Below are 120,409 nucleotides of genomic sequence, written 5' to 3' on the forward strand. Positions count from 1 at the left end.
TGTCTCTTATGAGCTTCAACTTGCCTTACCATGTGAGAGGTTGCACTAGACATGATGATGTAAGCAGTTGTGGGACACAGTTCATTGGGTAATAAACTACAATGAATTCTCCTGCTTGTGCATACTATACTGCATGTAAGCCATCATAAATCTTTTACAGGTGCATCTAAAAAAAATTGAATATCATGGAAAAGTTTATTTTTGTAATTTAATTCAAAAAGCAAACTTTCTTATATTCTAGATTAATTGCACACAAACTGAAATATTTCCAGATTTTTTTTTTTCTGATGGTTATGACTTGCAGCTTGGAAAAATGTTAATATTTTCTCACAGATCAATCAAAAAAAGATGTGCAAAAAAGAAATGTTCAAGATCTCCAAAGCAGGTTTAATTATGCACTCAATACTTGGTTGGGGCTCCTTTTGCACAAATGACTACTTCAGTGCGGCGTGGCATGGAGGCGATGTGGCACTGCTGAGGCATTACTGAAGCCCAGGTTGCTTTCAGCTCCTCTCTATTGTTTGTCAGATGTTACTTATCTTCCTCTTCACAATACCCATAGATTCTCTGTGTGGTTTCAGGTCAGGTGAGTTGACCTGCCAATCAAGCCCAGTAATATCATGGTCATCATACCACTTGGAAGTTGTTTTGGCACTGTGGGTAGGTGCTAAAGTCCTGCTGTAAAAGGAAATCAGCATCTCCATAAAGCTTGTCAGCAGATGGAAGCATAAAGTGCTCCAAAATCTCTGGGTAGATGGCTGCACTGACTTGGACTTGACAACAGTCTGGACAACAGTCCCAGTTCTTTTCACCTTATCCCAGGTGAAATGCTTCTGATGTTTTTTTTTTTTCCATTTCAGGAGTGGCTTGGTTCTAGGAATGTGACAACTGTAGCCCTTTTCCTGAAAGACGTCTTCTGTGTCTTTACACACCAGAAGCGTGCCTGACGCGGCGCTGGCGCGCTGCTGCTGTAGAGGGAGACCGTTGACAGACCAGGCTCATGTCATCATTACAACAATATATACTTTTTTCTACAGACCTACACCTACGCCTACTGATAAAGGACGAAATAGATTATGTTTGACAGGTGCAATATTTGAAAATCGATAATTATTAATTTTTTTTATATTACATTTATATCTGAATTTATGTCAACCTATGGACTTTCAAATATCAAAATATCAGGAAATCATATGTATTTGTGTACAAAATGACATTTAAACACATTTTCCTATTATATTTAGCCTGGAAAAGCTTCCAACACGCGCGCATGTCGCGGTAAAAATAGGCGTCGGTTCTATTTCTAGCAAGCAAGCGTTTGCCGCGCGGCTCGAGCCGCGCCTGAGACGCGCGTCTCACGCAGGCGGTCTGTAAGCTCTAACCTGTTAAAATGGGAGCCGAATTAAAAACCGACACGCCACGCGGCTGAGACGCTTGCGCCACGCATCCAGTGTGTCACCGGCCTGAGTGTGGTGACTCTTGATTCACTGACTCCAGCTTCAGTCCACTCCTTGTGAAGCTCTCCCAAATTCTTGAATCAGCTTTTCCTCACAATCTTCCCAAGGCTTTGGTCATCCCTGTTGCTTGTGCATCTTTTCCTACCACACTTTTTTCTTCCAGTCAACTTTCTATGAATATATTTTGATACAGCACTCTGTGAACAACCAACACTTTCAGCAATGACCTTCTGTGGCTTACTTTCCTTGTGGAGGGTGTCGATGATTGTCTTCTGGACAATTGCCAAGTCAGTAGTCTTTCCCATAATTGTGGTTGCATGTTCTAAACTAGCCCAAGAGGTACCCAGTATTTATTCTCATTTATCAAAATTAATCAAACTTTTTAAGCTCACAATTGAATATTCTAATTTTTCGAAATACTGAATTTTAAATTTTCCTAAGCTGTAAGTCGTAACCATCAGAATTTAAAAAGAAAAAAAAATAACTCTTGATACATTTCAGTTTTGTGTGCAGTGAATCTATAATATAAGAAAGTTTGGTTGTTTTAATTTCATTTACAAAAAATAAAGACCTTTTCCATGATATTCAAATTTTTTTCAGATGCAGCTGTAGTGTCTCATATCACTTGCTCTCACTTTAGATAAGGACTGAAATGAAATAGGCCTTAGGTGAACCATCTGATATGGCATAATCAATCCAAGCCACAGTTCATTATGGAAAGAACCAATGTTGTCATTAAAACCCTAAAAAATCTAAGTCTCCACTTGTAAACACCCCAAAAATGTTAGTCTGTAGTCTTGATAAACTCTCTCAACCAGATTCCCAGTGTTCAGTTAATTCAAGGCTACAAGTTCAATATTTATTGCTAGAGCAAAGACAATGGCCCAGCGCCAAACACCTGACACAAACTAAATGCACAAGAGAATCGATACAGAACGAGCGATCACATTTGAGTCCTATTAAAAGGGCTGAGTGTTTGGAACCAGAACACAAACAACGATGGAATGAAAAGCCAGAAAAAAATGCAGCCATGGTCACATTTCACCTATGAAAATCTCATACATTTTTCATTAGAAAAGCATTCTTACAATGTGCTATACTGTTTCAGATAGTATGCTGCTATTGATTTCCAATTCAGATTCATAAAAAAAGGTTGAGAGGAAAAATATTAAATCTATTAAATCATGCACAAAAAACAAGCCACATGATCCACTCCAACTTCTTGTTTTCATACAAGATGTTATAAAAAAAAAGACACCACATAAAAAGCAAACAACATCCTTCTCTGGATTTCCCATCCTTAAAACAATGTACCGTCCCCCCACCCCATCCCTAAATGTTATAGGCTAAATTTGATATAAAGTGATAAATGATATAATATAAAAAATATAAAAAAAAAATCTTGCAGTTTTTTCCTCTTAATTGTGAGTTCACATATCACAATTCAAAAAATATCTGAATTGTGGAATAAAGTCACAATTACTTTAAATTACTTTAAAAAAAAAATTATTCCAAAATGGAAATGAGCTTCCATACTTGAGTGTGTGGCAGTGCACAGAAGTTTAATTCTCAAGTTGCTGCTGGAGTCAGACACAGTAGTCATCTTTATTCCCTTTTGTTAAAGACCAGTCTCACAGTATCAGAAAACTAGCACAATAAAGGCTTTCTCACTGTAACACTGCGTGCATGAGGAAAAAAAGCTTTATTGTGCACCAGAATAGACACACCAGGCTCTGTGTTCACACGTCACACTCAACCGGGTTAGTATTTTGTCTCAGAACAGAACATTTGATGTAGCTAAACTCCCCTGAGAGGTGCTGACCACCTAACGATGTTGACATTCCATGAAATGCATTAGTGCAATACCATCATACCCTTGTAATTTTTTGCATAGCTCCGCAGCATGGATTCAAAAACCTCAGACGGCCTGTCCTCTTCACTAGAGAAAAAAAGAGCCTTGTGCAACATTCAATGAAGGCTGAGGACATGCCTACGGAGTAATCTGATCATGGAGCAATCTGTACTGCCAAGAAACCATTCTTTCTTGGGACTGAACCATTCAGAGGACACTAATCTGCCTTTTCATTTGTGAACAAAAATGATTTGTTCAGTACATGGCTTTGAGTTTAGATAACTCATTTGTCCTGTATGACACTGTAATGAATGCATTAAAAACATGGACAAAATCACTATTTATTTAATTATACACTGTTGTTTGCTCCTGAACACAGACACAGAGTGTTTGCTTTTACTTATCTGCTTTAAGCCATGTGGGTTGACCAGCTCGCACTCGTTTCTGCCCATTCCTGGGTGGTCAATGTCCAGTGTCCTGTTTTGACTGATAACAGATTGGATATCAGATTCACTTTCAGACTTGTAAAAGGGACGTTTACAAAAGTTTTTCTGCACGTACAAGCTTATATTAATATGACTCAACTAAATAGTTAAATTATATGTTAGCACTTGCGTAACTTAGGGTTGGTGTTGTACCACAAGCTTTCCAAGAAAAACAGACATCCTGAGATTGTAAGCCCACACTGACGTCCTACACATCTGGTTACCATTAAGGTCTTTCGACTCAAGTTACTTGCTGCAGGGAACAATCGCACAGCTCAAAGGAACCTTCTGAGGGAGCCTCCTTTTGCCAAAATGCTGCCCAAGCCTCATTTGTTGCTTCGAGTGATAGCTCACCCAAAATTGTAAATTCTAAATCTGTATGACTTTCTTCTCTAGAAAAAAGTACTTTTTAAGAATCTTTCCATATTACAGTTAATGTACAGATTTATCACAGAATACAGGTTTGGAAAGACATGAGGGTGTGTAATAATGACAGAATTTTCATTCAACATTTGATTGGGTTCTACTCAAAGGATTTCAATCCGAAACATTTAATTCGGCAATCTTAACATCCAAAGCTTCTTTCTGGTCATATGAATTTCACTTGTTTTAGATCTCTAAAGTAAATGTATCAAGTGTACTGTAATGTATTGCATATCAGGACAATGTAAGGATAATTTGCAGCAGCAGGTTCTGTTTAAGCTTGGCTTTTATCTGCAGCAGCTGTATAATTGCCTGCACATGCCCCTTTTTGTCTCAACCAGATTTCCCAGCTGACTACAGAGAAACTGTTTTACCTTGAGCACCACCTTGTGGCTACGGCAAGAAAACATTGTTTTTTAATAGATTGCAAATCATTGTAAAAACAAATCATTGTTTTTAGTATTTCATATCCCTGTTGTGCTGCAAAAATAATTTTCGCTATTTTTTTTTTTTTTTACAGCAATATACCTGAAAAACATTATAATACTGTTTATCATTATGTAAGCATACAATTAAAAACATTTTGGGTTGGGGCGGGGTGTATAATTTGCCAATGGAGTAGGAAATTTTTTTTTTATAGCCCTTTCTATATATTTTTTCATGTCTCTATTTTTCCCTTTTATTTTCTTCTCTCATAAATATATCTTATTTCAAGGATGTTAAGATTTGAAGAATCTGACTGAATTAAAAAAATACTATGAAAATGTTTAATTTTAATTAGCATTCGCAGTACGGTAATACAGTCTAAAGCAGCATATACATCAACAGAAAAAAAAAAAAATGTCGACTGCATTCAAATTAATGAAGACAAATTGGGGGAAAGCCTTTTATAACAGTTTTCGTTTGTTTAATGTCCTTCTTAAATTGCCCAAAGCAAAATTTGCCATAACACAGCTGGACAGACCACACACAGCCTAATCGCATTACAAGGAAATAATCACAATTAGATCCCAATATTTGTGTCCTAGTTACAGTCCACTTATAATAGGATGTCAACATTAATTGAGCGAGATTTTTTTCTCCAGCAGGAAATATAGGACAGGTTTCCAGTTGGTGGTGAGCCTGCATTTCTTTGAAGTGAACGCTTACAATACGACTGGAGTTGCCAGATGTACCGCAATTAAACTGAAAGTGGAAACGATTTTCCTGCAATGAATAAAGAGAAGTGGGTGTTTCCAGGACTAGGAAGAGTTTAGAAGAACGTAATGCACCTCTTTGCTGTTATGCCCCAGAGACTTGACTGAAAAATCGGCGGTTGACTGTAAAATCTTCCGAATCTGTTCTGTGGTTGCAAGGAAACTCGACAGGTAGTATGGAAATAGTATAAGGATGAAAGCCGCTCACAGGTGTTCCTTGACGTTACTGGCATTTCTGTGTATCTTAAAAGGTAAGCTTTTAACCTTCATATTCAAATTCAAAGTTAAAGCAGCTGCACTTTCAAAAGCACTTAAAATAGATGATTATTTTCATGACATGGCCTAAATAATGTTTTAGTATCGTAAACATTCACATTTCCTTTTATTGTGGTCGTGTTATTGTTTCCGGTTTATTTTAATATTTTGTAAAAAAAAAAAAAAAAAAAAAAAAATAAATTAAAAATTAATACGTGTTTCCTTGCGTAAGCACGCGATTTCAAGTCACTTCAAGGGCTCCATAAATAATAAGACCGTTTGTAAAAAGTCCAAAAGTGCTTAGTGTAAGTAAAAACCTCAACTCGCTTGTGTCTCATTTCAGTATGTGAACTGTGCTCATCTGTTCGAGCGAGTCGTGCTACAAAGTTTGTGGCGGAGGGCCGCAGTCTCGAGTTGAGCTGTGAAGTGCAACACTGTGGGCTTGCTGGCTGGACTGGAGGATGGGTTTTCCAGGATTTGGAAACAGTAGGATTTTCTTCCCTCATTCCCTCGGAAAGAATCAAGATGTCCAGTATCAGCTCAACAGCCAATAGCACACAACTATTACTCCACATTCACAACATCAACCAGTCAGATACTGGAGCATACAAGTGCTTGATATCCTGGCCTGAGAATACCACTAGCAGTGGACATGTGACATATGTTAATGTGACTGCAGGTATATACATATGCATGCTGTTGGTTTGAAATGATTAACATTTTTGGTTTCATAATTTGCTTACAATATATGGCTAAAATGACAAACTATCTATCTTTATTTTTGGCCAGCAGCAGCAGAATCATCAGGCAGAAGCCTCTCTCATAGAGTCCTGCTTTGTTTTGCTGCCTTCATATGTTTTCCTGTTGTTTTGGGGTTTGTTTGGTGTCTCACCCAGGATCATCATCCACCACCACCCCCTGTCCCGCCTCGCCCCTGCACGTCCTGTAAGATTCCACTCCAGATTCTGCAAATATGTCATACAGTACATCAGTCAACTTAGTATTTTTTTTAAACCTTAAAAAAGGTTAAGGTTGATAAATGTTATTTAAATGTATACATTTAAATTAATAAATGTAATTTACGTGTAATGTTTTATTTAATCTAAAATGTAAATTTTAAAAATATAAAAATCAGATTTTTTTTCTATTCTATTTGCAGCTAGAGTGAAACCAAAAAACGAAGTAAGTATCTCAGTACATTGTGTGTTTTGATAAGAATCTGATTTGTTTAATCGGTCAGTATGATCAGTTTCTTTACTTGTCTTGTATTTGTGCAGTTGGTGTATGCAGAAGTTGCAGTGAACAGTTCAAGGCGGCAGAATGATCAAGCAAAACAAGCGTCTGAGCCAACTGTCTATTCCTCTGTGCGTTTCTCCTGAACACAAAGACATCTTGCATTTCTATCTCTCACATAGCTGTGGGTTATTTTCAATACCAGAGCAAACATGACTGTAAACATAAGTACAGTTGCAAAGTTAGACAACAAGATTGAAAAGATATCAACTTGACTTTGAAATGTGAATGCTAGCAATTTTACACTTTGATTTAATATACAGTAGTTGTAAAGCCATATTAAATGTTGTTCTTCCAGATATGTCTGTAGAATGTGCATTTTGTATATAAAATGTGTGGTTGTACCTAAAAAAAGAAGAAGACATATCTAAGGAAATTGCATTGGACTCCTATTTCAAAAAGACAGGTATTTGACACAAAATACATTTTATTTTTTATAATAAATTCTTAATGGCACATAACCAAATATACATATACATAATCTTTTAAATTATTTTCATTTGACTCTCCGTGTATTTTTTTGTTTACGTAACATCAACGATTTTTAAAAGCAATAAATTATGTCAGTACAAACATATATGCCAACACATTTGTCACTATTGTACAAGAATGTTTAACGCGCTCTCTGCAGTTTAATGCCCTCACTAATGAGTATGACTGAAAACTAACAACTGATTCATGAGGAATGAGGAGAGACCCATATATGTAAATAAATAACACATCATTTCAAAAGAAAATCCTTCAAAAAAAATTCTGCCAGCCATAATTGAATAACAAAGCATTTACAAAAAAGGACCTTTTTGTACATCCACAAGTCTGAAAGTAAGAAAAACCATGTTTATGTGTCTGTGCCTTCTCAAGAGTGTTTTCTGAGAGCTCAAAATGAAACTAGGTGAAGTATATCATTTCATTTTTTTTAATTGTGCAAATATATCCGTTTAATAAAATTAGTGTTGAACAAATATACTTAAGTCTTTATTTAGAGAAATAATATATGCTGAAATGAACAGATTTTACTTAAAAAATATAATAAAATGTTTCTTTGCCATTCATGAAATATCGTGTTTTTGTTAAAACCTTTCCCCTTTACCACAGATAAACCATGTCAATCTTTGGTTACCCTCAGGAAAGGTAAATTTGACCTTTTCACATAACTCAAAAATAACTCAGTCCTCAGCAAAGCATAGTTCTCTACAGTATTTTAAGGCTTACACTGATGAGCATTGGTTTTCAAGTCTCAAAATGACCCATAATCTCTGTAAAAGACTCTTATAATGATGCTTCTAATGCTATTTTGTAGTCTGTATCTCTTGTAACATTAATGACTGAGAACTCTTCAAGTACTTTAAGTGGCTGTGTTAATATTGAGCATCTGTCTAGAAAGCAATTGCAGTTAGGCAAGGATAGTTTTCAACACGTGTTTGAGCACTACATTTAAATTGTTGGAAAAACAGAGACATTTGTTGCTTTTTCTACTAAGACTGGTGTTCATTTCTGTCCTCCGAAACAGTTTTGTGTGTTTGGAGGATCAGTTCTTACAATAGTGTTCAATTGTGTATTATGTTGAAGAGTGACGACAACTGCTGCATTAGCAAGAGAAAATGGTCCCTTTTTCTTCCAATCTATAAAAATCCATTCAGAGTCACTGCCTAGAAAGACAAAGAACAGACACACTGGGTAAATATAAAAACAGATTTTAATTAATTTTGTTCAGTACATTTTTTTATGAGCTTTTGTCATTTTATGAGCTTTTAAAGGGGTCATATGATGCTTCCAAAAATAACATTATTTGGTGTATTTGGTGTAATGCAATGTTTATGCAGTTTAAGGTTCAAAAAACACAATAATTTAAGTAATTAGTGGTTTAGTGGATCACTGGAGATGCAAACCGTTTCAAATGATTCAGCTCGATTTGGCCACAACATGGCGCCGGTGGCAACAGCGAGAGTAAAAGGTACACCTTCTTTCTTTACGTGAACATTTGGGCTCCGTTATGCAAATCTTCCCACATAGAGACATAGAGATGTGTGGCGTGTTTAAACGAGCCATTTTAGGGGGGTGTGGACATCCCTTAACTTTTATAAAGAATATCTCTTTGGATTTGAGACTTTAGTCTTTGCATCTTTACAAATCTTCTTTATGCACCAAGAGCTTGTAACACTCCAAAGAAAAAGGAAAACTTGAAAACGCATCATATGACCCCTTTATTTCTATATAGGTTTATTTTTATTTTTAATTAAATATAAAAAAAAACATAGGCCTATATATATTTTATTTTTGTTCTAATCATTTTAATACTCAAACTTGTTTCAGTTACTTACCACAACAACATTTCTTAATGTGCAAGTTTATGCGTTTCATTTATTATTTATCTTTTTTTTTATCAATGTTTTATTTTAGCTTTATTTAAATTAACAAAAAACTATTTTGTAATGGTTTTAGTTAACAGTAACAACACAGATGAAAATTCACTTGTGATTTCTTAAAAAAAGGTAATTAATCTAGCACCTTTGAACATTTCATTATTAGCATTAAAAGAGACTAAACTGGAAATGATGACTAATTTTTAGGCTATATAATTAAAAGGTGATAAAATATAAATGATTAAGTATTTTTAAGATGCATCAACGTAGCTTAAAGATACAGTACAGTTATATGCAAAGTACCTTTTGTCCATGCAGTGGCTTCTGGTCTGACGTCTGACCTAATGACCCTGAAAGAAAGGAGAATCTTAGTGAATAAATTCCAATCTCATTATTCAGTTTACAAATTAAATCAAATGCACTGTTACAGACTTATGATAACAAGTGTGAACACTTTTAAAACAAGAGTAACATACACACTTTTATCATTCCAACATCGCCATTGTTGAATATCTGATCTACTATAAATCAACTGACTTTGAAACCGATTTCATAATACGCCCAGTCAATATTAAAGGTTATTTGAGGACACAGTACTTACAGTGGAGTGACTCAGTTTGTCAAAGCGGAATTTCAAGTTTGACCTTGGTGAAGTTTTGCTCTTTCCATCTAAGAAAAATGTAATTATTGTTTGTGCCAAGTGCAAGCATATGTGTGTTCATGCAAGTATACTCATGTTTATGCACATCTCATAGCCACAAATATGTGGACACCACCTTTTAACTGATGAGTCAGACTATTTTAATAGCGAGACTGACTATTCAACTATTACCAATTTCCTATTAATGGATTTTCAGGGGTTCAATTACTTTTATCCAAATACTTGTTTATTTTAGTAAACATTTTAACAATCTGATGTTCAACATTTCTAATTTTCAATAACAGTTCATTCAAAAATAGCAATTTGCTGAAAATTTTGTCACCCTCAGGCCATCCATTTGTTTCTTCATCTGAAGAGATTTGGAGAAATTTAGCATTACTCATCAATGGATCCTCTGCAGTGAATGGGTGCCGTCAGAACAAGAGTCCAAACAGCAAATAAAAACATCACAATAATCCACAAGTGTCTTTTGAAGCAAAAAGCTGCATGTTTGTAAGAAACAAATCCATCATCACATTTTTAACTTCAAGCTGTTGCTTCCGTTATATCCATAATATTACATAGTTCAGTAAAAAAGTTGTCACATCTGAATCAGTAGAGAAATATGCACAGATCAAGCACCATTTACAAGAAAAAACAGTTCTAGACAAATATGCTGGTGATCAAGTGATGTAGTGCTAAATGTATCTAAATCTATTCCAATGTAGAAACAAACTCATTTATACATCTATGTGTGAGTACATTTTCAGCAATTTTTCATTATTAAAGCTTTTCAGTATTTTTTTATTTCAGCTTTATCGCAATTACAGAAAACAGTGTTCTAAAGAGCTAAAGATGAAATAGTTCCTATCCTGTTCCAACTATTACCAAATTGCTTATTAATGAAATATGTTCAACAAGCACATGTGAGTGGTTTTCGGGTGTACACTTACTTTTGGCTGAGCAGTGTATGATTGCTTCAGGTTATTTTTATTGTGTATGATTGCTTATTTCACCTGTGGGACTGCGGCACATGATCAGCGGCGTTCCAGAGTTCTGGCTTTCCGCACCGAGAGATGGACTGTACACAGATGAAGCCGTGAACGAGTGACTGCCCTACAGGACACAACACACACCAAATGACAGACTGAGTAATCTGCAGAGGTAATGATAATGAAAGTCAAAGTCATTATTAAAGAGCACACACACAGCACACCCAGAGCAGTGGGCAGCTTGGACCTTCGGGTTATAAGTCCAACTCTCTAATCATTAGGCCATAGCTGCCCCAGCTGTAATACTAGTACCATTGCTCTTGATTGTCCTAGAACTAGCTGTACAGCAGTAATTAGGCATATGGACAAACATCAGTCATAGTGAATCAATACAAAGAGCCATTTAGTGTGCGATGGTGTATAAAAGGTTTCTAAAACATAATTGGATTGTTTTCATTGTGAAATCTGAGGTGATTGTTTACAGGAGCTTTGCAAGGGAAAAAAAAAAACAAACAAAAATCACGCAGCAAGAATTATTTTCTTAATCATCTTAATCATTTTGTCTTGCTTTCCAATTAAAAAACCCCCACCTAGACGTGACTGAAGCATAAGTGAATTGTCTTCACAGTGAGCTTATGTGAGGTAATTATCTCAAGAGCTCTGCTAGAGTAAGAAATGCACTGCAAAAATAATTTTCTGAATCATTTAGTTGTTTTCCAGCTTAAAAGTAAAATAAAAACATCCTTAAAAAAAAAAAAAAAAAAAAAAAAAATATATATATATATATATATATATATATATATATATATATATATATATATATATATATACACACACACACAATTCTCATCCAAATTTAAAAAAAAAAATATTTTGCAACAATATACACAATTCAAAATTTGGTTTCAGCACTTTTTTTCCCCTTTATTTATAAGAAATTAATAGTTTAATTCAGCAAAGATGTTACACTGAAAAGTGAAGAAGTGATAGTAAAGACTTATTGTAACCAAATATTATATTTTGAATAAATGCTGGCAGCTGGCTTATGATGGTTTCCAACATTTATAATAATTTAGCATATTAGATTGATTTCTAAAGGATCATGTAACACTTAAGACTGGAATAGCGGCTGCTGAAAATTCATTTTGCCACCCTATGAATAAATAAAATTTTAAGGTATATTATATTAGGCAACTTTTATTTTAAACTGTAATAACATTTCACAATATTTTCTCATCTATCATATCATGATAAATACATAAATGTATAAATATTAAAAGTACTATGTATCCATCATAAGATCAAATGCAGTTTTGCTTCTCAAGTTCTCAAGGTTTAAGGATGCTGAGATAATATATTCTGGTACTGAAATACTGTTGTTGTTTTTTTTGCAGTGCTTGAATCTCAACAGAACTCTTCTGTCTGTGTGTGTAAGTGTGTGTCACCATTTCCAGCTCCTCCAGTCCGTCTCCCTCCCCTGCTGTGCTGCTGAAGCTGCTGGTGCTGGAGGAAGATCGGGAGATATTAGCTCTGCCGCTACACTCTTTCAGCTTCAAAAATGGCCTGCGGGACCAAACCAACGGGACAGAGATTACACAACAGAAATCCACAGTTTTTTGTTTACTGAAGAACTATGAAGGAGAAAGAAAAACCCTTTCACATACATTTCTAAAAGTGAAGGTGCTGGAAAAGTATTTAAAATATCGGATTCATCAGATGTCAAAACACTCCGACACTGCACTCCCTGAGGAACTGGAACTGAGAAACCGCAATCAAACCAACCTTTCTTTGCTCGGGCAGATCTCTGGTGAACTCGGATTGGATGACGTCTCTGACCTCACATCCTGTGAGTGAGGTAACACTTCTGCTTTTTGGTCACTAAAAAAACACAGAATACTGTTTATGTAGTGCTTTTCTGAAATACTAATGCACAAAAAATGTATATACATGCATACAGACAAACACAACATTGCTGAATTTTCAGCAGTCATTACTCCATTCTTCAGTGTCACATGATCCTTCATAAACCATTATAATACACTGATTTGGTGCTCAATTATTATTTGTACTCGATTTTTGTCCTTGCTTTATAAAAGTATTAATCAATGTAGCATAAATCATGCATACCCAGACAAAAAAAATGGTAGTGTATCTGTTTTCAGACACATACACACAAACAAAAAGAAATGTTTTTTCAGCATTGATAATATAAATAAATATTTCTTGATCAACAAATCAACATATTATCATGATTTCTGAATGATCTTGTGACACTGAAGATTGGAGAAATGTATAAAATTACATGTATATTTGTTTACCCTTACGAAAGGAGAATATATTTACAAATATATTTCTTAAAATATATTGTGATATATTATAATATATTATTTTCCCTTTTTATTTTCTAATATATTATATATTTGAATACATTGAATAATATATATAATATATATGATGATACATATATTATATAATATATTGCAAAATATACAAATGATTGCCGCTTTCAATATATTGCAATATATTGGAAAAAATAAATATGAAATATATAAGAATATATGCCTAATATATTACATGATATTTTCCAATATACGGCAATATATTTTTGTTTCATAAGGGTACCTGCGAGATGGATGTTTCTCAGTTGGACTGTCTGTGCTGGAGTGCAGTCTGGGGAACAGACCAGAGCGCCGCTTTACTGGACTCTTTAAAGGAGATTTAGCAGACAGCGCTGGAGGCTGACGAACACAAACACACGAAGCTCAGCTCATGCACTGCTGCATAATACTAAATGGCTTCAGCAAGTTTATACAATGGATGAGATAAGAATTGAATCTGAATAAATAAAAAATAATGGAAGTACAGTGAAGGTGCTCTTGGTGCACTCCATGCTGTTCTGCTGGAGTCCTCCACCGCTCACACTGGACGGGACGCCTGCCGCCACTCCAGGACTCTTGTGTTTATGAGTCACCATCGTCTCCATAGAGTGGCTCCTCACACGCATGGCCCTCTGACAGAAACAGAGGAAGAGGGTAAGAGAGGAACAAAAAATGCTAAACTGTACTAAGCATAAGTACAAATACATTTTTATTGGCAAATAAAGAGAAATAAGAACATATGTTACAATCAGTTTAAGGTTTATTTGTGAATTGTTTATATTAGCTGGTTAATTATTTATCTTAAATTACTTATTTTATTACTTTTATGAGATATATATATATATATATATATATATAAATAAAAGCCCTAAAACTACCCATGATAATGATGGAGTTTGAAAAATGCATCTGTGCTACCATGAAAAACCGGTAGGTGGCGCTACACACCAGCCTTATACTGCAGCCAAAGGTCAAACAAAGGTTAGAAAACACTATTCCATTCAACTTTATTGAGTTACTTCTATATTTATTTTTTGCGTCAAATATACGTGAACGTATATTTTTTGCTTTTAAATGTACAACTTGGCCACTTGAAAAAAATATAAAGAGCATAAATATAAGAGCAAGAACATTTAGAAAAATCTATAGTTCTCTGGGTTTTTAAGTGGTCAAGGGCAGGACATCTTACCTTAAAAGACTCCAGCAGCCCTCCATGACCCCCATTTTCTAGCTTTTCTTCATCTGTAGTTGATCCCAGTCCTACTGTGGCCTGTGTCTGTCTGTGCAGTTCATCGTGAAGGTTATCTAACAGTGCGGCCCGTGTCCTCTCCTATCTCACACACACACACACACACACACACACACACAGACACAGAACAAGAGATGATGATGTAGATAGGCTAACTAAAGCAATGGTTCACCCCAAAATGAAAACTCATTAGTAAAGAATGACAAAATATTAATATTTTGGGTGATTATTCCTTCAAATGAATTGTTTATAGTGAATTGTGGATCTCTGGATTTTTTCTCTTTTTTTTTCTCACCTCTAGCTTGGCGAACTTGTCTGACTTGTAGCATGCATTTTCGGCGTTGATCAACTTTGTCAGGAGAAACTCTCGGAACTCGGGACCCTGGGAAAGAGTTGATGTCCATCATCTTATGATAAAAATCATCATCTCCTTCAATATTTAACAGACGCAGTCTTCTATATTACCTTCTTAAAAACCGCAGGGTTTGGAAGAGGGGGGCCGAATGGAGGGACATCCTCTCTGGCTGTGACGGACACCTGTGGACACCAATCGATACCTCAGATCAGTGGGATTGATGGGATTGATGGGTATCTGGAGGAATTCAGCGAGGTGTTTGACAAACCTTGTACGTGGTGTGATCAGTGCAGGGGTTTTCCGCCTGCACTAACACGTAGGCATGAAGGAAGTTGGATGCGATCATATCAGGAACGAATGGTGTGGGCTCTTCCTGGAAGACGGCTGCAACAATGTCATTGCCAATATGTCTCTTTCTCTGGAGCTGAGAGAATATGACACAGAGGAAAATATTTATAAATATTTTAAATCTAATGGATTGTGTATTTGCCAACACAATATTTAGACAAGATAAACACACAGGGATTATATTTAAATATAGTTTATTATATTTCATTAAGTACATTTCTCCCAAATTTTTATTTTATCCCCATAAAAGGGTTAGGGTTAACAAAAAATAACAATAAAATAAATAAATAAATCATGGTAGTATCTTACTTAATTCTTTAAATAAAAAAATATTTCTTTTATAAATAAACAACACTGTATTAAGAATTGCAGTCAATTTAGATTTTGTACATTTTTCCCTATTTTTCACTTCATGTCCTCAATTTTAATTATTAATCTCTTTACCATAAGGGTTAGGGTTAACACAAATAAATTAATAAATAAACAAACAGAAAAATAATAGTAGAATCTTAAATTATTTGATTGATAAGAATGTATCAAAGAATTGATTAATAACAAATGTGTTTATACATTTTTTTGTCCATTACAGCAATTTAGATTGTGCTTACATGAAGACAATATTTTTTTCATGTTGATTTTAGAGTGAAATATGAATACAAAGTGAGTATAAAAAAACAAACAAAAAAATGTAATAAATAACTACAAAATATTTAAATAATATATATTAATTTGCTTTAAATGTTTAAGTAAAAATTTAATATTTAAAAAAAATAATTGTACTTATTAAACATTAAAAAGGGAACCCACCTGCTGAATATCTCCTTCTGTAAAGGGGAGTTTTGTGGAAACGTGAAACATGATTTCTCTCTGACGGAACGTGGTGTAGATAGACTCTGATCCAGTCTGCCCATGAGACACATCCAGACCGCCTCTAAACCTGAGCAGCACAATAATCACACACACACCATCAAATCAGAAGCAATCTGATTACCATGAGCAGACCTCCAGTCAAAATCACACAACGAGTAAATTAAATAAATGATTCACAAATGAACTCTTTGAATATAGTTTAATATTAAAACCAGCCTTTTATGAGTGCACAGGTGAATCTTGGCAGCAGTTTTCAGAGCTTAATCTCCATCTCTCACCCTTTAAAATCCTGCAGTTCAATATTGTCTCCTAAAACAGTGAGGAATTCAGTAAAGGCTGCCGTCTCCTCATTGTTGCCGAACAGCTCTTCCTCTGACGTCTGATGAGACAATCCCAGTGGGAAAAAAAGAGAGAGAACTTCAGTGAAAGTATGTACATTGAGGACAACAGCTCAAGACTGACTCTCACCTGACCAAACTTCTGATAGATGACTCCAAACTTGAAAGTGTTGTTCACTTCGTGCTCATCAAAACTGACGATCAGTTGCGAGGCCTTGGGGCGAGAGAAAACAGAAAGTGAGCGAAAGCACCTGCAGGGGTAAATATGTGTTTCAGTGCCTTTCCATAATTCAGGCATTTGTGTTTTCCATGCCTGACAGACCATGCAAAGCCTTGAGATGGTCAAGGCTCCTCTCAAACACACTATGTGGCTCAGGCATGCCAGGCAGTGTAAAGCAGATGGATTTGTGACTCCCCCGGAGCACGGGAACATATTAATTCAGATGACTTGGGTACTAGGGTGAAACGGAGCAAAGCCCAGCCCTTATTTCCCCCTGATGCCTGCAGTAGGTAAGTCACAGATGGAGTGAGAAACACAGAAATGCTCACCCTAGGGTAGAGGACAGGGTTGAACTTCAGACCGGTGACGTCATCGCAGAGCAGCTGAAACACACAGGACACATCTGATGTCAACATCTCGCATCTTTTGAGTTCAAAAGAGGTCTGCTAAGATACTTATTTTGAGAATTTGAGTCCTCATGCGCTTTTAAAGTTGCATAATGTGATTGTAATCTGTAAAGAAGCCTTCATCTGGAGAATCCTAGTAGCTTTTACTGTCTTTTACTATGATATCCCACAATCTTATTAGGCTTAGACAGTTGAAATAATTTATAACTACTGTTCAAAATTTTGGGGCCTGTAATATATATATATATATATATATATATATATACACATATATATATATATATATATATATATATATATATATATATATATATATATATATATATATATATATATATATATATATATATTTCTTACTGTATATATATATATATATATATATATATATATATATATATTTTTTTTTTTTTAAACATATTAAAATAGAAATCAGTCATTTTTAACTAACATTATTTCACAACATTTCTGTTTTTACTATATTTGTGATTACGTGCAACATAGCCTTGGTGAACATAAGAGATGTCGTTCAAAAGCATTTAAAAATCTTGCTGTCCTCAAACATTTAAACAGTAGTGTATATACCACTTCCTATTCTCTATAAATTAAATATTTGCTTGGATGTGTAAAGCTAACTTATACTTGTTCTAGATTATTAGAAATCAGGGTCAAAGAAAATGTCTCTTAAGTCACTGACAGTTTTGCACACGTTTCTTATGATCATAGAGACTGTTTCATTGAAAACTTGTTTTTAAGCCAACAGACAGTTTCGACTTGTCAATGAATCATTTCCATTTGTGTTATTTAATAGCATTGACTTTGGTGTGGTGCTGCGTATCTTGCCAATACACACCTTGGCTATCTGTGGTACGCTGGGTAGATGGAGGATGCCTTCAAGTGGGATTCGCTCATAAAGGGTCTTTGTTTTTGACCTAGAAAATGACAAAAAAAAAAAATTGCTCAGCTATTTACTATGACAATACAGACCTACTTAACAATGACTACAGCAGACTTTCAATATGTGCTGAACATGGCACCTGAGCATGATGCGAAGAGACTCCTGTCCTTCTGCCTCCTCGTACTTCAGAGACATGATGAGGTGTCCCATACTACTGCCTGTGCAGTAATAGTTCATGTGCTCCTGAGAAAGAGAAAGGTGTTTCAATATTTTGATATGGAGAGGTTCATTTTCCAGTAGACTGCTTTGCATTGTTATCACTCAAGTGCGGCTCTCTGTCAAGCTCTCTATGACACACAACTGATAGCAAAATGTGGCGTACAAAATGTTTGTTCAAAGAGGCGCCATCACACCTCATATCCAAGTGTTATGAAGAACTGTGAGTGAATAAGCTACAGGCACACCACTTATTACCTCAGACAGGACACTTACTTTCAGCTAAAAGCTAACATTTCCTGGGCATACATGGGTATTTCTTCAAATATGGATACTTTTGGCCCTGTAAACCTACAGTATAGAAATGTAACATACCGTCAGCATTAACAAAAGGATCCTCACCTTGCCCAGAAAGTGTTTGCGATAAGCCCGTGAGATGCTGTTACACTCCAGCCTGTAGCTGAAGCCTCCTCCTCTTCCTCCACCTGGGTTCAGCCCCTCCTCCTCCTCCTCACAGAAGCTGCTGTCTGAGGATGTGGGTGTCCCGACCGGAGCCTCGGGATCCTCAATCCAATATCCTCCAAACTGAGGTAAAATGACCTGAGGGTAGGGACCACCCTTCTCCAGGACCTAGACAACAAAGCCAAAAAAGAAAAAAACATAAATGATCAGCAAAGTCATAATTGGTTTTAATTATAATTTGTAATAAATGTTATTGTTAAATCACACACAAGCCCCACAGATGTGCAACTATAATCTTATTATTTTTTATGCTCATCAAAGCTGCATTTAACCCTCTGGGGTCTGAGCGGGTTTTGGGGCCCTGGAGAAGGTTTGACATGCCCTGACATTTGTGTTTTTTTCAGTATCTTAAAAACATATTAATGGCTAAAGTCTGATTACACTGTAAGAAGCACGAATGTACTTATTTGTGTTTTTGAGAAAACAATGTTTATGCGTGGTTAGTGAAAAACTAAATTAAAATTTTTAAGGCCATAAAGCACACAGAATGTTTGTTCTTAAGACATTCGAGAACTGGACATTGTAGAATAGAAGTTTTCTACAAAATATTATGAAAATCATCCTGTTCACTCATTCTCAGAAAACAATATACTGATTTAACTTAGAAAGGCAGTATGTGAGGGAGTGACAATGGCCATGTTTGAAGCTCTGTATTTGAATATATTTCAAATATATTTCAGCAGCCATTACTTCTTCAGTCTTCAGTGTCACATGATCCTTTATAGAAATCATTCTAATATGCTGTTTTGGTGCTTCTTATTATAATCAATGTTGAAAACTGTTGTCCGGTTTAATATTTTTCTGGACATCTTGATGTATCTTTTTCAGGATGCTTTGATGAATATAAAGTTCAAAAGAATGCCATTTATTTAAAATAGAAAATCTTTTGTAAAATTACAAATGAAACATCTATATGAAAAATATTTTATCAAACTTTCATTACATTTATAACTATTACCTGTTAGCAATAGTAATGCTGAAGTTATCAATGAAAGCTAATGGCTTCCTATAAAACTATGGAAAAATAAATAGCACAGTGTATGAGATTTGTTGCCAGGGACATCATCTTAGCAATCACAATGCAAACATCTACATGCAGTGATTAACCAATCAGAATCAAGTATTCCAAAGAGCCGTGTAATAAATAGAGACAATCTGTTTCTTTCAGCCTTAAAACACTTGAACATAATGAAAACCCTCTTGTGCTAAATTGCTAATACACAAATAAATTGTGTGTGTGTGTGTGTGTGTGTGTGTGTTCATGGACTCACATTCTCAATACGTGGGTAAGGGATGTAGTCATCCTGAAGGAGAGAAAAGGACATTTCATCATAGGATAACATCGAAAAGTCAACCACATGCATCACAGTCTGTTTATTGCAATAAAAAAATCCCAAGAGCAGGATAGAGGAATAATATATACACCAGAATATGACTGATAAAAATAATAATAATAACAGCAACAGCAAAAAAAGAAAGAAAAAAAGACTGTATGCACTATTCTCTGTTTGTATTCCAATAACCATATATTGGATTTAAAGGTTTTTAGTCTGCTTTTGGTTTCTCTGGCGGAATCTGAAGGCCATCATCACTGACATTTACGTCATCAAATGTAAAAAAGTACTTGATGTTGATTGATGCTGTAGAACTCAAGACTGTGACTGATGTTTATCAGAATATTAATAGAAAAGAAAAGACCCCACTCACAAACACACACTTACAGACACAATACACACACACACACACACACACACACACATTCACAATACCAGTCAAACCTTGTATTTCTTAGTCTCCTCAGTTTTGGGAATCTGATGTATCCAGGAAAGCAGAAGAGGGTGAAAAGAGGAAGAATAAATGACAAACTAAACATTAAACGCTGTTATTCAAATGAGCTCCCCAAATAAAGCAGCTCTGTTTAAGTCAATAAAGCCTTCAGGACAATTTTGTCCCTTTTACAATTTTTATGACTGCTGGCTAATATCAATACCATGCTAAAATTGTTTCCACCTGAGAGTCCAGGAAAAAAAAACTGTTTCCTTAGAGATAAATAAAGGAAGAAATTCTTGTTCACTTGGAAACATTTGTAATGCTTGTTGTGAATCTCTACAACTGAATATTGCGAAACCAATGAAAATTGTCTGTGACATGAATACAATGTCAGATATGAAATATAGCTGATATTTATCAAAAAATATCGCTATATAACACTGCAATTATGTCAATCTCTTTATCTTAGCTGTTATGTACAGAGAATGTTACACAGGTTACATGTAATTACTACTAAATAACAATTAATTATGCATAATTACACGCAAGTAACCCTAAGACAATTAATCTCACTCATTACACTGTAACAATGATATCTTAAAGTGATGTGTAACCGAAAACAAGAAATGGTCAATTCCCTGGGCATTGTACATGCTACAGAACTACAGACACCTTTATCTTAGATCTGAAACATCACAAGTACATGTGATCCATTGGAGAGAGACATCAGCCCTTCAGACAAACCTTTGCATCGATCTGTCACTCAAACTGAGGTCTGGACAAGAAGACTGAGGGCTTTAATCCTGCCTCAACATAGTATTGATCAGATCTTAAGCTACCTGCTGCCCATCATCTACACACTCTCACAAACACACACAAGATGACAACAACACAATCATGCTGCTCTTATATAACAGGTCAGTATGTCCTGTTCCCAATCTCTCACCCCTGTGGAGCTCCTACCATACCCCCAACCAAAGACCCACCACAGAAAAAAGTGTTGGCAAAATCAATGAGTTTGAAATGAGCTGGAATGTGTAATTATTCATTCAGAGTAATTGAGGACTGGTCCTCTGGAGAGGGAACACTTAGCCAGCACTCAAGGGCAAAAAAACAAAAAGAAAAAAACATGCTGTGATTATTATATGATTACAGTAAAATTCTCTTCAGCTAAAGTACAAAGTTTTTTAAGGAATGCTGTTTTTAGAGGAATCTTATTCTAAAGGACGACATGCACTTATAAGATCATCTGAATGATGGAGGGAATCTTACCTGCATCCTTTCCAGCATGTCGAAAAACTCTGCCGACTGGAAAAGAAAAGAAAATTGAGATTTATAGTTTTGTTGTGATATTTACATCAAACCATTTTTTTTAAATCATTACCGGACAGGAAATTGTAGAATCAAGAAAGAATCAAGGATTAATATATTATGACACAACTATGAGAAGTTGTCATTACTATTTTCTATACTGTAAAATAATTTTAAAGGCATTCAAAAATTCTGACCAATACCAAGAATCCGATAATTATTTTCATGTCATGGTTGATAATAGATAAATGGCAGATTAAAATACTATACTCTTTTTCTAAATAAATAAACTGCGTGTTCATCATTAGTTATTGGACAGACACATTGATAACTTTCCCATTCAGCCCTATATCTGGAGAGTCTTGTGTTCAAAGGGCAGATGTGTGCTCATATTTTTTAAACCACTTGTGTGAAAGGGCTTTAACAGCATGCATTCTGGGGCCGGTTGCATAAAAAGTTTAGTCAGCTAATTATTTTTCTTTAAGACTGGTCTTATTTTTTTTTTTATTCAGTTGCATAAAAGCATTGATAAGTCTAAGTTGAATGCAAAAATAAGATGACCCTTTGGCTAACTGCTAGCTGGTCAAACTTGTATTTTATATACTTAACATAGAGGCTAAATTTATGCAACTGGCCCCAGGAGACTCTGTACCTATGGAAACAAAGACACCAAAACCATGCACAAATGAGCTTCTCTAATACTTCTTATGAAATTGATTTAATTATAATTGCTATTAGTATTATAAACAGTGTAAAATACTTATTAGTTTATTCAAATATGTGTTGGCCTTAAATACGGTTCAAATTGCATCCCGTATTGATTTGATACAGGACGCATCATTTTTCGTATAAATATGGGACGATCCTGTATTTGAAGGGATGGGTGGCAAGATCAACATTAACTGAGCACTAACAATATAATCTACAAGTAAAATGGGTAAAAAGAGCATGCTCAAATGCATGCACAAAAAATAAAATAAAATAAATTAAAACCTATAACTGATATGGAACCAATTTATTTAACATTCATAATCAAAACCCAAAGTATACAGTAAATACTAAGATTTTTAAATTAAATTACTTAAAAAAAAAAAAAAAAAAAATATATATACAGTGTTGTTCAAAATAATAGCAGTACAATGTGACTAACCAGAATAATCAAGGTTTTTAGTATATTTTTTATTGCTACGTGGCAAACAAGTTACCAGTAGGTTCAGTAGATTGTCAGAAAACAAACAAGACCCAGCATTCATGATATGCATGCTCTTAAGGCTGTGCAATTGGGCAATTAGTTGAAAGGGGTGTGTTCAAAAAAATAGCAGTGTCTACCTTTGACTGTACAAACTCAAAACTATTTTGTACAAACATTTTTTTTTTCTTCTGGGATTTAGCAATCCTGTGAATCACTAAACTTATATTTAGTTGTATGACCACAGTTTTTTAAAACTGCTTGACATCTGTGTGGCATGGAGTCAACCAACTTGTGGCACCTCTCAGCTGTCATTCCACTCCATGATTCTTTAACAACATTCCACAATTCATTCACATTTCTTGGTTTTGCTTCAGAAACAGCATTTTTGATATCACCCCAAGTTCTCAATTAGATTAAGGTCTGGAGATTGGGCTGGCCACTCCATAGCATTAATTTTGCCCGTTTACTAGTGTGTTTTGGGTCATTGTCTTGTTGAAACAACCATTTCAAGGGCATGTCCTCTTCAGCATAGGGCAACATGACCTCTTCAAGTATTTTAACATATGCAAACTGATCCATGATCCCTGGTATGCGATAAATAGGCCCAACACCATAGTAGGAGAAACATGCCCATATCATGATGCTTGCTCCTCCATGCTTCACTGTCTTCACTGTGTACTGTGGCTTGAATTCAGAGTTTGGGGGTCGTCTCACAAACTGCCTGTGGCCCTTGGACCCAAAAAGAACAATTTTACTCTCATCAGTCCACAAAATGTTCCTCCATTTCTCTTTAGGCCAGTTGATGTGTTCTTTGGCAAATTGTAACCTCTTCTGCACATGCCTTTTTTTTAACAGAGGGACTTTGCGGGGGATTCTTGAAAATAGATTAGCTTCACACAGACGTCTTCTAACTGTCACAGTACTTACAGGTAACTCCAGACTGTCTTTGATCATCCTGGAGGTGATCATTGGCTGAGCCTTTGCCATTCTGGTTATTCTTCTATCCATTTTGATGGTTGTCTTCTGTTTTCTTCCACGTCTCTCTGGTTTTGCTCTCCATTTTAAGGCATTGGAGATCATTTTAGCTGAACAGCCTATCATTTTTTGCACCTCTTTATAGGTTTTCCCCTCTCTAATCAACTTTTTAATCAAAGTACGCTGTTCTTCTGAACAATGTCTTGAACGACCCATTTTCCTCAGCTTTCAAATGCATGTTCAACAAGTGTTGGCTTCATCCTTAAATAGGGGCCACCTGATTCACACCTGTTTCTTCACAAAATTGATGACCTCAGTGATTGAATGCCACACTGCTATTTTTTTGAACACACCCCTTTCAACTAATTCAACTAATTGCCCAATTGCACAGCCTTAAGAGCGTGCATATCATGAATGCTGGGTCTCATTTGTTTTCTGAGAATCTACTGAACCTACTGGTAACTTGTTTGCCAGGTAGCAATAAAAAAATATACGAAAAACCTTGATTATTCTGGTTAGTCACATTGTACTGCTATTATTTTGAACAATACTGTATATATATATATATATATATATATATATATATATATATATATATTTAAATAATAAAATCCTATAATCGATATGGAACCTAATTAAACCCTAAAATATGCAGTACGAGCTAAGAAAAACCTTTTTTATATATTATAAATGACTTCCGTATGAATAGAAAACGAAAACAAATCTCATATTTCAGTCTAATATTTCATTTTGGTCCCAACCCTTTGTCTATAGATTCTCTGCTCACTCTAGACATTCCCTTAATCAACATGAGGTGCATCCTGGGATGCTTTTTAAAGCATACTAAAGAAGTTCCCATGTATAATGGACTCTCAAGCCTACACACCTTACCTCACAGCCTCACACAGCAAAGCCTGATCGTATCTAAAATCAAGTCAACAACTACAGACTTGTTTGCAATCCACTGCACATTTGTAGCAATATATAACAAATGCAATATAGGTGAAGATATGCTCAATGCATTGTAAATGAATTCAAATGCCTCTTTCTCCATGCATACTTAACAAACCATAATACTTCCTCACTCTAAATCAAATGTACTGAACCTTTACAACTGCATTTAATTTATGGGCTGTGCAACCATTAGGGCTTAATTATTAGTTATTTAAGAAATGCAATAGAGGTTTAAAGCACAATTTGTAGTCTAGACCTGAGGGCTTATAATAAAAACAACTCTTAAATATTCTTTGCACAATATTTCTACTGAAGCCAGAGTCTCTTACCTTAACAGAGCACCCCTGCTAGTTAAGAGGCAGTAGAACAGAAAAACATCTGATATTTGTTCAGAACAGATCCCTTGGGTTTAAGAATATTCCTGTGATCGGACGGAGTGTAACAGATGCATGCAGGACAGAACAAATGCAGATCGGTTAATGTTTAACCTGCCATGGATCCAAGGGCAACTCACTTCACAAAGTCAACAGAGTAAAGCCCAGCTGAGACATAGTTGACCAAATAACCTTGAGCAACTGAGACCACAACATCAATAGGACGCATGAGGGTAACTCCTTATCGCTAAAGAGGAACGGGTGGCCAAAGAAAGAGCAAGCCGAGTGGATGTGTATATTTTTGTAAAGGCTTTGAAAGTTTTGCAATGCAAAGACCTTTTGACCCTTTTTGCTTATATATTGGATATTGACTTTGTCTTTGTCCCACAACCAAACAAAAGTTACAAATCAGCAGTCCAATGCCTGAAGTAGTTTGCGTGAGCACATCAAATCAAATATAAAACATAAGAGCTACATGATAAAAAATTCACATAGCTCTTAAATTATGCCGTAGTGTCATTGTAAGGTTATGAAGAGACAGAGCTTATCTCCCAACAACACAACCTGTTAGTCCCACTGTTGTCTCAGACAAGATTATCACCCTATTCTGGATCTTTGAAGTTTCACCCATTTTATAATGAAGCACACAATACAGCCAAATATTTTCTAGTAGACATAAAAAGTCATCAATATATACTGTACATATTATAATTTTATCCTAAAAATTTTTTCATTTACATCATATATGTGTAAACTGTGTATATTTAGTTTGGCATATATTAATACACACACATACAGTATATATTTTGACAATATTAACATGCATTTACTTGTAAATATTTATATTCATATAATTTATATTATATATAAATACATTTAATATAGAAGTATATTTTTCTTAAATACATACATATGTGTGTGCATGTAATATACATAATACATTTACTGTACACAGTACACACACATATGCTATGTAAATAAAAACTTACTTTGGATGCAATTAATCACGATTAATAATTTGGCAGCACTATATCTCAGTTGTAAATAAAAAAATTATTGTTGGAGTGTGTTGGCTGATAATCAGATACAGTTTTATATAAAGACTCACTTTATATAAAGACTCACTAGAAAGAATGAACTGCAGCGGTGCAGGAGGTCTATATTGTGTCAAATACACACTAACAAGCCTCATCAATACCCCCATCTCACAATAAACACACGGCGAGTCAAACACCTCTCATACTGTGTTTCCCCCCATCACACAGGCGATCATACCTCTCTCCTCTGTTAAGCTGTGCTCCTCTATTTACAAAACAGGAAGAGGATGACCAAGTCCGCTTGGCAGTGTGCACTGGCTCCACACCCTAAAACTGGTCTTACCAGTGTGCCTGTACTTATGAGTTATTAATTTCTCCCATTCTCTCTGCCTTTTGTAGTTCTGCTTTGTATATGACCAACAGCTGTTTGAACCACAGTTCACGAGAGCTTATCAAGCCCACACACTTGCTTTCCTCCCTTTCCTCTTTTCTTCTTTAGACACTGTGTTTACATTGGGAGTGGCCAGCAGTTGTGTGAACAACATAATTCTATATCTTATAGGACACGTACACATACACATTAATATTTCCCTACCAAATGTATTGTGTTTATAGTCAAACACAGGTGTTAATGGACACATTGTGAGAGTGTTTTGAGTGGGTGAGTGTGTGTTTGTGTGTCAGGTTGTGGCTACAGTGTTTGGACCAAATGTCCCCAAAAAAATATGATTAAACCTGAAAAACGGTACAGTACATTGTGTAGAGTTAATGTCTTCTACAAACATTTCTTTGCAATGTGTAAAGTGACTAAGGACAAAGTTGGGAACTGAAACTTGTTTTGTGAGTTTTTCAAGGACAATTACATTTAAGGATTGGGGTTTGGTGTAATTTTTGGTTTTCTTTTTAATAGAAGCCTCTTACACCCAACAAATATGCTTTTTTCTTTTCTTTTTTTTTCTTTTTTTTTCTTTTTTACAAAAATGCACAGCGAAAACTACAATATTGTGAAATATTATTTCAATTTAAAATTCCTATTTTAGATTTGAATATATTTTAAAATGATTTTTATTTCTGTGATGGCAAAGCCGAATTTTCTCTAGTCTTCAGTTTCACATGGTCCTTTAGAAAATCAGTCCAATTCTGATTTGATATAAAAATATGGGACCCTGGACCACAAGTGTCACGGTGTATATATATAGCAAATAGCCAAAACTACATTGTATGGGTCAAAATTATAAATTTGTCTTTTATGCAAAAAATCATTAAGTATGGATCATATTCCATATATATATATTTTAATATATATATATATATATATATATATATATATATATATATATATATATATATATATATATATATATATATATTATATTATTTATCCAGCTTTAAGATGATGTATACATCTCAGTTTTTTTATTACCCTTGTGACTGGTTTTGTGGTCCAGGGTCACATATTTATTATTATTTTCATTGTTAAAAATAGTTGTGCTGCTTACTATATTTGTGGAAACCGTGATACATTTTTTTTTTACAGTTTAGAATTCTTTAATGAATAGAAAGTTGAAAAGAACAGCAGTTATTTGTAATACTTTCTTTTGTAACTTTATAAATGTCTTTAAATGCTTTACTCACCCCAAATGTTTGAAAAGTATTGTAATTTATAAAATCTTTCATCATTTATTCACCTTCATGTAATTTCAAACATGTATAAATACAACACACGAAAAACCAAAAAACACTGGAACCCCATTGACTTTTATAGTATTAACAAAAATTAGCCATTCTTCAAAATATCTTATTTTATGTTTCACAGAAGAAGAAAAAGTCATAGGTTTTGGAATATAATAAGAGCAAACAAATGATGACAGAATTTACAACATCTGCTCACAAGAAAGGCAAATCCTATTTAAGCTATTTATAAATCCTCAAATCCTCCAACAAGAGGTAATAACTAAGCAAATGCGTGGTGGAGATCTCAATCTCAATTTCAAGTATGATTTTTCAACAAGTGCTGTGTGCCTCAGACATTTAATCAGTCCTTATGAGAAACGATATTCATAATTAAAGCACTGGCTAACAGGATCATGACCTCTGGATTCGACTTCATGTCTTCTCATCTTAATATCACACCTGACGCCCTCACCCTCCCTTCCTCCATAAACACCAATCTCTGCATCCTCCTCTTCTGAGTTTTCGGCAAGTGTGTCTCATTTCAAGGTGACACCAACTGCGCTCCGCTCACGCCACACAATCCATCTCTGAACTCGGTGTACCACTTTTAAACAAGACAGAAAATCTTTCCTGCCCCTCTTGAGGCTGTTGCAAATATAAAGAGATAGCGATACCACGTGAACTCAATGGGACCTTAATGCTCAGAAGAAAATGGATTTCTCAGTCCAAATGAATTAGAATTACATTTAGAGGTAACCTTGAATGAAGAGCTTTTGCTCTCAAACACACTGCATGCACCTTCATAGACAATACCGCAGGTTAATGTGCATGTCTAAATCAGTTAAAGGCATGTTGTAAGAGCATTTTGACATTTTGGAAGCGAAAGGAGGGTCATTTAATATGGCATGCTACAAAGGGCATTCTCACTTTCTCATGCTATCACCACAAATAGAGGTTAATTCAGTATAAAGGTGTGTCTGGAAGAACAATACAGCAGATTTCGACTAACAGGAGCTAATAGAGCAGTGTGTGTGTGTGTGTGTGTGTGTGTGTGTGTGTGTGTGTGTGTGTGTGTGTGTGAATACGTGGCCAGAACACTCACCTTCATGGTGGGTGGTGCAGTGCGGGGAGGTGAGGGTGGACATTCTCCCAGAGGCACACTGGAGATGGTCAGTAGCTCTTGTTTCCTGCAAAAACACACCATAGTTAGCCAGGCCAATGGTCAGAACACTATGTAGAAGACTAATCAGATATGGTGAATTTTGCACTAAAACAGAAGACTGGCCCTCAAACACAGAAGCAAACAGGCATTTTACAGTATTTGTATCATTTATCTTATCAGGGGACTTTGCATTGACTATTGTTTTTGTACTTAGCTATTGATATTCATTTAGCATATTTGGGTAAATGAGTGTAACCAAAATGAAAGACAATTTTTTTTAAGGAAACATAGTTTAAAGGAAAAATAGAAATCAACTCTTTGTATTTACGTAGGTTTAACATGATTTTGATAAACGTTTATACAATTTTCAGCATTTTGGTTGCACCAAATTACTTTAATTTAGCAGACAAAAGTTTTATTTTAAACATTAATGCAATGTTAAAATATTTTCCATAAATAAACAAATACAAATGGTAGTTCATAACTGATTCCAAATAACATTACATTGCACATTTGAGGTAATATAATATAATTTACATTTTTATATTTACATATATACAAATGGTCGTTTTTTATTTTTTTCAGGGGATATGAAGTCAGAAATGTCAAAGTAATTCCGTAATCAAGAAAAAAAAAATACAACAACAACATTAATTATAAATCAGTAAAAATTTATGTATATTATAGGTAGCCTTATTCATAGATTTTCAAATAAGTTTATGGACTTTTTTATTGGAAGAAAACAAATCTGTGTCACATGACCCATTTATATTTTCCTTAATCATTTAATATGTTTACTAAGCAAGCTCAAAATGTAAACCATTTCAGAAATTTATAGCTGAAGACCAAGATTTGCACTAAAACTACTGAGGGCAGAATGTCAGTGCAGTACCCTTTGAGAAAGTATACTGAAAAGAGCCTGGTCTCCAGATACTAAGGTGAAAGACTACAGGATAGAAAAACTCAATAACAACAATTCTTCTGTTTGCTCCGGTATCTGCACAGAGACATAACAAGAACAACTCAGGGCAGCCAGCCTTGCAGACAGACTGCTGTAGGTCAAAAAAAGATGTAGAGAGGAGATGGGTAAAAGAGGGGGGGGGGGCATACAGAAAGGTGTTAGGCTCCAAGCAGGATCACATTTTAAAAGCAGTTATCTCGGCCAAAGACAAATGAGAAAGTGGTTACTTGGAATCAGAGGTTAAAATTAGTCAGGCAGACAAACTCTGGTCTAGAAATGATGCTCATTGCAGATGGTCTCAGATGAGGGTCTATTCAAATCTTTTCTTTATGTTACACCTCCAGGGGTCATTAAACTCCAGAAAGATTGAACACATCTAGCTGGGATCTCTCGCTGAAAAATGGCAACAACAAAAAAAAAATACATATGTGAGGATATGAGTCATTCCAATCTGAGTGTCAGGGATACTCCAGCTTTGGCAGACCCAATCACCTCACACACCAGATCACAATCACTGGAGTATTAATCAGCTGCTGCTGTCACCACCCCATCAACACAGGGTTAAACCCATAGTTACTGCAGTCACACTCTGTCTGGTATTGAGTTCACTACAATACTCCTTACCTGACTCTCTTGCCTGTACTCATTCCTGCAACCTGTGTCCAACCTCATCATCTTCAGTCAGACCCACACAAAGAATAACGTGAGATATCCCACGCCAATTCCTCAGACTTTGTTGATCACCTGTTTGCTTGCCTATCTCCATTCAGATTCCAGCCTTAATAAAAAACATTCATACTTATCTGTCTGTCTCCCTTAAGTCTTATTCTGTGTTGTCGCAGAAGACCAGACCACACAATTCTACATGGAGCACCACCAACAAAACCCCCGTATCACTGGAGGATTGGTTCAAGCTGTCAGAGCGTCCATTGTGTCTGCCTCCAGCAGTCCCATGACCCAATGAGGCGGAGGACTGTAGTGGCTTCTTGATGCAATGCTCCCTCAACTTTAAGATGCAGCCCCAAGCCTTCCCGAACAATTTTTCCAAGATTGCATTCATGATTTCTCATCTAGCTGGCTGTGCTCTTCGATGGGCCTAGTCCATTTGGGAGGTAAATAGCCCTGCCATTCGCACTCTAAGGGCATTCACATCCCATTTCAAAGAGGTGTTCGGTCATGCATCAGTTGAGATCTCTGTTCATGATCAGCTCTTTCGCATCAGTCAAGGCTTGGCTTCAGTGATTGAGTACGCAGTCAAATTCCACACTCTAGTGGTAACGTGTGGGTGGAATGAGGTGGCTTTACTCACCGTGTTTCGTCAAGGGCTCAAAAAACGATCTTCCATTACAAATGGTGATATATGACATCACTGTGGGTCTAGAAAACTTCATTCAGAAGGCCATCAAAATCTCTCAACATCTCCATGCCTGTAAAAATGTCTCGCCACTCTCTTCACTGCTCACATCCACCTTACGTCCACCCAGCATGCCCAGTGGTGAGTACTATCCATCTTAGTCCCCAGATAGACTACCCTGACTCGCATAAATGTATTATTTAAGTCATCTCACGTATCTCTTTCAGCGCAAGCCCTGTAGACTCTGGCTCTTCTGGAAATTTCATTTGCTGGGTTGCACTCCAATGACTTCACCTGAAACTGAACTTGAACTGAAATCATCCTGGGATAACCGTGGTTAGCCAAACACTGGCCTGGCTAGCCTGGACCACTGTTTCCGGAATTGCATTAGTGAGACTTCTCCACTGCAACCTCATCTTCCTATCTGTGCTACCTCCATAGAGAGCCCTGAACCCACTGAAACCTACATCCTTCCCACTGACTACCAGGTATACCAGGATGTGTTCAGCAAGTGGGCTGTCATGAAATTACCACCTCACAGGCCGTGGGACAGTGCCATCTAACTGCTGCCTGGAGCTCAACTCCCCAAGGGTAGAGTTTACCCTTTTTCCATCCTGGAGCAAGGAGCGATGGAGAAGTACATCATGGAGGGTCTCCAACAAGGCTTCATTGTGGCTGCATTGTGGCTGAGACGAGGTTTACCAGTCTGTTGTCTCCTCCTTTCTCACTTCCCTTGATTGGTGGGGCAGCCAGTGGTTACGAGGCAATCCCCCCCCAGTGGTGTGCGCAATTGTGTCCGAGAAACGCAGACCCTTGAAGGGGTAACCCTCGTCTCCCATCCAAGGCCTGTAAGTTCTCGTCCATGCTTACGGCCAAGGCTTATGGTGCTGCTGGACAGGTTGCCTCCACCCTGCATGCCATGGCACTCCTGCAGGTATACAAGGCCAAGACATTAAAAGAGTTGCACAAGGGTAGTTCTGACCCAGGGCTGATGCTGGATCTGTGCATAGCGACGGACCTCGCCTTTAGAGCATCAAAAGTCACTGTGCGCTCCCTGGGTCAGGTGTTGGCCATGTTGGTGGTCCAGGAACAACATCTCTGGCTGAACCTGGTGGATATGCGCAAGCTGCTTACAGTTCGTTTTGTGCTGGGCACTTCAAAATCTTGCTATGTATGTTGCAACTCGCCTGCCATCTCCTCCTATGGAGTAAGAAGCATCTGAAGTCGCTTTGTTCCATTTACATAACAGGCCTGCTCAATCATGCAGCTGATGATCTTTCACGACAGCCTGCACTTCCAGGAGAATGGAGACTCCATCCGTGGGGCAGTCCAGCTGAAATGGAGACACTTCGGAGCCTCACAGGTTGCCCATTGCCAGTTGTTCTATTCCCTGACCGGGGAAACCTCGGCACGGATGCACTGGCACACAGCTGGCTCCAGGGCCTACGCAAATATGCATTTCCCTCCAGTGAACCTACTTGCACAGACGTTGTGCAAAGTCAGGGAGCACAAGGAGCAGATCCCAGAGTCTCCCGTGATGAGCAGCAGTTGGATGCAATTATCATATTCCAATGTACATTGGCTTGTTTAGTAGATTGTTCTTTCAAAGCGAGATCCCAATTCATCAGTCACCAAAGTGATGTCTCCAATCCCTCCTTCAGTGAACAAGGGTTTGTCTGTGTAGACATAACTAGATTTAGTCCAAAGGTCTGAAGTACACATTGAAAATCTGCTATTTAAAATCCTATTTTAATCTTCGAAATGCAGGGAAACAAACACAAACACTTGCACAACTCCGTTAATGCTCTGTAAAAATAAACTCCATCCACTGGTCCCTTAATGCTGTTCCTCTTTTGGTAATCTGTGCAGGGTTGTCTTGCCCTGGCAACCAAAAACACACTCCTTTTGTGACATTTCGCGACGCTCTTGCTCTGATCAGTGAACGTTTGTTGTGCTCTCAGTGCTCTGCTATACGGGAGTACACATTGAAAATCTGCTATTTAAAATCCTATTTTAACCTGAAAATCAATGAAGTTTAAGGATTTGAAAAAAAAAAGTTTATTTTATCTCTTATGATCCTACTGTAAATTATGAATGAAACATCCTGTACTCTAATGCAGTGACAAAGCAAGTTTTCTGTTTTGTTCTCTTGAGAGTTTCAGCATGGGTACAGTAGGTGACCTGGACATTACTAAAATATCACATTAGGTGGAGGGACAAAGTCAATGTTAATGTACTTGAAATGCTGATGCTCATACTCCCTTGTTATCCTTTCTGAAATACATCCAGCACACAGAAACAGTTCACAAAGACCCAAAAGCCAAATGTGAGTGTGTATCTGGCTGCCAGTCTTTCCATTCCTAATAGGAAACACTGAGTAAACATCTATTTAACCATGACTGCAGCTGCTTGAGGGGACATGCTCTAGCACACCACAACTGTTGAATACGACCAGTCATGTTCAAATTCACCTCTATACTGCAACTGCCACTGTCACTTTTTCCCAGCTAGTTCACCAGAACAATGCCAGCTGCTGCTGTGGATCTGATGTCAAGAGTACAAACAGATGGACAACAGTAGAAACTGACGTCAAAGGTCGTGGGTTCGGTCAAAGTCTACTGTATTTTGGCAAAGATTCATCAAATTAGACAGATGCCAACATGGGTTGGGCAACGTTCCTCATACTTAAAAAACAAGCAAAAAACTAAGCAAGGTTAAAAACGATACAACCCAGAATAAATTAAATAGATTTTTTTCTAGGACAAACATGGTTTGTGTCGACCACACTGTTTTGTGTGATGAACTGAAAAACATACAAATTCAAGACACATTTAGAAAAAACAAATACTGAACAATAAGAGCCAGTGTGTTGAGTTTTTCTAAAAATAAAATAAAATTAAATTAAATTAAATTAAAATAAGCACTTTGGTATCACATCACTAGAAATTGTTAAAATAAATAAATAACCTGCATTTTGTCACTGCTTACAGTTAACGTTAAAAGTAATATTTTTTAATATTAATTAAAGTTTTTTATTTCAAATAAATATTTTTATTATGAACTCAAATTCAGAATTCTATTAAAGCAGCACAACTGTTCTCAGCATTGATAATAAAAAAAAATATTTATTGAGGAGCAAACGGGCATATTAGGATGATTTCTGAAAGATCATTTGAAACTGAAGACTGGAGTAATGATGCTGAAAATTTTGCATTTACAGAAATAAATTAGCTATTTAAATATCTATTTTCAATTTTAATATTATTTCATTATATTATCAAATAAAAGCTTAAGAGACCTATTTCAAAAAACTTATCGACGCCAATCTTTTGAATACTAGTGTATAAATTAGAAGTCATTTTTCATGCAATGTGAATACTGTTGCCTGTTAATATGGGCACTGTAATACAAATGTGCTGCAGTCATATGCAGTCTAAAACCTCTGTGACTTTAGAGACCCAGTGTAATGTGTTTTGCTAAAGGGTGTGTGATCAGCATTTTGACCATCTAATGACACTCATTGCTGGTGTAACTGCATCACTGACTACATCACTCTCACTTAGCATGAAGGGACAGGTCCACAGACCCAGCATTACAGAGTCCACTAAATGCTCATGATTCAATCAATATACATTAGTTGAAACTCTTCAGCTGCTAAACTTCTTAAATATACATAACAAATAAAAAATATATATAAAAAACATAATAATAAAAAAAAGGAACTGTTTACCCCTAAATAAATAAAACGCTAAAAATTGACTCAACCTTTCAGTATAGATGAGTTTCATCATCTGAACAGATCTAGAGAAATTTAACATTACATCTTACTCGCCAATGCATCCTCTGTGGTGAATGGGTGCCGTCAGAATGAGAGTCCAAACAGCTGATAAAAACATCACAAAAATCCACAAGTAATAAACATTACTCCAGTCCATCTGAAGCAAGCATTATTATTGATTATTGACTGGTATTTAAGTCTGAATTGACAGTTAAAAGTTAAAACACCTTAATTAATCAGTTTGAACTCTTATTTTGACAGCACCCATTCACTGCAGAGGATCCACTGATAAGTGAATGATAAATTGCTAAATTTCTCAAAATCTGTTCTGTTATATGAGGGATGTGAAAAGAGGCTGAGAGGTTTGCTGTGCTGTGCACAATGGAAAGATGGAGCCTTATAAATTGTATTATTAGAAAGCTACAATAAACTTTTTCCTGGAACTTGACTGCAGAGTGCATTTATGAGTCTTACTTATGAATAAAGCCTTACAGCAGCCCTGAAACACAATTTACAATCACAGTAAATCACAGTTATTGCTTCATTAGAATCTTATCAGCTCATATGGAGAAGCGGGAAGCTGCGATATCTCTATTTGTGCTGCACATGCTGTCTCTCTTCATTTCCAGTTCACAGTTTCTTCACAAGGCTGTATATCTGCCACTTTAATTAGGTCTGATTCAATACTAATCACATCTGCCCAGTGATTATGATTATCTAATGTTCCAGCAACATGCCTCATGCTTTGCAAACACTCCAAAAAGAAAAAGTCAACATACAGACCGAGTATTTTTCATCTAAGTAGAGAACTGTAATGCAGCTGTCTTGATTCTGATTGGTTGAAAATATTTTGACCAGTTTCCTAAATAAATCTGATCTCGTATGACTGTGGTGTCTTTCTTCGCACATCATAAAATCATTTCAACTCAAAAGTTTAGGGTCAGTATTTATTTATTTATTTTTGTAAATTCTGTTCTTTTTTTTTACTTTCTAATCATCAACAAATTCTGGGGGAGGGAAATGATCACAGTTTTTAACAAAACATTAATTAATTAATTAAAAATAAAAATACACAACACAACTGTTTCAGCATTGATAGTAATATATTTCCTGAGGACCAAATCAGCATTTGAGAATGATTTCTGAAAGATCATGTGACTCTGAAGACTGGAATAATGGCTACAGTAAATTCAGCTTTGTCTTGACATGAATAAACTACATTTGAAAATATATTCAAATAGTAATATCTCACAGCAATATTATTTTGAATTAAAATAAAATACTAAGGCATTTATTTATTAAATTTTTTATTTGGAATGCTTGGATACTGTTTACCCTGTTGGAGTTTATTTTGTGATATTGGCATGCTGACATTATCACTTCCAAATGAAATTGGACAGGAGAGAACACCAGACTACAGGAAAGGAGATATTGCCAAAGGGTTGACAATTAAATCCTAATTGTAAATGTTATTTTTGACCCATGAAAACCAATATGAACTTGATCATTCCCTCTTTGATAATTTCAAATGGCAAACTTCAGCCACATCACTGCAGTAATATTCAGCACTCCTTACACTCTAAAAATGGCTGGGTTAAAAATAACCCAATTGGCAACCCAGCACTGGGTAAATATTGGACAGAACACATGCTGGGTTAAAGTAACCCAGCATGCTGGTTTACACATTTTAACCCAGCATGCTGGGTTATTTAGAAAACCCAAGTTAGAGTCATTTTTACCATTTGTGGGTTTGCATTTTTATGATTCTGGGTTATTCTTGCTGGGTTATTCTCATAATTTCACTTTTGCTTAACAAAGCAATCATGGATTAATAAATAATGAAGAATACAGGTTATTTAGACTGTTAAAAAATATTTTTAATGCCATCTGATGTGTACCAATGACAAACAACATGGAATTTTCCCTTATTTTGTTTCCAGCAAATGCAAAAAAAAATTAATAAAATAAAAATCTCAGAATTACAGTTGCAATAAATAAGAAAATTATGTCTAAATGACCTGTGTCTAGCTGTTTAACTATTACATTTTGACATGTTTAGCTATTTAAATACACAGTGAAATGACATTGACAATTAACTTTCTTTAAATTTAAATGTAAAACAATTTAAAGATGTCCTTAAATTTATATCAAGTATAGAAAGACTCCTATGTAGGTAGATGTGCACTGCTTAGGGTAGTTCAACATATATAGTTCACCCAAAAATGAAAATTCAAAGATCTACTCAAAGATCACCTGAGAGCAGTGTACTCTGCTTTAGAGCCTGTCAATGGAAGGACAATTTTCAAAAGGAATTGCAAATTATGTTTTCAATTGCGTTTTCCACATGTGACAAATTGTGACAAAATCCAAACACAATTGCAAATCTTGAACAAAAACACTTTCAGAAACAACGAACAAAAATTACCTTTTCAGTTTTCATGAATGCACAGTGACTGCCAAATTTCAAATGGAAAAGCAAAGTCCGTTTGCAGCTGTATTTTCCATTTATTATGACTAATAAGCCTCTCATATTGATCAAATACTGCATCATAGCAGCTTTACAGTATTAAATAGGAAAATAGTGTGTAATAATGCAAAGAGACAACAGTAAACACTCAGTTTTCAGTTAAAGTCAGTTCATCATTGATTCAGTGATGTATCGTCCCTCTGTACGATCAAGTCGATGATATGGCTTGATATTAATTGTCCCAAACTAAGGAAAACCAAAGAACCGAAACTCCATCGGTGACAGAATGGAGAAAAAAACCTTGGGAGAAACCAGGCTCAGTTGGGGTCAGTTCTCCTCTGGCCAGACGAAACCAGTAGTTAAATTCCAGACTGCAGCAAAGTCAGATTGTGCAGAAGAATCATCTGTTTCCTGTGGTCTTGTCCTGGTGGTCGTCTGAGACAAGGTCTTTACAGGGGATCTGTATCTGGGGCTCTAGTTGTCCTGGTCTCCGCTGTCTTTCAGGGCAGTAGAGGTCCTTTCTAGGTGCTGATCCACCATCTGGTCTGGATAAGTGCTGGATCCGGGTGACTGCAGTGACCCTCTGATCTGGATACAGACTGGATCTCGTGGCTACGGTGACCTCGGAACAAGAGAGAAACAGACTAATGTTAGCGTAGATGCAACATAAGAATAAGTACATGAGGTGTTACTAATTACCTGTTATGTCTGTTTTTTCACTGTGTTGCACGTTACCTGCCAAAACTCAAAGGGAATCGCAATTACTTTAGCAATTTACTTTAGCCTCACATGGAAAACTGTCAATTTTTGCTAGAGGTGGTACCATACTATGGAGCCAAATGCTTTGAACAATGGAGGTTAAGGCACTACTAAAGGCAGCTGCCGCTCCGAGAGATGCGTGTTAAAGAACAGACAGTGCAACCCGGATCTCCCTATATTCTTGGCACCTCACACAATAAATAATTCTGTCATTTTTACCCCAAATGCAACTACTATCCCCTGCTAACAGTTAGAGCCACATGGTACTATTGGTCAATATTCACCATTAACCAAATGCTTTTCACCTGAGGAATAAAATATAGGGTAAGATGCAAATAGGTAAATAAGAGTAGAACTGTAATGTTGTTTTGCTGACGAGCATCAGAGTGCATACAGTGAGAGATTAGGGGTAAAACTACAGAATATATCCCAATAAAAACATGCCCCATAGTATAGTCCCACGCTTGACACAAATTGACAGCTTTCTGTGTAAAGCATCTGTAATTCAAATGCTTTTCAATTGCGTTTGGACTATGTCACAATGTATGCGTCCACATGTGGAAAAATGCAATTAAATATACAATTAGCAATTTATTTGGAAAATAGTCCAGAATATCCTTACCTGTCCATTGATTATGATCAATGTCTGAGAGATCTGCTGGCATTTTTAAATCGCCATGACAATTGGATGGGGTTTTGTGGACTCTGCTCGGTTAAGGAATTCCATGTTTGTTCCAACCTTTAAAATAAGGAAAAAAAAAAAAATTGTTATATATATAAACAGAATATGATATAGTGATTGGCTGAAAGGTGTGCTTTCAAACTGTCTAATCAATGGGATGTTCCAGTTATTATAAATCACAGTTTTATGTTAATATGCTGGCTATATCAAACACACACAGTCACTGGCACAGATAAGGGAGATCACACTGCATGCGCGCACACAGACATTTCTATGACAAGTCACGCAGGTACGGGGTTACTCCGCAGCTTTAAAACAGTCCATATATAAACACTTATAGATGTACCAAAGTGATAAGGACAAGTCAAAAACACGAGCTGGAAAACTGGTATAATATGATGTTTACGCTGCTAAATTAGGTAAGTTACATTCTGAACACAAAGTTAGCTTTAACTATAGCACGAAATACAAATATATGTGCGTTTAAGTTACGTAAGGGTTAACGTTAGTTGATTATAACAGACAAGCAATTATGTAAAATGTATAATAAACACGAACTTACCGTTAGACGCATCAATAAGACTGCACTCGACGAGTTATTCTCTCACAAATGTATCCATGTGCTTTTCTGACAGGAAAAAACACATTTTGAATTATAATTTGTATGTAAAAAGACTTTATAAACCACAAAAGCATCAAAACACCTCACTAACGCGTCCTAAGTCAATCGCTGTGCGTGCGCGCACTTTGAAATGCCCTGAGACGTCGATTCTTTTCCGGGAAATTTGTTCGAGAATTACTGAACCGGTTTATTTGAACTGGATCGTCGGTTCTTTTAGACCTGCAGTCCGACTATATTGTACGTAATTTGTATGATTTACATGTCGATATGGACAACTGCAGGCGTTTAAATTAGAGCAGAAAGTCGTATTCACTTTTTGAACTCATTTGACTCACTTAAATGTTAAATTCGCTTTTCAGTGTCAGAAACGACTTTTTCCTCTATTTTCACAGGTATTCGCATATTTCAGCCATCCGTCACTGTCTGAAACTTAATAAAACTATTAATCTGTCGTCTCACGATTATGCGAGTCACGTAACGTAGGTTGGCCGTTTGAGGTACGTTTAACAGTTCATCATTTAACGTAAATAATGTTGGCCTGTAGACGTTTAACAGTATTGTTGCCGCAAAAAAAAGTTATAATTCTGCCAATTTAAAATAATTATTAATGAAAACATTAAATAAACTTACCTTAAAACAGTTGAAAGCCGTGGCTTTGCCCCGTTGTTCTTCCAAAATGACAGTTGGGGAGCGATTTAAACATCTTCAAGGCGCGTTAAATAACCCAGCGCTGACCTGAAACAACCCAGCGACGCAACCCAGCAGGTTTAACCCAACACCTGGTAAACTGAAACTACCCAAAAGTGTTTAAAAAGAAATAAAATAACCCAACAAAATGACCCAACAGACTCAACCCAGCATTTTGGGTTAAAAAATAACCCAGCCGTTTTTAGAGTGTAATGTTCAGCAAATTAGATTGTTACCTACCAATGGCAGTGCATATTTGTTCTGCTCACATAAACTAATTTAATACACTCCTGTCAGGTTCATTGTTTTACAGATACATTACGCTCATCTGAGTCTGTGGGCTAAATATTATGCTTACACGATTATTATGACAGCGTCAAAGCTCTGCTTGTCAGTTTAACTGACAGTCCACATGCTGAGGTAGTCTTTTATCATTCTCCATCCAGCAAGGGATTATGGGAAGCAATACCAATGTCTTTTAAGGATAATGTTTTTTTCCTCAGATAGCTGTTGGAGTGGTCAGTGCTGCTTCCTGTTGTATGATGATATGTCTCGGCTATTTATAGAAAGTGAGAAATGTGGACAGCGGCCAGTGTCCCAAACATGGTGTACTGCATAGACTTATTATAATGAACACACTCACAAATGAAAATGACTTGTACAAAGGTAATTTTGATGAACTCCATGTGGGAATTTAATTAAGGAATAATTGCTGCTGAAACAGAACGTTTTAATATATGTAAAAGGGAACAATCGATACTGAGTGCTGTTAAAACCCTCTCTGCTTTTAGTCCCTGCTGTGCTAACAAGAATCAGAAGGACACGCAGAAGTCGCTCAATAGGACTCAATAAAAGCATTCAGTCTTTTTTCCTTAACTTCTGTAAACAAACTATTAAAATAGAGGAATAAGGTAATGTACTAGGATTTTTACTAGATCAAATTCAAACTTATTTTCTCTGCATACACTGTTCAATAACTAGTTCCAACAACAACAAAAAAAACAGCTGTTCTATGACCACTTAATGATGCAATATACACATATGGCTATAATAAATATCTGCAAATTAGATTTTTTTTTTCGAGAGGAAATCAGTTTGCCTTTGACTCTTTCCATCTGTTCTTCATTTTACTCTACCTGAGATTTTGCCCACTGTCTGTAGAAAATCAATAACTCCATTAATAAAGAAATCCAGTAATAACTCTCAGCGGGACGATAGTAGCAGTGAAGCAGTCAGGACAAAATTATACATTTATATGAGTTTTTTATACCTTTTCCAGAGACAAAGGGTAAAAGGCAGTTTTTAGCTTTTGTAATAGAGGGAGTTTTGAGGATTATACAACAATCCAAGCATCACAGCAAAAAATGAAAAATTCTTTACCATGTTCATAATACTAAAGAAAAATAAAATAAAATAAAAGTGCTGTCAAATCAATTCATTGTGACTAATCACATTCAAAAAAAAAATTTGTGTTTACATAATATATAGGAGACATACACACACACATACAGGTTTATATTAAATATCTTAAACATATACATGTATGTGTGTATATTTATATATAAATATACATACACAGTACATACTTGCTGTTTATAATTATAAATATTTGTCAAATTTACTACACTTTAAAAATAAAAATTCAATTCAATGTGGTACATTTCCTTTCTTTGTAATTATCTGTAAAACTGACTACCAATTTCTGGGAGAAAATAGTTTCAAAGCCATTTTTCAGTGTAGCTATAGTATTTCTGAGTGAAAATTACTTTAAAGTAAATCCTTAATGAAATGATAATAGCTGTTGTTGTAATTTAGAAATGGGGACCCACACAGTATGATCATAATTTTTAGGCGACAATGGCATCTATACCATTATGAATATTATTACAATGGTACATGATTCTAGATTTTGACTTTACAAATCAGATAATGCTCATACAAAATAAGAAAACAATAGAGTCAAGAGCACAGACAACATTAGACTACAAATGTAATCCCTCTTTCCAACTGTCTGAATAAACCAAAAACATTCTCAGTTTAGCGATATCTTCCTTCACCCGTCTGACAGTTTTCAGTCTGAGTATGTTTTTGCCTCCAGCATGACTCTGAGAACAGCTTGTGTTTATTTGCCCTTGGATAAATTGGACAGTTGTTCATTTTTTGAAGGTTTACCTCATCCAAAAAGTCCTAAAGAAGCCCTCTTCTGCCTAAACCTATGGGAGTCTCAGCAGACCACCACAGGGGCCTTAAGGGGGACGGTGAGATGCTGGCATTGAGCAGGGCTTTTGATATCACTCCCTCTATTAAAGCAACCTGTGCTCCTCTGGGGTTTTTAAATGCATTAATCCTTTGTCCATATCACTAAATCAACAGTCTAACAGGAGACAAAGAGGACGCCGCAGGGTTTTGAGAGAGCTAGAAAGGGGAAAAGAAAAGGGACTTCTAAAAATACCATCCTCAATTCAACTGCTCTGTAAATAGGCTCTATACAACCTGTCAGTGAAACCGTCTCGGAGCACTTGTTATAAGAGACACAGTCATCTCATCTATTCCACTTACTGATACAGTTCAGCGGACCGATATAAGCACACACACACCAAAAGAGATATTTTTTATTTTGATAATGAGTGGAAACTACACTGCCACTCTATAAAAGGTAAAAATTTAGTAACCACGGCAACAGTGAAGCTGAAAAAAAAAAAAAAAAAAAAAAAACATTTGATTGAATTTTGATTGATTTGATATCAGTTTTCATCATTCTGTTTTCTCTAGATCTGAGCTTAGAGCCAAACACACCTGACAGATCATATTCTAAAAGATTAGATTTTGCTCATAAATCAGTTATGAGGTTGACATGATGCTTATTTATGTCCTGGATTTATTCATTAAACAAACAATTTAAAAGCAATGCAAATCTCACATTAAATGACTTGAATACACAAAATACATTTTATAATCAACACCATGCATATTTCAGAATTAATTCATTATGACTCATTGAGGGTTTAATGTTAAAAATAGCAGGGTAATGCAGAGAAAAAATATCCTTATTTAGTATTTTGGAATAATTTAATAAGGAAAATATTAGTTAATTAGACCTTTTCTTGACATGCAAGGATATTGAAAAATGTTACAAAATGTCATGTGACACAAAAAGCGCATATGATCATATTTTTAAAAACTTTTTTAACAACTATTATGAAAATAATTATTCATACGTGGCCACAAACACATATTCAAGACGCAATAATTTTTTTATTTCTTTTCCACTTGGTAAACCACAATGTTTAGAGTTATTCAAATTAAACTAAAAATCAACTGAACAGTATGAAAAGTCAGTCTAGATTAATAAAAGTTTTATTTTCTTCATTATGGGCACACTAATTTGTTATTGACTCTACATCACAAAAGGAGCTTCAGAAGCAATATTCTGTCCATTTACTGTTTCCATTTAGTAGAACACGATTATATCATGATCCATCACTACGCCAAAGTGCTGCCATTTGAGCCCTTTACTCTGAGTTTTTATGACATACTGTGTATACATCACTGAGTGTGCTTTGCCATTGTGCTGCCAGCCAGAGGTCTGTTTCACAGCCTCTTCTGGATGAATGAGCCGCATGTTTTTTCCAGGTACTTGCAATGAGTCTCTTTTACAGTTCCAGACGATGATGCATCTGTTGTACTGAATGAGGAACTGAACTGGAATCTTATGCTAGGAATCTTATCCTATGACCTAAAGGACTTTGAGTCTTTGTATGTTTATATGCGAGACAGAGGGCAAAAGGTGACCTACTTCAGTTTAATTTCACACAGCTGCTAATCAAAAACATTTTCTCAACAACAGAGAGAGAGAGAGGGGGCATAACAACTGCGCAAAGAGGAAGTAACGGGGGGAGGGAACAGCGGAGGTGCTTAGGGATACAAAATTACATGTGAAAAAAATGACGTGGAGGAGAAAAGTGAAAAATTAAGTGTGATGGAAACAGAATGAGTCAGGAGGTGAAGGCAGTTCATGTGAGCTGCAGGAGACAGGATCATGGGAGAAATGAGTGATGAAGGTGGAGAAAATTAGATTTCAGTGAAAGATACAGGAAACCAGAAAAACATTTGCTTTGGTGCTTAATGAACTTATGAAGAAATGCTTTCGCTGCTGCACTCATCTTACAGCACTTGCCAAGATAAATGGATGAGGAACAACATGCCAAATAAACAATTATTAATAACCAAAATATTTTACAGTAAAAATATCACAAGTTAACACTGAATAAAATTAATTTACTTGAGGAACAAAATTGCATTATGTTTTCCGAGACCATATTATTTAAAGCACTTCAAAATAGTATGCAACAACATTATTTATTTATTTATGCATGCTACAAGTTCTTAAATGCTTAAAATCTGCTTTTATAAATATAAATAAATAAATTATTCAAGATTAATATGATTACAAATTTAATGATTTCATTTTATAAATTTCAAGATTATATGTTATATTATATTAATTAAATATACTAAATACTTTATATTGCACTGAATGTTATATCTTATGTGAATAGGTGTATCTTACATAAGTAAATACATAGGTAAATGTACCTTTTTTAAAATTAGCTTTATGGATAATATATTATCCATTAACCCACTGGAAAATAGCATAAAGCATTAAACTCATACAATCTTCAACGAGGTTAAAACATCACACTTTGATCACACTTTATTTTAAGATCCAATTCTCACTATTAGCAGACCATTAACTATTACTTTTGCCTCAAACTCCAAATTTGCTGCTTATTTATAGTTATTAAGGTAGCTGTATGTTAATAAAATGCATTCTAATAAGCAACTAATTAATAGTGAGAATTCGTCCCTTCACTAAAGTGTTAGCGTTTTTTTTTTTTAGATTAACAATTATTAAATAATAATTTATGCGAGATTAAATATTATATATTAAATAATTAGATTCAAGGGACAGTCTCGGTGATGTTTATTGGCAAACATTACAAAATACTGATTAAGAAAATGCTTTTTAAAGATCTTTCTACCTACTCAAAGAACGTCCATCAACTTTAATCTAAAAGCAAATTACACTCTGAACTGCTCTCGAATCTGATACCAAACCTATCATTTTAAGATAAAACAGCGCACTTACTACACCAATCAACCTTTCGATTAAAACAAGAGGGACTGATAACCTTCCTGACAGTCCAAACTTGAAACACGCAGCCATCAAGGTGAATCACATTATAACATTTACAAATATGCCCCACTTATCACTCACTCAAGCCTGTTTGATTTATAGACTCTCTTCTGCACATCTGAGCTGAAGAACAGGACAAATCTGATCTAGAGGGAACAAAAGCAGTGACTCCAGCTGGGCTGTCTCGCAGTGATGTCAGTAACCATGCCAGTTATAGATGAGATCTATGCAAATGGAGGCGCACACACGGCACCTGCGAACACAAATCGTATTGTGTGGTTCTAAATGATACCTGCGTAAAAGAGTGTGTTTGGGTATGTGTTAGTATGCAGTCAAATCAGTTTATAATTAATGATTAGACAAAGTTTACACTGGGGCCACTGTTAGCGATGATGATGCCAGCGAATAGGGAGCAACACGGCTACTGACCAGACAGCCACGGGAGAAGCTGAGTAAATGATAGCTGAGAAATAGTTTTGTGGTCTCATCCTCAGAGATTTACTTACACATACAGTACAATCTGACCTGGATGACCCTGTCCAGGAGAGACTGGTGAAAACCGTTCTCTCTCTCTCTGTTTACTGTTTACTCTCTCTCTCTGTTTAACAGTACTGTTTTTGCTTGGAACTCTTCGTACATGGACGGTTACACAAAGTGCATGTGAAAATACATATGCAATCTTTTTATTATCTTAACCATTTCTCATAGACAGCGATGAGGTTACATTGAGAGCAAGGCAGATTTTGCTTCTAAAAAATATTTTAAAAAGACCTCAAAAACCACAAACAGCTGTTTTTGGAGACTCACAACTATTATAAAAAAAAAGTATTTTTGTTAATTAAAACAAAAAATTACACTAAATTTACTAACTGAAAAAAGTAATACTGAGATAAAAACAAATTGAAACTAAATGGTAAAATAAAATAAAAAAATATTAAAATAACTAAAAATACTAAAATAAAATGAAAGCTTATACAAAAATAACATTAAAACAACGCCTCAAACTGTGCTAAGATTTGCCAAATCTGTGTTTAAATTAAACATTTCTCTCTGTATATTCTTTCAAGCTCAAAAATGCAATCCATGTTAATTTTATAAATGTATAATGTTCCTGTATATCAACAATTGTCGTATTTGTGTGTTATGTTATTTCTCCATTAGAAACAGTTGAGATTTTTTTAAATGACACATACTGTAATCCAGAACTTGAGTATCCTGGGCTATGAACAAGACTCTTATACTTTGGGGCATATAAGGAGAAAGACAAGCTTGGAAGTTGCAAACGAAAACATCCTCAAATGAGCCACAAAAAAGGGTCCTTTACTATATAATGTCCCAATTACAACACACTCTGGGACGACAATAAATGTATAAAGTGTACATACAACGACCTACATAGCCAGAAACCTCACACAAACAGGCAGGTCAAGCAGAGCACCCAGGCTGATGACAACAGCCAGATTGAATCACAGGTCAAACTAGAGGGTGGGAAAAAGAAAAGTTCACCCACCGCTCCTTTTCCCTCTCTTTCTCCTTCTGCCGTCTGGACTTGTGCAGTAGTCCGATCAGAATGACAGCAGCCCGAATGCCGGCTTTTTTGGAGTTGACTTTGGCTTCGGAATCCGACATGCTGTCCGGCCCACACTCCAAAACAGACTTTGGACCTGGACCGTCCTGTGCTATATTGGTGCGACCAAGCTCTCTGCCACGGGCTGAGGGACTGAGAATATACATCTCCTGTCTCCCTCTCTCCTTCTCATGCGCTCTCTCTCTCTCTTTTCTCCTCTCACTCGCTCCTACACCAGTTCTCATTGCCTGCCTCTATCTGGATCTGATAGGCTGTACAGAGTGCAAGCCACGCCCACTTCTCCCCAGCCCCTCCCTCCCAAACCCTCTCTCACTTTTCCATCTGCTCTGTTCCTGGGCTGTTTGGCTTTCTGTTGCCAGACCTTTCCACACTCTTTCAATCAAACGCTGTCCTCTCCTACTCTCTTCACACAAATACAGTAAGACTTAATTGCATCTTGCATCTTTCTGAATCAAAATGCACCGTTTGTTCAGTGCAGTAAGAAACTCCATCACCTGTTGATCAACATCTTTGACCCCTTTTCCTGCTTTCTTTCAACACAAAACGCTTTCAGAAATATAACAATCAGGCGGTCAATATTAGTGACCTTCTTCCTGTACCAAAGTAAGAATCTTCTTTATACATTTCAGTATATTTGCTTTGCATATGCCACGGTCTGGCAGTTTCCTCCCTCCCGCATCTCGTCTGACCTGTTCTCCATTTCTCAGTCCTGTCTCTGTTTGTCTTTCATCTTCTCTTTCTGTTTGCCTTTTCCCACTGCAGGAAGTTACTCCCTCTTTTGCTGTCTGCCTAGTGTGCAGGGTCTGACTCTTTCCATGCATATCTCGCTCATAGATGGATTAACGCATGGGCCTGCTGAGCATTTGCCCCAAGGAGGTCTATAATACCTGGAGAAGGCTATCCGTTAGCATTTCCATTCATCTCAGTGGCAGCTGCTCAGCTGGTGCAGGAACCCCCAGAAGTACTGGTTTGAAATCGGCCTTTTTTTTTTTTTTTTTTGCTCATGGCACCACATAAAATAAAAAAAAAGCTTTTTTACTGCATTTTTTATGAAAACAGAGAGACCTCCGTTAACACATTACTTAAGGCATTTATGTAATATAAAGCATTATAAAAGTAGTTTTAATGCATTAAATAATTATGCCTATTAATGCATCTTTTAATGCATTGTACAATCTTATGAATAATTGTAACCGCAGTTCATACAACACTTAACAATTAATTGTTACACTATGAATTAAAATTTGGTTATAATTATTTACGACAAGTTACAATTTATTACACTTTTCTGAGTGAAAATTGCTTTGACACCAATTTCTGTAAAAATTGTGGATCTTTGCCACCCAGTCAACACTGGAAGTGCAATGTATAATGACACAACAATGTCATGATGCTTTCCTTGACTCACTGCTTGTCCATCGCTTATAGTCAGATGTTCTCTTTGTGTCTAATAAGGGCATCCAGTTTTTTGTTCTGCTTGCAAAAGATGAACAACCCATGTTTGCAAATACAGATGGTTCTCTGACAACTAAAATGAAAGCTAAAATGGAAACACTGGCCAGCTGGTTCTCTCTTAATCAATAAGGATTAAAGTTTACATGAAATCAAAATGGACTTTTCTGCTTTACTTTTTTAAAACGCATTCCCTATATTCAACACACTGTATAAATAAAACATGTTTATATTCTTAACCTTTCATCTTTAAATTGCTCCGACTCTAAAAAAAAAACGTGCAACTTTCAAACCCTCTTATTTTTCAGTTCAGGCCTAGCAACCACCACCTTTCATGGTTCAATCAGTTCAATAAAATCAAGACCCTTTTCTTGCTGAATATTTTGTTTCCCTGGGAAATACATTAATGTGGCATAGAACTTTTATTACATTTATACAGCAGGACACATTCAGTGATAGTAAAAACATTTATAACAAAACAAATTATATTGTTAATAAAATGCTGTTCGTTTTAACTGTATATTCATCCTATAAAAGTATCACAGTTTTCATTAAAAAATACAAAATAATAATAAATAATATAATATAATAATATATATATATATATATATATATATATATATATATATATATATATATATATATATATATATATATATATATATATATATAATTTTATTTTATTTTTATGAAAACTGTGATACTTTTATAGGTTTTCAACATTGATAATAATAAGATTTTTTTTTTCACCAAATCAGCTTATTGGACTGATTTCTGAAGGATCATGTGACACTAAAGACTGGAGTAATGGCTGCTGAAAAATCAGCTTTGCTCTTAAAGAAATAAAATAAATGTTAAAATAAATTAAAATAGAACATTATAATAGAATATTAAAATATAACAGAGTAGAAAACTGTTAATATAAATTGCATTAATACTTCAGAATGTTTAAATAATTAACAGATTTTTCTATTTATTTACTTATTTGACTAAATAAATGCAGTCTGGGTGTGACATCTTTTTTAAAATGTCTGAAACTGACCACAAACCTTTGATTTCTGCAGTAAACTGTATTGTTAAAATTAGATGTGAATGTGACATGAATTTTGTAAGGTAAGATACTAAAGTATCTATTACTTCATTGAATGTGAGATACTATTCCCTCATGAGTGCAAAAATATATATTTTTATAACAATGAGACAAAAACAAGCAAACAGCTGCAACAACAAGTGCCTCAAAGAGCCAATGTACCCCTTCCCCAGACTCAGGCTCTGCCATGGTAACGTCGCCTCAGATTCCCCAAATCTGCCACCAAGATCCTCATCCCCACAGCAACCCTGAGCTTCCTCTGGGGAAGGGGCTGGTTGACAAGCAAGCCAGGTCATGTGATCAGTGGAAGAGACGTGGTATCTTGTATCTGTGGAGAGGTACTGCGAAATGAATAGGTGAGGTGTCTGGTAGGGAAAGGTGAACTGTATTCTCTTGGCCGAGCTGTTAAAAGAGTTAGATGGAGAGCAAGAGATTCAGAATAGACACAAATTGAGCAGTCTTTCCACAAAGATCCATAAAGCTCCAGGCTAAGCCCCTGTAAGAGCCACAAACACAAATGTATGAGCAAACACATCCCCCTCTCCCACTCCCTCATCTCCTTCAACACACAAACATCCCACTGCCCCTCAGCACATCACACACACACACCTCCTCACACAGGGTGTACAATAAATACCCTATAAGACATCACTAATTCTTCCCTTGCAACCATCTGTAGAAGCTCAGAGCAACACACATCTCTCACACCTTTCCCTGCACTTCATATGATATCCCAGTGGTCTTCTTCATTCAGGTGCAAAAACACACTTTGGCCATCACGAGGGGACACAGGGCCTGGGAAATGTCTCCAGTGACAAAAGAATAGCGACAAGTTACACCACATAACTTGCAGAGCATCTGAAAACATACCTGTGAAGTTTATTGCATACAAAACAAATAAAATAAAGTAAAATCAAACCCTGAAATCCATTCAGAAGAAAAATCTTCACTGTTTCTGAAGTAAAAGGTGAGCAAACTCAAAGCAAGCTCAAACTCCTCAGGTTAGCTTCATATTACATAGATTGTTTTCAAAATTACTGTTTTCAATATTTTAATTTAATATTAAACCATTCTCTCCAAATCTGACAAAAGGTCTAATCTACTGAAGTAAACAAGAGGATGTTACATAATATAAATAATATTGTAGCATAAATAACATTTGCCAAAAATGTCCTACCATGAATAATATCTTAGCCTGAATAATATTAGTCAATAATACATAAATTTTATGAGCTAATAATATTATTATCCTTAGCTTAGGATAAATAATAATAGCTAACAGTATATTAGTGTGAAAATATTAGCAAATTTAAACATGAATCTAAACGATATTAGCCAATAATATCCAAGCATAAATAACATTAAACAATAAAATTCTAGCTATAGTAATATTAGCCGATAATATAATTTGAATATAAATAATATTAGCCAAAATGGCACAAATAGGCAATAATATATAAGCATAAATAATATTAGCCAATAATATCTTAGCACAAGTAAAAGCCAGTAATAAATAATATATTTAATATTAGCCAAAATGGCACAAATAGGCAATATTCCATGAGCATAAATAATCAATATTCGTTTTAGCCAATAAAATCCTAGCAAAAAAATGTTATCCTAGCATAAATAATAATTTACTAGCACATAATCAGATGTCAAAGGATATGCCCGACCATACTTTATTTCACACTCAACTTATTCAAAAATAGGCCTATGTGGTTTTGCAGAAGTTGTTTAAGGGAGACAATGAAGGTGACTAAGACTGAACCAGACAATTGGAACACCAGGTTTTAAGGTTGCCACAAATCCAGTACGCTCTAAATTTATCAAAAGTGTACAGTAGATAGATCTATTAGCCAGCCTAGATAGAAATGTGTTAACGCTGTATGAAGAATGAGACAAGACAAGAAGAGACAAGGTGACTGAGAGAGCAGTCGAGTATAAATCCAAGCCAAACACAGCAGACAGAAATAGCCGAGCACCACATAGGAGAAACATGTGGTCCTGGAGCTGAGCCCAGCAAAGCCAGAACTCCTTAATGAGCACAGCACTGTATCAGTGTGTGTTTACACACTTTCACACTGACACAAAGGCTCATTCACATCATCTTTGAAACGCATACAGCACACACACTATAGCAACCACTTACACAAACACCTACTCTTAGACAACAACATCTTACTGATATAATAAGCTTGATGGGAGCATAAACACTGATGCAATGTACGACTGGCCGACTACCAATAAAAAGTGATGAAACTCATCGGTTTATTCAAAGGTCAGAGGTAAAGGATCAACAAGCTTTGCAAGTAAGCAATATTGAAACTTTGGAAGGCATAATAATGTCAGTCCTAAACTTAAATGGTAACAGCCAGCTGTTCATTACCACAAAATAAACCCAGATAGTTTGGCAGGTCTCAGGAGGTTTATTTTTGTGATAATGGCCAGCTGACTGGACAATATCAAACTTATTCCATGGCTACATACCGAATAAATAAATGGACATTAAAATTGATTTGAGCAGTTTTTTTAAAATAAAAGAGCCTGTGAAAGTGTTATAATTGTTGACTAAATCTATTAAAAACTATTTTGATTAAGCTGCAGTACGTAACTTTTGGTTAAAAATCATCCAAAATCAATATTTGATCAAGCCAGTGTTCAAAACTATCGGCGTACTTAAACTTGTTTCACAATGGTTATCTTATAATAATGTTTACTAATTTGAGTGGCATGGGTAGTTTTTTTTTGTGGGAAATTGAAATCTTCTTGCTTATACACACTATATTCACATAGTCACGTAATGTTGTTGTTAACATTAACGATTTCAGAATAACGTATAACAATAATAATAATTTGCACTTTATGTGATATGAACTAATTTAGATTAACTCTCCATTGGTAGCACGATTAATTGTAATGCTTTTTCTTCAGTTGGTCAGGTCAAACGTGGCAGACTTGTTACTTACTTGTTTAGATGACAATATACAGTGAAAATATTTTGGCTCATATATTCCAAGACATAGGATAGAATCTTTGATACTGAAGTACAGTATCCACACCAGTGCAGTGACTGAGAGCCACACATTCATCTCAAAACATTCAATTTATCCGCGCTGGAGCCGTGCCGGTGCACAACCCATCCAAGGAAGAAAATTCTGCAAACAGCTGCAATTGCAGGTTTTCAAACAGAGATGGCGACAAAGAGGCAAAACTTACAGACTGCAGGTTTAATTGACAATGCTGAAATGAAATAAAATATAAATATTAAATAAAAATGTTTTACAAAAATTAGAAACGCTACCTCGGAAATTACCAAACCCCAGTTCATTGGTAATAAGATACCATACTTGTTCCATAATTTATGCAAAATGATACTATGTTTCAAGACACTTTCAAAATTAAAATGACACTTTCCAGTGAGCAGCCACACAGGGACTCACAGCAGCACACAAACATGGCAAATATAAAAGAAAATGAAAGGATTACAATGTAAAAGATTATTTTTGTGAAGGCTACATAAATATAAAATTGCCTACACCTCATAATGTTTCAATCATAGCGCCACCTGTCTGTGAACAGGGTATGTCATGTTATACACTGACTCAAACATATGTTCAATCTGCACCAAACTTCATATATTTGATAAATTTCCTGACCTGCCAACATTCATTTATAGTCATAGCGCCACCAGCTGGCAGCAGGAAGTCTGACACATATAAAAGACTGACATATTTCCTATATTTACCACTTTGAACACATATTGCTCACCATTCGCTGCTTTCCTAAAGCCAATGGGAGGCAGTGAGCCTGGCTGCGAGGGCCCTTTCAACACTGCTTGTAGCTTTTATAGTACCGATTACAATTTTTTGGAAAGACAGTAGTGTGTTTCTTTATGACTGTTTCAGTGCAAATGTGTTTTACAAGGTGAGATATGTCTTTTGGCAATGGTGACAACTATCTAGCGTAATGTGTCTCCAAAGCCAGGCACTCAATTTATGACTGTCGTTCTTCAAACATCATTTAGGATTAAGCCATCACCACTTAAACCTTCTTGGATCATTTCCTAATTAATTAATATTTGCACATTAGCGCATGCATATTTTAAGACTGATTTCAATAATCTATAGGCTACAGAGCACTCATAATCACGTAAATTTAAGAGATTACTGTGTGTTTTCACTGTGCACATTTGTGTTAAATATAATTTTAAATTTTAAAGGTCAAGGTCAATTCAATGTCAGTGTGCAACTGGAATTATGTCCAGCAAAGTACAGACTAAATAAATGAGACAGCAAAGTCATGACATGTGCTTACATTTACAGTAACAACATTTGAAAGAAAAAAGAAAAAACAGAGGTTGTGAACAGTCCTATCTAAATTAGCTTGAGTACATTACACTAGTCTATTATATCTATAATGCACTATAATAAATTTTTTCAGGGTGCACTAGAGTACCATTATGCCACTGCACTGATGTTTCTGTTATTACTTTGAAGGTCCATGAAAGTAATTTTCCTCTGTTCTAAGAGCAGGGCATCCAAAGTTAATATCCAAAATGAAGGTCTTCTTCGTTCTCTAAGGCTTTGCCTCAGTGTTAACCGAGTCGAACGCTCTCTGTAATTGTATTTGTTACACCAGTTGACTGTTTGCACTGTCACTTTGGTCCAAAAGCATCTGCAAAATGAGAAAATGCAAATGCCATGGAAATTAAAGCTTGATTTGAGCGCAACCTTTGCAAATGTCATTGATATGTGGTGTGATAACTTCTACTGAGAAATTTCGAGACAGAATCGGTGTCATAAAGGTGTCAACGGCTTCATTTACTAATATCTGAGTAATTACTCGCCTATTTTAAGCCTCAATCTACAGTACCATATGTAAAAATGTCTTAAAACAATACTGCGGACCTACCTGGGTAAGCAATATAATAACTGTTTGATAATAAAGAGCTCTTTTAATTTGACTTTATAATTTATCTCAACTTCATTCCACTTTACAGAAGATCCGCCGTCCCTTTGGGCCGGATGAAGGATTGGTTACCTGAGGTACGGTAAGTAACATCATGAAACGGATCCCTCCAGACTTATGCCACAAAGACTCCCAGACACAAAGATTAAAAGACTATCATCTGACGTCTATTAGCTTCCAGGAAAACCCCCAAGGAGCTGTGTTTTTCCCACACCACTCACATTCTCACACCTCATCATTTTATGGCAGTTTCTAACTTCATCTCTGAAAAAGACATTGTCACTGTAATTATTAAGACCTCTCTGCTCCGACGCAGGGCATCCGGGACACTGCCCAACAGATCATCTATCATTTGCAAGTGTCTGCACCCTGTGGACAGGCAATATGACAGGCTGCCTGGAGGTTAGCGTGACAAATCTTTCACTTAAAGAAGTTCTGTAATCCCTGAGAAAGGTGACAGGGAACTTGGATAATGAGCATTACATTATAAATGAGCAGTATGATGATGGATGTATGTTAAATAAAGAAATAAGGGACTTTTCACTATTTATTTACCAAAATGGGATGATATATTTAAATCTGAAAGCTAATTTTTGTCTGTTTTTACATTTGGATGACTTTTGTAGAAATCAAGCATTCACTTAGAATTAATATTTAATTGCACTAATAAATTCAAACAGTAAATGTAAACAGTAAAAAAAAAAAGTCTACACGATAAGTCTAAATTTACCTGTAGAATTAAAAAATAATGATTTAACTATTATTTAATATAACAAATGTTTTATTTATATATTTAATAAATTTTTGTGTATTTTACTTTTTCACACAAAATATAATATTAAAAATGTATATAATTAAATGAACTTAACACAATTTATAAAAAAGTAATATTCTATCAAACAAAACAATTATTGGGGCATCCCTATAATTATGTGTCAGTGAAGTCAGTGTGAAAACATTTTAGAGAAAGTGCATTGATTAAAAATCACAAAGAAGACTATTTTTACTTTGGCACAGCCTTTGTGCACCCATACATCTTTTAAAATAAGAGCAGAAACACCTACAATGAGTGTAAATACAGTCAATTTGGATTTCATATCATTTTTAAGCAAAGAACCGTTTCAACGATCCAAAATTGCAATAATTTTTAAAGACAAAGAGCAAAGCCTGGCACTGAAATCAATCTGCTGTGAAATCATTAATACAAATTTGGTGCATCTATAAAAGATGGTCTCTGAAATGCACAACGACTGACATTTTCTCATCTTAGCTACTAATTGCTTAGCTGCCCTTCCGTGCTGGAAAAGCAGGTTATCATCTCCAATTAATTTGGCTCAAGAGACATGGAGTGTACCATTGTTTCCCAGTGCTCTGACAGGCTAAAGATCCTTTCAGTGAATGCACAGGTTTAAAAAGACTTCTGCATCTAATCTCTGTCCAATACTTTTCCACCCTTCTTCCATCGTTTCCTGTCTGCTTTTCTCTCAGCCAGACAGAACATTCCTTTTTTTTTGCTCCACCGTGATGTGTCCAGTCAACCAGACCCAGACTGATCTCCCCCCTCTCCTTCTCCTCCTCCTCCTCCTCCTCCCAAACCCTTTCTTCCTCTTCTGCTGCAAATGTCATTTATTTAATTTGACTCATAAATCAATTTGGTCCCTTCCTTCTGTTTGTGAAGAGGTTTGACAAAGCTTGGTCTCACAATGGTTTAGTCCCTGCCCTGATTCCCCTCAGAGAAGGGTGTTTACTTTCTGGAGGAGAGGAAGAACAACAGAATAGACTGATAGGAGATGAGTAAATACCATGTGACTGATATGATATACAGTCTAATATACCAGTACCACAGCTGTGGGGTTCCTATGACGAAAAAGCAACAGGTAAAACGGCAATAATCGCTACAAACGAGACATCCACAAGCAAACAAACTGATTTTCTCTCTCTCTCTCATCTGTGACGCATGCAGAAAGCAGTCGCCAGCCTTAGTTTTAATAGATCTCTCTCGAGTCATTCATGAGTGCAGATAGGAGGCAAACCGAATCCAGCTGCAGGTCTTCTTTTCATGCATATCTTATGTAAAGAGACAAAGCGAGAGGGGTCCAGAGAACAGGAAAAGAAGAAGAGGACAACAGAGGTCAAAGTCAATTTAGCAAATATGATCGAAATTTTGGGCATATCCTTTGTGGAGTGTGTCTCATTGAAAAGAGGCATGATTTTTAGCCTTCATACGATCTGGTCTTGTGTTCTCAACCCTTCTGCTGTTCATGGCACCATGTCTCTGCTTTAATGGCACCCACAGAATAGGTAATGCTCAGATGCAAATGCATGTGAGAACATCCAAGTAGAGATGCACAATGCCATATTGGTTATTGGCCAGTATTACAGTTTTTTGTTTTATTTGTCAGTATCAGCCCCTATTATATATTTAGCTGATATATCATCCTTAAAACAACAAACAACCTGTACGTTATATATTATATTATGGTTGCATTTCTTACACAACTGAGATGAATGGTAATGCAAACAGATAGCTCTCTACAGGTCTCATAGTCCTCCTTGGTTGGTCACATGACCAGCATACACCTTTGGGGCTTTGAGTGTGAATCCACAGCAAAGTCAAATGAAGCAAAAGCAACCTTACTACACCATCCTCCACCTTCCCTCCTCTGTATCTTTATTCTTCTTTCTCACCCTGATCCCTTTCAGATGCTAAACTCTTCCAATATCACCTCTGCCCAGCGCATTCTCATTAAAATTCATTTTTTTTCAAGCTGCCTGACACCAATCAATAAAAGAGTCCTTGACACGCTTATCCTTCATGTCACTGAGGTGGTTTTTAATTTTCTACACACTGTATATGCAGTAAGTCTCCAGGCTTTGGAACGTCAGCTCATTTGCGCTCAAGTTTTCGACAGATATGTGGATAACTGGACGTCACGGGAGACTCAGGGCCGCCGAGACGAATTCAAAACAAAAACAAAAGCACACTTTTTACAATATCAATCCCTCAAATTCTCAATGCCTCAAATCAAGTTCTATCCCGCAGTAAGAGTAGTAATTGAAAATCATATTTCACTCAAAAACTCACATTGTGGAACCAAAATTAGGTAGGAAACAGCAAGTCTAACTACAATAATTTACCTAGTTAATTTAAATGACATAATAACAACAACAAAATTAACAATGATAGCTAATTACATCACTCATTTGCTTTTACATTTAAGTGACAATAATAATAATAAAAATTAATGAAAACAAACTATAGTAATTTACTCTATACGGTTAAATTACCTAATATTATTAATAATTATTATTAATAATTATAATGTAAACAAAACAGGTTGCAAACAGCTTGTCAAACTACTTGTTGTCAATAAAACTTGTTATTTATTTTGAACAGCTAAATTACTTAATAATAATAATAATAATAATAATAATAATTATAGTAGTAATAATGATAATAATAATAGGGCCAAACTGGGTGGCAAAAAATTATTCAAACTGCAGCATTTTTTTATGTTTACAACCTTTAAATTACAATAACAATAATGGTAATATAGTAGTAATAAAATAATAATAATAACAACAATTATAACTGTATAAGTCTCTAGGCTATAGGACATCAGCTCATTTATTCTAGAGTTTCGACGGATGCGTGGATAACAGGACATCATAGGAGACTTAGGGCCACTGAGATGAATTCAAAACAAAAGCTGACTGACAGTTCACCCGGTGAGTGTCACATCCCAGAAGCGTTATATGGGATTTATTCATCCAATATCACTTTAACCGGCCACATCTCAAGGACATCCGGCCTTTACGTGAAATCTATCAAGGTGAAAAAGACATCGCAAGAGGACCAAAGCTAAATGCTCCTTTCTAGATCTTCGCTCTGGCCCGCCGGAGGTCTCGGTTACCCACCTCTTCAGACAGGAGAGGAGCATGAGCCATCCTCCCAGCGGGCTCTCGGCTTCTTTATGGCCCTTAAAAGCCCCATTAAAATCAAGCTGCCAGATGGCGCCCTTACCAAAGCCGTCAAAACGCTGCAATGGGAGCAGACAGAGTAGTAAATGTTTGTCAGGAGATGAGGGCAGCTGCTTCTGAAGACAGATTTGTGGAGGAGGTGTAGTCATACAAGAGTTTGCAACACTGCCTGCCTTCTTGGACAGATTTTGGCAGCCGACGTGTGTTTGTGTGAGAAAGAGAGGGAAAAGTAGGAGGTGAGGCGAAATAATAATTCTACAGTTGGTGATAATCATTAAGCATCTGTGGCTGTGGGTCTAATAACAATAACACAAGCTGTCCCAGCCGAAGCCATGCCAAATGCCAGTGTCATCCATAACAGCTGATCCAAAATATCCCAGAGCCAAACTTCAGTGCTGTCAATCAGCACCAGGTGTTTCATAGCTAATGATGAACAATGAAGCTTTCATCATGTTTATCTTTCTCATGGCAACAATCACCCTCGTCGGCTGGAATGTTCTTCAGTCTCTATTGCTACTCCATTGTCATGAACGTAGTCCACGAGATTCCTCACTGTCCACAAATGAAGTTACCCTTTTTCATGAAGACACACATTAAAGATAATGACAATGAGACAACACTATTATCATTTCAAATACTCAAACATTTTACACTCTTTGTGTACATTCCTAGTCTTATTGTGAACAATTCATCTGAACCAAACAAACTCTAAAACAACTTTCCTTTTTTAACTGATGTCACTTATGTCACAACAGTATAATGTTAACCAATAGCTAAATATGATTTTATTAAAACTAAGTATTATTATTATTAATAATAATAATAATATGTTAAGGTCATGGCATGGGTTCAATTCTCAGTGTACACACATACTGATAAAATACAGGCCATGCAAGCTCCAAATCACTTTGAAAAAAAGTATATTAACATATATAAACAATGCCCTCCTGAAAGAACCAGAAACATTGCCCTCTGGAGGACAACTACTAAAACAAACCCTGCATGATACCTGCATCTCTACTGCCCTCTAGAGCCAAACAAGCACAGTGAACCCTATAATTAAGATTTCATGCAAGTGCATGCAAATTAAGTTAACCCTGTTTACCTACAAAAAGGTATAAAGTTGGCCTCTAGACACAAAACATTTTAGTTAATAACAGATTCTAAATGCATTAAAACCTCTGAGTGAAACAAGGGAGATTTGTGTACATATCCATGAATAAATGATTGATGGATATGCTCGTTAACATTTTGCATTAAACATGAGAAGATAAATATAGCAGAAGGTCAGAGCAGAAGGAAAGTTATGCTCCTTGACATTTAATATTTTCATGCGAGAGAATAACTCATCTCCATACCGTCTAGAGTCGTGCATGTTGTTGCTCTCCGTCTCTGTTCAGTGTAATGGGTAATTGTGGATCTATGCCTCTAATTGCCTCCTGTAGGACTACAGGCATAATTGAGACAGCTGCAGATGTGGCTGGAGACACAGTGCCATCCCAGAAGAGCAGTCTGATCTCAGATCAGCCCCAACAGCAGCTCAGTCCCATACTCCCCTGATACACACACACTAACAACAGTCTGAACACAGTCCCAGTGGTCTTTTCAGTCTAAACAGCCCGTATCAAGTCTAGAGTCTCATAGGCAGAAGGTTTCAAGAGCAGGTTGCTGACCCACAACCAAATTAGTTTATAGATAAAGGACAACAGTCTTTCAGAGTTACTTAATATCACTGCTGTCAGCCATTCACAGCACCCCTGTAGAACAGGCTGTTGAGTCCAATATTAGATTGTTATGGAGGGAGATAATTAAATCATGGTAGTGGGGATGGGATTGTTTGTGACAGCTGTAAATAGCTCTTCAGGCGGTGTCTCATTTAGGTGTCAGTTCCTCCAGTCCTGTATAAAGGCAGCAATCTAATACAACGTAATTCTGTTAAACTAGGCTTTTATGGCTTATGGCTTTATGGCCCCATTTCCATTTCTCCCATATACATTTTAAAAAAGAGAGAAAAAGGACAATGAAACTGATCAAAACTGCACTGAAAATGGAAATATACCATCCGACAGGAAAGATAAAATTATTGATAAACTTCAATATCTCCTAGGCACAGTAGCTAGAAGATTAAATAGAGATACATTATATACTTTGAACTTAATTAAAATGTCTCATCTAGAGATTCAGAAGAGATTTCAAGAATGTTATATACTGTATGGTGTGCTTATAGGTTACTTGCCAAGATTCTTCAAAGATGAAATTATCTATACTATATGGAATACACATTAATTTTACAGCTCTTACTGTGTCAACAGCCTATGTTACTTATTTTTTGGGGAGATGTAGGAGAAACAGCTGAAACAAAATTCATATTTCCTAACTGAGATCTCCATTAGGACTCATAAAGATACAAATCACTTTTTGTATCATTTCTCATGTACATGTTTTATATGATTTATTATATTATATAATATAAATATAAAATTGTAATATAAATAAAACTACAAAATTGTTATTATTATAAACTTTTATACAAAGTACAGTTCAAAAGTTTAGGATTGGTGATGTTTTTTTTAAAGAAGTCTCTTTTATTATTTTAATATATTTTACATTTATTCCTATGTTGACAAAGCTGAATTTTCAGCAGCCATTGCTGCGGTCTTCAGTTTTACATGATCTGACATAAATATAATAATATATTATATAAACATAAATATTTTTGTGGAAACAGTGATACTTTTCTCAGGATCCACTGATGAATGGAAAGTCAAAGAGCAGAATTTGTTTAAAACAGAAATCTTTTGCAACATTATAAATGTCTTTCCCATCACTTTTGATTAATTTAATTATCTGATAATCTTTTTATCTGTAATATTATAAAAACAGACCCGCTTTGAACACGCTGAATGCAAAGTGCAAAAAATTCAAATGCAACACAAAATACTCAAAACTCAGCAGAAACCTGTGGAAAACCATAAAAGAATCCCAGAAAAACTCACCAGATTTTGCGAGGCATCTTAAGCGGTGAGAGGTGCTTCCAAAATACACTGCTCTCTCCCTCTCGGTCTCTCTATTTCTGTCTCTCCCTCTCCGTCCTTCCATTTCTAAAGTATAGTCACATAACACTAAGCTTTATTGCATAAACAAAAGCAACTGCATAAACAGGCACACACACAGGGCCTGATTATGCTGTTCCTCTAATGTGGCTCTGTCCTTCAGGTGGAGAGCGCTGCCATTCACTTTGTAGTTGCAGATGCGATGGAGGGGTGGAAATCATTAATTAGATTCTGCCCCGCAAAGCAGAGCGTAACATAGACAACCAAGCCGGCCACAATGATCTGTTCTCACACACACTTTTTAACGGTCCTGGCTTTGTAAACTCATTTCCATGGATACCAATATAAATAGTAAGCAGCGACATCAGGGATTGTTATTCACGACTGCAAAACACATACAAAATAGAACAAAATCTGAACATATATAAATGTGAGCATGTCATCGTGCACACACACATACACAAAGGCCACCTGTGCTTCTCCACAGCGGGAGACTTTGATGTCCACCCGTTTGTCTATAAAGAGCACACAATTATTGCCTCCACTTTTCTGCTCGCCTCGCTTTCATCCCCGTCCCTTCTCGACAGACAGGCTGATAGACACTTGAAGGTTGAGAAGGTCATACAGAACAGACACGTGTGAAGATCTCACACCAAAGACTTCCCACAAAGTCCAATTAGAATGGGCACGGAGAGTGAAATGATTGCTGGATCAGTGGTGTATTGATTTAATAATAAGGTGTGGCATTATGACTTTTCATCTCTCACACACACACACACACAGACTCACCGGGCTCTCAGGGTGGCAATGCCGGACTTGTCAATCCTGCAGAGCAGGAGGGAAAAAGAAAGAGAACGAAAAATTAATAGATATAAAAAATTTAAATAAAAGACCAAAATCAAAGACAAAAAAAAACAAACAACAACAACAAAACAGCTGACATTAGATGCACGCCATTTGACCTGATTGATTGGACCTGATTTTTAAGCTGAAAATCTATATATAGCATATTCCAGACAAATGGGAGTGCTTCAATTATTTATAATGAATAAGCCATAAACTCTGTTAAAAACGTAATACATTGTCAAATATAGCAATTCCATACAAAATAAGTATTTTAAGACCAATTATAACAATAAAAAAGTCACAAAATGCTTTTTCATTTGGCCTAATTCTGCCATAATTTATTCATCATTAATTTATTTCAAAAATTTGAATCTGAGTGATGCTTATTAGGGGTATCAAGCACCAAAAACGACAAAAAAGCACTATACAAGTATCAGAGAATTGGTTTGCAAGACTCATTGACTGTATATAAGTCTTCTCAAGTTATATGTAAGATTTGTGCAGGAAACAGACTTAAATTTGTGTCATTATTTGCTAAAACCTTTGGGGAGAAAAGTGCTCTTAGCTCTCATGATGTTCTGGAAAACAGCAGGATGAACATCTCTCAAAAACTGCTTTCGAGTCTCACTGAAGAAAGTCTGTCATATGGGTTTAGAACAAGACGACTGGGAAGTAATGATGTCTGAATTTAGGTGAACTACAACTACATCTTGAAACATTATAAAGCTGTAATTTACAGGTTAGCAAACATGCACTAAACACAAGCTGTAGTGCTTAGGCAGGACCACTATTGTAATAATCAGCTATTATAAATACCTAAAAATAACAAAACACATTTTAGTACTGTCATTCTTATTCAAATACACTATTTGAGCGTACAAAATATATATTGTGCATGCAGATCTGATGTAATGGTCTGACTACATGATCTTAACAGGATGAGTCTAGTTGTGTTAAATTTGTTTCTCATTTCTAATTTCTTGAGTTTTTTTCTAATTCTACTGAGGCCTAATTACTGCTATTAGGCCTGATGTGGAAAACAGCATGAGGTTTATCATTTCAGCTAAATGAGTGTTGAGCCAAACAAACGCTGGTAATTCACCAGCACCATAGAGAAAGTGTTTATATTTCTGTCTCACATGCCAAAAGAATAACATTTCACAACTACATCAACATATCCCTGAGGAGTTTCAGAGAACCATTTGCATAGACTGAGGACATTTCTAACATTTTGCTCATTTGAATGTGTGAACATTTACAGCCTAATGATGAAACTGCGATGTTCTATTCCAGTCAGCTGTCAATCATTCACCTTTAACCCACAACACACACAACTGGATACATCAGAATACAAAAGAGGAGATGACTTTTTCATTTTCTCTAGAAAACGGTCCATGTGCCTTAAATTAGCTTCCTTATCTATCAACCCATAGCTGAAGCGACAAAATGTAGATAAATGTGTACATTAATAAACCAAGCCAGCAACCCTCACAGCACAAGGTGAAAAGAAACCAGTTCTGCAAGATTTTTTATTTGATTATCTGTCTTCTCGAAACGTGTTTTTCTACAATGAAGTTCATATTAAGCTCAGTGCAGCCAGTGATGCTGATGCAAGTAAAGGTGTGAGATATGAAAGCTGGTATCGTCATGGTCCCAGTCGTGACGCAGTCATCTAATCAGTGTGTATTGTCAGATATGGCAAGCTTTGTTGCTGCCCGTCACTATCAGAACACCATTAAAACCACAACAATATGCATGCTCATGATGGACTGCAGCTGCATTTACATGTAAAGAACTGATGCTAAAGGTTAGTGTCAATTTCTGTTCATTTAAGATAAACGGAACACTCATTCTCTTTCTTAAATTACATTTGGCCCCATACAATGATATCCTCTTTCCTTCTTTCCCTCCACCATTTCCATTTTTATTTCATTTACCTCAAAATAATTTATCTGTCTATTATTCAGCTTTAAGTCTATAGATTTTTTCCCTCCGATTCTACCTCTGCAGAGTTCATTTATTGAAGATGTGGTGAATATCTCATACTGCACTTGTTTGAAGTGCTGAAACAGAAAACATACATTTTGGTATGTCAAAATAATATTGCAAATAATAATAACTTGGTTGTCAGGAGAAAAAGTGACATTTTCTGATATATCATAACTAGAAAAGGTAACAATCGATGATAAATAGTTAGATGCAGCTATGTAAGGAATAGACAGTTTGAGATTTATTTATATATATATATTGTATACTGTATATGTAAATGTATCTGTCTGCTGTTTATTAATTAAACAGTCTTTCTTTGCTAAAAAAGCTCTATTGTGCACACAAAATAAACCTGACAGAACCTGAAATTATTTTCTATTCCTTTTTCATTTTTGGGCTTTGTAAAGAAAGCGTCAGCCCTAAGATCAATACAAGCTGATTTTCACCTTTTTTAAAGACTGCAGACACTTTACAAGATCTATTAAAATAAATTAAAGAAATAAATCTAAAACACGTAATCTTTTACTGGATGGACACTTTAGCCTTGCCTGATGCCATACTCTCCCAAAATATCTTGAAAAATATCTAAATTGAAATCTCTGAAATGTATAATGAAAAAGGAAATATGACAATGTACAATTTGCCATCTTCCTAGAAAGCAAGTAAAATCATACATATCTGAAGGATATTTATGATCTCATTCTATAACTTGAACTCAAATGCACTGAGCTCAAATGTACTTTACTGAAGAACGTTTTGAGTCTTAGTTTAAAGGAAACAAAAAAAAAGTATCCTACCATCCAAAGCCCGCAAATGACACACTTCTTTTCCACTTGTACATGCTGACCATGCCACTTTCTTTCTCTTTCGTTGGCAGTGACGGACAGAAGACTTCTCATCTCTCTCCACTCTTTTAGGTGAGGCCAACAGGGGAAAAAGTAAGGGACAAGAGGGGAGGAAACTAATGCCTCCTCCTACCTGTTTCCCAGCCCTAACCACCCACCCTTCTCCACTTCAGCTCCCTCTATACTTTATAAATGTGTCTGTGTGTGGCTTTTTAAGTTACACCAGCTACTCATTATTTCCAGCAAAGTAGTAGCACAGGAAATACAGAGCCATTTATGGAATGACTTTTAGCCAATTGGTCCCAAGGTGATTTTTAGTGGATTTCATGATGCCAAGTTCACACAAGTTTAAACATCTAATATTTAGCCTCCTGCTTGTGTGAAATTGCTTTCTAAATCAAAATTCATTGATTAAATTCACTGTGTTACTTGCCATTTCTTTGTAATTATTTGTGACCCTGGACAACAAAACCAGTTAAGTGTCAATTTTTTTAAATTGAGATTTATAAATCATCCGAACGCTGAATAAATACGTTTTCCATTGACGTATGGTTTGTTAGGATAGGATAATATTTGACCAAGATACAACTATTTGAAAATCTGGAATTTGATGATGCAAAAAAATCTAAATACTGAGAAAATCGCCTTTTAAGTTGTCCAAATGAATTCTTAATGCATATTAGTAATCAAAAATTAAGTTTTGATATAATTACGGTAGGAAATTTCCAAATATCTTCATGGAACATGATCTTTACTTAATATCCTAATTATTTTTTGGCATAAAAGAAAAATGTGTAATTTTGACCCATACAATGTACACATTAAAACACAATCAAACACATGACGCATGATGCTAAACTCAAAGCACACCTCTCTATTCATCAGTGTTGTTCATTGAACTAAACACATTTTGTTCAGGTATAGTAGTGATGCATTTTGCAAATGAAAATAGATGTAACAGCTTGAAACCATTCATTTCCATTTCCTCATTCCCTAGACAGCTGGAGAGCTTTTTAAAATAAAGAGAGGCCAAATCATGAGCGCTGTGGGCATGCACTTCTCGCCAGCACCCTTGTATTAACATCCGCTTCAATAATGATTAATGCTGGCCATGGCGGAACATCAATGTATGAGGTAATCAGACAAGTATCACTTGAACTTTCCTCACCGGCTTTGTGATTCGTAACGAATGGAAAGGGTGAGGAGTTTCATGGTGGGTCACAGACATTGATTAAAAAAGGTTTTGTTCACTCACGCACACACATACAGGCAGCCGCACTCACACACAAATATGACAGACGTGATGTATCTAAGTGCATCGGACCCCAGCTAACAGCTGTAGCGTCATGGCAGACAGGCTGTCAGCAGTCGACAAATTCAAGGCTGTTCCCGGCGGCATGAAGTCAGAAGCTCATAAAGCGATGACTCAGCGTGGGTTGAAATAGCCTGATGCCCGATCTACTGAATCCTTGACTGTCTCTTGCTATTGACACATTTATGCAGCACAGAATTTGAGCATGACATTAAATGAAATAGTTAAAGAAAAATTACATTAAAAAACAACTTGTTTGATCTTTAAATTCTGTTCAGCCATTTAGATATTAAAATTCTGTATTATTTCGACAAAATTAAACACTAAAACTGATATCAGTTGTTGATTTTTTTTTTACATAATAATGTAGAAAATGAATAATGGATATTCACTTTGAGATTGAGTTTTTAAAGGTAACTTTATGTGAGCGTTAGATGATGCAAAGGTAATATTAATATAGATAAAATTAAATGAGCATGTATCAACAGAACAAATTAGGCTGAGTGTAGATTAATAGGCTATTCTACCCTCAGTTTATATATAAATCATCTAACGTGGAAAAAATGGGTGAAGAAAGTGGTAGTTAATTTCACAAGGCATTGCAAAGAAACAGCACTGAATTAAATGTGAAATTCTGAAGAAGAAAGATACTGCAATATTCTTTATTTACTGTGTGTGTGCCGCATCTATAGCCCTATACTGAGCAGTGACCACCCTAGTAGTTTGTCTTTTCTCTCTATAGAGACACAGCAGTATTTCCTCTGATAAAGAAGAGTGAAGGGCATACATGTTGTGAATGAGTGATGAGAGAGAGAGAGAGAGAGAAAGAGAGAGAGAAGGGAGGAAAGAGGAAAAGCCGCCTTAGGCTTAGCACCAGCACTACAACAAACCCAAGGTTAATCATACCTTATAAAAAGAGTGAAAAGTGGGAGGCAGGAAGTAAAAGGTCCCTCTCTTACACATTGATCTGATTTGGAAATCACTTGCTTCCTGAATCTAATTTTCAAGTGTCCTTTGAACTTCCTGTGGCTTCTACATGCGATTGCGATTCAGCACAGTCCAATAAGAGTAAATATGAAATGAAATACAATGATGCTGCATTTTACCAGAAGGCAAGGACATAATTAGCCATTTCAAAGGCACTGTTATGCAAATAAGTGATTAATGCATGTATTTTAAAAGTCAAACCATCAGTAGCAACCTGAAAAAAATGCACATAATATGATTCACCCAAGTACTCTACTACCATTTAAAAGTTTAAATTAAACAAGATTTTTTTTCTGTTTTTGAACATCTCTTATACTTACCAAGCTTGCATTTATTTGATCAATACTTTGTAACAATGTAAAGTCTTTACTGCCACAAGTCTTTTTACTTTTGATCAGTTCAATGTGTCCTTGCTGAATAAAATAATACATTTCTTAAACAGTAGTTTAAATTATGAACATCATAGGTTGTGGAACAACATATTATTAACCAATTAAACCCATAAAATCCCACCCCCAAAACTAGGGGCAATGAATGGTTCACAGTATAGGGATGGTAAGATTCACCAATTAGCAATGGTGTGTCCTTTTAAAAGTTAACGATGCAATGCATCAGTTTAAAAAAGTGTGCATCAGATAAAAGTTAGCATTTGTATCGCGATGCATTGTTTCTAACATACAGTATTTCCATTGATAAAAACGGTTTATTTATATATAGTTATAAGTAGATGCACTATACTTTAAATTATTGTTGTGTTTGAGTGTTTTATTATGTAGAAAGTTATTATTCAGAAATTTGTGACCAATATTTTATATTTTGATTGATTTCTCCTGTCTTAACTTTTTCTCAAGCGCGTTCTCTTCTCACAACTATATGAATATGACATCGCAACACTATGGAGATCAAGGTGTTAGAAATCAGAAGCTACTTAAGTAAACTGATGATCTGCTGTCTGTCTGGGGGAAAAAAATGATTAAAGTAAACTATTTAGATGAACCATAGTGACAAGTCGATAATTTAAGAATGTTTAACTATGACTTTTTATCCTAACCAGCCAACCATTCAGAACATTTGGTCAATCACTCGGTTGCTCCGTCAACTCTGAACTCCCGCTCAACTCATTGGTCTAACATTCTGTTTCTCACAACAACAACAACAAAAATCTTAATTTTTCTGTAACTGTGTCAAGTTGTGAAACAGTTTTGCATTGAGTATGAAAACTCCATCACCTGAAGGCTCGTTCACACTAAGGAAGCTTACTATAATGATAACTACTGCACAACAACTGTAAAGTTTTAAGAATCATTGCAATTCTATGAGAATAGGGAAGTCCGCACCACAAATATAACAATTATACATTTAGAAGATAATTTTAACCAAAGCAACTATACAGTGCATGTACATGTTTGATCAGTTTTGGACTTTCCTGGGAGACGAACACATAACATTCATTTTGGTAGCTTTGTGCTACTGTTTGAGCTACAGGACAGCACAGGATCTTTTAACCATTATACCAAATGATGCTATTAAATTAAATTAAATTTATGCATTTAGCAGACGCTTTTATCCAAAGCGACTTACGGTGCAATCAGGCTATCAATTTTTACCTATCATGTGTTCCCGGGGAATCGATCCCCCAACCTTGCGGTTGATAACACTTGAGCTACAGGAACACTATAGACTTTCATTCTGGTTTCTGCATTTTGCAGTCACTGGAGTGTGCAGAATATGTTGCAGTTATGCCGAACATTTTAAGTGAGGTGCTTGGCATGATTGTGCCCAACATAATGGACTGAAGACAGTGTTTTGTGGGCTCCAGCAGCCCTGAGCCAAGACTGACTGATGGGTCTGTTTTCCAGCACTGCCGCTAAATGAACGGCATGCTCTCTCATTACATTAGTGGGTAGAGAGGGGGTCTTATCACTCACAGACAGCGCTCACACGATCTGGCTCATTAGATCTACTGGCTGGTCTTCCCCTAATCTGTCTCTGGAATCAAGCCACCAAAACCTGAAATTAGGACAACAGGTTCTGCTTTGCTTTTATTCCATCCCATTATTTTTTCCCTTCACCTCTCCATAAAACCTTTGGGGGTGTTTCTACTTAACACTCTGATCTTCCCCTATGTTGTCCTCTTTTTAACCTCATCCTTAACTTCTCTCTCTCCCAAGGCCGTCACACATTTTGACTTCCTGTGCTTGACTCTGTCTCTGATCCACTCATTAACGATGAACGCTGCTCTCTCACCCATCTCCGTGGTGTGCGAGAGGATTTCAATTGCCGTGACAAAGAGCTCAGCTACTACACCCACTCACAGCCTGCAACCCGTTTACACCCATCCAACCGGCACATCAAACACATCCACATATGTGTGCGCGTGCACAGAAACAAATGCTGGTTTCTGCAATACTGCAATCTAGCTCTTCATTCACTACGTTATCTTTTGAGCTTACAGAAAGAGATGGACAGCACAGCTCTGTGGTTTATAAGCCTCACTCATGTTGTCATTAGACAATGTTACCTGAGAAGAGATGAAACGAGACAAAATTAAATGTAACAAAACGGGAAAGAATAAGAAAGATGAGAAGAAAAAAAGACAAAGATGATCCAGAGAAAGAGATTAGACCAGAAAGCAGCAACAAGTTGACAGTGTAAAGATGAGATGCAAAGAGATGCAAGAAAACAGAACAGAACATCAGAAAGAAGAGATGAAACAAGAAAGAAGAAACTAGGCAAGAAGAGACAAAGATCAAGAGGTAAGAGATGGGAAAAAAAGAGAAAAGACAAGAAAATAGGATGAGAGACAAAGTAGCGCTTAGACTAAAAGAAATGAAACAAAATAAGAGGCAAAAGATAAGAGACAGATGAAAACAAAACAAACTAAATGAGATCAAACAATAAGAGGTGAGTAAATAAATGGCATAGGATGATGTGAGCACAAATGAGGTGACACACAAAACAAAAAACTAAATAAAACAAAAACAAGACAAATCAAACAAAATAAAAGTACTAGATGAAAGAAGAGAAGAGATAAAAAGGATGGAAACAAAACAGGATAAAATTTAAAACAAAACGAAGAGATAAGTAAAAATTTAACTACATAAGATCATGTGAACACAAATGAGGCCAAGAACAAAACAAAAAACAAATGATTTGAAAGAAGAGATCAAAAAGAAAGGAAACGAAACACAGAAGAATAAAAAAATCAAAAGAAACAACACAAAACAAAAGAAAAACAAAAAAAAGAAAACAAGGCAAGACAAGAGACCAGATTAGATAGAAAACAAAACTAAACAAAAGATGTGGAAACCAAGCAACATATGAGAAGAGATGAGACAAGACACTGTGAAAATAGACTGGATTAGAAGAGAAGAGATAAGAAAAAATAAAACAGGTAAGAAAAGAAAAGGAGGAAACATGTTGAGAACAGAAAGAGACCAGAAAAGGTGAGACAAAAAGAGATAAAACAGGAAACAAATGATACGAGATGAGAACGAGACATTAGAACAGAAGAGAAGAGAAGAGAAGAGAAGAGAAGAGAAGAGAAGAGAAGAGAAGAGAAGAGAAGAGAAGAGAAGAGAAGAGAAGAGAAGAGAAGAGAAGAAATCATATGAGAAGTAGAATTATCACCCTTCACTCTTGCCACAGTGACTCATTCTCCATTTAAGCTTCTACTCATCACTCATTCCCTTAAGCGAATCAAGAGAGGGCAGGTAGAGAACAGAGGTATGGAGGGGGAGGAAGCTGAGAAAATGAGCTGAAGCAAGTACACTGCAAACTGCAAAAGACTGCAGGGGGGAAGACAGAGAAAGGGACTTCAGAGAAAGTGAGAAAATGAGCGATGGAGAAATGATTGGATGAGTGTCCCAATAATGGAAGGAAAAATGACAGAAAGAACAACAGAGAGAGCAGATGAGGATGATATGCACGGTAGAACCCACATAAGACATAATTATGGCATTAAGGTTAACTGTGCATCGTGATACTCTTGCACTGGAGAGGACAGTAACATATGGTCCATTTACCACTCTATGTGTATACCAGTAATCAAACAAAAATGACTCTCAGCAGCAGCCCAAGCTACAGGTTTGCAATAATAGCTGCAGTTGTTCAGCAGAATGTTCTGTCATGTCAAACCCAATATCATATTTCGTTTCCTGCTACAACCACAAGGAAATGTGACTGTGTATATATTTAAACTGTGTATAAATTATGCTAACACTGTTTTACATCTTTGATGGTGACAGTCCTTTCATTTTATCAATATACAAGGCTCTTTATTATTTATGATCACTCTTTGTTTACAAAATCCTACACAACCCATGCAGAATGACTTGTGCATCATCCACATACTTTATTTATTTTTCAAAAAAATTAAGCCATAGTGCTAAAAAAGTCCCTTTGGCTCGCACAAACAATGCCATACACTAAGGGAATGAGTCACTAAAGCAACACACACACACATACAGACAAGCCGAAAATAAGCTATTCATTTAGATAGCTGACTATGTTTTAATATCACATGGTTGTGGGTTAGGACTTTTTGCGAGAAATTGTGTCAGTTTAAAACTCTAAATTAGTTAAGGAAACCTGATGCAACTCATGGGCATGACGCATGGCTCCCAAAAAACAGCTAGTAAGAAAACGGATTCAAAAATACAAACACACCCTAAGATGTACAGCAACAGTTTAGTCAGGTCCCAATGAAACCCACACGCTGCTGTCCATTAGTATGACAGACATCACCAGGAAATACGCTTTACTCTCTTGTGCATCATGCACTTAAATATCTATTAAAACATTACCTTACCTTGAATCTGCCATCAGTGGCTCGTTGGACTGAGTAAACACAGCAGTGCTGCATGAAATGACTGGTTCAACACGAGTGAGGAGAGAGAATCACTCAGAGAATTAGAGGGAGATAGAGAGAGAGAGAGAGAGAGAGAGAGAGAGAGAACAACTGAGAGAACTGTGGAGGGAGGGAAAAGGATAAGAGAATGTGAGCGAATCGTGAGGAGAGAGAGCAAGAAAGAGAGAGAGCGTATGTGTGTAAGAATGCAGGTAGTAGTTGTAGTAGTTGCTATGGCATTGAATACGTGATGGGCTTGTGAGGGGATGCGGATCATTTCTTAGTAAAATTTAATAGAGCCTCAAAAGCCATACTTACAGAAGATTTATGGCACAGACACACTCATATGAGGCTCGAATAGCATAAAGCATTAATAACTCATGCAAAATGCAACTGTTGAATGTTCTATTTAAATGCATGCATAATTCAACAGAATTATGACATCTTCAACAGATTTAAGGCTATAGTGTCAAAGGTGACTCCGAGGCTGCTTCACTCTGTGTTATATAGAGATCACCAACATTAAAATGTAGTGAATACTGATAATAATGTATCATGTTACATGGCTGATATTAAAATTCTTAACTAGTTGCTTATTAACAGGTGTATTATTATATTTGCTGTTTATTAGTACTTGTATAAAGCACATATGACCATGTTTTACATCCCTGACGGGGAAGTCGTGGCCTAATGGTTAGAGAGTCGGATTCGCAATCCCTGCAGGAATTGTTGGCGGGGGGAGTGCATGTACAGTACTCTCTCCACCCTCAATACCACGACTTAGGTGCCCTTGAGCAAGGCATCGAACCCCCAACTGTTCCCCGGGCGCTGCAGCATAAATGGCTGCCCACTGCTCCGGGTGTGTGTTCACTGCTCTGTGTGTATGCACTTCGGATGGGTTAAATGCAGAGCACGAATTCTGTAGTATGTGTCACCATACTTGGCTGAATGTCACGTCACATTCACTTTAATCCCACCCGATAACTTAACAGCTACCTAACTAACTATTAATAAGCAGCAAATTAGGAGTTTATTGAGACAAAGGTTGTAGTTAATGGTTTGTAAATAACATTTAATAGAGTTACAAAGTCAGTGTTTTTAAAGAATTATCTTTAAATTAATATGCACAATTAAATATTCAATATCGGCTAGCATGTAAGCTATACAATAACAACACATATCAATAAATTAAAATACAAATATCTACTATCAGCAAATAGCCAATGGTTCTATTATATCGTTTAAGTGCTAATGAAATGCAGCATTATAGCATCATACCAGCCTTTCATGACAAAATTTACTACGCATTTATAATTTATTATAAAATCATGAATGAAAATATAAAAACATTTTTTTATAACTGTTTTTTGCTATTGAAATTTCTGTGTAAATTTATTGTTTCTCAACTTTTCACAATGCACACTGTTTCAAAGCTATACTTAAAGAAAATAATGATGTTACTGTTAAATTAAATTTATTTAATTTATTTAGTATATTAGAGCTGTTAGATAATATGCAATGAAGCAATCGATCAAGCAGTTTGGATATTGTATATATGCAAGTATTCTAATATACACACACACACACACACACACACACACACACAGACACACAGACACACACACACACATACATATATATATATATATATATATATATATATATATATATATGAAGAGCTGGGCGATAATATAGTAACATTGTGCAACAAAATAAAATAAAAAAATTTTTTGCCAATCTGCAGCATTAAAATCCTGTAAATGCGTTTTCAGATGCAACTTCTGCTTTCGCAGTGTAAAGACGGCAGTAAATTCACAACACTAAAACAAACAGTCCAGAGCTCAAGTAAGCTTTGCAACACAATGAAAACATGAATCTGCTCAAAGAGGAAGTTTCCACTCCACAGTTGTTTTTTCACATGCACACAAATGTGCCTCACTGGCCATTAGAGCAGCATGTGTTCAGTGTGGTCGACCACCACTGGGATCCAATCAGATCAATGTCCACTCACATATACTCTCACTCGCACGTACTGGAGGAACATCAATAATCTGGATTCACATGAAGGGGTACATGACATATCTGATGAGTTTTGTGGAAACATCACAACCTGGGCAAGAACACTGTATCCTCTGTGCTCAGCAACAACCTCAAGTAGTGGCTAATGCCGTTTCCACTAAAATGCCTGTTGAACATTGCCTAGTTCTTTCATTTATCTGTTTGTTTAGAGCTGTTGTCTCCATCTCCTTCAATCTCTTGGCAGTTTAGTGTTTGAGAACCATTGCGCCTTCTAATTGGTGCACTTTCTGGGGTTGCCTTGGTAACCCTCTTTGCAAATGTTCTTTGGTGTTATGCCAGTTTGGTTGGATGAACATATGTATATATATATAGCATTAATCCGAAAACAACCACATTTTCAAACAAGGTTTTACATTTTATCAACCCGTTTTAATCCCTGCAATCATATGACTAGATTTGACAGAAATCGAAAATGAGCATATTGCAACACCTGACAGCCAGCTAGAGCTGTAACTTCTCTCTTGTAGTTTGATTTACATGTATATGGCAAAAAACCCAGGATGAGATGGTCTGGAGTCATATTAACACCAATTTAAAGGTCATTTTTAAAAATGTTCTGTTCATACAATTAATATAATCTTCAATAAACAAGCTACAGTTAGTCCAAAATGCAGCAGCTAGAGTCCTTACCAGGTCAAGAAAATATGATCATATTACTCTAATTTTAAAGTCTCTGCACAGGCTACCTATTAAGTTCTGCATCAGTTACAAAATATTACTACTTGCTTATAACATAAGTCCCTTCACGGTTTAGCTCCTGCGTACCTAACAAGTCTTCTAAGATGCTACAATCCATCCTGCTCCCTAAGGTCACAAAACTCTGGACTCTTGGTATTACGTACTAGAATAGCAAAGTCCACTAAAGGAGCTAGAGCTTTTACATATTTGGCTCCAAAACTCTGTAATAGCCTTCCTGATAACGTTCAGCGTTCTCTGTCCCGAGGCAACTAGGAATTACACAAATTTTAGTCTGGATCCAACCCTTTCGAAGTTCTGAGGTGAGCGAATACCTGAGAAGAGGTGATGCCAACCCCCCAGGAGATCTCAGATGATGCTAACCCTGGAACAACATATAATACTAACAAATTTTGCTTGATAGCAACGTTTAATCGCATCACAACATATAATCATTGCAGTAATCTTCACTGTCTGTTTGATTATGTGTAATTTGTATAATTATGTGCATGATTCTTTCTGTAAATTTCTGCCATAGTGAAAAGGGCTAGACAAATAAACGTGAATTGCATCAATTAAATTTCTATAATAAAGTGTTCTAAATATTTTTAAAGAAAGATGAAAATGTATCTTTTTTACTTTAGTTTTTAAATTTCAAATGGTTTTTATTACGTATTGGTTTTATTATTACATTTAATAATTAGTACGTTAATTTCCATCTTGTGTTATGCATTTTATTTGAATATAAGTATTTTTACTATAATTTTAAAGTGGGTTTCATGTAAAATTATGCTAATTAAATTTACATTTTTTCATTTAGCAGACACTTTTATTCAAAACGACTTACAATTGGGGAACACATCAAGTGACTGATATTAAAGAGACAAATAGACACAGGAAGTGCTCATAATACCAAGTTTCAATCATTGTTTAAATAAGTAGATAGACAGAAAGATTAAAGAAAAGAGGAAAAAATTATTATTTAATAATACATTTAAAATGATATACATTATTGTATAAAAATATATATAATAAATTAAATTATTATTATATAAATTATTATATAAAATGATACACATTTTAAACTTTATTTTTTATTTCAACTTAAACCTTGACTGGTTTTAAAAAGTTGTTTCTATTAGATTACAAAAATGTATATATATAAATTACAAATTAGTAAATTATAAAATGTAAACGTCTAAGCTGTGTCAACTGCAAGAAACTTGCACTGACTGATCCTAAAATATATCAGTGCGTTTTTTATTGGCTCAAGATGCACACCAGTAATGTGTTTTCTAGGGCACGTTTATGAAAAAGGATTTACAGTAAATGTCCCAATTGAACTATAGCCTAATCCTGGTTTAGTCTAAACCATGTCTGTGAAACCAAGCCAATAAAGTGTTAATCAAATAAAATGTATTTTTATTAAAATAGGATACATGAAAGGTGATTGCCATAAAATCTAGTATAAGAAGCATAATATGCATCCTCCTAATAACTATCTCAAAATAACACTGAAAACAATCCCAAGGTCATTTTATGAAATTGCTGTTACATTGTTTTGCAGTGCAATAAAACAATATTTAGTTTAGAAACACAGCTAAGTCCTCTCCAATGTGCTCATACAAGCAATTTGATCTACTATGAAACTCTAAAGAGATCAGAAACTAATAATATAATCACCAAGGGGGGTGAAGGAGGAGGTGGTGAGATATTAAAGGGATTGTTCACACAAAAAGAAAATTTCTTTCATTACCCACCCTCACATCGTTCCTAACCCGTAAGACTTTCCAATCATCTTCGGAACACAATTTAAGATGTTTTTGTTGAAATCTGAGTTTCAAGACCCTCGCATAGACAACAAGGGGCCTTACAAGATCAAGACACAGAAAAGTACCAAGATGATCGACAAAGTAGTCCATGTGACATCAGTGGTTTAACTGTAATGTTACGATGCTACAATATTTTTTTTTTTGCTTAAAGAAAACAAAAATAACCATTTTATTCCACATTTTCTCCTGTACTGTGTCTCTTGTGGATGTGCGTTCATGGCAGTAACATGACGCAAGTGTGTGGTGGCGCCGGTGCTGACCTAGACCCTGAGGGTGAGTAATTAGTGACAGAATTTTCATTTTTGGGTGAACTATCCCTTTAAGGATGGAAGACTAGAACTCCTCACTCTTTGACTGTTGAATTGATGCGAACGTCCCTGTTATTTGCTTTGCTCTTTGTTGGCTGGTCGAAATGGTGGAATGAGGAACTGTGAACTTTAATATTATATAACAAGAGTCACCCACACACAGAAATGTACAGTCCAGGCCTGCAGCTTACAATCTTACGCAATAATAACTTGTTTGTTTATGTAAAACAACATCAGGCCTGATTACCCTATATTGTGTATTTGGCCGCAGCAGCTCTAATGCTGATCACAATTCTGATCAGAGAATGCAGGTGACAAATTACCCACTCAGGAATTAGAGAATGAACCAGTCTGGGTAAACTTCCCTGTCCACAGCCATCTGTAGCAAGAGAGAGGATGCAAAACTCAATACCGTAATTACTGTGATTCCCCTGGCGTGACACTGCTGTCTGATTCTGTGCTGTTTCTGCTGACAAACATCCATTAGCTGCTGATGTCTCTGAGGCCTTGTCAGAAAAGCCTTGTTCAATTATTTAGAGAAATATTTTCCAAAACTAACAGCTCAATAAAATCTTGTATATTCACACACACCCACATGTAGGGCTATAGCAACTAAGCAACATTGTGTTACTATCACTGATCTAAATCTAATATAGATTTCATGACGTCATGAACTAGATTGTTCTCTTTTATCAGTGGCTAGTCTAATAGGAGTTATGGTAATCATATTATATGAGATATGCTGCACCATTAAAGATGTCAACTATGGTGCTGACTGTTTCATCACAACAAAAGGCAATGTTGTAGGCTACAGATTGAAAACAACACAGGTTTAGCAAAGAGAGACACTTCTTTACGACACCTTAAGTTTCTGTTTCACTTTCTATTTAGGAGCCATCAGCCCCAACACAGTAACCCAGTCATCTCACTCGAACTATGGACGAAGTAGAACTGGTTTTATGTACTCACTGGTGAGTGTTTTATAATGTAGCCTACTGTTATTATAGCGCACAGAGTTACTGTATTGTATTATAAAATGTTTCGTCGAGTGTAAGATCATTTACATAGAATATTCTGCAGCAACAACAAAATCTCGAAAACAAAAAAAAAATTCTACTTAATCAACAATAATACCTTTGTTATCGATAATCTCATTTAAACAAAGTGAGACTATGGGACCAGCTGTGTGTAACATGGCGACAGATTTGAATCACTGATATTCAGCTGGATAGATTAGTGAAATATTTTAACGCTAGCTATTAGGCTACCTTGTAAGTGATGAGAGTGATGTAAACACTCTCGGGCTGAAGCCTGTTGCTAGCTACAACACATGCAGGTTATAGAAATAGTACAAACAACATTTCTAGCATCATTTACTACTCACGTGCATGTCCTTCCAAACCCGTGTTACTTTATTTCTTCGGGGAACACAGCAAGTACATCTTACAAGGATAGCCTGGCCACTTTATAGTGAATGGGGACTGAATTCTGTACGTGAAATACCGCAATCGCGCCATACAAGTGTCATACATGTCTCCTCAAGCGATATTATAGATTTATGCGAAAACAGGCCGATGTAACTTTTAACCTGTGACTGGGTCATTGAGAACCTTTTTGTGAACTAATCAACCGACTCATTCATTCAAAGATTAATTTACTAATTAGAGTTAGACTATTAGCTGCTTCTATTATGAACTCCCAAAGGCCCAGGAAGAAAAACTGCTTATTATTTTAGTATTATTATTTTATTTTTATTTTTTTTTTACATCCCCAGTCCCTCCTTACATTCATTATATGGAAATAAAAGTGACCAGGATATAGATATTTTCCAAAAAATATTTTTTGTTCCACAGAAAAAAACAAAATCATAAAGCATTGGAACAGCATGCTTGTGTGTAAATAATGGCAGAATTCACATTTTTGTGTGAACTGTTCCTTGAAGTGCCATAACACCTTTTCCATTCTCCAGTCTCTGTAAAGAGTCTCTCCAATGTTTTCATGCAGCAAAAAAGAGGTGGCAAAGGCAAACTATGACCTGCACGAACCACACTGTAAGAGGTTTCTGTGTATATGCCCTGACTGCGATGAAACTGTGCCTCGAGATCTACTGGAGCAGCATAACACCGAACAGCACACAGAGGTCAGGACCACACCACTCAACACTGGTTAACACTTTGCTGCTTTTTACAGGCCCTTGGCCCTTTATGTCACAACAGATTATTTGGGATTAATTTTCCAACTACACGTTTTCCACTTGACATGATTATTACTCATCGCTGTAATCTCCTCCTCTGAGAAACCATGTCAGTGGTCTCGTTTTTCATTATGTCTCACAGGTAAAATGTAAGATGTGCAATAAAAAGATGGAACAAAGGCATCTGTTGGATCATGAGGTGAATATTCAGTCCCACACTGTGAAAATGTTATGTCTGAGGCTGCACTCTCTTAGAGTGTTTTCACACTTATTCCTTTGTTGTTTCTGTTGTTCACTTACAGAAAGATGAGTGCTCTGAGAGGCCTCAGATCTGTGAGTTTTGTCAGCTTGAGCTTCCTCTGAGCAATCTAAAAGAGCACGAAGTGTCCTGTGGGAGTCGCACGGAGCGCTGCTCTGACTGTGGCCGGTACATTAAACTAATGGACCAAATTGATCATGCTCAGATCTGCTCTACTAACACCCCCACAACATCAAAGGACCTTGTCCCTGAGGATGATACTTCTGACACAGATGGTTAGTCAATGACATGATCAGACTGAAATATTATAGATATGTTATAGGACTTAGTATTGCCAGGTTCTGCATATTTTAAGGTATCCAGACAAATTGTGAATGTAAAATACTGGCATTTGTCATATCTCTTATCTTCAGAGCAGACTATGTTGCAGTGTCAAAACTGTCTGAAGTACATTCCCTCAGACAAGCTGAAAGAACACAAGGTAAAAATGTGTCAATAAAAATAATTTAAATAAAGTTTTAACGTGATTATGAAAATGTATTTTTAACACCTCAAATATGTTAAATCTTTAGTTATTTTTTTCTAGATGCTTTGCACACAGTCCTTACGGTTTATAGACGTCAAGGATGATGACTCAGAGGAAGAGGATGAAAACCACAGTCCTGGAAATGACAGCACTCCAGACGCTGCAGATTTCTCCTTCTCATCATTGCAAAAGGTGAAGAGAGACAGAAACATTGGCATGGGCCTGGATAAGATAAGCACCTGTCCGCTCTGTCACCTGGCTCTTCCTGTAAAGACGCTGGAATGGCATGAGGTACAACACACTGTTCTGTACATAGTGATGTTTTAAACTTGTGCAGCCTCATGTTGAACCTGAACAGTCATTTTGTTTTTGATTTAATAAATATCATTAACTTGGTTAATTATACCAATATAAGTGTACTATTGTTCAAAAATTAAAAAGACAGTAAAACAGTACATTTAAATCAGTAATTAAGAATAAATGTTTTCTCTATTATCATATTCAAATTTTGATCAATTTGATATTAATGCTAAAAAAAGTGTAATATTTCCATGGAAACAGTGATGCATTTTTTTCTGGTTCCTTCAATGTATAGAAAGAAAGTTCAAAATAACAATTTATTTGAAAATAGGAACTTTTTGTAATAATAAAAAGTACTGCTCACAAAAAAAAAAAAAAAACTATAGAAAACCAAACCTTTCATCAGTACTGTAATTGATGTAGTATATAATATATACTGTTAATTATGTGTTTATATATTTATTTATATTTTATTTTCAAAGAAAAAATGTGAATTACACAGACATCTGAGCATGGCATGATAGATGGTGAAATCAAAGCAAAATATGTAAGTATACAAATAATATATTATAATGTATCACCAATATAACTTTGCAGTGCAACTGATGAATTATAATATGTGTGTAAATTACCTTTACAGGGTTGCTGGAAACTGGAAACCCGCCAATCATTGCAAATAAAAATATTAAATATATATTTTAATAAAAAAAAAAAAAATTACAATTGTAACAATTTTGTATTTTATTTCATTGAAATTACTGAAACGAACTAAAAAAAAAATGTTTACAGTGCTTCTTATAATCACTGTATGATTTTAATTAGAAAATAATGTCTCTTTAAAATCTTCATAATAGGCCAGGAGAATAAAAAAAAAGCCAAATGTTTTTGACATCTTGAGTAATATAAGGGTAGTTTATGTACATACTTTATTGTTTAATTATTGACTATTTACCCATTTTATGAGGCAATTATTTGTCTCTTTCATAAATCTTGTTTAAATCTTACTGAATGTTAAATCCGCAGGTAAAACTCAGACCACCGCAAAGAAAATTAAGTAAAGCTAAAACAACTATTTGTATAAGGTGCATGAAATTATTTGATATATTTTAGACTTTAAACTATTTCTCTCTATGCCAACATCTTCATATTTTTGTTTGAAATACCCTGAGGGTTCCGCAGACCATCTAACAGAGAAAACGGAGAAAAATTGCCATTTATTGGGGGAGACCACAAGATGGCATAGTTTCAGTCAGGATTGCCTATCCTTAACATCTTAATATTCCTTTCTTTTAATAAATCTTACTTAGCTGATATGTTTTACAACATTTTAAAATGTCTTTCATTGCTCTGCTTGTTTATTTGTAATTGAGTAGAATTTTACTACAATTTATTGTTCAAAACAAAAGTGCAAGAGAGACATCTAGTGGATATTTTTGTATTCCTTTAGACAGAGATCACTGTTGAGAGTGCAAATTCAAGAATAAACGTTTAGTCACAATGTCATAAGCCCCTGGAGCTCTTTTTTTTCATCTGTTGACAAACTGTATAATATAATACAAATTATATAAAGTAGATTATATAAATCTTTGTCTCTACATAAACGTTCATAGGTTGCCACTTTGAGTTTAACATGTTAGATAAAAATTTGTGATGGTCTGTTTAACCATCATATTATTGTGGCATTAACTAGCCAATGTTGTATAACAGTTTGAACGTTCTGTATTTCCTGATAATGATTGCTGTGCTACTGAACAGACAAAAAATTACATATGGTAGCCATAACCTTTATCCTTGTTTTCTTTAACTTAAAAGATTAGTTCACTTAAATGATTAGTTCACAGGAAATTAATTGATAGGAGTCCACTATTTGGACTCTCATTCTGACGGCACCTATTCACTGCAGAGGATCCACTGGTGAGCAAGTAACATAATGCTAAATTTCTCAAGGTCAGTTCCAATGAAGAAACAAATTAATCTACAACTTGGATAGTCTGAGGTTGAGAAAATCATCAACAAATTATAATTTCCGGGTAAATTATTCCTTTAATCTGAACGAAGAAAAGCAGCAAGTAAAAATTTGTATCATTTTAGTTAATACTTAAATGTATATTTTTTATTTCCTTCCTTTACATTGGGGTTTAAAGCAGGATACTTATTTTTCACAGGTCCATAGGAGCTACAGCTAAGATAATGTGCCTTCAATCAGAATTTAAAATCACATCTGGAGAAAAAAGTCTTTGGAAATTCAAGTTAAGAGAAACAACTTAAAACAGATAATGCACCTGGCTAAAAGAACATAAACATATACAGCAGGCCAGAAACCGATTTAAAAGTAAAACATAGAGAACCATCAGAATAACACAGCTAAATAAAGAAAAATCTAATAATAATAAAGAATACATAAATTAAAAGCAGCCAATTTAATGGTCACTTTGCAATATATTAAAAAGCACCACAAATATAATTAATTATATTAAATTACCAGTCAATTATTTTGCTCGTTTAAATTACCTGTAAAACAGCACATAATTGGTCCAACAGTTTATAAGACCCAGTCATCGGTACATACAAGGAACTCTACAAGGAACCCATTTTAGATTCTAATGCATCTTATTTTGGTTATTATGTTATAAATAGGGAAAACGTTTAGTCCTGTCAGCTCTATAAATCTTAAAACATTTTCAGAGATTGCCATAAACTCTAGTGTCACTATATCCTCAAGCTTATTGTATTTTCTTTGCTATCCGTATTCACCATTTCTGTAACTTGCTTCCAAATGTAGCTGCTGATAAAGCTATGGATGTCCGTTGACCTTGTCCTGCAGGAGAGTCAAGGCGTTGGAGGAGAAATCACGCAGGACGTGGAGTGTTTCACGCTGCAGCTGTAAGGTGTCACGTGAAAACTGCTGCTGGGTGTGAACCAATCTCTGCACCGACTCTGCAAGTGACTCCAGTGAGCGAGACAGCGACCCTATCAGCAGTGTGGTGGCCTGCTGTTCCTGCAGGCTGAGCGAGGCACTCTGGGATAAATGTTCCTGCAGACTGCGAGGCTCCACAGGAGCAGGTTGGGGAGGGAGCCGAGCAGGAGCGGAACGTGATGATGAGGCGGCCACTGCAGAAGGTGCAACAAATGTTGGGATACTGGAAGATGAGGGGCCGTTAAATGTTGTGTTGTGATTAGGTTTTTCTCGAACATGGCTCTTCTCAGCAATAGGATGACTGAGGAATCCAGTAATACCAATAGGATTCTGGTTTGGTTTGCTTCTCTGTTCAATAAACTGCATGTTACTGACTGGAAGGATAAGAAACATGTTAATTTTAGACATTAACGTCATATTTGAAAGAGATTAATTAAGATTGGTTTATTTTATTAAATGGATATATAAAACATTATGGTCAATTAAAGGGATCATCGAATGCCCATTTTCCCCAAGTTGATATGATTCTTTAGGGTCTTAATGAAAAGTCTGTAACATAGACTGTTTAAAATTTCTCAATGGTAGTGTAAAAAACACCCTTTTTAGCGTCAAAAACAGCTCTTTTCAGAGCAAGCCATTTTGTAGCATTTCCCTTTAAATGTTAATGAGCTCTGCTGACTCCGCCCCTCTCTACCGAGCACCTCACTGAGGGAGTGTTATGGGGCGTTCACAGCAGATGCAACTTATGTGAATAAATCATGGTATTTGCGCATAGTTGGATGCTTGAACATTTTGAGTTTATTCGCTTCATTTTTGCATGGAATTCGCTTTATTCATGCGTGAAATTCACTTCACAACAGACACAGATTTGCATCATGAGAGAGGTTTCTGTTGCGTTCAGTTGCGTTCATGCAGCATTGTGATTTCAACCAACATTTATTCTGATAATTTTCTAAATATTAAAGTTATCGTGTCATTAAATGTAGTTTTAAAAGTATTTCAGGTGAGAATGTAGTTGTTTTAAACTCAAATATGCGGTTTATTTATAAAGACTGCGCCTATTTAAAAATGTATTTTGACGATTTTGGAGACCATGAGATCAGCGGGAGCTCAGTTTCTCAGGAGCCTAAAACGCTCTTCAGGAGTCTACGAGTGACGTCACGGACAATATGTCCATGTTTTTATTAGTGGTGGGCATAGATTAATTCTTTTTAATCTAGATTAATCTCACTATGATCTTGAAATTAATCTATATTAATCTAGATTAAAATGGCTCATTCGAATTCTGCCGAAGGTATTCAGAATATGTGTTACCCAAATAAAATGACAAACAGTAAGTCTTTGAGAAGGGGTTTATCAAGCTAGGTGGTGCATTAGAAAAGGGGCTCATCTCCCGTTTCCAAAATGCATCATAAAGTGCTTGAAAAATCTGTAAACTAATTCCACATTGCACAAGGTGCAAACAACCTTACGCCTGTTTCACACCAATGTGTTTAAGTCTTTTTCAAGTTTGTAGGTGTCAAGGTACAGAAACCAAATAATTAAATGTAAAATAGCACTGGATAGTCTTCAATGTAAAAATGAAATATACAATCAAACCTACATTTATTCAGACACCTTCAACATTTCTCACATTATTACAGTTTCGCTGTATATATAAAAAATTATACCTGGTGTCTGAATAATTTTTGGTTTGACTGTTAAAACTACAAAGTAATGCAGTCAAGAGCAGTGAGTGATTTTCTTTCTTTCATTTTCTTGGATTAACATTACAGCAGCCAGTAGCTAAATTAGGTGCGGTCACTTTAAGAGGCGATGAACGCATCCAATATAATACACATGCCATTTTTTTCCTCAACTGTTTACTTCCACTTAAGAAATAACTGATGGTTTTTTCGAGCATAATTTCCAAGGTGGATATTTTGACATATTTTGTCGGCACAAGAGCAAAAATAAGCAAATTCGATGTTCAAGTGTTTTGAGACGCCTTTCTCTTCGCAGAAGAGAGCTCGGTTCAGTGTCGCTGTCCGTGATACGTGGCACTCTCTCTCTCTCCGCACCGAACACAGTGCGCACCGCGAGTAACCAGCTACTCTGTTCAGCTTTTCCGCATCTTGTGTTTGGATGCTTTAATGTTTAAATCGACAAGCGGTAAGGCGTAAAAACATGTGAAAAAGATAAGCTTTCGTGACGATGCGCAGCAGTGGCCCGTCAACTGTCCTGAGCATCTTTTTAGGCTGGCCTCAGCCAGTCGGTTGTATAAAATATCAAGGTGAAAGCTCCCAACCCAACTTTGAGAATAGATTAACGGCTATATTTTTTTTATCGCCCGATAAGAGTCTCGCGTTAACGCAGCACGTTAACGCCGATAACAGCCCACCACTAGTTTTTATATGGTCTATGGTGATTTCACATGGAGCAGCTGTTACTACACAAAGCCGTTGTTAACTGACAAGCTGCACAAATCCACCTTCATTATAGCATTTATTTGTGCAGCTTGTCAGTTAACAACGGCTCTGTGTACTAACAGCTGCTCCATGTGAAATCACACACCTGATGGAATTTATATCGTTGATTAGAGAACTGGGTCTACTGACGAGATGCGCATTAATGATTTGCCGATCTTTATCATGCACCCCTAATATAATGCAAATCTTTTATGCCTAACACAAAATAAAGATTATAGTATCACCTCCCTGACATTTTTGTACTTTGACACAAAATCACATTTTCATTCAGAATTAATCAAAAACATGCTCATCATAAAAGGTATTCACATCTAATGTATAAAGTAATTATATTTTTTAACAAGTTGACGGAGATACAAAAGCATGCCATTGACCAATTAAAAGAATCAAAATGTGTGGCAAGTCTCTCTGCATTATTTCTTACCTTCCTTTTCTGATGTGTCAGTCTGGACATCTATTAGAGGCACTGATGATGAATCTATCAATTCAATAAAAGTAACAAATGTATTATATTTTGTCCTTTCGAACTCTCAGTAATAAATCACCTAACTAATTTAAAAATAAAATAAAAATGGAACTCACCACTGAACATCATGTGTGCAGGAAGCTCGGTATCACTTTTGCCTGGGATACTAGTGTGGAAGAGAGGAGGCATTGGCAAACCAAATGAATGAGGCCTGCCATTTGTCATGTGTGAGAAGCTTTGTGGTATCTCAGAGAGACATGGAATGTCCTCGTCTTCATCATCCATTTGGTCATCATTTGCCAAACTGCTCACATTTACGTTAGGGTTAGACATCTGAAGGATCTGGTGCACCATAGTTTCTATAGGCGACAGCTCTTGTGCGATCTGGGCGGCCGTGGCTCCCGATGCCCTCATGGCGGCCACCCTCCGCTTGGTGTCGCATTTGAGGTCTGCCCATTTCTTAATGACTTCAATAATTTCTCGATGACACTCACTGACCTCATTGATAAGTGCGGTCACATCCGCCCATGTGCGGTTTTTCAGATCCTTCGAAATGCCCCGGTTGAACTTTCCTATTAAAATCGTGAGTTCATTAAATTATTTTCCCTCACATATGCAAATCATAATTGACATCCCTTCAGATCCTTCTGAATTTTGTGATATGAAAATAAGAATGTTTGACTTACCAACTAGAATATGGCGCCTTTTCTGTACCTCACTGAGCAGCAGTTCAACCTCCTGAAATGTGAAACGTGACTTTCTTTTCTTGAAGCGCATCAAAGCACCTCCCGGCCCTCTGTAAGGGTAAGGCATGAACTCCGACATCCTTCTTCCTCTTCTCTTCAAAACTAATCAACCAAATCAAACAGGGCTTCTAGACTTCATCCATCAGATGGCTTGATGAGTAATATGGCTGAAATAATAAAAGATATTAATTTAACATCAAAAGTAAAATTCATCCAGAGGCTTTCAACATCATTTAACTAATCCATTCTCTTCAACCTTCCAAGCAAAGAAGAAAATGGGTGTGACACACTAATTAAATACAACTAACCTGTTCTCACTTCCTCAAAAACTGACAAAACATCTTAATATTTAGCTTCTTAACGCAGAGTTAAAATATTAATTTTATTTAAATATTCTATATATTTTCTTTTAATTATATATATATATATATATATATGTGTGTGTGTGTGTGTGTGTGTGTGTGTGTGTGTGTGTGTGTGCTAATTGTGTTGTACAATAAACTTACTTGTCCCTCTGATTTATTATGGTCATGTGATGAATGTTGCTTGTGTTCTGCACTTTAAAAAGACAGAACAGACACAGACAGAGATGATTTGTGCAAAGCACAGAATCATATTTTTCTAGGACCCTTTTACTTTAAATTAACTGTTACAACTAATTGCGGCGTGATCTCACACCGCCTCGCCGGTGTGCCCATATGCTTCCTGCTTCTTTGTTGTTTTCCTGCCTAATCGTCAGAGAGCAAAAGGAACACAGAGAATCGAGCGAACGCCATCACGGTCGCACAGCATCGATCTCGAGCGTCCAAATCTGCCATTTCTCGAAAATCTCGCGTACAGTATTCAATCGACCGCGTAGAAAGATAGATTCAGATATCGTAATAAGCAAATATTCCACCAGGAAACGCAAACACATTTGTATTTTGTTTGTCGTTAGCCAAACGTAGAAAAATGGACGACTCGCGCATTTCGTAGACGCGTTTACGAACGAATTTGGAATCAAACCGATACTGCGTAAGTTACATCTGAACGGCGATCAGCATTATTTAATATCGCTATTAACGATATATTGAGTGGTAATTACCTACAGTGCGGCCGAATGCGTCCTAGGATTTGTCGGTGTAGCCTTGCCCGATAAACTTCGTAGGCAGTGATCCCCTGCGTCGCGCAGACTCAGCTCTACGTGTTTTCCCCCTCCACAGCGATAGTTCGCCAACATTCTATAGTAATCCTTCCCTATGCCTGTGTGGAAGCTGTTCTAACTGTACATGCAAACACTGTGGCCCTGTATAAGCATGAAAATGTTCAACTTGCAATTAAATAAAAATAAATTTAAGTCGCCTTTTATTCACATACAAGTTAAAAATATCGCGTAAAAATATTTGTGGATTTTGTACGCGTTTTTTCCCAGTCTAATAGGCTATTTTGTGGTGTTTGGAAACTTTCGAAGCTACAGTCCCAATAGTTACAATAATTATAATAAATAAATGTAAAAAATCTAATTAAAAAGTGACTTCCTGGTCTGAAATTTTTACAATTTTAAAAGACATTTTAATTTTTAAAAATACATTTTTTTTTTCCTAGTTATTCTCAGCAGTAAAATATTCGGCCAGATAGATAATAAGCTAAATACGACTGTTTTAGAGTGCAATCTCTTATATATATATATATATATATATATATATATATATATATATATATATATATATATATATATATATATATATATATACACATGATCCACGATTTCCTTTTCGCGTCAAGGAAATACAACAATTAAAGATATGCGCCTTTATGTGTAATTTATAAAAACTGTATAAAAAAGAACAGATGCTATACTCTACTACTCTACTCTATTTTTAAATACTAAAGATTTGTGCTTTACTGTACACATTAATATAGTGCAGTTTACTAAAGAGAATGTGTAAGCAACTAACATTATAAAATGGTTAAAATAAAGCAGTCAACGACACAAATCACAAGGGGCTAATCCTCACAGTAGGCGAACAAATGCTGGAATTAAAATAGGCCTTTACACTGAAGCGAATGAGGTAGAAAAAATTGATTGTGTTGCATCTCGTTCTTTATCTGTGGAACCCAGGTCGTATTCCGTTACATTTTCTTGAGGATCATAGGAATATAGGCTTTCAAGCAGAAGTTCGGGAGGCAGCAAAATGAAATTATATGTTTGAGTATTCGTTGAATATTTCACCATCATTTACAGTTTTGTAATGAGGTGGCTATACAACAAAACGCCACCATTTTGAGGTTCTCGGTTTCAGAGTTGGTTCAGACCTGGGGAGTGGCATTGTAGTTGTCTGTAGCCCCCGCTAGGTGGGTGTAGAGAGTTCCTCAAATATGCGTTCACGAGTCCAAAAGCTACGTTGAGATTGAGTCACGGCTTAAAGGGACAGTTCTCCCCAAAATGAACTGTCATTTATTCACCTCTTGTTCTTTCGACTCACAGTTGGCTGACTTTGTTTTACGTAATTAGGAGAAATGTCCCACACTGAGTAACCTTCAGTCATATAGTGCAAAAAAATACTAAATCAATGTGAATAGGTTGCCAGTTATCATTTGCTCCACAGTAAAAAGTCAAGGGATTAACTGAAAAATATAAATTTAGTTTTATTTTGAAAATAAAATAATAAAAGACAGACAGAAGACCCTAAGCAAGTGGCCCATGTATAGCAGAAAAAAAAATTGTCCATCATGAAACAAACCCTTGACCTTTTAAACTAGATTTTTAAAAAAGCTACTTAATCTAGACAAACAAATTACATTTACCAATACAGCTTTAAGACACTGCTTTGTCTTAATAGTGAGCTTTTATTAGCTATGAAAACTGTTCTGCAGGCTTAAAAGAACAAAGATAGCTGTCTAAAAGATGTTGTTATAACCTATACTGTACAATACATGCTTAAATTACAATTACAGCACAGACTAGAGACAGTATATTATTCATTCAATTTAAGAGCTGTTGTTGGAACATATAATAATAATAATATACTGTCACATCAGTAGGCAATAATCCAAGTTCTGTAAATAGTCATTTAAAAGATTAATCATTTGTATCAACATGTGCACACATTTTCCTAGAAGACTGTAAACGTTTAAAAAAAAATCCCATGTTTCTATCTTGTTATTAGCTTTGTGGCCCTCTGATTGGCCTCATTGATGCGGGACTCATTGACCATGGCCTACAAAAAAAAACAATAAAAGAACAGTTAATATTAAAAGGTTCAGCTTCTCTTGTAGAAGATATGTTTCTGAACCCCTTCCAAACACTGACCTTGCTCTGAATGCGTTCAATCTGGACGTTCTGAGTGTCGATTTCATTGCCCATGTCAAGTGCCATGCTTCTGAGGTTGCCAAGGATACTGCCAACCTGTGCCAAGTTTTCCTCCATTTCATCCTCCAATGCATCATTAGTCACTCTATCAAAGACAAACGACTCTTTATACACTGGTCAAAAGTTCAGGGGTGCTAAGATTTTTTAAATGTTTTTAAATGTCTTTTCCTCACCAAAGCTGCAACAAAAATACAATCATGTACATTTTATTTAATTAATTCCTGTGAAAGCAAAGCTGAATTCTTAGTAGCCATTACCAGAATTCAGGGTCATATAGAATCTTAGAACCTATAGAAACTTCATTCTATATCTTCAAAATTAAAGGGAAGTTTAATGTTCAAAAGAACAGCATTTATTTCATTTGCAACATAATAATGTATTACTCAATGATCGATAAACGCATATTGCTCAATAAGAGTCAATTTATGATCAAGAAGCCAAAAGTTCTGGCACCTTCTAATATATCCACCACTCATGGTCATCTTCTCTCTCTCATCCATGACTCGGGAAGAGGGCTGGCTAGACACCACCCCATCTTGATTACCCCAAACCTTCTTATACGCCCCACTTGCTTCAAAGTCCTTTAGTCTGAGAGAAGCCATATGAGAAAGACATAAAGTTGACAAGATTAGTCATACGAGCTGTTAATACTAAAACTGTGAAATTTAGGCTGCAACTGCCTAAATAGTTTGAAGAGGATTCAACGCTGACTCTGAACACACAGGAATAGTTATAAATGAACCACACAAAAATCACAGTACATATTATTTGGTTGGAGCTTGTCTGACAATAGTTAAGTAATCAACTAAAGTCATAAATTGTATTAGTTTGATGTTAAACACAAGTGAGGGTGCATATTTTTCACATTTAAAATATTATAAGGTATTGTTCCTTCCAATACATTTCATATAAAGAGAAATATAAATGTATACACGCTACCAGTCAGTTTTGGAATAATTAAGATTTTTGATGTTTCTGAAAGAAGTCTTTTATGCTCACTCTGCTACATATATTTGATAAAACTAACAACAGTAATACTGTCAAATGTTATTACAATTTAAAATAACAGTTTTCTATTTTGATGAATTTTGAAATGTAATTTATTTCTTTGATGGCCAAGCTGAATTTTCACCAGCCATTTCTCCAGTTTTCAATGTCACATAACACTTCAGAAATCATTCTAATATGTTGAATCTTAATTATTCCAAGCTATTAGTGTGTGTGTGTGTGTGTGTGTGTGTATATGAAGAATGTAAAAAAAGACAATACATCCAACCAGTTTCCTGTGATTTCTTGAGTTCTGGCACAAAACGATTTTCATGCAAGCAACTAAAAGCCAAGCCCCTCCAAACATCACATACTTATCACAGGAGCACAGACCGCAATATTTGCCAAGATCTGTTAGGTTTTTCTCAGCTTCCTTCGTGTCCTGGTTGATCTGGTCCAGCCCTTCCTCAATCCGCTCAAGCTGCTCTGGATGACGGAAGGTGGGATCACAGAGCATGGAGGTTTCAGGGGTTAAAGTATGGAGACGAGATAAAAAATAAAATAAAAAAACACACATACACAACAACAACCATTTTCTCAGCTCGAAGCTCCACAGGCCCATAAGCAACTAAACATCAATGGTAGCTCTAGCTCCAAATGACAAGCGAAATGGACAGATATGAACTAAAAAACATGTTTACATGGAGTCCTGCAGGAACCTCTGCTCACAAAACAGCCAAAAAAGACTAACATGTAGCAACATCACAGCAGGAGAGGTTATCAGTGGGACAGGGGCATGGGCAGAGAGGTGACATCTCTGAGCACCAAGCAGCCATGGCTCAGGTGTCTGGGAGGAGACCTACTTTGTACACGGCCAGATGCACAGACCGCAACACCTGGCCATGTCAGTGAGATTTTTCTCAGCCTCCTTCATGTCCTTGTTGATGTGATCCAGGCCCTCTTCTATGCGGTCCAGTTGTTCTGCCCATGCGAAGGAAGTGGGGAAGGGCATGGGAGGCAGGGGGAAGGGGAATTGAAAGGGGAAATATGCAAGCGTGCACTCAAAAACGCACAGAGGATACATATTTTCATTTGTACAGAATCACATATGTTTGTATTTATATATTTCGTACTGTAAGGATGAGTAAAAAACAAAAGATAAAGAACGCACGGTCTGTACTCCCTCATCCTGTGCATATTCTGTATCATTAGCATAAAGATAATCGCTATCTGTCATAAAGATGCAACAGGATAAAAGAACAACTAATGCATTTGCAAGTAATTAGTTGATTTTTTAGGTGCTGTACCTTTTATATCTATTTATACAAAGTGTATGAAGATAATTCATTACCTCCTTGCTCATCCAGCATAACAAGTGTCCTGATCCCTGCATCTTTACTCTGTTGAAGAATTGAAAATAATTCAGTATGAGTGCACATCAAATTAGGCAATTTATACATTTTCTTGCAGACTAATGAAAAAAATGAATGAAAGGCCAATTTAAGAAAAGGGTGTTCCACAATAAATAATAATTGCATGATCACAACCATTTTTAATTATGTTTTATTGAAGAATTACAGATTTGTTTGACTGTTTGAATAGTGGGGTATAAAACTTTGAGACCACTAGTGAATTTAGCATTTTCCCTAAAAACAAATCAAAACTAATTATATTATCAGCACAATTTGAAATATTTTTACCTCATTACTTTTCTTCAAAATTCTATAATAGTTTTGAATTTTTTTATTCTGTTTTTAATTATAGTTACAGTTTTAATGTTTTTTGTGATTTTTATTAGTTGTGTTTTGTAAATATGTCTATATAGTTTATTTAATTCATATTTCACGTTTAGTTATTTTTGTGAATTAAAACAAGAAATGTTACCTTGGTAATTAGCTAAAATAAGTTAATACATTTTTATGTATATTTTAAGTAACAAAATGGTTGGTTTATGGTTCTAGTTTCAGTTAGCTAGAATACAATTTTTTGGTTTATTTCTTAGATCAGGTTTTTGTTGGGTCAGTCACACGAGATACACACTGATTTGACAACTGTTCAACAACACAGGATGAGGTAATTGCAATTATTTAAATATATTATACATGCTGTTATGAATAAGGATCACTCACCTCCTCCAGCAGAAGCCTCATGTTTCTAGTGATCTCAAGGGACTGTCAGAGATAAAATTCAAAACAGTGACTGAAAAGAACGCATTTATAACTTGGTAATTTTCACTTCAATCAATAACTATGCAGAGGACCTCAGTATTTTAATATCACTGTAATACTTGTTTCTAGGCCATTTGTTTTGTGTACTGTATTGAATTTTTTTTTAATTAGCAGAAAACAACAATGTAGCCCCAGAGGTAGAATTACAAAACAATTTCAAACCATTCTTTCATGTGCAAATATGTCTTTTCTTGGTGAGTAGCTGTTTAATAAGTGCTCTGCGTCAGAGTCCAGATCACCCTGCCAGGGTTTATTTTGTGATAAAGACTGATGGAGTGTACATTATCCATTGCATAACACCCAATGGAAAATCTGGCAATGAATAATGGCTTCATTTACAATTTACCTGACTTCAACACAGTGGGAATCATAATAATACTGCAGGTGTATATAAAATGTGTTTAGCGTCATCATCCAGGCTGTTATGTACCATGGGAATAACTGAGAATGGAAAATGTTTGATGTCATCACTGTAGGCCTGTTGATGAGCACTCTCATCAAAACAGGACAGGAAAAACACACCATCAGCTGAAGAAAGACCCACGCAAATCAATTCAAACCAATGTTGAACTTTGCTACTTTGGTGATTGTTAGCAGCATTACCTCATCTGTCACCTGATTGGCCCTCCTCTGCAGCTCCTCCGCTTCAGATCTCATGGTGGAGTCAGCAGCCATCCTAGCTGAGAAATGCAGCAGGGGGGCAGGACAGGTCGAAGGACGCGGTTATTCTTAGAGCAAAGGGTTTATAAACTCAGCATGCCTCAGATTGACAGCAATAATTGGTCTGGTACAACAGAGAAGAAACAGCACAGCTGATGTGTTGCATAAAATCAGACCCCCTTGAGCAAAACCAAAACCATCATTTATTAATTGCTAGGTGCATCTCAGAATCAGCATGCATCCTGAACAAAGGCTGTAAAATTAGATATCTCCACAAACCTTAGCCAGTCCTTGAGCTTACAGTGTTAAAAGGCTGTGTTTAAGTTGTCACAATGTCTTGAACCTTTATTTCATGACTAAAAAAAAAAAACAGCAGCAGGCTAGTTATGTATTCTGCATCCTTCGACGCATCTTCATGATACATGTGCACAGGGGAAAAAAACTGAAATATGGCGTATAATGGACATTATAATTATATTCGAATTTAAAATGCATAATTTCAGTGTTGGGGAAAAAAGCTTTTGGCTTCTCTCCTGAGGCCACAAGAGGGCGCATCGCGCAAAATATTATGCAATAAAATAACACGACTTTCTTTGAAGATAAAGTGCAAAATGTTTTAAAATAGTGTTTGTAAACCATATATAATTAATAAAGTATCTTAAACAATTAGAAAAAAAACCTTACCATGCATGTATGCATGCATAGTTTAATACAAAGGACTGAAGACCAATCATTTGGCTACTTTCTTAGTTTAAAAACATGAGCAGTGAGTCTTGAAAAAATTAGTTTTTTAAAAGTTGAATGTAGATGAATTTTACATGGCTTTCTAAACATGCTGCTCTCTTGTGCAAGACGCGAGAGCAACGCTGATAGATGTCACTCTAAAAATTATGGACTTATATTTTGGCCAGAAGTGACTATTTACATGTTAAATTTAACTTTAATTAGGAATTTGTTTCTTACAAACAGACAGATTTTTACTTCATAAAAAGTTGTCGTGTGAATAACTTGTGGATTATTGTAATGTATTTATCAGCCGTTTAGACTCTCATTCTGGCGGCACCCATTCACTGTAGAGGATCCATTGGTGAGCAAGTGAAGTAATGCTAAATTTGTGCAAATCTGTTCAAACATAGAAGCAAACTCATGAGTTTGCTTCTATGTTTGAACAGATTTGCACAAACATCTGGAATGCCCTGAGGGTGCAATACATATTTAGCAAATTAAACATTTTGGGTGAACTATTCCTTTAAAAGTACAACTGTTCCACCCCAACACGATAACTTTCCCTTTAATTCCATGTTGATTTTAAAAAGTTTTATGATGTTTATGTTTTTAAGGTTATTATAATCCACTCAGAATGAAAGACACCACAATACCAGATACATATTAATAAGTATATCATAAACGTATTTATAGTATTTGATTTTAAGGTCAGCAGGATATAAAATCACCCCAAATGACACTGCACATAAACCTTTTCTCGTTTTATTTAGTTTTAATTACATTAAATCTAAATATTGTCTCGTTCACTATAGCAACAAGCAGATGTACAGCTTGAAAGAAACCTTTGATGAAATGCTAACCAATAAATCATGTCATGGCATATGAAAAACATCTATTATAAGAACCTTTACCAGATCACTAATTTAATGATGCACACACATTTTCAGTGAACACTATGATGAAGTTATGATGGGCTTTATTAACTCTTTCTTTTCTTGTTTTTCATTATTGTATACAAACCATTTACAGTTATTTGATATGATTTGCATTATACCAAAAAGGCAGAAAAAAATCTTGACTGATCATCAACATTTAATACTGAAAACATCAAATGAGTCACTTGAAAAGGGCAAGATTTGAGCTTACAAGCTTATTTATCTTATTGCATTCCCTGGGGCACAGCGCCTTGCTGTTTATTTATTGGACTGGTTTTAAACCACAGGTGGACATGGACTTAATGAGAGGATTTCATTTGTTCATTGATGAGACCAATGCTGTCCAAAGACAACGGACAGACCAAATCAGATTGTAAGTCAAGCAACTAGAAAAACCTTTTAAAAGCAACTTTTGAATAATAATCATCTCACTAAACATTTTGAATAATAATCATCTCACTAAACAAAACATTTAATTTACAGCTTCAATTACATATTTAATGTTAAATTATATAGCTATTACTTTATTTTTTGGAATCTCTCTGATGAAGAGGTTATTTATTTGCTGTAGCATCTGTCTGCAACCTATATTCATGTCAGAATTAACTACATGAGTTATTTAATGAAAACAATTAGCATCCCAACGCATCGTTAAAGCCCAGCATTAACAGACGCCATATTCTCTGATTTACTTTTCAGTAAGTTGCAAAAAATGACAAAGTATATTCTTCAACGAGATTCTCAAAAATATATATAAACTACTTACTGTATGACAGCAGGTACACGCGTTATTTTTTCCTGAGGGTGGCGCAAAGACGAAGCCGTTTTGTTCACCCTCGCGCTTAACACCTGTGTTTGGTCATCGATCTGATTTCAGCATCATCTACTCAGCGCGAGCAGGCGTCTTGTTCGTCACAGGTAACTCAGAGGCCACGCCCCTTTGTGAAGCCGATTGGTTATTTCTGTTCATTTTCTTGCGCTGGGGATTTTAATTGGCTGCTGTGACTGTCAGTCATTTTCTACTTCAGCTCCTGATGCTGGTAACTTGTGTTGCTCAGAGCAACCAGTGTTTGCACACGTAACGAGAAGAGATCTGCTTTGCATGTCCAAAACAAATAACGTTTATTTGATAATCAGCATAATAACTCTGCAAAACTGACAGCTGACTCAGTGATTAAATAATATGGCTCTGGAATGTCCTTAATTGCCATTATCTATTCTAAAACTATTCTATTCTAAACATGGTTTTTAAACTTTGGTTGAATGTTCTTTGTAAGTGATAAAACCATAGCATAAATGAAAAGTTTAGCATGGCATGGAATAAAACATGGAAATATGGCATAAACCAAATCTCTTAAAATACAAACAAGCGTTGCAACAAAGCTGCCACCTAGTGTAAAGGGACAGTGTGATCATGCTGTCATAGTTAACAATGAAACATATAATTATGTCAGTTAAAACAATGGTATTTGACAGGCCACAAAGAGGAACTGACAAAAGAATTTAGTCTTGATGGCGAAGTATATTCCTTTATATTCAGGAGTACATTGTCAGCTGCAGCCACTGTGAAAAAAAAAAAAAAAAAAAAGAGTTATATTTGAGCTAATTCAGGACATACTGTTTCTTTATGGTCTTAAATTATAGTTCACATACAGTACCTCTTGAATATCGACTTTAATGGTCCCATTGTTGTCTTTATCAAGTGTCTTGAAGGCACCTGTAAAAAACAAACAAACAAAAAAAACAATAGCGAGGCAATTCATGCTGAAATTAAAAATATAATGAGTCTGTGATAAAAGAATTAAGATGGCAAAACAATCTGTCAACATACGACACATAGCATCCAGGCGCACAAGACACCCGATGTAATTGTCAAAGTCCATGTTGCCCTGTTCATCACTATATCTCCTGATGATCAACTGGAAAAGCTGTTCATTAAGTGGGAACCCTAAAGGAGTGATGAGAAATTACGAATTAGACCCAACAAACTATATTCTATTCCAATCTGACTTGCTGACTGAGAATAATGACTGGTAAATATACTATATACTATTTTTCCACAATACTGAAAACACACACACAAACACACAAGACTTTAGCAAGCCTTTGAAGGTAGCAATGCAAACTACAACCATTTTAAGTACTGACAACACTACTCACCTGCTGCTTTAAAAGCTCCAGGTAGCTCATCAGACCCAATCACACCAGAACCATCGGCATCAAAATTCTTGTAAATGCCCTGGATTAAACAAAAACAGGTTGCAAACTCATTATTAAAATCCTGATATTCATAGTAAGCTGAGACAAAACAGTCCCCCAGTATAAAATATAAAATGAACAATGTTTTTACCTGCCACTTCTTGATGTTATTCCAAAGATACTTAAACTCTTCGAATCCCAGTTTTCCAGTACTGTCACTCTGAGAGGAGATAGTTAAGGCAAAACTGACCAACAGTATACATAAAATGTAATAATCAGCCTCTTTCTGATAAAAATGATTATATAGAAAGATACATCCATTACTGCCACCATGCTTCTGCAGGACTCAATCGTGAAACCATCTGTCTTCAGATCGCCATCTAGAGGTGAAAACCAGGGATCACCTTAGAATCTTTCACATAATGACTCATCTGTGTCATCAATATATGTTGAAGAAACTCACGTTTGGAAATAATCTTGTTAAGGATGCCCATCAGTTCATTAGGGCTCACCTCCATGTCCTATGATAAGAGGCAACGGTAAAAAAACAAACAAACAATCAAACATTTGACAAAAAAATATTTATAGAGACTAGCAATGTCTGAAACACTGAGACAAAACATGGACATTTTATTTATATAAAATATGTATTTTATAACAGCAGTTCCCAAACCTGGGGGGAAAGGGGATGGGATGACTTAAAAGAAAATTAATTTAGCAGATGTTTACAAATGACGAATACAAGCGATATATCATAAGGAAGCAATAACATGAGAAGTGCAAGCAATACAAAGTTTTTTTAATAATTGTAATTACTTTAATAAATGAATTAAAATACACAATTAAATACACACCAAAAAAATATCAAAATGTAAAATATGTATTTCCCCATATCTACATGTGGAATATTCAAACTGTATTATTTAATTTAATATATCAACTTGTAACATTTGAAAACAAACAGTGCTGTCATAATGGTACAGTTTGGGTCTTTGTGTCAAAAAACCTGAAAACCATGGTTTTATATAACGGTGCAAACCATTGTGTGACAGGAAAAATCTCTTGCATGATATCTCTAATACTAATCATGTTTTGATAGCAATTTTCCATTAGCGTAAAAGGGGAAGAGTGCTCTCTTTAACTTTAAAGAGCACTCCTGCATCTAATGAATCCAATACTCCAGTAAATCAGGCTTCCACCCCCCTCTATGACTCAACACAAACCAAATCCATCGGGACAGTCTACTTCACAATGGCAGGAATGTGAAAAGAGGAAGATCCAGTCATACCTCTTGCCCCAGGACTAGTTTTTTTCTGGTATAACCACACCCATCTGGTCTGACTAAAGATCAGTAACTCTGAATAACATATACAAGCCAATATAGACTTGTATGCAGGTGATAGGATCATTAGAGAGGTATGGGAGTGTACATTAAGATCCAGATCATAGAAAACTAGATTTAATCTCCCAAAAATAAGTGAGACTAAGACTAATGAACACAAAAACTTCCTAAAAGTGAATTAGGCTCCTGACTGAATTCAGACTGTTTAAACTTCATCAGACACTGCAATAAAATGGAAATTAAAATCAACATCAATAAGAAGAGATAAAAGGTCTTTGGCCATGGCAGGTTTACTCACATCCCCTGCAAGTTGTTGAAACACCTTCCGAAACTGTCTCTCTTCATCGGTTTCATTCTGGTTTGCGTATGCGAGTGGTCTTCTAGGAGGAGGCTGGAAAAGCAGACAAGTTAAGTACGCTCAGAAGTGCATTTAACTTCTTCAAGGTAAGAAATTAACGGACCACTATATGTGACTTCCTGGATTCACCAAAGTGCTTAATGGCATGGCACAACCTCAAGCATTCAACACAATGAAAAACAATTAATAAACAATAAATATAGGAACATGCAAACTTACAGGATCAGAAGGAATAAACTGGTCGACGTTGCTGTGATGCATGGATAAGGGAAAAATAAATAAAGATATCATCACTGATGAATTGTTGAAAATGTATTTGTTTTTCTTTAGACAAGCAGTAGTGAGAGTACAGACTTACCTGACAACATCTATAAGCCCTTTAATCAGTTTGTTGGCCAAAAACATCTTGAGCACTCTAAACAAAATGATTAGACATACAATTATTTAATGTTTTTAACTTAATGTACTGCACTAGACAGACAGACCAATGGCTGTGACAGTAAACTCACTACAAAACTCTTTTATCATTAGCTAGTAGTTTAAAAAAGTATATCAAATATATGTACATAAAATAATAACTATTTATGGTATTTACTTGTGGTTACCATGGTTTTGCACTGAATAAACAAACCATTTCCTGCATTATGACTGTCAGCAGCACGCTACAGGCCTAAAAACGTTATTTGAGTTTATTCGAAAACATGACGTTCATGCTGCTGTCTTGGTTTAACTATGGTTAAAATCTAATTTAAAGTTTAGCAGGCCGTTAGTTTAATCCTGACGCACATCAGGAATCAGCAATGTTTTCAAAATAAAAACGTTACGTTTAAATGAGAACTTACCTGAACAAAGACGCTGAATAGGTCCAACGGAAAGGTACAGAAGAAGACACGAACCGCTGCTCAGGTAATGTAACGTTAAACAGTTTCCCTAAGGCGATCTGATCTTTCTGGATAGAGCAGCTCTACACACCCAGTTCACTGATTTGTCAAACTCTGGGTCCTAAAACCAGCCAACTACGTTTCACGAACAACACTGCAGAGGTTTTGCGTCAAGACGTCAATTTGTAGGCTAGGCTTTTTTAGTTTAGTCATGACTATTTTATGTAGGTGTGTATTGAGCGCTCCCTAGTGTGAAAATGTTGTATTACATCTTCAGTATTCTGTATTTGTAGCTTGTGACAAATAATTTAAATGAAAGAAAAAAACTGTAATGCTTTGCCTTGATCATTCTCTTTATGCTAGTCTTTAGAAAATCACTTTTTGATTTATGTGTAAACTACATTTTAACTGTTTTTTTGATTAGTAGTTTGACTGATTGTACATTTTTATTAACACTAAAAAGAATTCCATTTTGGAATACCAAGATAAAAAAACAATACAAATAGCAAAAAGGCTAATTGCGGTTTAATGTGTTATTGCTATATAAAATCAAGGCACCTCAGTGGGAAGTCTGTGGGAAGGAAAAAGTGTGGCAAAAACGCTGCACAACGAGAAGAGGTGACCGGACCCTCAAGAAGATTGTGGAGAAGGACCGATTCCAGACCTTGGGGGACCTGCGGAAGCAGTGGACTGATTCTGGAGTAGAAACATCCAGAGCCACCGTGCACAGGCGTGTGCAGGAAATGGGCTATAGAGAAGCAGCACTGGACTATGGCTCAGTGGTCCAAAGTACTTTTTTCGGATGAAAGCAAATTTTGCACGTCATTCGGAAATCAAGGTGCCAGAGTCTGGAGGAAGACTGGGGAGAAGGAAATGCCAAAATGCCTGGAGTCTAGTGTCAAGTACCCACAGTCAGTGATGGTCTGGGGTGCCATGTCAGCTGCTGGTGTTGGTCCACTGTGTTTTATCAAGGGCAGGGTCAGTGCAGCTACTTATCAGGAGATTTTGGAGCACTTCATGCTTCCATATTTTGAAAAGCTTTATGGAGATGAAATATGCTAATTTTTTGAGATAGGAATTTTGGGTTTTCATGAGCTGTATGCCAAAATCATCAGTATTAAAACAATGAAAGACCTGAAATGTTTCAGTTGGTGTGCAATGAATCTAAAATATTATGAAAGTTTAATTTTTAGCATTACATTATGGAAAATAATGAACTTTTATAACAATATGCTAATTTTTTAAAAAGGACCTGTGTGTATGTATGTATATATATATATAATATATTATTATTATTATTATTTTTTAAGTGCTTTTATTTAATCTATTTATTTAAATCCCCGCCCACAAAGTGTCGTCGAACAGGATGTAGTTTAGCACAGGGAAGTGTAGCTCGCAAAGTTGTAACGTTCATCTGCTTCCTTAACAATGGCGACTGCCACGAACGAGCCATTGGTGTCGGGAAGATTCAGAGGAGAACTGCTTGTTGTCATTCTTCAGTTTGTATTAATACCACAGCTGACTGCTATATCAGAGCCGGGGAAATGGGTCACGGATGTGGATATTGTAAGTACATCAACCCCTGCAGTGAAACCTTGACTCTCGTCTCGTGCTTTATCTTCTGGCCTCATGACATTCCATTGTCTTTTACACACACAACACCGGTCAACAGCCAGTATTAATGAAGGTATAGAATTGAAAAATGTGTAGAATATATATCGGTGATCGATAATATGGTGTTATCTGCCTACAGTGAACGTGTAATAAGGGATGAGGCTAAGCTATAAGCAGACAAGATTTCTTAGTCTGGTCTTGCCCTTATATAGCTGATTACATACTAATCTTTTTTTATTAGTTACAAATACATTTCTTTTGTAATTATATGAGCATGAAGTATTTCGTTTTAAGGGTAAGTACTGAGATCATCAAATTGTAAGAATCCTCCTTTTTGTGTATTTTAGGGAAATGATAGCCCAACGTTCATCTATTTTCCGAAGACGATGTTCAAGAATACTCTCATTGAAATGAATTGTGAGTATGCTCTTTTACTTTACCTGTTTTCTTGTATTTTTCTCTCTCTCGGTTTTCTTAGACACTGAAGAGCACATTTTTATTAAAAGAATCGTAATCCATAAAAGTAGTAGTGTTTAAAAAAGTAAGTAAAATAAATAAAATCTAGATTTTATTTTCTGTATACATGCTCTTTAATTAATTTTTTTATATAATAACTGAATCCAGTGCATCAGCGAATGACATGCTTTGACTGCTCTAAATGTTATTTCTTCTGCTGTATGTATTTCAGTGAACACTGAAGAGTGTGCTGATTCTGTAGAACTCATTATAGCATGGCATTTGCGGAGTTCTCCTTGCTACAATGAAGTGTTTGGACTTGATGTGAGTGTATTTTTTCCAAAAAGTGCTATTTTTTTTAATTTGCAGCAGTTTAATATGCATTATTCGCTTTTCTTCAAAAAGCTTAATACAGCAAAAGACTATTTTGAGAGGACCACTGTGTCCCGGGAAGGAGTCGTTGGATTCTACATAGACCACAAGTATGAGCCTGTAAAGTGTGAATCTAATAGTACTGGAAGTAAGGTACATAGCATCTTCACTCTCTCATACGTAACTTGTTGAATGAATGTACAGTTTATCGCTGTGTTAATAAACAAAAAAAACTTTGCAATTAGTTGTAGGTTTAGATTTTGTAGATAAGTCACTCAGACAGGTCTGACAAATTAACATGAATGTCAATTTCTTTGAATGAATGTCTTTCTTTTTTTTTTTTGATTGGACTCCCCAGTTAGGAGTAAAAGACTTTGATCATCCTAAACAGCTGGAGTCAACTCTGGTGAGTTGAACTGATGCTTTTTAACCAGGTTAAAAAAATAGTGGTATAGCTTGTGCATATGGTCATCCACTTGTCCAAAGCTGATTGAGTACATAATTTAATCTAATAATTAACACATTTCATGTGTTAAATGAAATATTGATTTGAGATGATTACAAGACAAGAAAGAGAGTGATATATGAAACTAGAACAGCTAGCTATGTTGGAAATTCAGTAATAATTCAGCGGCACGGAATGCTGTGATTGACCAATCAGAATCCAGCATTTTAGAGCCTTGTTAATTAGTATTTCATTTGTCATCCTGATTATCTGACACAGATTCTGTCTCACTGTTTTCTCACTGTTAGTATTGTTAACTTAAATAGCCCAAGCATAAACAATCAGCAGACTTTTCTGTTAATTTGAATTTCTGGTCTAGGAATTCTCCACATTTCAACATTTCGAAAACTGCGAAATCAGAAATTACAATGCAATTTAGCATCAAATATATTTAAAATTGTCGCAGTTCAAAATTTTATATAGGATTTACTGTATACCTTGGGAAACTTTGTCGGCTCTTTTTTGTGTTTCAGAAAACCCCAAATTCACAAAGCAGAAGAAGGAGGGTTGCAGTGAACACAGATGGGGATACAAAAAATGTTGGTTCATAATTTACAAAATTTAAAACATTTACATAATTAAAAAGGCTGTCATCATTTATTCACCCTCTAAACCTATGTGATGCTTTTTTTTCTTGAAGAACACAAAAGGAAATCTTTAACAGAATATCTGAGCTGTTCTTTACCATACAAGGAACCAGGGACTGTCAGGCTTCAGAAAGGACCAAAAGCAATATATAGTTATTTTATTTTTATATTTTTGCAGTCATAGTAACCATTCAGTTTCACTGTATGGGAAAATAGCAACTTGCATGTTAATGAGAGTGTCTAAATTATGACAGAATTTAGATTTTTGGGTCAATTACTCTTTAATGCATTGATAAGATTATTCAATGATGGTAACTTTTTGTTGTAAAGGAAGCAATGATGTGATATGACATAACTTGTGTATATTCCATGTCAATAATGTTAAGATTTATGCAGTTAACCGTTTCTAATGTTTGCATGATCAGGCTAAAGCAACAAATTCAACGAGTGCTCCAAAAAGCAAAGACACTTCATCAGTGGAGACCTCTGTGAGTATTAAAGCACAGAAAGAATCATGATTCATAAAAAGGTTAAAGCGTCTATCTTTTTTCTTCATCTTTTTTTTTTTACATGCATGTTTTGTTGTTGCAGCAAAAACAATCTGAATCAGACACTGCAGTGGCACAAACCTGGGAAGACAGTCCCTATATGTTCATCATCAAAATTGAGGCAAATCATCCACCTGCCAAAGAAACAAAATCAAGAATTAAATGTAAGATTTAAATTAGAACTCAAACAGCCGTTATAATGTTTTCTGAACGAGAACAACCTGTTTTGACAGCAAGGGACCTTTTGAATAACATGTACAATTATTAACCCATTTTATAAATGCATTAATACTTATAGTTTAATATATATTGAATATTTTAATAATAATTTTTTAAAATATATATTATACAGTGGAGGTCAGGATGCACGGCGCCTATCAATACATCTCAGCATCCGAATGGCCATTGATGATTGTGAGTACACATTGTTTGTTGGGTTTTTTTCTTCTGTTTTGCTTTTTTTTAATTTTCTTTTTCAATTGCAGTAATTATTTTATGGCCAGTAGCAACATGTTTGCATTTTTGGCAGCATTTAGGAAGATTCTTTCATTTACAAAGCTTCCACTCAAATTTTTCTTTCAATGCCCATTGTCTTCAGTTCTACATGGTGATGTGCATCATCTATGTGATTATGGGAGTGCTGTGGTTGGCTCTCTCTGCGTGTTACTGGAGAGACCTGCTTCGGATTCAGTTTTGGATTGGAGGAGTGATCTTCCTTGGCATGTTTGAGAAGGCAGTATACTATGCAGAGTTCCAGAGCATCCGTTATGATGGCCACTCAGGTAACGCAATTTAAATATTTGTTAATTTAACAAACAACTGAGACCATACTGTGTGTCTGCAGCTGTAATGCAATATTTTTATGTGCACAAGGTAACATAAGGTGTTGTTATTTAAACATGAGATAACTTAGTGCACTCAAAATAGGTTTTTCCAGAATTTTATTGGCAGAGATGGGTAGATTACCCAGAAATTGTACTCTGTTACTTATTCCAAATTTTTATACAAAAATTTTAGTTTGTAAGGTTATCGATTACAAATTATAGGTAATATAGTCAGACTAATTTTTGATTCCTTTTAGATTCCTTTTGGCCTAACTTATTTATCAGCTAACTTTGTCTAACTTGGTTAATTGATTTAAATTGTACCATACTGATATAAAAACACATAGAGTAAGAAAAATATATTCCATTCGTTGTAATGAACAACATGAAGTTCATTAAACATAACATTACGTCAAGGTTTCTCAAACTGGGGTTCGTAAATGAACTGCAGGGGATTGTGATTTTAATGAAAAGTTAATAATTTATTAAATCATAAAAAAATTCAAATTAAAGCAAGACATTTTTAAATAACGGCAATCAAAATAAAACGCTTATCAAAAAAAAAAAAAAACATATTTGTTGACCTGCATGTCATGTGACCGTTAACCAATGACAGAGAACCATGAATTTGCAAATGTGATACTTAATTTGTTAAATATATTTAAATATAAATTAAATATATTAGGTGATTGGAAATTACTGCATTCCTTGTAAATAAAAATAAAGTTACTGTGTGCATTTAAAGGGGTTTCAAAAACAAAAGACCTCTAAATACCAATACGTGGGTTAATAACCTAAAGGTAATTCAAATAAAAATGTATGTGTTCATCAGTAGTTGGTGCGATGTTGGAACACTTCTTAAACTTGATATGATTTTTGTAAATCCAGTTTTCAAGTGCTTTGTAACCACCTGACTAATGACTTATAAATCCATAAAACCGGAAGACTTTCTGAATGTATATAAACAGCAGGATATGTTAGAAAGGAACATTTAAAAGATGAAAAAGAGGAATTTAGGAGAATCAAGAAATGATGATTCAGATTTAATCTAATTACAGGTACTTCAATTTTTGAATCTGATTACGTAATCCAGATTACATGTAATCCGTTACTACTCAGCTCTGTTTATAGGTCATGCACATTGTGAGGAAAACTGAGGGCTGTTTAATATTTAGTTTTTAATATTCTTATAATTATATTTAATAATCCATTTAATATAAAATAAAGCTGCTTTATGGTTAACACAAAGGCAAACTGTTTTGATGTACAGTATGGTCTTGTGGTCCATTATAAAAATCAATCCAGGCATATGTTTGATGTGTTTGTGTAAATTTGCTGTTGAACATTGATAAGGTTACTATAGTGAATGTAGTCATTATGATGCATTATTTGTGTGTGCAGTTCAAGGTGCAGTGCTGTTTGCAGAGGTGCTTTCAGCTGTAAAAAGAACCCTGGCTCGAGTGCTGGTCATCATTGCTAGTCTTGGATATGGCATAGTCAAGTAAGCTGCTTTGAAGCACTAATATATTGAGACAGTTGGAACAAAATAGATTCAAATCTGGTCTTAGTCATACTTTTATAAAGCAAGAATCCATTAAATTGATCAAAAGTTACACTTTGTTACTACATTGTTCTGATGGGAAAAAAACTTTTTAACATTCACCCCTTATATTGAAAAACGTTAGCAGTGGTTAAAGTGATTTCTGATAGATCACTGATGTGAGACTGAAGACCCAAGTAATTACGAAGAAATTCAATTTGAAAATATATTTAAATAGAAAGTTATTTTAAATTGTTATTTTTAACATTTGTTATAAGAGTAATCTTCAGCATTGTTTTGTACATTTCTCTTTCAATGACTCCGCCTTTTTGCTGCAGACCAAGACTAGGAGCATTGCTGCACAGGGTGGTGGGGGTAGGACTGCTCTACCTTATCTTCTCCATCATAGAAGGAGTACTGAGAGTCAACACGGTAAGGACAGTCTCACAGCTGAAACGGAACACGATTCCACTAAAAAAAAACAAAAAAACAGTGACCAGTGGAGAAGCATGTCCACCTTTGTGACTAACCTCCTAATTTAATGTAATGATAATGCTGCACCAAATGTCATGTGAAGCTTAATGTTTCTCTCTCGCAGGGGCAAGGTGGTTCAAACAGGCTGCTTTGTGACATTGTTATGGCCCTTATTGATTCTTGTATTGTGTGGTGGATATCCTTTCACATGTCGATCATCTTTTAAGACTGCGTGTTCAATTTGTGCTGTTATTACTTCTGCATGGTGTAGATTTTTGACAGATACATGGAAATGAAAGTAGATCGAACCTCTAAATTTTCTTTTTTTTTTTTTTTTTTTTGCAGTTACAAGTGCATACAGTTCTTTTTAGGAAGCAGTGTTATGAAATCTGTGCTCTTCTCTGTTTTGTTGGCTCGTGATGGTGTTGTGCAGCTGGGATAATACTTTGTGAAATATCTTTTTTCAGTCTTGCTTCAAGACTGAAAAAAGATACTAGGGTTGGTCGATGTAATAATGTGAGTACTAGGGTTGGGCGATGTAATAATTAAGATGTATTTGTGATGATTCTGATTGCAATATTAAGCACCACAGTAGATGAATTTACACTATTTGGAGGTGAAAATGTTTCGCTACAATAGTTTGTAGGGTCTGTTCATTTCTGTTAAACTGTACATCAATTCTGATTCAACGATTCACTTTAGTAATAGTAATGTTTGCGTACACTACTGTTTAGATATTTGGAATGAATTAATAAGATCAAAAATGAAAGACTCCTACATTGGAACCAAAAACAAAACAAAAAATTTGTAAAGTTTTGAATCGTCAAAGAATCCTGAAAAAAAAAAAGTTTCATGATTTCTACAAAAATAAGCAGCACGACTGTTTTAAACATGGCTCATAATAAGAAATGTTTCTTGAGCACCAAATCAGCATATTAGAATGATTTCATGTGACACTGAAGACTGGAATAATGATGGAACAATGGCTGCTGAAAATTCAGCTTTCGCCATAACTATAACAAATTATCAAAAAAGAAATAAATAAAGGTCACAGTTTCAAGCGGTGTCAAAGCAAATATAAGGTAATGAATATCATAAATAGGCAATCGCTCAGCCCTATGTAGGTCCCTCTGATAGTGCTGTGTGATGCTGCTGCTCTTCTCTTTCTTTCCCTGGCTCTCTCTGTCTTTCCCTCTATCTTCCCTCTATATTGTTGTGCCAGGCTGAAGATGATCTGGTGTTGCTTGCTGCCATCCCCTTGGCTGTTCTCGACTCTACCCTCTGCTGGTGGATATCCTACATTTCTCCATTACTGTTTGTGTGTGTCCCTCTTTCTCTCTTAATGGGTTGTGTAACAGTGGCCCTGCATATGTGAGATGTGGATCACCCCTCTTTATGTTCTCCTTTGCGTTTTCTGTGATTTTCTGTACTCGTAAAGCTTGAGGACAAACCTCTATGCAGTTCTCTACATTTCCTGTTTCACGTCTCTCTTTCCAGCAAAGTAAACTGTTTGCTTTAGATTGTGTATGAACTGGAAGTCGCTGAGCCCTAGTGATCCGATATAGTCCTTGACACTCAGTCACATCTTCATTAGCCTGGCCCAAACGATGAAGCTCCTTCGGCTGAGGAGAAATGTGGTCAAGCTTTCCCTTTACCGCCACTTCACCAACACTCTCATATTCGCTGTCATTGGTGAGCATATGCATCACATTACTAAATTATTGTGTAAAGTGACAGGATTACAGTACTGCATTGAAACTGCCAGTGATTAATGTCTGTGTAATTTTTGCATACTGAATTATGATTGGTGTGTCAAACATCTGGGTTACATGATTTATTAATGGAAAGTGAGCCGTGATTGGGGACATTCAATCGCAGTCTCTTTTTCTTGCTAAATTTAGGCTTTTCAAACTATAATTTTACTGAAAACTTGCAAGCACTGATATTTCCTTACCGATACACTACCATTCAAAAGTCTGGGGTCAGTAAGATAAAAGATTTCTATTTCTTAATAAATACTATTATTTTTAACTTTCTATTCATCAGAGAATCCTGATAAAAAAATGCAGTTTTCCTCAAAATTATTGAGCAATGCAACTTAATTCAATATTGATAATAAGATGAAATGCTTTTTGAGCACCAAATTTGTATATTAGAATGATTTCTGGAAGATCATGTGACAAAAAAATAGGAGTAATGTCTACTGATTATTCCGTTTTGCCATCACAGGAATAAATTGCATGTTAAAACATTAAAATATAAAACATTTATTTTAAATTGTAATAATATTTCCCAATATTATTGTTTTACTGTATTAATGATAAAAGATTTTCTTTCAATGAAGTGAAACTAGTTTTAGAATCTTTGTCTGATATTTTATCTGCTTTCTTTTTTTGCCACATGTTCTCATAATGAAATTCTGCTTCTCTTTCAGCTTCTGTTATATTTATTGTGTGGACAACGAAGACTTTCAAGTTATCCAAGTGCCAATCTGTAAGCCTTTTCTTTTTAGATGTAATATGTCTTCTGTTTTTTAGTTAAACCCATATAATTTTAATGAGTCCTCTTTGCCTTCACAACTACTCTTGTAGGACTGGAGAGAGCTGTGGATAGATGATGCTTTCTGGCGCTTCCTGTTCTCTAGCATCCTGCTTGTCATCATGTTCTTATGGAGGCCATCAGCCAACAACCAGAGGTACAGCACTTCACCTCTACCCATGTGTCAACCCCACTACTCTAATAGTAGAAACAAGATTGTCAATCCTTGTCCTTCTGAACCCTTCAGGTATGCCTTCAGTCCACTGGTGGATGAGATTAGTGAGGAAGAAGAGGAGCAGCTAATGAGTGAAGCCTTCGGTAAGAGTCTTAATTAAAAAATTAGCAGGTGTGAGACAGAAGTAGTAACCTGTACTTAAAGATGATGGAGAAATAATTCTGCACATGGGATCTTCACAAGCTGCGTTTCGTTCTCTACTAAATAGGATGTATTTGATTTAAAGTCATGATTAAACATGATTGTCACAGTTGATGATTGGATGTTGAGATGTTGGTGTTGCGCTCAAAAGAGTAGGAAGATAATAGAGCTTGCAGGGATGGGTTTAAACACTAAATGATTGGTAATGAACGATGACGAATTGTCATTTGAAAAAAAAAATTACTAGGTCAATTTTTTAATAAACATATACATAGAGAAACGTTTACAGTAAGATCTATAACACGCATTTAGAAAACAGGGTCATTTTTCCATTTCATGGCAACTTAAAAACATGCAGTTTCCATTTTATCTGCACACTTGAATGCTGCCCATCACGTCTGCAGATCTGGTTTTCAGCCTTTGTTTGCCGTGCTTTCATTTGACTGCGTTTAGCCAGTTCTAACCAGTTAAACTTGAATTCACAGAGGGTGTGAAAATTAGAGGGATGAAACCAGAGACCAATGGAAGTGCAAAACCCGGCAAAGTGGTAATTCATAACAATACTTGGCATAAAAGAAAAATGTAATTGTTTCATGAAAATAAGCATGTTGTATTGGCATATATAAGAGTGCTTTATGAAGGTTTAGACATGTTGTTTACATAAAAAAACACCATACTGTGTGGAAAGAATTGCTTATTGTTGTGTATTTTCAAATATGCTGCATATTTTTGATGACGTCAAGGCCTTCACCTCATGGTAAATTTGTTTTCCGTTCCATCCAGGATGAAGATCTAAAATGGGTTGAGGAGAACATTCCCTCATCAATGGCTGATGTGTAAGTCCAGGGATTCATTATGTGTATAGAAATTATGGTTATGGTTAGATATGGCACTAATAGAATGATTCATTATGTCACTGATTATTTGTACACCCAAACATGTCATCAGTTTGCCTGTAAAGCTGCTAGCAATCTCTGCCGTGTCATTGACGTGTCCTTCTCTTTGTTTTGCAGCGCACTGCCACCACTGCTAGACTCAGACGAGGTAAGTGTCTCATATTCTGATTGGCCAGCAGTGGGCACCCTTTGAGCTTCCCAAGTAGAGCAGAAAGCGCTCGGCCTGTAACGTCACAGTGTTTACCCTCGCTCCCTCTTTTCTTTCTGCTTGGAACAAAAGGAGCGCTGAGGCTTTGGAGGTTTTGTCTGACTAATGAGAGCTCACTTAAGCTAACATTGGATGTGTTCATATATCGAGCAGCAGCCAGTGAGGACAAATCTCTTAAAAGAGGAGATCAGAGATTACATACTAGAAAAAATGCAGGATTTTGATAGGTTTTTATGTAACCGTGTTATTTATTTTAGGAATGCCATTGTATGGCACTGCATTTTTTTAAATGACTCCCTTTCCTCATAATTTCCTTTCATGATTTTGATTTTTTCTCTTTTTTCTTCCTCAGGAGATCATGACTACAAAATTTGAGATGTCCAAAATGGAGTAGATCTATGAAGATCTATGTAATGTGTATATAATGTGTGTACTACAATGCACAACTGCTTTATCCCAAAACATGAGCTTTTCATAAAAAACATCTGTAAATATGTGGGATGATGAGGGTACTGCACAAAAGGACTTTTGTTTTATTTTTAATTGCTTGTTTGTATTTGTATTTACTCAGATAATATGGTGTAAGAGTTTCTTAAGCCTAAACTGTAAATTGCCTTTGACTGTTGTTTATATATCTACAGTACAAAATGTGATTAAAACACGTTAGTTTGTGCATTGTGCTTTTTCACTAAGAGGCTTTTGCACAACAATCCTCTTATTAATTACATAAAGATGGGAAAACATGTAAGATAAAAGCTCTCTTCTGGTTTTCTTTAATTCGTCAGTATGCTTTCACAAATTAACAGTACCTCTCTGACCTGGTGGTATTTTTTTTTTTTTAAGCAAAAGTGGCCATTAAGTGTCATCCTGTTTGCCTGTGCGCCATTAAGCCGATTGCAATTTTCAATGGATTTATCTGACGTGAGTTTTTAATGCTCTGTGTCATAGTTAATAGACACTCGCCTGGGTACAGTTAGATGACTAGGTAAAATGAGGTTGCACGAGTTTTGTCTGTCAATGCTGTCTAAAACAAAGGGCAGAGGTGCAAACCCCCTCCCCCCCAATTGGTTTTTTTACCAGTTAAACTGCTGGCCACAGTATATTAAGCAGCATATGCAAATGCCTGTTGTAAATAAAAGTATTTTTATACCAAAACAAGTAAAAATTTATTGACCCTTCTTGACGTAATAAGAGACCTTATGCTTTGACTACATACGGTATGCTAAGTCTGTAAAGTCCACCCGGGTCGTGCTGTCGATAGGTATTGATTTCTTCTCAAAGCCACATTCAAACGTTTGTCATGCAGAGTGTTCGTTTCACCCACTTGACAATACAGTCTCAATATGCCTGTCCTGTTTTGTTCCTGTTAAGACAACTCATTATGTGTTAATACTTCCACACGGTTCTTCATTAACCCTGACCCCGCTGTGAGCTATAGGGAATGCTGCACCAAACCTGTTGCTAGGATTTATGTTAACCTACACTTAACGTTCTAATAGCATGATTTAGTGTAAATAGTTTACAGTGTGATGCTAATCAAGGATGGTACAGTCATAATCACCTGAGCTCAATACAAATATCAAGGGGATAGAGTACAATATTAAATTACCGTTAAAGTAATCCAATATAAATTGACATTTGACATAATAGTGTTCATATTAGGGGTTTTATGTAATGTGTGTTCCCATTTCCAAGATGCAAATTATGCACTATTTGTGAAGCAGTATTTTTGGAGGGAAACTAAACATTCTCTCAATTGATTTGCATTAGCTGAGTCTATTACCCCAACTGCCCCAAATGGCAAACCCAGTTAATCTGTTATTAGTCAGCATTTTCTAAAATCTCTCAATGATGGCATATTCTGCAAGAAAACCCAGAGAAGTACTTAATGTTTAATGGTGGTTTATTCATGTACACAAGATAACAGTCTAAAAACAAAAACACAGAGATTAGAGCACATTCCGTGTTGAATTCACAATTCAGGGGCAGTCTGGCGGGCTGTTATTTCAGATGTGTCTGTATCACATATATCTAGTCGAAGGAAAACTACAAACAGAATGGCAATTAATATAAAACTAACAGTCTTTATGATCACGGTACTTTGTGATCACTGAGATTTAACATTTCAAAGGAATGTCATTTATGACAATATAAAATCTCACTAGCAGACAGGCAAAACATTTACAATGATGGAATGGTAGCAAGAACTGCACTGATTGATGATTCTGAATTATTGCTTTTCAAGATATTTTTAAACTATGTGGATTGCATCTCTCACCATGGTGAATCGTGGCATAAACATGTGATTACTCCATATTTGGGGGGAGGGGGGCAAAGCTCCTTGCTGAACGAATCCCATGCAGATCTAATCCTCTTTGTGTGGCGTCACACGTTTCCCGCCTTTTTTTCTGGTAAATGATAACAGAAGAGATTTCAGAATATATATATATACAGTATATTTCTACATTTAAAATGATCAACTATACACACATATTTTGTCACGGAGAAGAGGTTAATTTAGATTCACCAATATAAATTGTCAACTTTATAAATACAGGACAGCAAGCACTACACATCTGACAGTATTGTGAAAAAACTCTACCTCAAAAACACTCAATTATCAGTGGTTCCATGTTAGCATAGAGGCATGCTGTAATCTTTCCTTAAATTTATTTTATTTTATATTTACTTTTTAAGAAAACACAAATTGCTACTTTGGATAACTTAACAACAGCTCAATTTAAGCACCCGTATCTTCCTTAAAATTCACTGACCCTAAAATTCTCAACATTTTAAAACGGTTATGGAGTGTAGCAATATCTTTTTGACGTGTCCACAACACCAGTTCCCACAAACACAGATGAAGTCGCTCAGGATCGCCAAGGATCAATACAGAGATCCCCGTTTTAAAGTAACTTCTCTTTGACAGTAACTGACATCAATATCTGTGTAACTGCTATTGTTCTCAGGCTGGAAATACTTAAAACTACTGTCCAGAACGTCCTTCTCCTTGGCTAACTGTTCAGTGGCTGAGGATACAACTGCACGAACGATGGAAGCTGCAACCTCATAGCACATCCTCTTCAAGGCCTCCTCTTGTTCATCTGTATTGGTCCTCACTGACCCAGAAAGGGACTCTCTACTTTGAGGGGCCCCATCCCCCCCAGTCTCTACCTCAACACTAGTACCTACTCCTAATTTAGACTCAGCTTTGTCATTTGCAGTTTGCTGTAGATCTCTCGAGTCAACTGGAGCTTCACACTCACCGCTTTGGGCAACTTCATTGACAGTATCGCACTTCCCGTCTTGATTGAGGATCTTCCCATCCTTCGGACAAGTTTTCCCACTAGAGTCTATAGTCTCCTGGTTTGTTTCCTCATCCTTCACGTCATTCTGGGTTGTTGCTTCATGATTGTGTGCTGCAGTGTCCTCTGATGTAGCATCCGAACATCCATTCTCACCATTGGCTTTTGGCTCTGTCTGGCCTCCACCCTCTGGTGCTGGATCCGCTATGTGAGACTTGTCTGATGGCTGACCAGATGGTGCACTAGTTTGGGACCTCTCCTCTCCATCAGAACTCTTGTGTTCGCCTGCCACCTGAGCTTCATTATTGCTCTCACTCGGAGCCACAGTCTGCTCCTCTGATCCAGTCTGTGGGACATCAGTTTCCCCAGCTGTGTCATCAAGGCCATCCAAGTCTTTAGCCTCACTCTCACCAGTACCATCTCCATCTTTCTGGGCTGTACTTTCCCCCATGTCCATGCTGGTGCTCTTCCCCTTTCGCAGTATGAAGTTCTTTAGTGACACAGCACGGTTGAAGTGTGTCCTTTTTGCCTTGGCCGTCTTGCCTGAGTCTTTACCCGCCTGTGGTTCATCATTCTGCTCTTGCTCACCCGCTGCTTCCTCCTCTACTCCACCTGAGTCAGCTGCCTTCTTTGATTTGGGAATTACTCGTTTTTTGAAAGAAGTCCAGATCTCATTTGCATGATGGTCCACCGACTTTGCATGCTGTGTAGTAGCAGTTGCTCCTTTTTCTTCCTCACCCTCTGCATTAGTCTTCTCCTGTGCTTCTACGTCACTGGCTACCTTTACATCTTCCGTCCCCTGTTCAGCCTCTGGGGCATTTTCGTCTTTAACATCTGAAGAGTCTTTGTCCTTTGGTTTGTGGATTCCAACAACTGATGAATCTCTCTTCATACCTTGGAATGTCCAGGATCTCTTTAGTTTCCACCTTTTTTGGCCAGAGTGCTCTGACTTTGTAGTGGAATCCAGTGTCCCACTGTCTCCTGCTCCATCTGCACTGGTTCCTTCTGCTCCCTCAGCATCCTTGGACTCATCTGTGCTTTTCTTGTGACTTTTCTGAGCCATGAGTTTCTTAAAAGAGTGCCAGCGCTTCATGTTTTTTGTTGTTTGGGGGTTAGACTTGTCTGGCTCTTCTGCAGTCGGAGGCTCCTCTGCTTGGTCTGCCACATTTGTACTGGCATCAATATCCTCCAGCCTGTCTAGTGATTTTGACCGAATCTTGTCATGTTTTTGGAGTGCCCCTGTTCCCTCCTTTTTGTCTGTGCTTTTGTGCGAGAAAATTTTAGCAACAGGCTTGCGAATGAAGTCCCTAACACTAGACTTCTCTCCTTGCTTTGGCTTGGCACCAGATGCCTTTTGCTCTTGGGAAGCCTCTTCATTTTCTGGTGCTTTTTCAATAGTCTGCCCGTCAGCTGCAGCCTCACCAGCTTCTGCTGGCTGAGTAGATTCCTGCTCTTTAGGGCCTGCAGTATCCCCTTGATCGTTCTGGCTAGAGCCCTTATCCTGCTCCTCGCCAGGAGTATCTTCAGCTCCTGTCTGCTGCTCCTTCTTTTTTTTCCCTCCCATTACTTTTCCAAGCCCACTTTTATTTAAAAAAGAGTCCCATATTTTCTCAGAGGCTGGCTTAGATTTGCTATCAGCTGGTTGCTCTGTGCTTGGCGTTGCCTCAGTAGTAGGCTGTGTTTCCTCTGTTGAAGCTGGGGCTTCCTCTGTTGAAACTGAGGCTGGTTTTGTGGTTTCTTCCTCTGCCTTGTTCTCGACAATGTCTGCTTGGACAGGCTCTGCATTAGCCTCGGTTGCCGCCATATCGAACATAAAAACTCCAACTTTCAGGTCTTCCTCTTGAAATATACTTATTTCCTTGAGTTCTTTATGAAACTGAGTTCATTGATGATCAGCCAACAGCTCTGTGAGTGTTCCTATCCAAATTATTTCCATAAGAAATGGGCAATTCTGCATCATATTCCGTAGATGGACTTCAAAGCTAGAAGGAGAAAACACAACAATCAGTTTTAAATTGGCTGGATGTATTTCAGTCAGCATATGATTTTATTTTTTTTAATCCTTGAAACTGTTGTATCTTAGCTGTACTGTTGTGTTCTACATGGGGTAAAAATAAAGTATGTACTAGACAAACTTATGCTGTCTTTAAGTGCCTCCAATCACCTTGGAATCACAGTGTACACATGATCACTGATATGTTTTACCATTTAGGCTATTTGGAGTTTTTCTTGTACTTTAAAAAAAAATCTCTAATTTAGATATTGAGCTGAATACACCACATCTTCTGTTGACATTTAACTTATCTCGCTGTGTAAATGCACAGGTATGTGTTGTCAAGTAAGGATTTGAAAATGCCAAATGCAAAAATAAGTCCACGTGCCACTGCCCATATGACGATGAAAGATCTTATAAGCCTCTAAACTCTTCACCCTAGGTCAACTCATATTGCTTAACAATGAGGCTGGTTTTGTTTCTACACAGAGGATTCTTTTGAGAAAAAAAAAAAGATTTTTTTTTCCAGGGTTTCTTGATGCTTACAGCAATTTAATGCTTCCTCTGAATGATCCACTTGCGAAATTTCAGATTTTTTTGTATTGAATTTGGTCTGAGACGCTAGAGGTGAAACCACATATGACATAGTTACATAATTGATTTATTCAAGGAACATTATGACTGTATACACCATAAAATGAGTACAGTAGCATAAAAAACAGAAGCAATATTCTTTGCCCTGTGAAAAGCCTGATGGAAAGAACATGGCTTAATTGGATTTTGCCGTGACTGAGTCTGTTTACTGATGGGGCACAAGACCCTGCTTGCCCATCTGACTGACACTGGGACAATTGAGGCTTGACGGTTTTGTCCCCTCTTTTCATGGACAAAACCCCTGCCCTTTGTTATGCAAACGCAGTAGAAGAGACTTGAAGAAGCTCCCTCGATAAAGCCCTAAGTGTGGGCTCAAACCTTGCTTTGCAGAAGTAGAACATAATTCTAATGAGAAACGAGGGAAAAGCCAATGCAAATGCTCGAGACAGCAGGTGCCAGTGCTCTTCAAAACCTAATTTGCATTGCTAATGCGTCCCTAACCATCTCCTCCATTTTGTAAAAATGTGTTGATATCAACATCACCCAAGTTGTTTTAATTGACGCGTTGCACGAGCAGCACGTTATTTGCCAAAAAAGCTCCGAAAAGACTCAAGGAGACATCCTACTTCTGTTGTGTCTGGAAAACAACCCTGAACAATACTCATTCACGTCATTTGATTCAGATCACCAATTTCTAGAACCTCACATCAGTTAGTGGAATAATTAAAAACATATTTCGATTCACCAATCTTCCAGTAACCAATAAAACGTCTGTCACTATGTACATGTGTGATGTGGGAATTATGAAATCATCATGCAGCGGGAAAACAACAACAACCCGCGCGCCAGACGCACAAGCGCGCGCATTCGGTGTCTATTGTGATAAAGCCATGCTTGTTTTATTCTCGAAATCTCGTTAAGATCCAATTCAGCGGCCGATGTGCTTTTGCTATGTAAAAAGGTATTTCACTGACACATAGCCTACACCACAGACTGGAAGCAACTGGGAGCAAATTCACACTTGAGTGCGTCTGATAATAATATGCGGGAAGACAGTCTGGCACGTTTGGCGAAGTTGATCGCATGAATGAATGAACTCGTAACAGTTGCTTGAGCAAACACGCAATAGTGAAGCAGATGTCCTTATTTATAAACATAAACACAAAGCAAGACAAGCTGGAAACGGATTTGTTGAACCTAATACCCAATTTCACTATGCCTACGAATTCAAATCCAGGGCGCAGTCATTGCGCGCCTATTGTCCTTCCCAAATAAATCTATGCACTTCCTTATAATATCCATTGTTAAATGCATTGCATAGGCTAAGCGTTCAAAACCACACGTATGTATTTTGACACATAAATGCAAAATGAAGTTGTTCACGACAGCAATACTCATAAAAATACAACAAAAACATTATAACTAAGAAAATAGTCTGCAAACCTTGTTCCTCGTGTGTAAATCCGTCCCGTGTGCTAGAGGAAAGGTAATAATCTGCTGCAGACTGGAAAAGACACAAACTAAATCCCCGCTCGCATCCTCATGCCTTGACTGAAGAGAGATCAGTGAGTGAGTGAGTGAGAGAGAGTGTGTGTGTGTGTGGAGAATTGCGCGCGCGGAGACGTTGAGGGTCGAGCGCTGGTATTAACAGACGCGCAGCTGCGGCTCCATCTATCTCACCCTGTTGCCCTTAGCAACCAGGCAGACCACCCCCACCCTGCCACCACACACACACACACACACACACCCCCGCCCCAAACACTAAGAAGGTTACTTTACGGGGTTAAGATGGTAACTTTAATTTCAGCCACCTCCCTTGATTTCTGAGAAATGTGGTGATGTTTTGTTGGATCACGAGCCTTCAGATTGGCTGTAGAAGGTCCGAGGATTGTTTCTGCACCTCGGGTGACGCAGGGCAACAGATCGAGTTGTTGGGGAGACTGGGGACTGTTGTAACGTTTAGTTTTAAAGTCTATAACTAACTGCTATTTCTTAAACTTTAATGTGATTTGTCTGCAATGAATTGAAGTAGTTTAGAAAATACAACTAACATAAACTGTGTAAATTAATGTCAAGAATAAAGAGTGCACAAGGGGGGTATATGTAAAAAATATAAATGTAAAATGTTGTTCATAAAAGTTATGGTAAAAAATACGGTGTTATGGTATAATATATTTTTTATGGAGGCATATAGGCATTTTTAGAGAAAGAGAGAGATTTGCTGCTGTAACTTCTTTTTTTATTTATGAAAAATATAATATTAATATAATATTTTAAGTAAAAATGGAGGCATGGACAGTCATTTACAATTTATATATATATATATATATATATATATATATATATATATATATATATATATATATATATATATATATATATATATATATATATATATATATATTGTAAATTAAGTTACTGTGGTAAAAATAATAAGAAAACTTAAAAAATATGTTTGTATTTTTATT

General features: G+C 36.0%; 8 protein-coding genes across 15 annotated transcripts; 3 read left to right on the forward strand and 5 right to left on the reverse strand.

The window, feature by feature from the left end:
- Positions 1–5,141: 5,141 nt before the first annotated feature.
- Positions 5,142–7,393, forward strand: LOC113114867 (uncharacterized). Of its 2 annotated transcripts, none has more exons than XM_026281943.1 (5): positions 5,142–5,664; positions 6,012–6,347; positions 6,458–6,613; positions 6,828–6,850; positions 6,946–7,393. In XM_026281943.1, exons 1-5 carry the CDS (start codon positions 5,607–5,609, stop codon positions 7,045–7,047), a joined length of 675 nt encoding a protein of 224 aa, XP_026137728.1. In that variant the 5' UTR covers positions 5,142–5,606; the 3' UTR covers positions 7,048–7,393. The 2 variants fall into 2 exon arrangements, with proteins under 2 accessions (XP_026137728.1, XP_026137729.1); XM_026281944.1 differs by having other exon boundaries at positions 6,461–6,613.
- Positions 7,394–7,859: 466 nt separating this feature from the next.
- LOC113114832 (rap1 GTPase-activating protein 2-like) lies at positions 7,860–47,545 on the reverse strand. Of its 3 annotated transcripts, XM_026281886.1 has the most exons (25): positions 47,221–47,545; positions 29,144–29,228; positions 21,797–21,832; positions 20,533–20,565; positions 20,026–20,058; positions 18,635–18,862; positions 18,156–18,259; positions 17,972–18,050; positions 17,044–17,097; positions 16,625–16,708; positions 16,435–16,535; positions 16,094–16,223; positions 15,207–15,362; positions 15,049–15,120; positions 14,879–14,965; positions 14,524–14,664; positions 13,820–13,966; positions 13,579–13,694; positions 12,739–12,834; positions 12,402–12,519; positions 10,981–11,080; positions 10,308–10,379; positions 9,926–9,993; positions 9,628–9,674; positions 7,860–8,610 (listed from the first exon to the last, which is right to left on the reverse strand). In XM_026281886.1, the coding sequence occupies exons 1-24, from the start codon at positions 47,520–47,522 to the stop codon at positions 9,666–9,668; spliced, it is 2,451 nt and encodes an 816-aa protein (XP_026137671.1). In that variant the 5' UTR covers positions 47,523–47,545; the 3' UTR covers positions 7,860–8,610; positions 9,628–9,665. The 3 variants fall into 3 exon arrangements, with proteins under 3 accessions (XP_026137671.1, XP_026137672.1, XP_026137673.1); XM_026281887.1 differs by lacking the exon at positions 10,308–10,379 and having other exon boundaries at positions 47,221–47,537; XM_026281888.1 differs by lacking the exons at positions 20,533–20,565; positions 29,144–29,228; positions 47,221–47,545 and adding an exon at positions 25,286–25,543.
- A 30,913-nt stretch (positions 47,546–78,458) lies between these two features.
- Positions 78,459–81,385, forward strand: LOC113114866 (XIAP-associated factor 1-like). Its single transcript, XM_026281942.1, has 7 exons — positions 78,459–78,538; positions 79,572–79,707; positions 79,904–79,960; positions 80,064–80,295; positions 80,434–80,501; positions 80,607–80,837; positions 81,329–81,385. Exons 1-7 carry the CDS (start codon positions 78,504–78,506, stop codon positions 81,365–81,367), a joined length of 798 nt encoding a protein of 265 aa, XP_026137727.1. The 5' UTR covers positions 78,459–78,503; the 3' UTR covers positions 81,368–81,385.
- A 1,370-nt stretch (positions 81,386–82,755) lies between these two features.
- LOC113114852 (uncharacterized) lies at positions 82,756–88,747 on the reverse strand. 3 transcript variants are annotated; one of them, XM_026281927.1, is made up of 6 exons: positions 88,528–88,747; positions 87,950–88,001; positions 87,384–87,610; positions 86,814–87,269; positions 86,656–86,709; positions 82,756–84,137 (listed from the first exon to the last, which is right to left on the reverse strand). In XM_026281927.1, exons 3-6 carry the CDS (start codon positions 87,520–87,522, stop codon positions 83,641–83,643), a joined length of 1,146 nt encoding a protein of 381 aa, XP_026137712.1. In that variant the 5' UTR covers positions 87,523–87,610; positions 87,950–88,001; positions 88,528–88,747; the 3' UTR covers positions 82,756–83,640. The 3 variants fall into 3 exon arrangements, with proteins under 3 accessions (XP_026137712.1, XP_026137711.1, XP_026137710.1); XM_026281926.1 differs by lacking the exon at positions 87,950–88,001 and having other exon boundaries at positions 88,532–88,746; XM_026281925.1 differs by lacking the exon at positions 87,950–88,001 and having other exon boundaries at positions 88,528–88,745.
- Positions 88,748–90,054: 1,307 nt separating this feature from the next.
- LOC113114869 (synaptosomal-associated protein 25-like) lies at positions 90,055–97,286 on the reverse strand. 2 transcript variants are annotated; one of them, XM_026281947.1, is made up of 8 exons: positions 97,098–97,286; positions 94,614–94,690; positions 93,912–93,953; positions 93,134–93,182; positions 92,157–92,268; positions 91,249–91,383; positions 90,736–90,880; positions 90,055–90,643 (listed from the first exon to the last, which is right to left on the reverse strand). In XM_026281947.1, the coding sequence occupies exons 2-8, from the start codon at positions 94,683–94,685 to the stop codon at positions 90,578–90,580; spliced, it is 621 nt and encodes a 206-aa protein (XP_026137732.1). In that variant the 5' UTR covers positions 94,686–94,690; positions 97,098–97,286; the 3' UTR covers positions 90,055–90,577. The 2 variants fall into 2 exon arrangements, with proteins under 2 accessions (XP_026137732.1, XP_026137731.1); XM_026281946.1 differs by lacking the exon at positions 92,157–92,268 and adding an exon at positions 92,646–92,763.
- A 150-nt stretch (positions 97,287–97,436) lies between these two features.
- Positions 97,437–101,239, reverse strand: LOC113114868 (calpain small subunit 1-like). Its single transcript, XM_026281945.1, has 11 exons — positions 101,073–101,239; positions 100,589–100,645; positions 100,450–100,480; positions 100,171–100,263; positions 98,994–99,051; positions 98,846–98,910; positions 98,682–98,750; positions 98,492–98,570; positions 98,163–98,279; positions 97,990–98,048; positions 97,437–97,894 (listed from the first exon to the last, which is right to left on the reverse strand). Exons 2-11 carry the CDS (start codon positions 100,633–100,635, stop codon positions 97,868–97,870), a joined length of 645 nt encoding a protein of 214 aa, XP_026137730.1. The 5' UTR covers positions 100,636–100,645; positions 101,073–101,239; the 3' UTR covers positions 97,437–97,867.
- A 1,235-nt stretch (positions 101,240–102,474) lies between these two features.
- Positions 102,475–112,841, forward strand: LOC113114839 (transmembrane protein 87A-like). 2 transcript variants are annotated; one of them, XM_026281905.1, is made up of 21 exons: positions 102,475–102,677; positions 103,073–103,142; positions 103,414–103,505; positions 103,587–103,706; positions 103,912–103,959; positions 104,532–104,597; positions 105,071–105,133; positions 105,237–105,357; positions 105,546–105,607; positions 105,792–105,975; positions 107,419–107,518; positions 107,896–107,989; positions 108,156–108,227; positions 109,615–109,723; positions 110,466–110,524; positions 110,623–110,726; positions 110,817–110,887; positions 111,431–111,492; positions 111,729–111,781; positions 111,959–111,989; positions 112,402–112,841. In XM_026281905.1, the coding sequence occupies exons 1-21, from the start codon at positions 102,540–102,542 to the stop codon at positions 112,441–112,443; spliced, it is 1,761 nt and encodes a 586-aa protein (XP_026137690.1). In that variant the 5' UTR covers positions 102,475–102,539; the 3' UTR covers positions 112,444–112,841. The 2 variants fall into 2 exon arrangements, with proteins under 2 accessions (XP_026137690.1, XP_026137691.1); XM_026281906.1 differs by lacking the exon at positions 108,156–108,227 and adding an exon at positions 109,254–109,322.
- A 1,093-nt stretch (positions 112,842–113,934) lies between these two features.
- Positions 113,935–119,565, reverse strand: LOC113114838 (uncharacterized protein DDB_G0283697-like). The gene is made up of 3 exons (XM_026281904.1): positions 119,385–119,565; positions 115,316–117,336; positions 113,935–114,457 (listed from the first exon to the last, which is right to left on the reverse strand). The coding sequence occupies exons 2-3, from the start codon at positions 117,165–117,167 to the stop codon at positions 114,435–114,437; spliced, it is 1,875 nt and encodes a 624-aa protein (XP_026137689.1). The 5' UTR covers positions 117,168–117,336; positions 119,385–119,565; the 3' UTR covers positions 113,935–114,434.
- Positions 119,566–120,409: the final 844 nt, after the last annotated feature.

The sequence above is a fragment of the Carassius auratus genome, chromosome 15, assembly GCF_003368295.1.
Source record: "Carassius auratus strain Wakin chromosome 15, ASM336829v1, whole genome shotgun sequence".
NCBI classification, from domain to species: Eukaryota; Metazoa; Chordata; class Actinopteri; order Cypriniformes; family Cyprinidae; genus Carassius; species Carassius auratus.

What these genes read in the sequence shown, in the direction of transcription:
- LOC113114867 (XM_026281943.1), top strand. Translation starts at nt 5,607, where the DNA reads ATGAAAGCCGCTCACAGGTGTTCCTTGACGTTACTGGCATTTCTGTGT. An exon ending in ATTTCTGTGTATCTTAAAAG is followed by an intron (nt 5,665 to 6,011) that starts GTAAGCTTTTAA and finishes GTCTCATTTCAG; the next exon opens with TATGTGAACTGTGCTCATCT. An exon ending in ATATGTTAATGTGACTGCAG is followed by an intron (nt 6,348 to 6,457) that starts GTATATACATAT and finishes ATTTTTGGCCAG; the next exon opens with CAGCAGCAGAATCATCAGGC.
- LOC113114868 (XM_026281945.1), bottom strand. Translation starts at nt 100,635, where the DNA reads ATGTTTTTGGCCAACAAACTGATTAAAGGGCTTATAGATGTTGTCAG. An exon ending in AGTTTATTCCTTCTGATCCT is followed by an intron (nt 100,264 to 100,449) that starts GTAAGTTTGCAT and finishes CTGCTTTTCCAG; the next exon opens with CCTCCTCCTAGAAGACCACT. An exon ending in GCATGGTGGCAGTAATGGAT is followed by an intron (nt 98,751 to 98,845) that starts GTATCTTTCTAT and finishes ATCTCCTCTCAG; the next exon opens with AGTGACAGTACTGGAAAACT.
- LOC113114839 (XM_026281905.1), top strand. Translation starts at nt 102,540, where the DNA reads ATGGCGACTGCCACGAACGAGCCATTGGTGTCGGGAAGATTCAGAGGA. An exon ending in CCGAATGGCCATTGATGATT is followed by an intron (nt 105,608 to 105,791) that starts GTGAGTACACAT and finishes CATTGTCTTCAG; the next exon opens with TTCTACATGGTGATGTGCAT. An exon ending in GAGTACTGAGAGTCAACACG is followed by an intron (nt 107,990 to 108,155) that starts GTAAGGACAGTC and finishes TCTCTCTCGCAG; the next exon opens with GGGCAAGGTGGTTCAAACAG.
- LOC113114869 (XM_026281946.1), bottom strand. Translation starts at nt 94,685, where the DNA reads ATGGCTGCTGACTCCACCATGAGATCTGAAGCGGAGGAGCTGCAGAGG. An exon ending in TGCATCTGGCCGTGTACAAA is followed by an intron (nt 91,384 to 92,645) that starts GTAGGTCTCCTC and finishes GGCTTCTCTCAG; the next exon opens with ACTAAAGGACTTTGAAGCAA. An exon ending in TTGAACGCATTCAGAGCAAG is followed by an intron (nt 90,644 to 90,735) that starts GTCAGTGTTTGG and finishes TTTTTTTTGTAG; the next exon opens with GCCATGGTCAATGAGTCCCG.
- LOC113114852 (XM_026281927.1), bottom strand. Translation starts at nt 87,522, where the DNA reads ATGTCGGAGTTCATGCCTTACCCTTACAGAGGGCCGGGAGGTGCTTTG. An exon ending in TGCACACATGATGTTCAGTG is followed by an intron (nt 86,710 to 86,813) that starts GTGAGTTCCATT and finishes TTGAATTGATAG; the next exon opens with ATTCATCATCAGTGCCTCTA. An exon ending in TGACACATCAGAAAAGGAAG is followed by an intron (nt 84,138 to 86,655) that starts GTAAGAAATAAT and finishes TTATCCTTCCAG; the next exon opens with TCAGTAACATGCAGTTTATT.
- LOC113114838 (XM_026281904.1), bottom strand. Translation starts at nt 117,167, where the DNA reads ATGTTCGATATGGCGGCAACCGAGGCTAATGCAGAGCCTGTCCAAGCA. An exon ending in CAATGAAGTTGCCCAAAGCG is followed by an intron (nt 114,458 to 115,315) that starts GTGAGTGTGAAG and finishes ATCATTTACCAG; the next exon opens with AAAAAAAGGCGGGAAACGTG.
- LOC113114866 (XM_026281942.1), top strand. Translation starts at nt 78,504, where the DNA reads ATGGACGAAGTAGAACTGGTTTTATGTACTCACTG. An exon ending in CTGGTTTTATGTACTCACTG is followed by an intron (nt 78,539 to 79,571) that starts GTGAGTGTTTTA and finishes GTTTTCATGCAG; the next exon opens with CAAAAAAGAGGTGGCAAAGG. An exon ending in TGATACTTCTGACACAGATG is followed by an intron (nt 80,296 to 80,433) that starts GTTAGTCAATGA and finishes TCTTATCTTCAG; the next exon opens with AGCAGACTATGTTGCAGTGT.
- LOC113114832 (XM_026281886.1), bottom strand. Translation starts at nt 47,522, where the DNA reads ATGAGAACTGGTGTAGGAGCGAGTGAGAGGAGAAAAGAGAGAGAGAGA. An exon ending in AAAGAGAGGGAAAAGGAGCG is followed by an intron (nt 29,229 to 47,220) that starts GTGGGTGAACTT and finishes GTGTTTTTGCAG; the next exon opens with GAAACAAGAGCTACTGACCA. An exon ending in CTGATCACACCACGTACAAG is followed by an intron (nt 15,121 to 15,206) that starts GTTTGTCAAACA and finishes TGGTGTCCACAG; the next exon opens with GTGTCCGTCACAGCCAGAGA.